This window comes from Quercus lobata, chromosome 9, assembly GCF_001633185.2.
Source record: "Quercus lobata isolate SW786 chromosome 9, ValleyOak3.0 Primary Assembly, whole genome shotgun sequence".
Classification (NCBI taxonomy): Eukaryota; Viridiplantae; Streptophyta; class Magnoliopsida; order Fagales; family Fagaceae; genus Quercus; species Quercus lobata.
Genome location: NC_044912.1, coordinates 52,995,632 through 53,129,131, shown reverse-complemented (window position 1 = coordinate 53,129,131; position 133,500 = coordinate 52,995,632). Strand labels below are relative to the sequence as shown.

General features: G+C 35.2%; 7 protein-coding genes, 1 long non-coding RNA gene and 1 pseudogene across 14 annotated transcripts; 4 read left to right on the top strand and 5 right to left on the bottom strand.

Annotated features, from left to right (window-relative positions):
* Positions 1-16,039: 16,039 nt before the first annotated feature.
* LOC115960529 lies at positions 16,040-16,579 on the bottom strand. The gene is made up of 3 exons (XR_004085194.1): positions 16,441-16,579; positions 16,190-16,321; positions 16,040-16,099 (listed from the first exon to the last, which is right to left on the bottom strand). It is a non-coding gene; the product is annotated as an uncharacterized LOC115960529 (long non-coding RNA).
* Positions 16,580-18,892: 2,313 nt separating this feature from the next.
* LOC115962012 (receptor-like protein EIX2) lies at positions 18,893-22,063 on the bottom strand. Its single transcript, XM_031080886.1, has one exon. It carries the CDS (start codon positions 22,061-22,063, stop codon positions 18,893-18,895), a length of 3,171 nt encoding a protein of 1,056 aa, XP_030936746.1.
* A 31,246-nt stretch (positions 22,064-53,309) lies between these two features.
* Positions 53,310-57,331, bottom strand: LOC115958914 (importin beta-like SAD2). 2 transcript variants are annotated; one of them, XM_031077179.1, is made up of 5 exons: positions 57,030-57,331; positions 55,719-55,918; positions 55,251-55,445; positions 54,956-55,170; positions 53,310-53,545 (listed from the first exon to the last, which is right to left on the bottom strand). In XM_031077179.1, exons 2-4 carry the CDS (start codon positions 55,840-55,842, stop codon positions 55,103-55,105), a joined length of 387 nt encoding a protein of 128 aa, XP_030933039.1. In that variant the 5' UTR covers positions 55,843-55,918; positions 57,030-57,331; the 3' UTR covers positions 53,310-53,545; positions 54,956-55,102. The 2 variants fall into 2 exon arrangements, with proteins under 2 accessions (XP_030933039.1, XP_030933040.1); XM_031077180.1 differs by lacking the exon at positions 53,310-53,545 and having other exon boundaries at positions 54,995-55,034.
* Positions 57,332-66,862: 9,531 nt separating this feature from the next.
* Positions 66,863-72,175, top strand: LOC115960928. Its single transcript, XM_031079962.1, has 4 exons — positions 66,863-67,264; positions 68,295-68,429; positions 68,815-68,910; positions 71,765-72,175. Exons 1-4 carry the CDS (start codon positions 66,967-66,969, stop codon positions 71,899-71,901), a joined length of 666 nt encoding a protein of 221 aa, XP_030935822.1. The 5' UTR covers positions 66,863-66,966; the 3' UTR covers positions 71,902-72,175.
* A 1,057-nt stretch (positions 72,176-73,232) lies between these two features.
* Positions 73,233-78,988, bottom strand: LOC115960481 (GPI transamidase component PIG-T-like). The gene is made up of 6 exons (XM_031079412.1): positions 78,970-78,988; positions 78,628-78,930; positions 76,493-77,752; positions 74,332-74,481; positions 74,056-74,236; positions 73,233-73,597 (listed from the first exon to the last, which is right to left on the bottom strand). The coding sequence occupies exons 2-6, from the start codon at positions 78,868-78,870 to the stop codon at positions 73,416-73,418; spliced, it is 2,016 nt and encodes a 671-aa protein (XP_030935272.1). The 5' UTR covers positions 78,871-78,930; positions 78,970-78,988; the 3' UTR covers positions 73,233-73,415.
* Positions 78,989-81,931: 2,943 nt separating this feature from the next.
* On the bottom strand, positions 81,932-85,039 carry LOC115959366 (xyloglucan endotransglucosylase/hydrolase protein 2-like). The gene is made up of 4 exons (XM_031077729.1): positions 84,773-85,039; positions 83,557-83,657; positions 83,001-83,194; positions 81,932-82,552 (listed from the first exon to the last, which is right to left on the bottom strand). Exons 1-4 carry the CDS (start codon positions 84,960-84,962, stop codon positions 82,168-82,170), a joined length of 870 nt encoding a protein of 289 aa, XP_030933589.1. The 5' UTR covers positions 84,963-85,039; the 3' UTR covers positions 81,932-82,167.
* A 12,579-nt stretch (positions 85,040-97,618) lies between these two features.
* LOC115959401 (UBX domain-containing protein 1-like) lies at positions 97,619-104,100 on the top strand. 6 transcript variants are annotated; one of them, XM_031077766.1, is made up of 11 exons: positions 97,619-97,682; positions 97,776-97,880; positions 97,945-98,021; positions 98,998-99,077; positions 99,247-99,307; positions 100,965-101,032; positions 101,164-101,245; positions 101,923-102,003; positions 102,133-102,210; positions 102,948-103,067; positions 103,791-104,100. In XM_031077766.1, exons 2-11 carry the CDS (start codon positions 97,787-97,789, stop codon positions 103,971-103,973), a joined length of 924 nt encoding a protein of 307 aa, XP_030933626.1. In that variant the 5' UTR covers positions 97,619-97,682; positions 97,776-97,786; the 3' UTR covers positions 103,974-104,100. The 6 variants fall into 6 exon arrangements, with proteins under 6 accessions (XP_030933626.1, XP_030933625.1, XP_030933627.1 ...); XM_031077765.1 differs by having other exon boundaries at positions 102,127-102,210; XM_031077767.1 differs by lacking the exon at positions 102,133-102,210.
* Positions 104,101-106,630: 2,530 nt separating this feature from the next.
* On the top strand, positions 106,631-116,054 carry LOC115962011 (annotated as a pseudogene).
* A 2,442-nt stretch (positions 116,055-118,496) lies between these two features.
* On the top strand, positions 118,497-127,403 carry LOC115962207 (ankyrin repeat and SAM domain-containing protein 6-like). The gene is made up of 6 exons (XM_031081104.1): positions 118,497-118,962; positions 120,791-120,852; positions 120,948-121,198; positions 123,076-123,150; positions 123,260-123,322; positions 127,095-127,403. Exons 1-6 carry the CDS (start codon positions 118,859-118,861, stop codon positions 127,137-127,139), a joined length of 600 nt encoding a protein of 199 aa, XP_030936964.1. The 5' UTR covers positions 118,497-118,858; the 3' UTR covers positions 127,140-127,403.
* Positions 127,404-133,500: the final 6,097 nt, after the last annotated feature.

Sequence of the window (133,500 nt, the reverse complement as noted above, 5' to 3'; positions counted from 1 at the left end):
GCGCAGCTTATTATAAATTTAATTAGCGAGATTTATAATTATGTAAGAAAGAAAAATACATATTTATGGTACTTCGAGAGTGTCCAATAATAATAATTTTGAGATGATGAAATATATATTTATAATACTTTGGAGTAATTAATAACTATCACATAATATAAAATGACTAAAAATCTATTTAAAAAAAACTGAAAACAATAGTTTAACTACACGTGGGTCTTTAATGATTTCATCTATTTACTGTTACTATCAGTAATCGTATTACTCCAAAAACGCGTGAAAACAAATACAAAAAAAAAGGAACAAAAGTGCAGTTTCGAAACAAATAAAAAAAAAAAGAAACAAAAGCGCAGCTTATTATAAATTTAATTAGCGAGATTTATAATTATGTAAGAAAGAAAAATACATATTTATGGTACTTCGAGAGTGTCCAATAATAATAATTTTGAGATGATGAAATATATATTTATAATACTTTGGAGTAATTAATAACTATCACATAATATAAAATGACTAAAAATCTATTTAAAAAAAACTGAAAACAATAGTTTAACTACACGTGGGTCTTTAATGATTTCATCTATTTACTGTTACTATCAGTAATCGTATTACTCCAAAAACGCGTGAAAACAAATACAAAAAAAAAGGAACAAAAGCGCAGCTTCGAAACAAATACAAAAAAAAGGAACAAAAGCGCAGCTTCGAAATGCAGACGCAGCTTTAGTGGAATCCAAACACATACTTAGTCTTCTCATTGACTCGCACCCTACTTTGCAGATGAAATCATTAACGAAATCATAATTCGTAGTTACACGAGATAGGGGGACTTGTTACAGCGGTAATGCTGTTGCTGGAATTTGATCTCCATCGGTAATGCTGTTGCTGGAATTTGATCTCCATCTCCTAAAGAAGCACTTGCAAACTAAAGTTGTCAGTCCACTGATGAGTGCCACGAGGAGTATTAGGAATAGAACCAAGGGAGTAGCACGGGTATACCACGCTTCCTCGCTGTTACAAGTGTATTTAGCAGTTTAGCACAGAAAAGAATGTCAAATGTTTATATAATAATAATAATAATAATAACAATAATAAGAAGTATAAATAATTTAGCCGTCAGTACCTGTTACTTGGTGGAGGGGGTGAGAGGAAAGGCCACTGGTAGTAAGGATCGTGAAGAAGGGGTGGGTAGGGTGGTAAAGGAGGAAGTGGAGGAGGCCACGGGTAGAAAGGATTGGGAGCAAGGGGTGGAGGTTGTGGGTATGAATAGGACATCGGAGGAGGTGGGATGGGAGTATTCACAACACGGCACAAACAGAAAACAATATTGTTACGTAAATTTTAACAGAATTCCCAAAAAAAAAATAAGAGTAAGCAAAAGTACAGGGGAATACTATAACTATATATACAATAATTTTGCTTGAAAATCAAAGAGGAATCAATTTGATCCGTTTTTTTAGGTAAATGATTTGATTGGTTGTGTGCGTGGAACGCAAACAGGTATGGCTCTGTGGATCACGTGGCGGAAAGCGTGACAGAGTGGGTTTAGTTTCATCATGTCTTATGTTTGAATAGCCGGCGCTGTTAATAAACAATTTTTTTAAAAAAAATATTTTATTAATTAGTAATATGGTGAGTAATAATTGATAAATATATAATATTAACATATGTGAAATTTTTGTCAATATTTTTTGTATTTATAAATTTCTTTTTTTTATTTTGGTGGTGTTTGTTTTATCTTGTAAATATATAAGATTAACATATAGGGACATAATATTTTTCAAAACTACTTATATAGCATGTTGTGATTGGTGTACTTCAATGGGAGTGATGTTGCTTTAATCATAACATGTCAAACCATAAAAGTTGTGAAAAATATTGTGTTTCTAAGATTACCCAATACTAATTGCTGCCATAGGTTGCTCTTTTGTTTTTCTTTGCCCCCAAAAGAACAGGCTCCACCTTAAATTAAGGTGATTTTTGTAATATCTTGAATATTCTATATAACTCCTGAAATAGTATTGCTTGGACAGGTTCAGAAATTTCACGTTAAGGAAATGGAATTATCTTTCACACAAGGCCGGTGGAACTATGATCGCTGGGGTGGATTTGACCCCATCTCAAGCAGCAATGCAAAGCCTCCTGGAGTAGAGTTGTGGGCTGTCTTTGATGTCCCTAAAGATCAGGTTGATGCTTCCTGGAAGAATTTAACCCATACTCTTTCAGGTCTTTTTTGTGCTTCCATAAACTTCTTAGAGTCTTCTACAGCTTATTCTGCTCATGAATGGGTCTTCAGGTGGCCTGAGGTGTGGTACATTACCCCGTGAGGCTGTTTTCACCGAGAACCTAACTGCCTGGTTGAAGCTACTTCCCTGTCGAAACAAAGCTGGGCTTTCTGCCTTATTGGACAGACCTTCCATATATAGAGGATTTTATCATTCTCAACGGTTGCGCTTGACCTCATCTGAATCTCATTCAAGCGGCGTGGAATCGGGAATTGTACTAGAACAAGCACTTACAGTTGTTCTTTCAACCTAATAGTCACAGAACAAGTAAAACCTTTTTGAGCAAAACAAAATTGCAACCAAGCTGGTCTTTGAGTTCAATTTTTGGGAGGAAAGCCAAATCAGAAAGCCATGAGACCGATTCTGATGGAAGGCCATGAAAGGCCACTCACATTATTAAAATACAACTGCGACGGCGACCTCTTGTTTTCCTGCGCCACAGATTACAACCCTATCAAGATCAAGGAAAACACTTAGAGCAGAGCAAGCAATTAGAGCAGAAGAAGCAAGGCTCAACACGTATAGCAGAGGTTCAAGAAGCCATATCTAAAGCTCTTGTAGTTTAGTAGCTGTATTTGTTTCATTAGCAATATACGACTTGTAGTTTTAGTATTATTTTCTTTCATTAGTGATCACACGTGAGTAGGTTGGTTGTTTACACGTGAGAGAGGTTGTTAGTTAGTTATTCTGATCTGTTAGCTTAGCTCAGTGCTCTGTTTCTCGTCTAGTTAGACTTGATGATGTACATAAAGACACAAGCACAAATTAATTAATTTAATTCAGATTTTCCCGATTCTTTCTTTTCTCATATGGTATCAGAGCTCCTAGAAAGCTTGAAATTCTAGGGTTTTACAGATTTGGGAATCTCTCTTTCATCGTCCACCATTATTGCTCTTCTCCAAGCTTTCTCAAGCTTTCTTAAAATCTTCTCAAGTTTTTTTTTCTTTGCCTTAATGGCTGACACAACAGCTAATACTTCTACCACTGAATCTTCATCTTCTTCGCAAGACTCATATAATCTCAATGATCCCCTGTTCTTACATCCAGGAGAAAATCCAGGGGCTGTTCTCACTTCTCAGCCTCTGGTTGGAGAAGAAAATTATTCTGCTTGGGCAAGATCAGTGAGAAAATCTTTGATTGGTAAAAATAAGCTTGGTTTTATAGATGGTTCTATAACCATTTCTTCTCCACTCGTGAATTCACCAACGGCTGTTCAAGCATGGATTCGTGCTGATAATATAGTTGGTACTTAGATCATCAACTCAGTATCACCAAAACTTCAGGGTAGTATCATTTACAGAGATACTGCTTTTGAGATTTGGACTGAGCTTCGAGACACATTCAGTCAAGGAAATGGAACCAAGGTTTTCAACATCCAGAAGCAAATTGCTAAGATTCATCAGGGAGAACAATCACTCACTGATTATTTCACTCAGCTTAAGGTCTTGTGGGATCAGCTCCAGAATCTTAGTCTATTTCCCCAATGCACCTGTGGCAAGTGCGTGTGCAATGTTAATCAGAGGTTGAAGGATCTTCAAATCAAAGAAGCCACAATGAAGTTTCTCATGGGAGTCAATGATGTGTTTTCTCAAGTCAGAACACAAATTTTGCTCATGGATCCACTGCTTTCTGTTAATAAGGCTCATTCTTTGTTTATCCAAGAGGAAATGCAAAGATCAGTTACCAATTCTGTTAAAGTTGAATCTACGGTTTTGGCTGCCAAGAGCTCAAGCACAAATCCAAAAGGAAAAGAAAGGCCATTATGCACTCATTGTGGAAAGTTGGGGCACACTGTGGAAAAATGTTATAAACTCCATGGTTTTCCACCTGGTTACAAATTTAAGAATAGGAATATGATGGCTCATCAAGTTTCAGCTGTTGCAAATTAGTTCCAGGGCCATAATCAATTCCAAGGCCATTACTTGGCTTCAAACACTGATCATAATCCTACTACAAATCAGTTTCAAGGACATTGCTTGGCTCCAAATACTGAGAATAATCATGTTGTCACTGCTCAAGCACCTGCATTTACTCCTGATCAGTATCACCAGCTTCTCTCATTGATTGGAGCTCACCAAACTTCAACAGTTCAAGAGCCTCACAAGGTTAATGTCGTTTCCTTGCCATCCAATGCAATTGCAGGTACTGTTTCTTGTTCACCACATTCAGTCTTTTCTGCTAAGGTTGTGAATAGAAAGGCTTTTGGTGTTGAAACTTAGGTTATAGATACTGGTGCTATAGATCACATAGTTTGTTCAATGCATTTATTGACTTCTTTTACTGCAATTTCACATTCTGTGGTTGAATTACCTAATGGGGAGGCTGCACTTGTGACTCATGTTGGTACAATTAAGCTTTCCTCTCATATTACCCTAACAAATGTCCTTTGTGTGCCTTCATTTTCTTTTAACTTGATATATGTTAGTGCCTTGACTCATTCTCAACCCCTTTGTCTTGTATTTCTGTCCAATTATTGTTTTATACAGGCCCTTACCTGTTGGAACACGATTGGAATGGGCAGAATGCATGATGGACTCTATATGTTACAAAAATCTAGCCTTTCTCAAGCTTCCAAGTCCCTTGATGATTTTCTTCTCAAGAATAAGTCTAGTTCTTTCACTGCTTTTTCTTCTTCTGTTTCTCATGCCAGCTTGTATTCTCTATGGCACTCTAGGTTAGGACATCTATCTGATATGAAAATTCATGCTTTAGGTCATCTTTTTCCTTTCTTGCAAACTTGTTGTACCAAAGACTGCATTGTATGCCTTTTGGCAAAGCAAAAGAGACTACCCTTTCCTTTTGAGAATAAAATAGTTATTCATTCATTTGATCTTGTTCACATGGATGTTTGGGGGCCATTTTCCATTCCTACTACTGCTGGGCATAAATATTTCCTTACAATTGTAGATGATGCATCAAGAGCTACTTGGATTTTCCTCATGAAAGCTAAAACTGAAGTTAGGCCTTTGATTGTTTCATTTGACAATATGGTACATACTCAATTTCAAACCCCAATTAAGTCCATTAGAACTAATAATGCTTTAGAGTTTAACATGCTTGATTTTTACACCTCTAAAGGCATTATTCATCAACAAAGCTGTGTCTACACTCCACAACAGAATTCAGTTGTGGAGAGGAAACATCAGCACATTCTTGCAACAGCTAGGGCCTTGCAAATTCAGTCCAACATTCCTCTTGTTTTCTGGGGTGATTGCATCCTCACAGCTGTCTATTTGATCAATAGACTTCCTACCCCTTTTCTGCAAAATAAGTCTCCTTATGAGGTGCTTTTCAATCAAATTCCCTCTTATTCTCACCTCAGGACCTTTGGCTGTCTTTGCTTTGCTACTAATGTCAATCCACATAAGCACAAGTTCACCCCTAGAGCTAGGAAGTCAGTTTTCTTAGGATACCCGTTCAATATCAAGGGTTACAAGCTGCTTGATCTTCAATCTCACTCTATTTTCATCTCTAGGGATGTCATCTTTCATGAAAAGGTGTTTCCTTTTACTTCACACACTCCTCTTTCTTCATCTGCCTTAATTCCTTTGCCTAGCATTCCTTCCATCCCTCATGCCTTTCTTGATCCTATATCACCTGTCAATGTTGATTCCTTTGTTCAGATTCATCATGATCTTGACACAGATGATCAAGCATTTCCTGATGTTTTTGATCATGTTGCTACTGATGTTCTTGATCATGCTGTTTCTGTTACTCCAGCTGTGCATACTAATGCTCCCAGAAGGTCTAGTAGGGTGCCTAAACCTCCATCTTACCTTAAGGCTTATCATTGTAACCAAATTTCTTCAACCATCATCTCCAATCAGTCCCAGTCAGGCACTTCCCATCCTCTTTCTTCTTATCTCTCTTATGCCACTTTATCTCCTACCTACAAATCCTTTTGTTGCTCCATTTGTACCAACACAGAACCTAAGCATTTTTCACAAGTTGTAACTGATCCTAAGTGGCAGGATGCCATGGATGCTGAGATTGCTACCTTGGACGCCAATAATACTTGGATTGTCACTCCTTTGCCTCATGATAAACATCCTATAGGATGCAAATGGGTTTATAGGATTAAGTATAGGGCTGATGGGGCTATTGAAAGATACAAAACTAGGTTGGTTGCAAAGGGTTTTACTCAAAAGGAGGGCTTAGACTACCTTGAAACCTTCAGCCCTGTTGCCAAAATGGTCTCTGTGAAGTGTGTACTGGCAGTGGCTGCTGTGAAAGGTTGGTTCCTTAGCCAACTTGATGTAAATAATGCTTTTCTTCATGGTGACTTGCATGAAGAAGTATACATGGCTCTTCCACCTGGTTTTCACAACAAGGGGGAGCATGGAGAACAGCTTGTGTGCAGATTAAATAAGTCACTCTATGGACTTAAACAAGCCTCAAGACAATGGTTTTCTAAGTTCTCAAACACATTGATTCAACTTGGGTTTACTCAATCTAAGGCTGACTACTCACTGTTCACTAGGCAACAAGGAGATTCATTCATTGCCTTGTTAGTATATGTTGATGACATTCTCATAGCAAGCAATGATAAGGGGCAAGTTGATCAATTTAAGGTGATGTTGAATCAGAAATTCCAACTAAAGGATTTGGGTGCATTGAGATATTTTCTTGGTTTGGAAGTAGCTAGGACAGAAAAAGGCATCTCCTTATGTCAAAGGAAGTATGCTCTTGAGATTTCGGAGGATGCAGGGCTTCTTGGGTGCAAACCTGTAAAAGTTCCTATGGATCAAAATTTAAAGCTCAGCAAACATGAAGGTTTATTACTTGATGATCCAGGGCAATATAGAAGATTGGTGGGAAGGTTGCTGTACCTAAGCATCACTAGACCTGACCTCACTTTTGCAGTCCACAAACTAAGCCAATTTATGGCTAAACCAAGAAAACCACACCTTGAGGTAGCACTTAAGGTTTTGCAGTACTTGAAGAATGAACCTGATAAAGGCATTTTCTTCTCAGCAAATTCAGAGTTGCATGTAAAAGGTTTTACAGATTCTGATTGGGCTTCATGTCCAGATACCAGAAGATCTGTTACTGGATATTGTATATTCATTGGAGACTCATTAGTTTCTTGGAAATCAAAGAAACAATCCACTGTTTCCAGATCATCAGCAGAGGCAGAATATCGGGCTATGGCTGTTTCAACTTGTGAGGTAGTTTGGATTCTCTATTTGCTAAAGGATCTTCGGGTTAATCACAGCAGAGAAGCATTGTTGTTTTGTGACAGCCAGGCAGCTCTCTACATAGGTTCCAATCCTGTTTTCCATGAACGAACGAAACACATAGAAATTGACTGCCATGTTGTAAGGAATAAAGTGTTGGAGCAAGTTATCAAGCTTATTCATGTTAGAACTCAATCCCAATTAGCAGATTTGCTCACTAAGGCTTTGAGTCATAAACAGTTTTCAGAGCTTCTATCCAAGACGGGACTCATCAACATTTATCGACCTACAGTCCATCTTGAGGGGGAGTATCCAGATCAAGGAAAACACTTAGAGCAGAGCAAGCAATTAGAGCAGAAGAAGCAAGGCTCAACACGTATAGTAGAGGTTCAAGAAGCCATATCTGAAGCTCTTGTAGTTTAGTAGCTGTATTTGTTTCATTAGCAATATAGGACTTGCAGTTTTAGTATTATTTTCTTTCATTAGTGATCACACATGAGTAGGTTGGTTGTTTACACGTGAGAGAGGTTGTTAGTTAGTTATTCTGATCTGTTAGCTTAGCTCAGTGCTCTGTTTCTCGTCTAGCTGGACTTGATGATGTATATAAAGACACAAGCACAAATTAATTAATTTAATTCAGATTTTCCCAATTCTTTCTTTTCTCATAAACAAAAACAAACAAACAAAAAGGTGAACCAAAGCTCTCTTCAGCTTTTTCTATTTCTCTTTTCTGTTAATTTGCTCTTACTTTGACAATAATTTGAGCAACAGAGGATTATTTGGAATTTTAAGTGATGTTAAGGTGTTGATTGCTCAATTTTAAACTTTCCAAGATATAGTTACTTGGACAATAGTTCAGGATAGATATTTGCAATTTATCCAAAATGAATTTAAGCATAACATGAAATGAGAACAATGATAACCTATTAAAACACCACCTAGAATGAAAACCCACGCATAAAGTTAGACTGCAAATCTCTCCATCTAAGAACGAACATATATGGATGACCAAATATTTTACAAATAAGCTGGATCAAATCTGCAACATCCAATGGTGGGTTGACAATCTGGACAAGCCTGTTATGAACAAATGAGGGAATGTCTCCTCAACAATGTGATAAACTGGTGATCTCTTCTCATCAAATTTGAAGCTACGAATATAAAAGAATAGAATACATTTCAACAAACAAAGTAAAGACATCTTGCAAACAAGGGAAAAGATTCTACGTGAAAAATATTTATTATGTGATAAGAGTACCTCATCAATCGGAAATGTATCAGTACAAAATAGCATCGCTGAAGGCATCGGTACAAAAAAAAACATTGGATAAGATGGTAAAGTTATGGTTCCTTACCAGATTTTCAAAGTTCGATTGTACTGATCCCATGCCTCACACCACCCAAGTAGTGTCAATGTGTTCACTAGTAAAAGAAGTAATGCATGTAAGCTTGCTTTTCTTTCTTTTTGGTAAGCTAAAAATTTTTTTGTAATTAAGCAACTGATCAAAACCAGTTTCAGCGGTTGAACCTCTAGTCCTTTGATTTTCACCAATTTCGATAAGAAATTCCGTTTGTGGTGTGGACTAATATAGATCCTTGTTAATATTTGAACTGATAAGACCGGCAGGTCTTACACAGTTATTAGAACAATGAGAATTTTCTTTCAAGTGATATTCAATATAAATCAAGACCTGAAAGGTATACATGACAACCAGCTGTTAGGAAATAAAATACTAAACCTTGAGTATTATTCTCTTTTTTAAAGTTACAGAAGTTCAATGCAATTATGCAACATAACAGGGTTGGAAAATTGGCATACTGAAAAATCTTTCAAATCGATACGTTCCATTAAAGCAGAAGCCTTCTCAATTTGATCATCTTTCTTCTTTTTTTTTTGATAGGTAATAACAAACTTTATTGATAATAAAATTACAATGAATTTACGATAGTAAACTCACTGCACTGAAAAGAATACAAACCAATCAAAGAGAAAGACTAACAAAATTAAGGAATTCAAACAAAGAATGACACTGCATAAACCCTCAAATACAGGACCACTCAAACAATGTCCTAACTCCTAAGTAGCAAAGACTTCACACAGTCTACAAGTCTCACTACAACAAAATGTATTTTCAGTGACGAAAAAAGTCGTCACTAAAAGTCCAGTTTTTCGTCACTAAAGACCTTTAGTGACGAAATTGGACTTTTAGTGACGAAACTCATTTCGTCACTGTAGCCCCGTCACTAAAAGTCCTGGTGACGAAAAATTTCGTCACTAAAAGTCCGATTTGATTTTTTTTTTTAAAACTTTTAGTGACGAAAACGTTTCGTCACTAAATGTTTTCCTCACTAAAAATACTATTTAGTGACAAAAATATTTCGTCACTAAAAACACGTTAGTTTACTAAATCATATTTAGTGACGAATAATTTCGTCACTAAAACTATGTTCGGGTACATATAGTGACGAAAAAATTCATCACTAAAACTATTTTTAAGAAAATTCAGGCACATATAGTGACGAAAATTTTCGTCACTAAAACCATTTCTTACAAAATTTTGCTATATTTAGTGATGAAATTTTCGTCACTAAAACAATTTTTTGTTGTTATATTTGTGACGAAAAAATTCGTCACTAAAACTTATTTTCTGTTTTTATTTTTTTCATGGCTTTGATATTAACCTGTAACCTATCATTACATTATTAAAACCTCACATTTGAATAACACATTTATTTCAACAACACATTTATAAAAGAAGATCCATACATTCCACAAGTAAAAAGTAAAACAAGTATTCAATTCAAATTCCTTCCATACAATAATTGTTTGCAACACATATAATAACTCAAGATGTTTTATAATAATACAAAAAGTGTAGTATAATATAATTAGAACTAATGGAAGATGTCCTCATGTCTTCAAGTAATGCCAAAAATAAATCCCCTAAAAGCCATCAATAAGAAATCTGTACAAAAATAAAAAAAATACTACATTAAAATCGTAAAGTAAAAACATTAACTATATTATAAGAAATATGTCTAACAATGCATTAAGAGTAGTCACACCATATAGTGTGGGTCAATTGCTAAAATAAAGTACTAACCAAAAACTTTTTTAACTTGAAGTTGAACCACCCTCATAGGTAAGAGCGTCATCTAACCCTTGTTTCTCAAAAAGTTAAGAATATTCTTTTGGACCTCTTCTTGCTTAGCTCGTGCCTCTTGGTCCATAACTCACTCCTCTTAGTCCCTAACTCTTGCCTCTTTAAGCTCAATTATCTCATTTTATAGCCGTTGGATATACTCCACCAAGGAATTAGATGAGACAATGGTTACTAGAAAAGAGGAAAGTCACATGCCAAGTTCTTTTACAATATCAGGCTTCTTCTTAAAAATCAAGTTTGAGATCTCCTCTTGTGCAATTCACATAGTGAATACACGGGCACGGAATATTACCACTCAAATCCACAACTGCTTTTGCAAAATTAATAAATGCATTGACCCCTTCAATATATGGATGACTTAATCTGCCATCAGGTGTCTTACCTATTGTCATCCAACTTTTATCCATATTTGACTACAATTGCAAGGTAAATGCTATTTTAGTAAAATAAAGACAACTCATGCATAATGTATTCTAACATTTAAGTCTATAAGCTACTTAGATAAAGTTCTATCTCATTCATGAATGCACAAGTCTATATTAATATTTAAACAAATATACATTGCACACACAAATATACACTTCCAATATGAATTTAAACCACCTTATAACACCATGCAAGCCACCTGCTTGCTCCAACACAATAATCCACCACAAAAGTAATCACAAACATCACAAGTATAGAGTGTTTATAAGTATTAAAATCAATTAAAGTACTATTCATCACATCTAATCAATAAAGTTTATTCACATTTGCAAGAAACTAAAAACACTCTCAATATGAATTTAAACCACCTTAACACCATGCAAGCCACCCGCTTGCTCCATCATAACAATCCACCACAAAACCAATTATAAACATCACAAGTATAGAGTGTTTATAAGTATTAAAATCAATTAAAGTACTATTCATCATATTTAATCAATAAAGTCCATTCACATTTGCAAGAAACTAAAACCACTCTCAATATGAATTTAAACCACCTTATAACACTATGCAAGCCACCCGCTTGCTCCAACACAACAACCCACCACAAATCCAATTTCCAATATCACAAGTATAGAGTTTTATAAGTTTTTAACTAAAATTTACTTACTTTGCTCAAGCTAAGCTTACAATTTTCAGAAAAAATTCAAAGTTATTGCAAACAATGTGCATTTAGCCTGTAAAGAAAAAGTTAAATTTATAAGTACTTCAGTCTTGCAAATAGTAATACATGTGAGTAATGGAAGTCAAAGTCAAGACCTGTCAAAAGTGTTAGAAATTTCAAAATATTCAATTAAGAGAGAGAAATCAAAAGTGGTAGACCGATTCCTTAACCAAGCAAAGCAACTAAAAACAACAAATTTCTCAAAAGCTATCAAAAATATTTTAGGAAAAAAAAAAACTCTAATATACTTTCCAAATTAACTCAAAAGTTCCTCAAAAGTTCGGGCATTGCGCTCCTTCCAAATTAACCACATAAGACACGCTGGAACCATATTCCACACATTTGAAGTGTGACTCCCCAACCAATTCCACCATGCACAGAGAAGAGAAACAACATTCTTCGGCATCACCCATTGAACCCCAGACAAACGAAGGACTTCACTCCACAAGGTATGAGCATACTTACAATGGATCAATAAGTGATCCACAGTTTCCTCTTCACATCGACAAAGGCAGCACCAATTAACAAGAGGTAAATTCTTCTTAACGAGGTTGTCTCTAGTAAGAATCCCACCCCTAGCGGCTGTCCATAAGAAGAAAGCCACCCTTTTGATCATCAATTGCTTTTGGTGCAGCACCATTTGAATCTGAATAAAGCTGCAAGATGTCACTGTATTTTTTACTAATATGTTACTAAAAGTCAACTAACCAACTCAATTATTTCACTTACCTCTTCAACATATCTGATGTCTTCAGTGTGTGGAAGATATATCATGTGCGTTCCTCGCAGCTCAATCTGACCACCATGGCCGATAATCTCTTTCTGAGAATTTTCCAGGAAATTGGTAAGGATAACCAAAATGTAAAACTAACACAATTTCAAATTTAAAACAATAAACAAAATTCAATTAGAATCCACTTGAAATTTGAAATCAACTCACGTTATTTTGTAATTTGAACTAGTACTAGAGAAAAAAGATGACTAAGAACCAGAAACTGGATTCCTACAGTATGAAAAGCAAACCCTTATTTTTTTTCAGATAAGCAATGAATAATTGTATTGATTATTTACAAAGGGTACAAATCAAGATATGGTTTGCTGGCTCTATAATCAACTATCCCCCATAAAACATCTCAAACATACAAAGAATCCAAAAACTCTACAATATTAGATGGTATAACTCATCTCTTAACAACTGGTTCAATGGAATAAAAATCTCACAACCGATAACTCCTGACCCTCAAAAGGTCCAAAAGAGACATAATTGTACTGAATTCCAAAATCTTATATCTGAAAGAACTTGGTCTCTTTCTCCAATATTGAAGTGACCTGTGCACTGATTTAGGTATCATCCATCCAACATCAAATAGCACAAAGATGAAACCTATACTCCATGGCAATTTGACAATGAAATAGCAAAATATCCATATTATCACCGCTTTAATTACTCATACAATACTGATCTACAATAACAATTCCTTGCTTAATTAGATTATCCATTGTGAGAATTTTCCCAAAGACACAATCCACACAAAGAAGGTTAACTTTATTGGTACCTTTTCTTTCCGTATAGCCTTCTAACAAATGAACTAGTGATCTCTCTAAAGACCTTTGATGCAGGAAAAATCCGAAATAGATACAACAAGAAAATTGAAGAACCGAAAAATAAAACTAATGTAGGAATCAGCACCTAGGCTTACTTAAAATAGGCACCAAGCAAGAAAGCAAAACCTAGGAATAAGAAACCTAGTGTTGGCTGGAATTAACACCCAACCATTGAGAAAGTTTCAGTGGAAATTTTATTAATCAAGACTGTCTAACCGTCTGTTGGAGGTGACGGGTGAGGCAGCCTCCCACCATAAATTTTATTAATCAGCACTGGCATAGAAATATGATACATGTGCTAATTTTTTTAAATTGGGCTACAAGATCATGGCCTGAGTTGCTGAGCTGCATGGCCTGGCTCTAACAAGCTAGTAATAAGTTTGACTGGCGGCCAAATCCACATGCTCAACAAAGAAATATCTCTTGTTTTTAATTTTAAATCTATTCTTGGTATAGGCTCACGACCTAACTGCAAGTACAAGACATTTGACACTCTTAAATGACGTCGTCAAGGACTACTCAGACCCGATTGCTATGAGTGAGAGTTTCTAGCCAACTAAGCAACAATATGATCCAAGCGGCTGTGACCTATGAAGCACGGGTGCGTTTCGGGACTCGGGTGCGGGTGCAGGTGCGGGTGCGGGACTCGGCAATTTTTGAAAAAATAGGGTGCGGGTGCGGCGGGACTCGGCGATTAAAAAATTATTAAAAATATTTTTATTTATATTTTCTATATATTTTTACTATTAAAATATTCTTAAAAAACACATTAATATACTTGATTCACAAAACAAAGAAAGAATAAGGCAAGAAACGCATCTGAGGCCAGAATTTCGGCCTCTCCGGCGATTTTAACGGCCGATTTCGGCCGATTCCGGCCTGTTTCGGCCGTATCGGCCGTATCGGTCGCCGGCCGATATGGCCGATACGGCCGATACGGACCGAGTCGGCCCGATTTCGGCCGCGTCGGCGCCGATTTTGGCCGCGTCGGCCCAAGTCGGGATCCGCCACGTGGCGCGACGCGGCACGACGCGGGACGGACGCGCGGTCTGCGGCGTCCCTCCCGCGTCGCCGCGTCCCGCCGCGTCGGACGCGGGTGCGCCGGCCTGGGAGCCGCGTCCGTGCATCCTTGGCTGTGACAAACTGAGGTGGCCTCCCCAACAATGGTGAGTGACAACTTCTATCGTATAACCCATTAGCAATTGAAAATGCAATTTTTAAGTTTTAACTATGCACTTTGTGAACATACGCTTTCTCAGCTGATCCTTCGTATCTTCCAATCTGAAATTGGAATATGGATGTTTTGTGGGAAAATACTTTTTTTCGATAGTTACAATAATGGGAGAGGGGGGATCAAAACCCTGGTTCTCCTAATAAAGGAGAGCAGGGTATGCCACTGAGCTACAAGGCTCTTGGCATAAAGTGGGAAAATACTTAAGACTAGGAAAAGGAACTTGACAATATAAATTCCAGCATCAATATTGAACTCTCTAAAATCTTCAACACAATATAATAAAACTTGACCTAGAGATTATATCATTGTAGCATGCTGTGAAAATTTCATGTGAAGGAATAAATTCGAATGACAAAAAATCATGTTTCTATTACTGTTCAAATATCAACCGCCATTAATACTTATTAAAATTTGTTGATTAAACTGCATCACAAGGTACAGAAAACGGTAGAAGCATTGATATGTTTCAGGCATACTTTTGATTATTTTTTAATCTTTTACACTGAAATTATGTTGCCAAGTGTTGCGTAAGGACTAAGGTATCATGCAATGTTATAATGATCTTGTACTATGGAGTGGATTACTAAAAGACTAATAACAACTTTAATACCAATGACTTTATTTGACCTTCCTATGCTCTTTTGCATTCAAAATACGTTGCACCATTGTCAAAAAAATTGATGTTCATTATTTTATTTTATTTTATCAACATATATGCTCAATTTTCATCCAAGCTTTTAATATTATCTAAATATTTATTGTTCGTAGAAAGCCTAAAGTGTAATCTAAACTTGTCTATTGCTTTCTTTGAGTCAAACCATTTTCTACTTAAAACCTTGAGGTTCCTACAACTCTTGAAATATCATCAACTTCTCATAACAATGACTCTTTTCAAATTTCAAAAAGCCAAGACAGTCTTCAAAAATCAAAACTTTTAAGATATTTAAGCAATTTCAGATGCATAATGCAACAATCAGTTCCCCCACTTCTAAAATGATATGTGGTAATCTTGAAAATTGCACATAAGGAAGAGTGGTGATAATTAGTTAATTACACACTATGTAAGGGACACACATATGAAATCATGTTTTGAAAACACAATTTCAGTTAAAATTGTGAAAATGAGTTTTCACAATCGTGTTTTCAAAACCTGATTTCAGAAGCTCTTCGTTTGTTAGTGTGTAACTAGCAGTATACAACAATAATTAGCACATAAGTAATACCATAAAGAAAAACTAGAGGAAGGCATAATTCTCTCCCACTGATGGTAAAAATTGAGTGAGGTCATCCCCTTCCAATCCAATCAAATCCTGTAACAAATAAGGTTTGAAGTAGTAAGCAATGTAACTAATCTAATCAGACAAGAAATTCACTCAATAAATCAAAATGAGCTATGTCCATATAGCAAAGAAAAGTGAAACACTGAACTCCTCATCAAGCTAACTCAAGGGAAGAAGTTCAATTGAGATGCCTAGATCTTGGGCATCCTGTGGGGAGAGAGAAGAAGAAAGTATCAGTGGCTTTCAAAAGATTAAAATCCCTTTAAGAAAACTATTGAAGCAAGTGCAAATAAGTACTTTAGCTCTATGCAATGTGGTTCATGTCATATCTATTTTTGTCGCTTTCTTGATATTCCCAAAAGGATCATCTTCATTTGTAAAAAGAAGTAACCGTTTATCAGCCGTCTTTGCAGATTTGATATAGGTTATCTGCCAAGTATTATCAAAACTCAAAGACTGGGGGCATAAGAAAAAAATTAAATTTTTTACTTGGCAAGCCACTAGAAAATTCAACAGAAAAATGAACAGTAGTAACAAAGTGGAATTACCCTTTACGCAGAAGTGCTTGTGTATATTTACATGTGAAGGCACAAGGACAGGATACTGAAACCCTTTATGTACCCATACAAAATAGCAGAAATACCAATACTTTAAACAACTGTCAACCGCAAACACTCAAGAAGATAAAGAATCATTGTTGCATAATACATAAACATAATAGCAGTATGTTTTTGACTTGCAGTATGTTTTCTGTATATATTGGATACACACTAACAATATATACAGAAAACATAATACATAATCAAATTAAATACCCTTGAGAGTTATTGATACCAACATATACAAGGCCCACCAATCCTTTTTGGCAGCAAAACTTTATCAGGAAATAAAAAGACTCAGAAAAGAATAGAAACAATGTCAAAAATAAGCCAAATTGAGGTATTAGAACACATACCTTGGCCATCACTTGTTAACATTCTTTGCATTATAGGGACCAACGTTGGTTCAACTTGGACAAAAAGGTGAGGAAGCCTGCTCACTGATTCAAGAATTGTGCTAATGGCACCAGGATCATCAGCTTCAGATGTGTTCATGCACCTCCAAAATGCAGCTGCCTGAATATTTATTAAAAAAAAAAGAAGTTGTCAAGCACTTTTGAATATATATATGTAAAATCAAATAAAAATGGAGGCTAACATTACCAAATTCTGGCATAACCCAAGAGCTTAAGGTGCCATCTCCTCCCCAAACTTGACCACTATAGTCTCCAAAATAAAGACAAGGTCCTCATTCTCAACCTCATTCATAAGTTTAAAGAACTCTAGAACCGGACCAATCAAATTTGCATTGTTTAAATCAAAACTATCATAAAAGTGAACAAGTTCAAAAATGTATTCCACTTATCATAGCTTACATGCCTCTAAATTTCTCGCTGAAAGACTATCATCTAGATTTGTAAGGCGTCCATTGACAGTAGATGTTGCAGCAGCCCGTGCCCGTCTTCCTTGGATTACAGACGAAGCCTGGCCAGGGTGCATATCAAATTAAGACTGAATATGCCTGAGTTGTTTTCGTAACTCTAAAGCTTCAGCTTTACATGCCAAAGTTGCATCCCTAGAAATAAATTACAATTTTTAAGAATTCTTTAATTAAAAAAATCAGCATTGGAAGCAGAATACTAGAAGTTCATTAACACTAACCCAAAAAATTCACCACAAATACATCAACAACAAAAAATTTCATCAGAGGCTAAAAGATCGAGTATTTGTCTCCCAACTAAGTGAGGTCCTAGAAGGGGTGGCCTGGATAAGGTTTTTCCTTCAGCATTTTTGAAATTGAGCGAGCACACAAAATGTCTCATGTCATAATGAACCTAACACTGTGTTTAGTTAATATAATAAAATAAAGTGAAAACCAAATACAACCCAGAAGATAATCATTGAATTCAGCATCAAATTAAGACAGAGATACATATCATCCATCATGATTCAAACTCGCTAAAATTTCTCCTCCTAAAATTAAACTCCATTTCATAGCGTCCAAAATCTTGGACTCAAAACAAAATCCTTGCCCACATTAATTACATCAACAGATTAAAATCAGAGAAATAAAGTATCAAACACGAAGTGCATTCCTTAATCCTTTGTGCCAAAAGTAAAACCACAAACCCAACAAATCCATTTCACACTTTACCTCTGTTTCATCTGTAAACCAAAATTCTTGATGTGAAGCTAAGAAGTACTTGAATATGTAAGGCGTTTTTAATTTCTAGAAGAAAGCTTTTATACACAAACACAAGCGTTTTGTTGGTAAGCTTACCGGGAAAGGCTAAAAGTTATGGAACGACACTCATTACATCTTAGATTCATAAATATATTTAATAAAAACCACGAAATAAATCCATTTCAAATGAAAATGAACCTAATGCAAAAAGTTACAGTTTAAACTTTAAAAGCCCTATCTCTCAAACATGAAAAAAGGTATGCAATAAATATGCATATTTAACTGAAAAGGAAACTCATCATCAAAGGCATATACTACAACAACCACTACTATGATGCAAATTTGAAACCCTAACCCCAAATGAGTTTGATGTAGATGCCTCATATATATTTCATACATTATTTGTCAATAAAAGCAAAAAATGTACAACAGCCATGTTCTTATTGGTAAGTTATAGAAGCGGGGAGTGAATTTCAGTCCATGGTAGTTGAGAACCATATACAAGTAAAAGCAATGTGTAGAAAGAATACCCAATATCTTTCTTCAACGCCAAAAAGGTGCTTCCTTCCTGGTCTAGCAGGAAGAAACACCATATTCAGATATGGTGTTCATAGGAAGAAACACCATATTCAGATATGCTAATGGAGTGAATTAACTAATTAACCAACAAAAAGATTATTTGGAAATCATCAAAATATTAACATGATCAAGACAACATTTACTTACAATATTTAACATGATCAAAATATTTAACATTTGCACAAATTATTAAGAATCTTACAAGACAACACTGTTAAGCTTGTACCCTATGTGATCTAGGAATTGAAAGTACATCATTCTCCATTGCTTATTCAATAGTAAAGGACCACATACACCCCAAAACCCAACCACCAAGCCGAGTGACATGCTCACATAGAACCAATCCACTACAAGTCCACTAGTAGCTTTACTTCTTATGTTGGGCTTTACACCATTTGTAGTACAACTATTAGTAAGTGGTGGTCCACACAGTTTGTTTCCAATAAAACTGGATGGATCAAGGCTTTGTAGTTGAGTGCTTAAAGGAATTTTCCCAGTCAAATTGTTGTTTGACAAGTTCAAATGATTTAAAAATGTCAAACTTGACATGCTTGAGGGAACTTGACCTGAAAGTTGGTTCAAAGAGAAATCAATAGATTCCAATGATCCCATAGCACCTATATTCTCAGGAATACTTCCGATCAAGAGATTATATGACAAATTCAAAGATTGTAATCCTTGGAGACTAGTAACTTCAATGGGGATCTTTCCTGATAATCTATTCTTGGAAAAGTCTATACTTTTTACCATTTGGAGAATGGTGCTATACTCAAAAAAGTTTCCCTTTATCACAAGCAATGCACTTTCAAGTGGGAGAGTTTCACCATAATAAGAAGAATGAGAATTCAAGTGGTCATTTGAAATATTATTTGTGGCCATGGCGCTAAAATGTTTAACACATTTAGGTATGCTTCCAGATAGCTTATTATGTGAAAGGTCCAATATTTGGAGTGAGGCTAGAGCACAAAGTTCTTTTGGTATGTGACCATGGAAATAGTTTGAGCGAAGGTTAAGAATCATCAAGCTTGTACATCTATGCCCAATCCAAGAAGGTATGTTTCCAGCAAACCTATTTTCAGCAACATCAATAATTACCAACTTTTTACAATTTTTCAAAGATGATGGTAATGTTCCAGAGAATTTGTTGTTGTATAGATGCAAAGAACTAAGATAAGTCAAAGATCCCATGGATGATGGAATACTGCCACTGAAATTGTTGTTCCCCAAATTCAAGACCTCCAAGTTGTTCCATTTCATCAAACAATCAGGTATTATTCCTGATAAAAGATTTTTGTCAAGATTGAGATATCCTACGTTTTTTTGCTCATTCATTCTAAAACACAAAAAGTGGGAAATGGATCTAGAGAATGAATTTTTAGAAAGATCTAGCACTAACACATTAGAGGATATACAAGGTAAAGGACCTTTGAAATGGTTTGAACTTAAATCAATCACTGAAGCAGACAAAATCACAGGACTGTTTGGAATTTCTCCTTGGATTAGATTATGGGAGAGATTTAAAATTTGGAACTGAGAAGACAAGTTCCAAAATGAAGGAGGAACCACATCTGAAATCCTTGTATTAGAAATGTCTAACAATTGCAGATGCCTTTGTGAACAAAGCCATGGGGGAAATTTTGGCCCTAAATTCCATGATCGCAAGTATAAAGACTCAAGTTGAAATGGAGGAATCCAATTTTGAGTTGCTTTTAAAGTCAATTGGTTTCTAGATGCATAAAAATTCCTCAAACTGGTTAAATTGGAAAAATGAACTTCAGACACGACACCTTTCAACATATTAGAATCAATATATAAATTCTCAAGTTTGGAAAACTGTCCAAAATTTTGAGGGAGAGTTCCGTTGAATTGATTATACCCAAGATCCAGGTATGTCAGAGATGAAAGATTTCCAAGAGAAACCGGAAGTGGACCTGAGATTGAATTATTCCAAAGAACCAGTTTGACTAGATTTTTCAATTGTCCAAAATTTTGAGGGAGAGATCCATAGATATGATTGTTTGAAAAATCCAAGTATGTCAAAGATGGAAGATTTGCTAAAGACACTGGAATTGGACCCGAAATTGAATTATACTGAAAAGAAAGTTTGACTAGATTTTTAAATACCCCAAGTTCATCCGTCAAATGACCATGAAGTTGAGACTTACTTAAGTCTAAGATCTCTAGTCTATCTGAAAGACACCTTGATAAACTTTCTAAGATTTCAGATATCTTTTGACTCCATTTGTTGTATGACAATCTAATTTCCCTTAAGTTACAGAGATTACCCAATGATCTTGGCAACTTTCCTTCAAGTTCATTGAATGACAAGTCAATACTAATGGCAGATGTTAGGTTTCCAATGGCATTGGAGATTGTATCCTGCAATTTACTTTCGCAAAGGTTGAGAAACTCAAGACGACTAAAACTATAAAACCAATTGGGAATTGTATGGTTGAAATAGTTTCCAGATAGATCGAGGTGCCTAAGAGAAGTCATGTTTTGGAGATCAACAGGGATTGGACCTTGAAAGTAATTGTCAGATAGATCAAGAGAAACAAGATTACGAAGACCAAAGATCCATGATAGGATCAAAGTGTTTTCAAATTGGTTCCCTGAAAGATCGAGGGTGAGGAGAGATGAAAAGTTAACCGTGAGTGTCGGTGGAATGAAAGGAAGTTGGGAAGATGACAAGCGCAAGTCAAACAAGGAAGGGAGAGTGTTTGTGAGTTGTAACCAATCAGTGGCTTTGCTAAGATTAACAAAACTCATATCGAGATGTTGTAGCAAAGAAAGACCAGAAAGCCATTGAAGGTTATTCACATACAAACCAGAACCTTTGAGATTGAGATAGAGCAAATTGGAGAGATTTCCAAGTTGATGAGGTATGAGTCCCACAAATCTCGCATTAGAGAGATTAAGAGATGTTAAACTCTTCATTGAACCGAGAAATTCGGGAATAGGAGAAGCAGAGAAATTATTGAAGCTGAGGTCAAAGTAATTCAAATGCTTAAAATCAAGCAGAGAAGGATTGAGCTTACCACCAAACATTGACCGCTCATAGGCTTCAAATTGTTCTCTAGATTCAAAATCATCACCTTCAGGATAAAAGGTTCTGAGATTGAGTTGGGTGATGTGAGCAGTGAGGTTGTGGCAGACAACACCAAGCCAGTGACAGCAATCCCCATCAACAGTCCAAAAGGAGAGCCGGTTTGAAGGATCAATAAGGTCTTGCTTGAAGTTGAGAAGGGCATGTCGCTCGGTATCGATGCAACGAACCTCAGAGTGAGTGTGTCCGATGCAGAAAATGAAGAAATGAGGAAGAGGAATAATTAGAAAAGTGAGGAAAAGGAATCCTAAGGAACCCTCCATTATCAGATTATTATGAGAAGTAAGGGTTTATTGTGAAAAAGGATTCTAATTGGATGGTAATTTATAGGAGCACTTCTCCGTTGGATTTTGTTTTGTTTTACACTTCAGGCATTGACTGAAGTCTTGCAAGTTGCAAGTAGGACCCTCCCTCCATTTTGTGGGGGCCTTTATCTTGACCAGGCCACATTTTTTTTTTTTTTTTGGTTGCCTGCCAAATGTGCAACGAATTTTAGACAATATTTATTAGACAATGTCCTTCGTAGTCTTTCCCAAAAAAACACTTTCTCATTCAAGGTCCTGACCATAGACTTTATTTAATAGATTGACAATTTTTTTTTTTTTGGAGAAGGACAATATTGTTTTAATTGAAATGAATTGGGAAATTCTAAATATAAATAAAGTATACATTATGATGAAATCGTGTTTAGCAACCTAAATATCCAACAAGAATAAGACAAGTTTATCCAATCTATCATACAATATTTAAATCACTAAGTTTTTTATTGATTTTTTATTTGATCTCACGCATCACTAATATTACATTTTCATCTATCGAGTTATTAATAACAATTTATTCCCCGATAGTGGCAATATTTTTTTCCCCTGTGGATCTAGACTTATTTTAATTGTATTCTTTTTGAGTAACACAAGTGATTAAGGAAAATGCTTTATAAAACCAAAGTCATTAGTTTGAACTTTGAATCTCTCTTTTTTCCTACCCTTAAACCAAAACACATTAAATAGTCAACCAAAACTTTCCTTCCATTACAAAAAAATTATTATAAGCTCATTATATTATATTAGAAGTTTTTTATTAAATGGTTATGTAGCATTTGTCTTCTCATTAATCAGTGACGGAGCCAGGAATCTTGAGTTAGAGCGGCCGAACTATATATTCTGTCAAGATAAACTCAAATAAAAAAAAGACATTCCCCTAAAAAATACACACAATATATGTGTGTAAATATAAAATATATAAATTGTTTGCAAAACTTCATCCATATTTGACAAATCAATATCATAATGTTATAATTGAAGTATCATATGAGCTTTTTTATTTCTTGATAAAATCTTGAGAATAGGAAATTTCAACCAAATTGCATATATTATCAATGTTGAATGATTTGAATGTATTAATTGGAATTGAAATTGAGCTAAAAATTAGGGGTTCCATACTTCCACTATTTCCTCACAAAATTTACTACCTAACTATTTCATTCTATTGCAATTGTGTATATCAACTCTAAACTCTATTTTTTTAGAAAAAATTACTAAATTATTTGATCAATGCTTTCTTTTGGGGGGGCCAACTCCCTTTTTTTTTTTTTTTTTTTTCATATAACCTTTATATATTTATAAAATATACTTAAAATGTAATAAAAATTAAAAATTTTGGAGGGCTCAAGGCCCCCCAAGGATACATGTGGCTCTGCCACTATCATTAATGAGTTTTCCATGTAAGAAAAAAAACATCTTATTTATGGATTGTCTTAGATATCTTCTAATTGATGTTTGTTTGTACTCATAAATTTTAATTGAAGGGGTCAAAAGCCTTGTAGCTAAATTGGCACCTCCTCATATACAAAGTACTCGGGGGTCTAAGGGAGAAAGGGTTCGAGCTGTGGGATTAGCAGTATGTTGTGATTATCTCTCAAAAAAAAAAAATTAATTGAAGGTTCTTTAAATTTGCACAACCAAGAAATCAATATATTACTAAAAGCTGAAGCGTAGCATTTAATGTTGCTACGCTTCCATTGAGCCACGTCAGCAGCTATGTCATTATCAATTTTTTTTCAATTTTTTTATACAATTTTTTAACATTTAAAGTGAATTAAAAACTCTATTATATTACAATTATATTACAATCAAAATATCATATTTAATTTATCTTATTTTTAATTATTCTTATTTATTATTAAATTTTTAATTCCATTTTAACTTTTCATATCCCCACTACTCTCTACCTTAACTTTCTTTAACCTTTCTCATTCCATTTCAACTTTTCATATTCCACTACTCTCAATATTAATATTATTCTATCTTTTTATCTTCCTTTATTTTTGACTCTTCTTATTCTTATTCTCATGCTATAAAATTGTCATTATCCCTCTTATTCCATGCATAATTTCTATTTTTTCACACACAAAAGCCCCTCTCTCTCTCTCTCTCTCTCTCTCTCTCTATATATATATATATATATATATATATGTATATATTTTCCTTCAATTTTTGGTATATATATATATATATTTTATTTTATTTTAATGTAACAGGTTGACCATCAAAACATACTGATGCAATATTGAAAGTTCCACCAAATGCATTACAGAAAACAATTTTAGACTATTAGAAGTCAGTTAGTTTGCTAAAATTGGAATTGACAGGTAATCTGGCTTGATACGATTTAGTTTTATATTTTATGTCGTTATCTTTTTTATTCATATTGGTTGTTAAATGTTATATTATTGCATTATAAAGATAGTATATAAAAATATAATATTATTTTGTTACATAGCATAACTAAAATAATATGGTGTTTATTGCTATACATTTCATTTTTATTATTTTATTCTCATTTTATTTTATTCAACATTTAAATTTAGCAACATCCTCCATATCATAATTATTTATATTTTGTCTCATTTTTTAAAAAATTAAACGTATAATATTTTATTCAATACATAAAAATTGTTCTTATAAAGTCTTCCCATGAAATGTTACAATGCATCAATGGAAAAATGAAATACAAAACAAATATCAATTTAGAAACACTTAATTTAAAAAAAGAAAAAAGAAAAAAAAGAAAAAACAATTTTCTTATAAAGTATTCCCATAAAAAGTTACAATGCATTAATAGAAAAAGAGAATACAAAAAACATGCTATTTTAGAAACACTAAATTTATAATAATAATAATAATAATAATAATAATAATAATAATAATATCAAACCAAACATATCATAAAATAATAAACTAATAGTTATGGATGTACTAACTTCATGGCTCCAAAATGGAGTAAAATAAAAATAAAAATAAACGTTACAATATGCATATTTAGTACATTAGAATTATCATCAAATTTGGGAAAACAATAGGATGTTAACAAAGAGGGAGAGAAAGAGCTGAAGCGTAGCATTTAATGTTGCTACGCTTCCATTGAGCCACGTCAGCAGCTATGTCATTATCAATTTTTTTTTTAAATTTTTTAATACAATTTTTTAACATTTAAAGTGAATTAAAAACTCTATTATATTACAATCAAAATATCATATTTAATTTATCTTATTTTTAATTATTCTTATTTATTATTAAATCTTCAATTCCATTTTAACTTTTCATATCCCCACTACTCTCTACCTTAACTTTCTTCAACCTTTCTTATTCCATTTTAACTTTTCATATCCCCACTATTCTCAATATTAATATTAATTTATCTTTTTATCTTCCTTTATTTTTGACTCTTCTTATTCTTATCCTCATACTAAAAAATTGTCATTCTCCCTCTTATTCCATGCATAATTTCTATTTTTCCACACACAAAAGCCCCTCTCTCTCTCTCTCTCTCTCTCTCTCTCTCTCTCTCTCTCTCTCTCTCTATATATATATATATATATATATATATGTATATGTATTTTCCTTCAATTTTTGGTATATATATATATATATATATATATATTTAATTTTAGTGTAACAGGTTGACCATCAAAACATACTGATACAGTATTGAAAGCTCCACCAAATGCATCGTAGAAATCAGTTTTAGACTACTAGAAGTCAGTTAGTTTGCTAAAATTGGAATTGACAGGTAATCCAGCTTGATACGATTTAGTTTTATATTTTATGTTGTTATCTTTTTTATCCACATTGGTTGTTAAATGTTATATGTAGGGACACGGTTCTTTTGAGGCCCAATAAGGATGTTGGGCTCGTACATGAAAGATCCCTCACAATATGATTTGTAGAGAGTGGGCTTAAAAAGCTTGCCTTTGGTCATGGGGCGATGTTCCGGTCTTGATTTTAGAGGAATTCATGTAGAAAAAGGAGTTGGGTTTGAACATTTAAACCCTACAGCGTCGCATCCTATGGGGTTGGACTCCTCGGATTTGATCCGAGGATCATTAAGGTCTTACCCCGGTTACCCAACGATGGGTTTTTTATCTGATGTGCATGTTCTTCAGGTGTTCTCACCCATGGAGTCTTTTTTTTTGGAGGTGGGATGGAGCCCCCCCACAGATTCACTTACTTTTTCTTTTATACTAGCCTGCGTTCGCTGTCCTTCGTCCACGTGTAGGGTCAACTTTTACGAGACTGATATTTGTCCCATCAGTCTAATCCCAGAATTGTTGGGGATGGTTGATAAAGCTGAAGAATACGGCTCTGTTAGGTGCAGAGTCTTATCTGGGAAGGGTAGTAAAGATAACTTTCCCAAGATATTTTAGATCTCCTTACAAATTTGTTCCTATACCTCTTTTTTTTTTACCCCTCTTCTCAATGGAGCTTTGGGTCTGCCGAGGACTAAACTGTCCTCGGCTGCATCTCTGGGCCATTTTTTGCCTTATATTTTTGAGCTCGGGCCATAACCTTTTTTGGCTTGGGCCTTCGGACTCCCCATGAGCAAGTGGGCCTGGCCCATAAATTATTGGGCCCCACATTATATTATTGCATTATAAAGATAATATATAAAAATATAATATTATTTTATTACATAGCATAACTAAAATAATATGGTGTTTATTGCTATACATTTCTGTAGTTGCACGATTTTCCTGGCCCAAATTCTATTGATCAGGTCTTGGCCCAAAGCGCAACCCACAATAAATATTTGTAGAGGATGGGTCAAAGAACTTAACCTCAGTGAGCCTATTCGGTCTGATACATGGACAGTATTGTTGCAGAAAATAAAAACACAAGAATGGATCTCTCACGTATGATTCTATTTCTTCAGTTCATAATACAGTTTTTCCGTCCCCTTCTTTGAGGGACTCCACTACATTATATAGTTCCCCTCCTCTCATCTCAACCTTACACTTGTTGATCATCTAAGCATCTACTTGAGCACCTATCCCATCAGACGCCCTCATCTCTCCCTTTGTGAGTTGCAGAGGCCAAGGTGGTACTGTTCAGGGGTCTTTTCCTCATTAATGCAGCCAAGAGGGTGGTTGGGGCGCAATTAATGTGGTGGTGGCAGCTTTCCATGAGATATTTTGGATTTTATTCATTTTATATGTTGGGAGGATGAACTGAAATGGATGGGGAGAGTTCCTCGTCTGGGTTTCGTGATGTCCGAGGAGGAGTTACTCCTCGGACAGGTTTCCTTGGCGTTATTGGGATTGAGTAATGCTTCATATATGGTTTCTCTTCGGACAGGACGCTCCTCGGACGGGCCTGAATTTGGAATAGCCCATTATTTTTTGGGCCGGGCCCCACAATAGCCCCTCAAAACTCCGGTTTTTATCTCCTTCCGAGGAGAAAAGCGGGGTTTTGATGTTAGTGAGAGGATGGAAATAAAGAGAGCTTGGGGCGCGCGTGCGGACCGTTACTTTTGACGCGCTACAATTTACGAGGCGCGGCCATTAACTTCTGGAGGCGTTATGTTCCCTTCATCCAACGGTGTGGCGTGGATTGAACGACCATCGTTTCTTCTCGTATTTTTAGGCAGGAGTGATCTTTTCTCTCTCCTCCCGACTATATAAGACGTCAGAGGGATTCAGTTCCTTCTTTTTATCTGCATTTCATAAACCTCAAAAGACTCTAGAGAACTCCATCGAATCCCAGAGATATACGAACACTTGCGTCCGTTACGCCACCGTAGCCGTTTTTTGTGAAGCATTTCGTCCAAAAGAGATTTCCAGGCGTCCCATCGAGCGTTTTGTGAAGGTACCAGTACATTTCGTTCATCTCGCCGTTTCAATTCCCTCCTCGGACTCTACTTTTCTTCTCAGTCTTTACTTTCGTTTCCCCAGTTCAGTTCAGATGGGTAGATTTGAGAAATTAGTAAAAACTCCAGCCGCTATGGAGGCCTTTAGGGCTAAATACCACATTCCCCCGGGGGTTGGGCTGCAGTACTGTCCTCTTGAAGGAGTATTGACAGATAGAGGTGAGGGAGAAGTCGTTATCCCCATGATTGCTTTCATAGAGGGAGGGATGACACTTCCCATGCGTAGGATTACAAGGGAATACCTGTTCAACCATAGGTTGACGCCGTATCAGTGTGCCCCGAATATGTTCAAGATACTAGGCTGTGTAGATGTCTTAGACGAGCGGATGAATCTAGGCCTTACTTGGCACGATGTGGCTTATCTGTACGAATGTCACCGCCTCGGGGATGATGGGTATTATCTTAAATCCCGGAACGAGGACGTTAGGTTGATCTCTTGTCTCCCAATATCCAATAAGACCGTGAAGAATGACTTCCTTATTGCTTCTGGGGAGTGGTTCGACGGTATTCATTGTCCAACTCGGGCAGGAAACCCAGGTGCGGCGTTTTTAGGATCGGTCCTTTTTGGGAAAGGATTTAGTATTGAGGGTTTATTTTTCTTGCTTTCTTTGTAATTGGAAAATTTCATGAACTAACCCCACTTTTCTTGGTTGTTTGCAGATAAAGTTCACGTCGCTCCTCGGCTAAACTTTGTGAACGTGCCAGCGTTGAACTACCTTCTTAGGTCGGAGATTTACGTTTCCGAGGACGGGCAGTTGCGTGCGGCCCATCTAGTTCTGGGCTATCAACCTCTGAGCAGCTCTTTCCAGGCTATCGGTCACGCTATAAGGGCTGGCAGTCCGAGGTTGGCTAGGATTGACGTGTCCAAGGACGGGTTCCTAGCTGAACACGATCTGCCACCAGTTGTGTTGCCCGGTGTTAGAAATCCCTACTTAGCAGAGCAGCTACCTCCGCCAAACGAGCCTGGTGTTGCCGTTCAGGTTGAAGAGGAAGCTGAATCATCTCGTCTTTCCCTTGAGGAAGAGATAGACGAGTTTTATTTTGAGGAGGAAGTTCAGCAAACCCCCTTGGTGGAACTTTCCGATCCTGAAGGAGAGCGGGACCGACATTCTGCAGTTGGCGTTCCTTCCATTGTTATCTGCTCGGACGACACTTCGGACGAAGAAACAGAGCCCATGGCAGGAAAAGGAAAAACTCTAAAGGAGTTGATGGCCTCCCGAGGGAAAGGCCAGTCATCGAAAGGACAGTCATCAAAGGGACCAACTCCACCACAGGTCAAGACCCTCCCTCCTGTGGCCCCTCCGGACACCTCGGACCTTGGCCTTAAGGTTAATCCGGACTTAAAGAAGAAAAGGCCGGCTGACACTCCTGAGGAGGGCGAGGTGGTTGCCCAGCCGACCAAGCAGCAAAAAACCACTCGCGCGCCAAGGAGCAGAAGGGGCAACTCCTCGGAGAGTTGGGACGAGGAGAACCTTGCGGAGGTACGCGCTACCCCGCGTGTATGGAGCCCCAAGTTGGAGCTGGATAGGGTTGCCATCCCCTACAATGCTTCAGTCCGAGAGTACAACCGAGGCCGAGCAGGGTACGTGGCCGAGGCCTTAGAGCAACCCCTACTCCTTCCTCGGGACATGGAGGCTTATAGGCGGTTCTCTCAGCCCGAGATCTTCCTATCCCTTAAAAGGGATCTCGCGATGGCAAGTAATCCTTCTACTGTTTCATTAATTTATTTGACCTTGTTAGATTTTTTTTTTTTTAAAGCACTCTTGTTTCGTTCGTAGATTACTCAGCAGGTATTTGTTGCTGAGGAATTCTGCCGAGGTAACCGTAATCGGGCTGAGGCTGAGACCCAGGCTCGGACGGAGATGGAGAAAACCTTGGGGTCCTTCAAGCACGATCACCTTAAACTCACGGATGAGTTCAAGGAGTCGGAGAACCGGCGCAAAAGTGCAGAGGCTGGTTTGAAGAGTGCTGAGACCCAGGCGGAGGACCAGCGCAAAGAGCTGTACTCGACACAGATTAACCTCGCCACCGAGAGGCAGGCAGTGCAGGATCTCAAGACTGCCCTGCAAAAAGTCGAGGATGAGCTGAGGTGGGTCAAAGAGGAGGCCCAGCTGATCCGAGAGGCTACAGAGGTTGAGAAGAATGCTGCTCGCCAGCTCGGGGCCGAAGAGACGGAGGCCAGGCTATCCGAGAAGATCCCCGAGGTGTGCAGGGATTACTGCAGTATTTCATGGGCTCATGCACTCGATGCTGCAGGAGTTCCTGCGGATTCGGCACTAAGACTGCCCGAGAACATCTTCTATCCTCAGGAGATCCGAGAGAATCCTGATGGCGCCCAAGTGGCTTCAAAGCAGGACCTGGCGGTGCCTGATGCCGTCCTTGTGCCTGATATGGCGAAGGATCCCGCCGCAGACTCTACCATCGAGGTTCCTCCTCCTCAGCCCGAGCAGAAAGAAGATCCTCCTGCTAAGGCTTAGCCTTTTAGGCTTTTGATCTTTGTACTCTTTCCCCTTTTTTTTTTTTTGAATGAGAGTCGTCCTATTTTTCCATTCTTTTGTAAGGACCTCTCTTTCTAATGTACTCGGAATATTAATATAAAATGTTCGTTTTGCTTACTATGGATGTATGTCAGTAGCGCTCTTCTTTAAACATTTGCAACGATGTAGATACAGGTAAACGGTAAAAATAAAATGGGTTTTTGGGGCTACGCATTTGAGGATTGCGATGGTGCTAGACTGCGCGCTCGCATTAAAATGATTTCCTTTAAGTAATAATCCCCCAATCTATCATAAGTAATAATTTCCCTAAGTTTGTGGTCCGAGGAGCCATGCAGGACTTAGGTTCTGTTTAAAACTTATGAATAGTTGCCTTAAGTGTTAATTTCCCCTAAGTCTGTGGTCCAAGGAGCCATGCAGGACTTAGGTTCTGTTTAAAACTTATGAATAGTTGCCTTAAGTGTTAATTTCCCCTAAGTCTGTGGTCCGAGGAGCCATGCAGGACTTAGGTTCTGTTTAAAACTTATAAAAATCATCATGAGTAATAGTTTCCCCTAAGTCTGTGGTCTGAGGAGCCATGCAGGACTTAGGTTCTGTTTAAAACTATGAATAGTTGCCTTAAGTATTAATTTCCCCTAAGTCTGTGGTCCGAGGATCCATGCAGGACTTAGGTTCTGTTTAAAACTTATAAAAATTGTCATGAGTAATAATTTCCCCTAAGTCTGTGGTCCGAGGAGCCATGCAGGACTTAGGTTCTGTTTAAAACTATGAATAGTTGCCTTAAGTGTTAATTTCCCCTAAGTCTGTGGTCCGAGGATCCATGCAGGACTTAGGTTCTGTTTAAAACTTATAAAAATTGTCATGAGTAATAATTTCTCCTAAGTCTGTGGTCCGAGGAGCCATGCAGGATTTAGGTTCTGTTTAAAACTATGAATAGTTGCCTTAAGTATTAATTTCCCCTAAGTCTGTGGTCCGAGGATCCATGCAGGACTTAGGTTCTGTTTAAAACTTATAAAAATTGTCATGAGTAATAATTTCCCCCAAGTCTGTGGTCCGAGGAGCCATGCAGGACTTGGGTTCTGTTTAAAACTATGAATAGTTGTCAGCAGACCAGCAAGCAGCGGATAGTCATGAAAGAAAACGTATGCTAAGTCATTCTCATTAATAACAATATCTTCTGAGGTTATTTACATTCCATGGTCGAGGTACAGCTTTTTCGTCCAAATCTTCTAGGTAATAGGCCCCTATTCCGGCCACGGATGTGACACGGTACGGTCCCTCCCAATTGGGCCCCAACTTGCCCCAAGAGGGGTTCTTTGCGCTGCCCAGAATCTTCCTTATCACGAGGTCACCTGGACTCAGAGGCCGCAGTTTGACGTTAGCATCATACTCTTGTCTCAGCTTTTGGTGATAATAGGCCATATGAATCATTGCTTTTTCTCTTCTTTCCTCGGCTAGGTCCAGACTCCTTTCCAATAACTCGTCGTTACCATTTGGGGTAAACGATCTAGACCTTAGTGTAAGAAAGTTGTTCTCAATTGGGAGCACGGCCTCAGCCCCATAAGTCATCGAGAAGGGGGTCTCACCGGTCGATCGTCGTGGCGTCGTCCGATAAGTCCATAAGACGTGGGGGAGTTCTTCTACCCATCTCCCCTTTGCCTCGTCCAGTCTTTTCTTCAGTCCGTTCACTATGATCTTGTTCACGGCTTCCACCTGCCCATTTCCTTGAGGGTAGGCGGGGGTGGAGTATCGGTTAATGATTCCAAACTCGCGGCAATACTCCCTAAAGTTCTTACTGTCGAACTGCAGACCATTGTCAGAAATGAGTGTACGCGGAGTCCCGAAGCGGGTGATGATGTTCTTCCAGATGAATTTTTGGGCGTCCACATCCCTAATGTTGGCCAAGGGTTCAGTTTCCACCCATTTAGTGAAGTAATCAGTTCCGACTATTATGTATCGCTTGTTCCCCGCAGTTTTGGGGAAGGGTCCAACTATATCAAGGCCCCATTGTGCGAACGGCCATGGGCTAGAGAGGGGGTTGAGAACCCCTCCGGGTTGGTGAATATTCGGGGCGAATCTTTGGCACTGGTCGCACTTCTTAGCGTATTCTTGGGCCTCTCTTTGCATGTTCGGCCACCAATACCCTTGGGTAAGTGCCCTGTGCGCCAACGACCTTCCTCCGGTATGACTTCCACAAATCCCCTCGTGTAACTCTTCAAGTAGAGATTCGGATTCTTCTGGATGCACGCAGAGTAGGTACGGTCCAGAGTAAGAGCACCGATATAGTTTGTGGTCCTTTGATAGCCAGAACCGAGGAGCATTCCTACGTATCTTCTCGGCTTCCAATTTTTCCTCCGGCAGGATGTCGTTTTGAAGGAAGTTCTTTATGGGGTCCATCCAGCTGTGACTATTTCTGATCTGATGGACTCTGGCCGGGCTTCTGCTGATGGGACTTGCCTGGGCTAGATCTTCAACCAGGATCATCCGCGGCAGATTATGTGCTGAGGACGTGGCGAGAGCGGCCAGCGAGTCTGCATAGGTGTTTACACTCTTGGAAATGTGCGTCAGATTGAAGGATTCAAAATTCGTCTGCAGCCGCTTGACTTGTCCCAGATACTCTTGCATCCTAGTATCTCGAGCTTCCAGCTCACCCATCACTTGTCCGACTACCAGTCTGGAGTCCGAGAATGCTTCTATTATTCTTCCGCGCAATCTTTGAACCATCGTCATCCCTTGGAGTAAGGCTTCGTATTCGGCTTCATTGTTTGTAGCCGAGAATCCGAGCCTCAGTGATTTTTCAATGGCAGCACCGTCCGGGGATATTAAAACTATCCCAACTCCTGACCCTCTCTGGTTAGCTGCGCCATCCACGTAGACCTTCCAATGCATGGTCCTCCCTGTTGAAATCGCACCAACCGATTTTCCATCCATGTCTTTCTCCTCAGTTATTATTTCTACAGAGGGCTCAGCAAACTCCACCACCAAGTCTGCGAGGACCTGTCCTTTGATGGAGGATCTGGGCATATATTTAATATCAAAGGCTCCCAAGAGCGCACTCCACATGGCGATCCTTCCTGTATAGTCAGCGCTTCGAAGCACTGCTCGAAGGGGAAGCTGAGTTAGAACGATGACCGTATGTGCCTGAAAGTAATGAGGAAGCTTCCGTGTGGCATGTACTATCGCTAGGATTGCCTTTTCTAGAGGTAGGTATCTCACCTCCGCCTCATGTAAGGATTTGCTCACATAGTAAACTGGTCGCTGCACCCCATTATCATCCCGTACCAGTACCAGGCTCACAGCATGGGGAGCTACAGCGATGTACGCAAACAGCACCTCGTCTGCCTCAGGGCTGGACATGATGGGTGGTCGTGACAAGTATTCCTTAAGCTGCTGGAAAGCCCGAACACAATCCTCCGACCATTCAAACCCTTTCCATTTGTTTATCAGGAGGTAAAAAGGTCGACATCGGTCCGCCGATCGCGATATGAACCGGTTTAACGCTGCAATCATACCAGTGAGCTTCTGCACTTCCTTTGGGTTCCGAGGAGCCTGTAGATTGTTAATTGCCTTGATTTGGTCGGGGCTTACTTCTATTCCCCTGTGGGTTACCATGTACCCCAAAAATTTCCCCGACCCGACCCCGAATGAACATTTGGAAGCATTCAGCCGCAACCGATGTTCCCTCAAGATAGCGAAGATTCTTTCAAGGTCTTTCACGTGCTCGGACACCCTTTTACTCTTCACAACCATATCGTCTATGTAAACCTCAATGATCTTGTCCAGCTGTGGCTCGAACATTCGGGTCATCATCCTTTGGTAGGTTGAGCCGGCGTTCTTCAACCCAAAGGGCATTACCTTATAGTGATAATTTCCGATGAGTGTCATGAAAGCCGTCTTCTCCTGGTCTTCTAGCGCGAGGGGTATCTGATGATAGCCCTGGAAGGCGTCCAGGAAACTCATTCGGGGGTGGCCCACGGTTGCATCCACCAATCTGTCGATTCGGGGCAGGGGGAATGGGTCCTTTAGGCATGCCTTGTTCAGGTCCGTGAAGTCCACGCAGACCCTCCATTTCCTTGTCTTCTTCTTTACCACCACAGTATTTGCCAACCATTCAGGGTAAAAGACCTCTTTAATAGCCCCTGCCCTTTTTAATTTCGCCACTTCGTCTTTTACGGCACTGGCATGTTCCTTCGAAGGGCGTCGGGGTGGCTGTTTCTTCGGAGCGGAAGAGGGGTTGACGTTCAAGTGGTGACAAATAAGGCTAGGATCAACTCCCGGGGCGTCGTAGGCGTCCCATGCGAACACGTCGACATTTTCTCTGAGAAATCTAACCAGCTCCTCCTTTTCCTGAGAAGGTAATTCAGAGCCGACCTGAAAGAATTTTTCCGGGTCGTCGTTGACAGCGATCTTATCTAAACTTTCACACCCTATCTCCTCGGCCAGCCCATCGCCTTACCTTGCCGAGGGTGTTGGTTGCTATAAGTTCTTTGGGGCCGAGGACTCGATTGGGGGCCGATGTAAAATGGCGGCCACCATACACTTCCTGGCCACGGCCTGATCTCCTCGGATCTCTTCTACTTGTCCTCTGGATGGGTATTTCACTTTTTGATGAAGTGTGGAGGTTACGGCCTCCAGGGCGTGGATCCATGGCCTGGCGACTATCGCGGTGTAGGGTGAGTAAGCGTCGACGACGATAAAATTCACCTCCACCACCTCCGACCCCGTCTGTATGGGTAGTCGGATCTGCCCTTTTGGCGTAACAATTTTTCCTTCGAAGCTGAGAAGGGGGGAGTCATAAGCTGCCAAATCTTCTGGCTTCAAGTTCAGCCCCTTGTATAGATCAGGGTACATTATCTCTACTGCACTTCCCGAGTCCACCAACACCCTTTTCACGTCGAAGCCCCCAATCTTCAATGTGACCACCAAGGCATCATCGTGAGGTTGAATAGTTCCTCTCTTATCCTCATCCGAGAATCCCAGTATCAAAGAGCTTCCCTTTTTTGACCTTTTAGGTTCCCTTTGCCTGCCCTCGGAGGGGAGCCGATCAACAGCCAATACCCTGGGGATGGGTGGCCCAGTTCTTCCTGGTGCAGCGAGGATGACATGTATCGTCCCGGTGGGGGGTCTTAAAGACACGTCCTTTCGAGGTTCTTGTGTTGTTTGGCCGGGATGGCCACTCGATGGGTGCAGCAGGTGACGTAACTTTCCTTCTCGGACCAACTGATCTAGGTGATTCCATAGATTCCTGCAGTCCTCAGTAGTATGCCCATGGTCCTGATGATAGTGGCAGTACAGGTTCTGGTTACGTTTGGAAGGGTCTCCAGCCATCTTTCCCGGCCACCTGAAATAGGGCTCATCCCTTACTTTCTCCAGTACCTGTTGTACTAGCTCTCTGAATATGGCATTCACTGTTTGCGGGTTGCTCTGCCCAGCCTGTCGCGAAAAATCTCTCCTCGGCTGACCAGGGTTTGTGCCGTTCCGACTTGAAATCATTTGCTTTGGGGGGGGATAACCTTCTCCTTTCCCCTCCCTTGCAGCTGATCTTCCTCCACTCTTTTGTATTTGTCGATCCTATCCCTCAACTGATCAACGTTGGTGACCGGTTTACCAGTGAGGGACTTCCTTAAGCCATGGTCGGTGGGGAGCCCGCTTTTGAATGTGCTGATAGCGACAGCATCATGGTTGTCATCCAGGTCGTTATACACTTCCCAGTATCTATCCGAGTATGCTTTCAGAGTCTCTCCCTCGTGCATGGATAAGGACAATAGCGAACCGAGGGGCCTGGGGACTCTGGTGTTGGTGATAAAGCGGGAGCAGAAATCCCGAGTGAGCTGCTTGTATGAGTTTACGGAATTTGTCTTCAGGCCGTTGAACCACCTCATTGCCATTGATCCCAAGCTGGACGGGAAGATTTTACACATAAGGGCTTCATTTTGCGAGTAGATCGCCATCTTTTGGTTAAATTGACTCACATGCTCTACTGGGTCTGCTCGACCGTTATAGATGGCGAATGCCGGTTGGTTGAACCGTCGAGGCAGCTTAGCCCCTTCAATTCTATACGTGAAGGGGGACCTTGAAACCTGGTCCAACACCTTCTTCATGGCATCGTTTCCCGAACCCTTGCTGGATGTGCTCTCATATTTCCGCACAAGGCGTGGTTCCTTTTCGTAGGAAAAGGTTTCACCTGGGGGGGTCCTTGATCTCCGTCGGTAACTCGCATCCTCCGCATTGGAGGACTCGTCTGAGTCTGAAGGAGATCGTTTTCGCTGTACCCGTCGTAGCTTCCTCTTCAGATCGTCTATCTCTCGCTGCATGGCCTGGTGACTATTTCGCCTCTAAGACACGTGACTACCTATCTGAGTGTGACTCTGGCTTGTCCGGATAGTATGCGCACTTCCCTCACGATTTCCCCTGTGGCCTGGGTTGACGGGGTTATTTTGCCTCTGGGACTCGGCGGGTTGTGTCTGTTGGGAGTTAGCCTGGTGAGGATTCTCCTGGTGCGGACCTAGTTCTGCCATGCTCGACCGTTGTGCTAGCTGATGCCCTAGTTCTTCCCACAGACGGCGCCAATTGTAGTTGCACGATTTTCCTGGCCCAAATTCTATTGATCAGGTCTTGACCCAAAGCGCAACCCATAATAAATATTTGTAGAGGATGGGTCAAAGAATTTAGCCTCAGTGAGCCTATTCGGTCTGATACATGGACAGTATTGTTGCAGAAAATAAAAACACAAGAATGGATCTCTCACGTATGATTCTATTTCTTCAGTTCATAATACAGTTTTTCCGTCCCCTTCTTTGAGGGACTCCACTACATTATATAGTTCCCCTCCTCTCATCTCAACCTTACACTTGTTGATCATCTAAGCATCTACTTGAGCACCTGTCCCATCAGACGCCCTCATCTCTCCCTTTGTGAGTTGCAGAGGTCAAGGTGGTACTGTTCAGGGGTCTTTTCCTCATTAATGCGGCCAAGAGGGTGGTTGGGGCGCAATTAATGTGGTGGTGGCAGCTTTCCATAAGATATTTTGGATTTTATTCATTTTATATGTTAGGAGGATGAACTGAAATGGATGGGGAGAGTTCCTCGTCTGGGCTTCGTGATGTCCGAGAAGGAGTTACTCCTCGGACAGGTTTCCTTGGCGTTATTGGGATTGAGTAATGCTTCATATGTGGTTTCTCTTCGGACAGGACGCTCCTCGGACGGGCCTGAATTTGGAATAGCCCATTATTTTTGGGCCGGGCCCCACAATTTCATTTTTATTATTTTATTCTCATCTTATTTTATTCAACATTTAAATTTAGCAACATCCTCCATATCATAATTATTTATATTTTGTCTCATTTTTTTAAAAATTAAACGTATAATATTTTATTCAATAAATAAAAATTGTTCTTATAAAGTCTTCCCATGAAATGTTACAATGCATCAATGGAAAAATGAAATACAAAACAAATATCAATTTAAAAACACTCAATTTTATAATAATTTATAAAAAAAAGAATAAACAATTTTCTTATAAAGTATTCCCATAAAACGTTACAATGCATTAATAGAAAAAGAGAATACAAAACACATGCTATTTTAGAAACACTAAATTTATAATAATAATAATAATAATAATAATATCAAACCAAACATATCATAAAATAATAAACTAATAGTTATGGATGTACTAACTTCATGGCAGCAAAATGGAGTAAAATAAAAATAAAAATAAACATTACAATATGCATATTTAGTACATTAGAATTATCACCAAATTTGGGAAAACAATAGGATGTTAACAAAGAGGGAGAGAAATAGATTAGTAAAAGAAATCAAACGTCAATTAATTAAATAAATAAATTAGTAACCGTTAATTGGAAAACAAAGAGACCGACGGCTAAAGGAGTAAAAAATTAATTAAAGATGACCCTACGTATGTTATTATAAACTTTACAATGCAAATAAATAAATCGTTAAATTCACTTAATTAAATCATATAATCAACAATTAAATAAAATCATACAAAATTTAAACTTGAAACTAATCAAACTCTAATCTAGAAAATCATATTTATTATCAAAACTAAAAGGAAAACGTTCTTCAGTAATAATAGAAATATATAAGAAATAAAGATGAAAATTTTCAAAATCTTTTTTTTTGACATTTCATTTAACATTATTTATAAATAATAAAATATATAAAAAAGTCCTTAAATGCTTATATTCTTCACACACCATGACTTTTAAAATCTAATGAAAGGTTCGAAGAATTTAACTCTCATTTAATGCCTCTATTATGAAAATCAACAGCCAGTAAAATATGATAATAGTAAGAAACGTTATAAATGAGAACATGAAAAAACTAATTAGCCACTATTATTATGGAATAGATGTCTTTTTTTTATGCATCTAAGAAAATGAAATGTATAGGGTTTACTTATTAAGGTATATGTAAAGATTCACGTTAAAAAAATATGTAAAGGTTTTTTGAAAAAAAAAAAAAGTAGATGTAAGGTTTTTATTAACTTAAAAGACAATGAAAAACCAATTTTTAATTACTACAACCGTCGCTACTCTATAAATCACACACAACACTATATTCAATATCCTAAACAACATAGTTAGGCCCTTTTGGATATACACCACCATATTCAACTTATAAATTACAACCCAAATCAATCATACAATTACACAATCAAAGCATGAACATGTAACATGTATTACCTTCTGAATTATTGCTTGGAATTTTCACAATTATTGAAAGAGAATCTCCAAATTTAATTTTTAGAAAACATCAAGACAAGGTGAATTTTATTCTTTTTAACTTCCATAGAAAAAAAAATATTACGCACATTATTTCAACCCTTATGGAAAAGAAGGTTTACATGTAGCATGCAAAACGTGTTTAATTGACTTAGAGATGTAAAAATTAGTCAACCAACTATGGTAGAATTAAGGTTTCAAATTTTAAATAAAACAATTCTACAATAATAAAAAATTATTTTGTGATAAATATGATTATGAAATGCATTACTTTTCATTAAATTAGTTCAAATTACAATAATAATAATAATAATGAGATCACCATAAAAAATAATCACGCGCAACGCGCGGGTCTGTGACTAGTAAAAAATAAAAATCGAGGCTTAAAGTGGAACTTTAAGCCTGTTGGTAGTTTAGAGAGTTTGTTATGCTTAAAGATCGGTGGCATTTCAGGTAGAGTTTGTTAGTTCCTATTTAGACTATAAAATAGGAATAACACTCATTGTAATATTATCTGAGTTTAATACAATTTCCATATATTGAAATTTCTAGAGTATAAAAATTCATGCTTTTAATTGAATTTTAAAATGAAAGTGTTTATTTTAATTTTAACTTTTACAAAAGAGCTCCATATCTATATATTTCCATTTTATTAAATAAATAAATAAATACTCAAGTACTTTGGAAATAATCCATACTTTCTCATTTTAATTACCCATTAGTTACCACCTGTGCTATGATCCAAGGACAAATTGGTCAATTAACAACAATTAAAAATACACCCCACCAAAGTTTTGGATTTTTTTTTTTTTTTTTGGGAAGGAAATCCACATTTTGAACTAAAACTCTCACTTTGGCCATTTAAAGGAGAGCCCATTTAGACATGAAAATATAAGATCCTATTTAAAAGCTTCTCTCTTTAAAAACAAAACTTGTACCTTTAGCTCATACTAAAAAAAGTAAAAATACTTATATGTTGCTCATTTTAATTTAGATTTTTAGACATGCTCCCCAAAACAAAAGAGTGTTTCTTTCTTGGGGGCAACTTTAAACACGATCTCTAAAAACACCTATTCTTATCTTAATCAGATCATCCTCTAGCTTTAACCAAAACTCTAAATCTCAAAATCCTAAAAAACATAGTAATATTACAAATTTTTTCTCCATCCAATGATATGATAAGCCAAGAATAATAGGTATATACTATAAGGATGGCAATGCAGTGTAGCCAAGTCAAATCATAGATATCATGTCCTTGCTTCGGGAGAATGTATTTTGCCATCTTTAATGAGGTGACTCTAATAAAGGAGGGGTGACTATAAGAGAGCATTTTTTTTTTTTTTTTTTTTTGGTTTAAAAGACAAATATTTTAGAGATGATAATAAAATATGTACAAATAAATAAATTATAAATAAGGTATATAGAAATTCTTTTCCATATAATTAAAATGTTATTAAATAAGAAATATATATACTCAAGATATGTGGGGAGTGGAGTGACCAAAATATATATATCTTGTCAGAGAAAATCAAACCCATAAAAAAATGTTATTTTTATGGAATAATTAATGCTTAGTTTGAAGTAGGGTACTAAGTTTGCAATCCCCTAATATTGATGATTGAAGAGCCATATAATAAGCCTCATTATTATAGTATGCAAGGCTATGTTTAAAATCCATTGTAATATTCTAGTATGATCGTGTCTTAGCTTCACTTGGCTTTTCCCACCTAAAGTCAGGTGTCCTTTTTGCTTTAACAAAGACAATAATTTCATAATTAGTAGCCAATGGAGTAATTAGACGTCAATTCATGAAACAAAAGTTGATAGTTTGAATCTCTCTTTTTTTCCTTCTCTTTAAGACCAAAACTTATTTATATTAACAGAAAAACAAATAAAAAATAAAACAAAAAACCTTCGCTCCTCTATAAAAGAAGATTGTCTTATCCAAAGTTCCAAACCATTCAGACTTTCCAATCACTTTCTAATCCTTGTTCTTAGAGCGTAGATTCGAGAAAGCAACATAGACATTTTCTCACTACATGTCTGACACGTTTGCTTAGTATTCTACTACTACTACTACCATCACCAAAAAAAAAAAAAAAAGGAAAAAAAAAGGAAGAAGTCTTTTTTACCATCAAAATTTGATTAGACTCAAAAAACTTAATTGAAGTGCTCCTTTTTGTTTTTGTGGGAAAACAAGTGCTCATTAAATTGACACAACCAGAAAGAGAAAAAAGAAAAAAAAAGAAGTTCAAGCTTACAGTTGGTTGATGCATGACTTGTTTTCTATATGTCCATCTCATCATTTTTTGGGAAATGGCCTTAAAAAAAAAATTAGACAAGGAATTTGAGGCTTTGAGCATTTCATTAATTGATGGTTTATTTATTTATTTTTTGAGTAGATTAATTGACAATTTAGGACTAATAAATATTTAAAATTATTGTTAGGATTAACCAAAATGATTATGAATGCCATTATTTAGAACCTTATAGTTGATTGATTGATGACCTGTTTTCTATATTTTCATCTCAATAATTTATGGGAAATGTCCTTAAAAATAATTGGACAATGAGTTTGAAGCTTTGGGCATACCTTAATTCATGGTTTATTTAATTTTTTTTGATTGGATTTATTGATGGTTTAACTGTTTAAGATTCATATATATTTGAAATCCAAACAATCAATAAAGGAGTCTTCCGGTTTGCATAAAGTAAGCAAAGATAATTGGTCTTATAATAAATTAATAAGATAAAGGAAGTATCAAATTTGTTGTTAGAGTCTCTCTTCTCTTCCCCCTAATTTGGCATCTTTGGAACATGACACCCATAAATTCAAATTTTAATAATATTTAGTCAAAAGGCTCATAAAATTCAAAGAAAAATAACTAGAACTTTGAGTCACTTATTTGAATACCCAAATTAGATCAAATGCCTCCTAACCATAATGGGGTTGCTATGCTGCCACCATTGTGATCAAAATCAAAACACAATTATACAAAAAGATAATTCTGAATTCATGATTGTTCAAATAATGCTAATTCAATTTTTTATTTATTTATTTATAAAAATTACAAATTTATAGTCCAAAGACTAAACTCTAAGTTCGTTTTTTTTTTTTGTCCAGAGTCTTTAGTCTCCCTTATATAAGCTGGGCAAAACTTTTTGACTTTGAAAAATTGTTTCCTAGTACCAACTTCTTCTTTTCACACTAACGTTGGGATAAAGATAAAGCTCGTGTCGGTGTGGCTCTAGAATCTTGACAAACAATGAGAAGAAATCAACATTCATTTTATGGGAATACAGGACATCGAAATCTAATACCGTATGCATTGGGTTTTCTTTCTTTGCAAACGGGTGAAGTTTCGGTGGGGGTACTGACAGTCTAGATATGTGAGTCCCCAAGTCAAAGAAAAAAAAAGTCAGTTAAAATGAACTTTAGCATAGTGTGCCTTTTGTATTGAGTCCCAGAAGAGTTGGTTCCGCGAAATACCTCCATTGCTAAAGAATACATTGCAATCCAAAATTTTACAAGTGAATAAAATTTCTATCTTTCTCTTTAAAAAAAGAAAAATCATCATAGTGCCTGCACTATTTCAACGGTTTGCCTTGTGTGTGCGCAATTATATACAATAGTTTGTGTGAAATGAACACTACTCATTGAAGTTACAATTTCAACACAAAATGTATGTGTATGGTTGTGTACAACCGGGGTGAAATAAATATTGGTTATTGGACATACACTTTGAAGTCATGATTTCAATGCAAAGTGTGTGTATAATTGTGTGCAACAATTTGTGTGAAATAAACGTTACTCATTGAAGTCACGATTTTAATGCTTGTCTCTTAGCATATAAAATTCATCAAGTGAAAAATATTCAAATATTGCAATAAATTCCAGTTCCATGTTCGTAGAGTATACTTCATAACACGCAAATAGCATTTTCTCTACAACACATCAACCAAAGAGTAAGACTGATCTTTTGCGTGCTGTATGTCCTTCTCAGTTCCCACACACCTACCGTGAAAAGAATAGAGTCAAGGCTTAGTAGATGGCCAACAAGTCAACAAGTCAATGAAGTGGTATATGTTCTGGGGAAAAAAAAAGTTTAGTCTCCCAAATCTTCCACTATAAAAATTTGTGTTTATTTGTTTATAGTTGAAAAAATGTTTAATACTTTTTTTTGGGTAAAAAAAAAAGAAAAGAAAAAGTTTACTAATAACAAAAAAGGTTATACTTTAAAAGTCTTCTGCCATAAAAAAAAAAGAAAAAAAAAAAAGAAAAGAAAAAAAGAAGCAAGTCTTTCTTTTTTAGATCTAATAATTGCATGAGTAATGTTATAAATATAGCAATTTTCACAATAATTAAATTGTTAATTATTTTATTTTTTTATCGATTTTTATCTAAGCTTACTACTAATATTACATTTTTATCTATTAAATTATTAATAACAATTTGTTTCCTCAATAGTTGTATTCTTCTTGAGTAACACAAAGATTGAAGAGAATGCTTCATAAAACCAAAGTCATTAGTTTGAATTTATTAATTTTCCTCCCCTTAAACCAAAACTCTTTAAATAGTAAAACAAAGCTTTCCATCAATTATATATATATATATATATATATAAATATTAAACTCATTATTTTATATTAGAAGTTCTTTTACTAAATTATTCTGTAGCTATTCTCTTCTCATTAATGAGTTTTCCATTTAAGAAAATTTGCACCTTATTTATAGATTTTTGTTGATATCTTATAATTTATGTTTGTAATTGAAGTGCTCATTAAATTTGCACAACTAGAGAAAAAAATATGAGGCGTATCATCAGTCGATGACATGTTTTCTATATTTCCATCTCAATGCTTTCTAGGAAATGTCCTTAAACATAATTGGACAAAGAGCTTAAGGCTTTGAGCATTCTTTAATTGATGATTTATTTATTTATTTTAAATGGATTAATGGATGGTTTAGGAGTTAGGACTCACACACACACACATATATATATATATATATAATTTATAATTATCGTTGTGATTAATCAAAATTATTCCAAGCGCCATTATTTGGAACCTTACAGGTGTTTGATGACTTGCTTTCTATATTGCCATCTCCATGCTATTTGGGAAATGTCCTTAAAAATAATTGAACAAAATTTTTGATCCTTTTAGCATTCTTTAATTGATAGTTTATTTATTTATTTTGAACGGATTAATTGATGATTTAGAACTTGTATATATATAATTTTTTAAATGGAGTCCTTCAGTTTGCATATGTAATAGAGACAATTAGTGTTATAGTAATATGAAGGGTAGTACTGCATTTGCTGTCAAAGTCTTTCTTCTCTCTTGCCCCTAGTTCGGCACTGTCAATGCCAAATTTCTGTGGAATTCAGCATACCAAATTTTCTCTTGCTTCTCCATTACCTAAACTAGTGTGTAACCTGTGCATATGCACAGGTACAATTAAAAATAATCACAATTATACAGTTTAAATTATATTTATATTTTTTAGAAGATGTTCAAATTATAAATGGTATTAGTTTACACTTTTTTTAAACTATACATTTCTAAAATATGTAATGATTTCTCATTTTATATATATATATATATATATATATGATTTAGAATTTAATTGGTTTTAGACTCTTCGATTTTTGCACCTAATAATTCAATTGCTACAAAAATTAAAAACTAAAATGGACACATGGCGAAAAATTAGACTCCAATTGATATCTAATTTAAAATCTAATTGGATTTGAACTCTTCAATTTTTACACTCAATAATTAACTTGGCACAAAATTAAAAATTAAACGAGAGAAGTGGCGCAAAATTGAGTATCCAATTAAAATTTAATTGAATTTTCTCTAAAATTTGGCTATATATATATATATATATATTAACTCCTATAAACTCAAATATTAATAATATTTAATTAAAATAAAAGATTCATAAAATTTAAAGAAAAATAACCAAAATTTTGAGTCTCTTATTCAAAAACCAAAATTAGATCAAATGTCTCTTAACCATAATGGGGTTGCTATTGTGCCCCCATTGTGATCAAAATCAAATTGCAATTTTACCAAATGATAATTCTGAATTCCTGATCGTTCAAATAATGCTAATTCAAATTATTACTTTATTTATAATAAAATTACAGATTTATAATCCAAATACTTTCAACCTAAAGTTTTAAAAGAAAGTTTCGGAGACTTAGATTTTTTTTGTCCAAAGTCTTTAGTCTCCCTTACATAGGCTGGGCAGAACCTTCCAATTTAGAAAAATTGTTTCTTAGTACCAATTGACCATCAATGTTTGTGAGAAGAAATCAACAATTAATACTGTATGCATTGGGTTTTCTTTGCAGAGTGGGTGAAGTTTCGGTGGGGTTACTGAAACTCTATACATGTCAGCCCCCCTTGTTTTACGCTTAAAATTCTACACATCATTATCTCCAACCACTTCTAGGTCTATGACTAGTCATAGTCGAGCACTGACTGACTTTTTTAAGTACCAATAAGTAGTAGGATCCTCCATTTTTATGTTGGTATGGCCACATATCATATCAATTAGCTTACCTACCAATAAGGAAATTTCCTTGGTCAATGGTCATTACTCGTAATTTTTGTTTTTTGATAAAATATATTGAGATTTGAGAAGCACATATAGCATGCTAAATTGCATATTAAATGACAAGTTATCGGGAGTTTAGCTAAATTTTACAGCTTTTTTGGCCAAAAAAATATTATTTTATTATTATTATTATTACAAATAATGATAAAATTTTATGGGAGAATAACCTCTCTTTATAAACATTATTTTAAGCATTAAAATTTCACATTTTGCACTAAAATTGATTATATCACATTTTGCATTGAAATGGCTTTGAAAACACAACTTTAGTATAAACACATTTGACACTAGAATTACAAATTTTGAAATTTCAATACAAAACATGATTTTTTTTTTTTTTTAAGAGGCTATTTTTCAGAAAAATTTTCCACATAAAATAATATTATTTTTTCAAAAATATCTAGACTTTACTTTAAAAGTGTTGCAAAAAAAGGAGTATAAAAGGTTTAACGATATTGTATTTGTATGAAAAATATTACTTACTGGTGTATTCTCAAAATGTATAGTTATATTATGCAAAGTTTGAGCATAATGAACTTAGCTCGAATGGAAATGGCACAATAACAATTTTATCATCGAGAAAACCATCAAAATAATTATGAATGTGCAAGTATTTAAATCTTAAAAGTTTTGGGACATTAATTTCTGCTGATGCATAAAAAGTAGAAATATTCCTTATCAATTTCCATCTCCAATGTTTTTGAAATCTTTCTCTAGACAAAAGTTTCATAGAAATGCAGTTTCTTACTCGCACCAAATATATTCCCATTAATGCTTTATTATTATTATTGATACAAGGATAAAAGACTTAAATTATTTTTAATTAAAACCGAATCGATGAATTTTTAAGTATAAATACAGTATACATTGTGAATTTTAGTTAGCTCAATTGGTAAAATTTCTTATTGTTGAATAAGAGATTTAAGATTTAAACCCCACCTACACCAAAAATCAATGGGTATCTTGGCTTATTGATAAAGAATAATTATCATAGAATGAATACTATAGGTTGAAACTCAATTGCGTGTGTGTCTTTATATATATATATATATATTACGATGAAGCCATGACAAAATGATCCTCTCTAGAGTGAGGAAATGTAAATGTCAAGGAAATCTACAATTGATAATATATATATAAAACTGAAGTTGCTTGAGTTTTGGCTAACTACATAAGATCATGCTAAATAATCTTTTGAGACTTCAATTTATAATATAGATAATTATCATGGAGCATATACTATAGATTTTCAATTTACTTCCTTCTAGATGCCTAGAAATTTTATATTGTTCTAATTAATCTGAATTGTTTCAAATGCCATTTTTTTGGAACTTTATAGTTGATTGATGACATGTTTTCTATATTTCCAACTCAATGCTTTCCGGGAAATGTTCCTCAAAAAGAATTGGACAAAGAATTGAGTTTGATGGTTTAGGACTCGTATATATTTGAAATCATTTAAAATCCAAACGATATGAAAGAGAGTCCTCCAACTTGCAAGACGTAATAGAGACAATTGGTCTTATAGTAATTACAAAACTATGACTATTTTTTATTTGCAAAAGAAAAGATAAAATAGTGGTTAAACAAAATATCTAAAACTTTGAGTCTCCATTTGAAAACCCAAATTAGACTGGCTCCTAACCATAATGGGGCAACTACGACACCTCCATTGTGACCAAGATCAAAATACAAAACGATAATTCTGAATTCGTGATTATTCAAATAATGATAAATTCATTTTCATACTTTTTTTTTCTTTTAGGAAATTATAAATTTATGATTCAAAGACTTTGAAGCCCTAAAGTCTTAAAAAGAGAGTTTTAGAGACTTTGTTTTTATTGTCCAGAGTCTTTGGATTTGGAGTAATCCACACACTGGGCAAAACTTTTTAATTTAGAAAATTGTTTCTTTAGTACCTTATTTTCCACACTAACAATGGATACACATAATAGCTTTTTTGGCTGTCTAGATTTTTCAAGAAAGTGTCTTTCAAGTAAATTAAATCTTGATTGCGAGGCCTTAGAATCTTGACAACAAACAATAGGAGACATTGAAATCTAATACCGTGTAAACTGGGTTTTCTTTGTTGACAGCTTCAAATTTTGGTGAGGTATGAAAGTCTAGATATATGAGTCCCTATGTAAATGCCCCATTATGGTTAGGATCAAAATACAAAACGATAATTCTGAATTCGTGATTATTCAAATAATGATAAATTCATTTTCATACTTTTTTTTTTCTTTTAGGAAATTATAAATTTATGATTCAAAGACTTTGAACCCCTAAAGTCTTGAAAAGAGAGTTTTAGAGACTTTGTTTTTATTGTCTAGAGTCTTTGGATTTGGAGTAATCCACATGTTGGACAGAACTTTTCAATTTAGAAAATTGTTTCTTTAGTACCTAATTTTCCACACTAACAATGAATACACGTAATAGCTTTTTTGTCTATCTAGATTTTTCAAGAAAGTGTCTTTCAAGTAAATTAAAGCTTGATTGCAAGGCCTTAGAATCTTGACAACAAACAATAGGAGACATCGAAATCTAATGCCGTGTAAACTGGGTTTTCTTTGTTGACAGCTTGAAATTTTGGTGAGGTATGAAAGTCTAGATATGTGAGTCCCTAAGTAAAAAAAAAAAAAAAAAAAAAAAAAAAAAAAAAAAAAAAAAAAAAAAAAAAATCTTGACAACAAACAATAGGAGACATCGAAATCTAATGCCGTGTAAACTGGGTTTTCTTTGTTGACAGCTTGAAATTTTGGTGAGGTATGAAAGTCTAGATATGTGAGTCCCTAAGTAAAAAAAAAAAAAAAAAAAAAAAAAAATCTAGTTAAAATGGTTCAGTGTCAAATTGTCAATTAGTTTATGCATGGAGTATCTTTGACTTTTTTACTTCAGTTGTTTAGGTGTCAATCAATTTATATATCGTTAATTAAATTTAATGATTTTGATTGTAGAAAAAAATTGAAAAAGTAATTGAAAAAAATAATCAATTGTATAAATAATCGATATATATATATATATATATATATTTATATATTACGATGAAAAGCCATGACAAAGTGATCCTCTCTAGAGTGAGGAAATGTCAATGTCAAGGAAATCTACAATTGATAATATAAATAAAACTGAAGTTGTTTGACTTTTAGCTAACCACATAAGTTTTATATATATATATATATATATATATATGTAGATTCTATAGATTTTCAATTTACTTCTAGATGCCTAGAAATTTTATATTGCTCTAATTAATCTGAATTGTTTCAAATGCCATTTTTTGGGAACTTTATAGTTGATTGATGCCATGTTGTCTATTTTTCTAACTCAATACTATCTAGGAAATGTGCTTCATAAAGAATTGGACGATGAGTTGAGCTTGATGGTTTAGGACGCGTATATATTTAAAATCCAAACAATATGAAAGAGATCCCTCCAACTTGCATAACATAATAGAGACAATTGGTCTTATAGTAATTACAAAATTATGACTACTTTTTATTTGTAGAATAAAAGTTAAAATAAAGGTTAAACAAAATATCCAAAACTTTGGGTCACTATTCGAAAAACCAAATTAGACCAGCTCCTAACCATAATGAGGCTGCTACATTGCCACCATTGTGACCAAGGTCAAGACACAAAACGATAATTCTGAATTTGTGACTATTCAAATAATGATAAATAAATTTTATTTAATATTCTTTTAGGAAATTATAAATTTATAATCCAAAGGCTTTGAACCTTTAAAGTCTTGAAAAAAGAGTTTTGAAGACTTCGTATTTCTTGTCCAGAGTCTTTGGATTTGGAGTAATCCTTACGCTAGGCAAAACTTTTCAATTTAGAAAATTGTTTTTTTAGTACCGAATTTTCCACACTAACAATAAATACACTTAATAGCATTTTTGTCCATCTAGATTTTTCAAGAAAGTGTCTTTCACGAAAATTAAAGCTTGATCGCTAGGCCTTAGAATCTTGACAACAAACAATAGGAGACATCAAAATCTAATACCGTGTAAACTAGGTTTTCTTTCTTGATAGTGTGAAATTTTGGTAAAGTATTAAAAGTCTAGATATGTGAGTCCCTAAGTAAAATTAGTACCTAATTTTCCACACTAACAATAAATACACTTAATAGCATTTTTGTCCATCTAGATTTTTCAAGAAAGCGTCTTTCACGAAAATTAAAGCTTGATCGCTAGGCCTTAGAATCTTGACAACAAACAACAGGAGACATCAAGATCTAATACCGTGTAAACTGGGTTTTCTTTCTTGATAGCGTGAAATTTTGGTAAGGTATTAAAAATCTAGATATGTGAATCCCTAAATAAAAGAAAAAAAAATAGCATGATTAAAATGTGTCAGTGTCAAATTGTCAGTTTATGCATTGAGTATCTTTGATGTTTTGCTTAAGTTGTTTTGGTTTAAATCAATCTATATACAATTAATTAAATTTAATGATTTTGATTGTAAATCTCCTAATTTTTGAGATTTTTTTTTTTTATGAAATTGCAGATTGATTTGTCCCTATGGTCCATTTATCTAAATAAATGAACTACATCATCCAGTTTTAAATTTCCTAAAGCTAAATGAGAGCGTTGTTGAGAAAAATCTCATTTGGGTGAAAACAAATGTGCAGCACTAAAATAGATTTGTCAATCCCTAGTGGATAATCTATTCTTTATAGTTAACCAAGCTATGAAACTATCCTTGGAAGTAGATTTAGAAAAAAAAAATTGATAATCATATTTAGAAAATTAGATAAGCTTGCACCACTCAAATTTCGGTAGAGTAACTTTAAATATAGCATTCCATATTGCCCCAAATTCCAAATTCCCATATTTTTGACATTTTCTTCTGCATTTTGATCAGTGTTCACCTCAGTTTACCTGTCTAGAATACTAAACTTAATCACATATCTAGCTGGTAGCCAACTTTAGTTTCTTGCATTGAGAGCTGTTTAGACCTTTTCATTCACAGTACGGACTGAATAATAAATGATTCAAGGTCCATATGTAAGCAATAAAGGACCCTCAGGATACTATTATCCAGCCAAAGATGAGAATTATTTTCATATCCAATATGATGTCAAAGAAATTGTCCAGCTAAATAAGAGTCCTGTAAGACTTCCATATGGCCAATCCCAAGTAATTGTCCAAATTCCCTTAAGATTCCTTTTCATTATTGTTCCTCTACTGCATTTATCTAAATAAATGAACTATCCAAATTTAAATTTCCTGGGCTAAAGGAAAGCACCATTAAGAGAAAACTCATTTGGTACAAAAGTATAATTAACTATCATTTGCCAAACTTGAGAAAACAAAACAGCACTAATCTAAGTGCCGTATCAATGTCCTAGGTAATTAAACCTTTTATTTACTAAAAGAAGTATTTGAAAATAATAATTTTCTTTGGAGATCAAGAAAAAAAACTCCCAAGATATTCTCCATAAACATTGAAGGCCAGATTCTACACATGGAGAAGTAGACCTTAGCAACCAACTCTTCTACAGCCTGGGCCTCTTTCTTACATACTGGTTGCAAGGAATTCATCAAATATCCTCGGATTTTGTTACAAAGAGCCAATTAGTTTGTACAATTACATAGAACCTTGTCATCTATTGTTTGATACTTTACAAAGTGATCACTGATCACTAAAAGACTCCAAATAGAGCTACCCCGATTGCTAGGTGAACACTCAGATCACCTATTAGAAAGTATCAATTTTTCTTTTTGAATGGCAGTAACGGAGGTGGTGTCATGGGAGGTATAGTAAAATACTAACAGATCACTGCTAGTATGAACTGAAATTGATTTTTGACTATCATATTGGATTGCCTTTGACATTTATTGGAAGAAACATCGTATTCATAAATATTATATCTGTCATCAATGCAGAGGATCTTTTTAGGAATTAGGCAAAGCAGATCTAGAAAAAAGTTCTAGGATTGTGCAACTTGTCCCAATATGTCTACCACACCATGAATTGTTGATAATGTACTTCAATTTCCCAAAATGAATATTGCATGCGACTTCCTGTTATTTCATTTATGAAAATATTCTTGACATGCAAACTATATTCATTTGATCCTACACAAGCAACATAAGAGAATAAAATCATTTCTGTTCCATGATGCGAAGATTTTAACAAAATAAACAATATTTAGCTATTTCCATCATCTCTTATTCTCTTATACTTGGTGCCACAATCAAAAAGAGAGGGTCATTTCAAAGTGCCTTTCAATAATCTTGCAAGTGCACTTAGTTATGATGCAATCCAGTAATGATAATATGCTTTTTCTGATAATTATGACCTATAGTATACTAAAAGAAATGCTGATATGCATTTATTGATATTGTTTTCCCCTCCAGACAAATAAATCCTATAATCTTTATTGTATATGCATGATGACATCTGTTAGGCAGCCTTCTGTGATTGATAAATACCTTTCTTTCTTTCCAAAAATAAAACCTTTGGGTTAGGCAAATGCGGCATCTGGAATGGCTGTGCGTGATGAATGTAAACTGAAATTCTTGGAGCTAAAAGCGAAGAGGAACTTGGAAGCCCATATGAAACCTGAGGACTTTGCTGAGTCTCTGCCCGCAAATGGGTGTCACTATGCGGTCTATGATTTGTATTCATCACTAATGAGGATTGCCAGAAAAGCAAGATTTTTTTCACTGCATGGTAATTCTACTTTTCCTCAAGTCAGTCTATATGCATGCTAAAAGACTAATGTTTCTCCTTTTACTATGTACAAAAATTTTGATGAAAAAATCATAGCAAATTTTGCTTCCCAATTAATGTAAGTACTCTCAAAATGCTAATGACACAATGGAACTAGAAACTGGATGCCGAACTAGATTTGGCTTCCAGGCAGAACACTTCTCTTTGGAGGCAATTTGGTGTGCAATGCTGTCTATGAAAGTTGACTCTCTTGTTTTTCGGGTCACCTTGATACATCAAAAGTGAGAAGCAAGGTGATCTATGCTACCTCGAAGTATAGATTCAAGAGGGACCTGGATCTGGTTGCCAATCAAGTCGAGTTGAGAGCAACAAATTCTAGTAAAATGAGCCTTGACATTGTAAAAGGGCAAGCACTTTGTCATTTCACCCGTTTGATGTTTAGCTCTTCCTAACAATAACATTCTATGAGCATTTTTTTTTTCTTTTTCTATCCCTTGTCCTTTTTATTCTTTAGTGTTGTATGGGCTCAAACTAAACCTGTAGTATAATGTCATTCAATGAGTTCATCTGTCATGATTAGCACCTTTTAGGTTGTCTTTCAAAGTCATGTTTCCTAGCACATTATTCAAACTTCAGAACCCCCAAATTTGTGTGGGTTTTAAAGTAGAGTACAGGCCACTTGGAAAAGCACCAAATCTGTGTTTTAATGGAAAGAACTAGGTACCAAGGATCCATACATCCATTGATTGGATAAAAAAGGAAAAAATAAGCAGCCCATATTAAGGGATAGATTAATAAATCTAGTTGTTTACAGACTTGCTTAAAACTGGAAAGATATAAACAACTAACCTAGTGTTCTATTCTTTTTAGTGCAAAGTGAATAGACATACCACTGCGTACATAAATAGTTCATACAGATCATAGGCAGAAATCATACCACTATGGTGCACATGAACCTGAGCTGCCTTCGGAAGCATACACAAGGTCCTGCAATAATCAATTGTATTCCCACAGAGTAAGCTTTTAGCAAGTTACATGCGCACCGTAGTACAATACTTTATGATACAAATTTGCAAGAAATACTCGTCATAGTGCCAACCCTGTTTCCTTCTATGTTGCACAGACACGGACACGGGGATACGGTAATTTTTGAAAAATAAGGACACGACATGGCAGGGACACGGCGGTTAAATAATTAATTAAATTTTATATTTAGGCATATTTTTTAATATTTTTAGACATAAAATACGTTCTTGTCTAGAATTTAAATTATGTAAGAACTACAAATAAGTAAACTAACACCCAAAGTAGTACAATAATACACATAAAATGTTTAGAGTACAAATCAAAAGTTTAAATAGGCTACATTCAAATACTAATACTAATACTAAAAATAATAGTCAAAATACCAATATAAATTATTTTCTTTTGGACCAATGGCATTTCAAAGACATCATGGCACTGACATATGGTACTCAATAGTCAAAATTTGAAATTGAATGTTTGAATGTGAATTTCACATGGGGTTGGCAGAAGACACACAAAACAAAGAGGAAATATAAAAAAGTATCCGAAAAGTTAAAATGAACTAGACTAGAAGACAGAAGGCATCTGGGTGAGAGGGCAAAGGAAAAGAAAACGAAAAAGAAGCAGAAGAAGAAGAAGAAGGTGGGAGGAGGAGCTCGCCGATCAGAAGGGACAAGGCACAGCGTCGACGTCTATGGAGCTCGCTAATCGGCCCGATCTAGCTCCGGCGAGGGACAGAGGGCAGCGGCAGTGGCAGCGGGCAGAGGTCAGAGAGAGGGTGGGTTGAGAACTTGAGATGTGGGTTTTAACTTAGACTTCTCAGACTCTAAGAATTTTTGTTTTAGGGTATATCTCAAAATCAATGGTATTGGTAAGTCTCAAAATCTGTGAATTTTTTTTTTTTTTTTCTCACTGCTGGCGTGTTGGCGCCGTGTTGAAAAAAAATAAAAAAAAAAGAGACTCGCTGGACAACGGATTCCGCCGAATCGCACCCATTCTGGTGTCCGATACCGACACGATGCCAAAAATGACGTGTCCGTGCAACCTAGGTTTCCTTCAAGAGCATTGTGAAGCATGTGGTAGAAATTGAATAATAAAAGAACAAATGAGAAACTAATACAAAATGAGTGTTTTACTTAAAAAAGAAAAAAAAACAGAAGGAAGAAAAAATTGAAGGGGCCATTACCTTAAAGTTTCTCATTATTTTTGTAATTTTCAATGGGCTAAGTATTATCAAAACTCAAAGACAAGGGGCATAAGAAAAAAAATTAATTTTTTTACTTGGCAAGCCACAATAAAATTTAATAGAAAAATGAACAATGGTAACAAAGTAGAATTACCCTTTACGCAGAAGTGCTTGTGTATATTTACATGTGAAGGCACAAGGGCAGGATACAGAAACCCTGTACATACCCATACGAAGTAGCAGAAATACCAATCCTTTAAACAACTGTCAACCGCAAACACTCAAGAAGATAAGGAATCCAATATAAACAGAATACATAATACACAATCAAATTAAATACCCATGAGAGTTATTGATAACAACATATACAAGGCCCGCCCATCCTCTTTGGCAGCAAAACCTTATCAGGAAATAAAAAGATTCAGAAAAGAATAGAAACAATGTCAAAAATAAGCCAAATTGAGGTATTAGAATACAGACCTTGGCCATCAATTGTTAACATTCTACGCATTATAGGGACCAATTTTGGTTCAACTTGGACAAAAAGTTGAGGAAGCCTGCTCACTGATTCAAGAATTGTGCTAATGGCACGAAAACAGCCAACTGCAGCCAAAGCACCAGGATCATCAGCTTCATCTTCAGCTTCAGCTGTGTTCATGCTCCTCCAAAATGCAGCTGTTTGAATATTTATTAAAAAAAGAAGCACTTCTGAATATACATGTAAAATCAAAACTATCAAATTCTGGCATAACCCAAGAGCTTAAGGTGCCATCTCCTCCCCAAACTTGTCCACTATAGTCTCCAAAATAAAGACAAGGTCCTCATTCCAAACCTCATTCATAAGTTTAAAGAACTCTAGAACCGGACTAATCAAATTTGCATAGTTTAAATCAAAACTATCATAAAAGTGAACAAGTTCAAAAATATATTCCATTTATTATAGCTTACATGCCTCTAAATTTCTCGCTGAAAGACTATCATCTAGATCTGTAAGGTGTCCATTGACAGTAGATGTTGCAGCAACCTGTGCCCGTCTCCCTTGGATTAAAGACGAAGCCTGGCCAGTGTGCATATCAAATTGAGACTGAATATGCCTGAGCTGTTTCTGCAACTCTAGAGCTTCAGCTTTATATGCCAAAGTTGCAACCCTAGAAATAAATTACAATTTTTAAGAATTCTTTAATTAAAAAAAAAATCAGCATTGGAAGCAGAATACTAGAATTTCATTATCACTGACCCAAAAAATTGACCACAAATACATCAACAACAAAAAATTTCATCAGAAGCTAAAAGATAAGAGTATTTGTCTCCCAACTAAGTGAGGTCCTAGAAGGGGTTGGCTTGGATAACGTTTTACCTTCAGCATTTTTTGCATTAAGTGGGCACACAAAATGTGTCATGTCATAACGAACCTAACACCATGTTTAGTTAATATAATAAAATAAAGTGAAAACCAATACAACCCAGAAGATAATCATTGAATACAGCATCAAATTAAGACACAGATACATATCATCTATCATGATTCAAACTCACAAAAATTTCTGCTCCTAAAATGAAACTCCATTTCATAGTGTCCAAAATCTTGGACTCAAAACAATCAACAGATTAAAATCAGAGAAATAAAGTATCAAACACTATGTGCATACGTTAATCCTTTGTGCCAAAAGCAAAACCACAACCCCAACAAATCCATTTCACACTTTACCTCTGTTTTCATCTGTAAACCAAAATTCTTGATGTGAAGCTAAGAAGTACTTGAATATGTAAAGCGTTTTTAATTTCTAGAAGAAAGCTTTTATACACAAACACAAGCGTTTTGTGGGTAAGCTTACGGGAAAAGGCTAAAAGTTATGGAACGGCACTCATTACATCTTTAGATTTGTAATATTTAATAAAAAACACGAAATAAACCCATTTCAAATGGAGATGAACCTACTACAAAAGTTACAGTTTAAACTTTAAAAGCCCTATCTCAAACAAGAAAAAAGGCATGCAATAAATATGCATATTTAACAAAGATTGAAACCCTAACCCCAAATATACTACAACAACCACTATGATGCAAATTTGAAACCCCAACCCCAAATATGTTTGATGTTGATGCCTCATATATATTTCATACATAATTTGTCAATTCAAAGCGAAAAATGTACAACAAGCATGTTGTTATTGGTAAGTTATAGAAGCGGTGAGTGAATTTCAGTCCATGGTAGTTGACAACCATATACAAGTAAAAGCAATGTGTACAAAGAATACCCAATATCTTTCTTCAACGCCAAAAAGGTGCTTCCTTCCTGGTCTAGCAGAAAAAGGCAGAAATGCTATTATCATCAAAAGCAAAGTCCAAGTCCTCTCTCCCTGTAATCACCCAAAACATTCAAATTCAGTGGAAAATTGCTCACGCCTGTGATTTAAAGTAAACGAAAATAAGAAACCCTCATTGAAATGGAAAATTGAAAAAGAGAGAGAGAGAGAGAGCGAGAGACAGAAGCGGAGACTGGAGCAGATCCAGTCGAGAATGGAGCGAGCGTCGTCGTATTGAAAAGGCCAAACCCCTTATACTCACGCACACCCTGTGGTGGTGGTGGTGTGTGCAATTTGCAAAAACAAATGGAGTTTTGCCAAAATCGTTTTGGTTTTGTTGGAGTAAAAAAAATGAGCCCATGATTTCTTGCTTTTCAAATTTTGAAAATATATATATAATGCATTCCTTGTTTTGAACTTAAATTTCAATTTCATTTTTTTTTTTTTGAAACTAATTTCAATTTCAATTGAAACTGTGGAATTATGTCTTAAAAACATTATTTCTTAATTTTTATGTTTTAATTAACGAAAGTGGGTAGTATAGAACGTGAAGTAATAATTGTGTAACAAGATTTTCTTTTTTTTTTTTTCAAATGGTGACTTTTTTTTTTTCAAATGGTGACTTTTTTTTTTCCAGACTAATGTAGGATTTTTGCTTTGAAGGATTTCTTTTTTTTAATTCTTTTTTTGGATTTTCACATTGACCTCCGTTGAGCATGTAAATCTTGAATTATTTTTTTTTTCTTAAGTTTTACTTTTATATATATATATATATAATAATAATAATAATAATAATAATAATAATAAGTGAAGCTGAGAGAAAGTCAAATTAAAATTCTAAATTAAAACTCCAATTTTACGCCATATGTCCTAAATTATTAATTCTTAATGAGTTTTATTTCTTAATTTTAGAATCAAATATATGATTACATCATAAATATTACTCCAAGTGAGTTATTAAGTACAAAAATTAAAGAGTTTAGAATAAATGAATCTTAAAAAAAAAAGTGATTCACAATAAATTAAAAAAATGGACAATTTACATATTATTCCTAATAATATCCTTACAAATTTTTTTAAAGAGTTAAAAAAAATATAAAAAACTACTATTAATAGTATTTAAATTATATATATAAGAATTATATTATGCATCTTATTATATATCTTTAAGTGGTTGAGTGTTTTCATGCATATCAATGGAATTACAAACTAGTTTGTTTTATAAACGTTGAGAACTTTGGTAGACTTCTATTTTTCTTTTCATGCATGCAAGTGTTAATTATTAATTGAGGGTTCCTCCATTTGCTTCAATTTGATCGAAGTGGCAAAAATTATAGTTGCAATTCATTTTTTAAAATAAGAAATGATATGTCTACAATATTTTCACAACATTTTTACAACAAATCCTAAGTGACAGGTTGTTATTGGTTGTTATTGTTGAGGCAAAAAAGTAATCTTAGTGTTAATTTCAAATTTGAACCAATAACAACTAACCACCTGTGATTTGTTGTAAAAATGTTGTGGACGTAGCATCTCTCTTTTAAAATTAATTATAAAATATTCAAAAGCATAAAAATCTTACAAATTAATTAATAAATGTACCTCATTCCTTTTCTATTGTGTGTGTGTTTGTTTCTCCAAAAAAAAAACAAAAAAAAAAACTAATAAATATCATATTCTAATGCCTTAACATATACAATTTAATATAAATATGTAAAACATAAATAAAATTGTATCCTTGCATCTCAAACTTTCTAAATGCAAATGAAAATGAGTTTGTTTTGGAAAAGAAAAGGAACATTTACTAAAGAGATTTAGTTACATATTTTTATAAACATATTTCTTAAATGTTCACAAAATTAATGAGTTATATGTGGCAAAAATTGAATAATAAAAGAACATATTAGACACTAATACAAAATGAGTGTTTATACTTAAAAATAAAAAATAAAAAATTGAAGGGGCAATTACCATAAAGTTTCTCATTATTTTTGTAGTTTTCAAATTTTAATAGAAGGGAGTATTTTTGAAAATGCAAAAACTTGTTGCACACACGTCAATATACATATTTTTACAAGCATAAAAAAACAATTGAAATTTTGACTTCTCTAATTAACGCATGTAATAAACTTTTTTTTTTTTTTTTTGAAACTTGTAATAAACTTTTTTTAAATGTACATATTTGCACATACTTTAATGCAAGAGTGGTATGTTAATGATGAACGGTGATAAGACAACAAGTGTATGGTGTGGTCAATATCAACTTGTCTATCTTATTGCTACAGAATCACAAATGGGATTTATACCTACAGCTAATGCAAGTTCAACTCTTTCAAAAAGAAAAGGTTCCAAAAAGAGAAGGAGAAGTCATCGGAGTTTTTTATTTTTTATAAGAGAAGTCGTTAGAGTTGAAACCTGAAGTCGCAAAAAGGAAAAAAGAAAGTAAAACTACGATTCCAAGTGCAAAATACCAAAAAGAAGATTCAATTATTGGGATTAAGATCACCAAGGAGTTCAAATATTACTGTCGTTGTTGATGAACATGCTTCCATACCATTACCCATGCAATTTTAAAGATTATTTTTGTATATCTTTCATTTAGTTTTTACTATCATTTTGTCAATTCTTTGATTCTTTCCCATTGGCACTATAAATTTGTTATTTGAATCTTACAGTATGTATTTAGTTTTGCGGCACTTTGTTTTGATTACATCTATTTAAATGGTACAAAATATGTGTGTATATATAGAGAGCATCTGCTTTTGATGATTGCTTTTTATCATCATATCAATACACCAATTGGTTTTTGTGTAAGTGGGAAATAAACTCCATAACTTTTGTCGATGATAAGAGATTTTACTAGTTAAACTAATCCTAAACCAATTTTAGGTCAATATATATGTACAACAAGCAAATTAACATTGAGTTAGTCTAAAATTAACTTAGAGTTAGTCAAATATTCTCTAGTATATAGACCCTACATTACATTCATTCATAATTGTCAAAATGATAATCATATCATGAACTGAATTTTAATTTTTTTGTATCGTGTATTATAAATACATGGACACCTAATAATTTAAAAAAAAAATTATATATCTATATAATATATAAGAGGTCTCTTCATTATAAATTTGCAATATATTCAAATAATGACTAATTCAATCATCACTTATTTAATAATATTTAACAATACCAATTAAATAAATCAAATTAACATAAATTTATAACATATATATTCAAATTTATTAAACTCAAAAGTGATAATACATGACATAAAAACTAAAATAATAATTTATTTACGTTATATTAATCGTCTTACCTAATCAACTCAACCTAAGTTAATGTTATGATCATATTCATCATCTTGCAAATTTATTTCTTCATTATTATCAACATTTACTATTTGTTATTGTTCTTTTATTTTAATGAAATTTCTTATATTTCTTCTTGGCATTCTAACTTCTTAGACTTGTAATAATAATTGTAGGGTCACGGTTTGGGGCCCAAGCCCAAAATGTATGGAGTCTTAGTTCAATGAGTCCAATAAAATGAATTTGTAGAGAATAGGTTGGAAACTTGGATCTTACCAAATCAAACGATTAACTAACAGGTCTTGATGATAAAGAAAGAAAGAAAGATAATGTAGATTTACTAGGAAGAGACGTCCTCGGATTTTAACCGAGGAGATTGATTCTTCTCATATAGCATTCCCCCCCCCCCCCAAATATTTTATACTATCTTCCTTCCATTTCCACCGTTCACGTGTAGATTTAGATTGATAGTATTGATACTTGTCCCATCAACCCCTCTCCAAAGTCGTTGGGAGTGGTTGTAAAAGCTGAAAAGCAGGGTTCAGTTAGTTGCAAAACACTTAATGCAATAATAGCAGCTTTCTCTTAGATATTTCCTTGCCTTTCTTTGTCCTTTTCTTTCTTAATACTTATCCTCTTCCATGGAATGGTCCAGTGTGTCACTCTCAAATGACAGACCGTCCCCTTTGTCCTCGGCCTTGCCTGGCCGAGGAGGAGATCTTCCTTGAGCTGGGCCCCTGGCTCAACATATACATTGGTACGGGTTCCCTAGTTTGTCACCCCCACATTAGTCCCTCGGGATTCTTCTTTTCTTCTTCATGGGAGGAAAGGAGGATCTCAATGTGATAAAAGCCCTTTCGCGCCCATTTTACACCATTTCTGACTGCAAGATATTTTTTAGTTTACCCAAGTCACGTTCCTGACATTTTGGTACACGAGGCGTGCCTTCATTAAGGTCTTTACGAAGTGACGAAGATCCAACGGTTAAAGAATTCTTTGGAAATTAAGCAGGATTTATCTCACTTGTAACTCTCTCTTTGAAACTCAAGCGAATTAATTTCCACCAGATTTCACCTTCTATATAAGACACCTTTAGGGGAATCATTCTTCCTCATTTACAAATCCTTGAGTTCTGCAGGAACCTCAAGTTCTTAATCCTTTAGGCATTCCCAGGGACCCCACCAAGATGGTGATCAAAGTCTAGGGAATGAGGTGGCTAAGAATAAAGGTATGGGCAAGGAAACAAAGCCCTCCTTGGAAATTAAGGATGTTGCCAAGATCCAGGATAATGCAGTTAAGGCAAGGGATGCAGAGGCCAAAGACGTTCCTTCCTTTCAACCGAGCAAGAAAGAAATCCCTCCTCTTTTAGCCAAGACCCAAAGCAGGTGTAAATCGCATCAAATTTTTGGTGCGACAAAGTTTAGGTCCCACCCGTTTCTCAGCCTTGATAGCAGAACATCTTGTAGCTAGGAGAAGAGGGGTCCATCAAGCGTTCCCACCTCTTCTTCTATCTCATCGCCGGTACCATCCATACTGGCTCGATTGCTGCTAGAACAAGATTGTGGATCTAGCATCTCCGCTTCTTCTTCTTTCTCATCGTCGGTACCATCCATACTTCCTCTTCTTTATCATCCCCGGTACCATCCATACTGGCTCGATTGCTGCTAGAACAAGATTGTGGATCTACCATTCCTACGAGGTTTTTTTTTTTTTTTTTTTTTTTTAAATTTTTTTTTAAACAGGCTTGCCTAAGCCATTTTGTATATGATGTACTTTTCCTTTATTTAATAATAAAAAAAAAAAGTTGCACTTTTACTTCATGAATCTTTCCTTTTCTGCAATAATTATTTCATGAATGGGTGTGTTGGTATTTTTCCTCAAATGGGACTTAGAATTGATACTGTTGACAGTAACGAAAAGTTGTCACCCTAACTTTATCAGAACTGACAATGACACCCGACTGCTAACTTTAAATAAGCTAATTATGTAGAAATAATCAGGAAAATAACTGTGTGCTCCATACTATAAATAGTGCAATCATCAAAAAATGTGGAATTTTAAGTAAGTGATCTAAGGGATCCATCGTGTACTAAGGTTCTGTTCAACATTTATGATGATGTCACAACATTAATTTCTCCCAGGCATCTGATCCGATGACTCAAGTATGCGCTAGGTTCTGTTTAAGCACTTTGAGGAGATACCCTAGTGTTAATTTTCCCCGAGTATCTGGTCCAAGGACTTAGGCATGCGCTAAGTTCTATTTAAGCACTTTAAGAAGATATCCTAATGTTAATTTCCCCTAGGCATCTGGTCCGAGGACTCAGGCATGCGCTAGGTTCTGTTTAAGCACTTTGAGGAGATACCCTAGTGTTAATTTCCCCCAGGCATCTAGTCCGAGGACTCAGGCATGCGCTAAGTTCTGTTTGAGCACTTTGAGGAGATATCCTAGTGTTAATTTCCCCCAGGTATCTGGTCCGAGGACTTAGGTATGCGCTAGGTTCTATTTAAGCACTTTGAGGAGATACCCTAGTGTTAATTTCCCCCAGGCATTTAGTCCGAGGACTCAGGCATGCCCTAGATTCTGTTTAAGCACTTTGAGGAGATACCCTAGTGTTAATTTCCCCCAGGCATCTGGTTCGAGGACTCAGGCATGCACTAGGTTCTGTTTAAGCACTTTGAGGAGATATCCTAATGTTAATTTCCCCCAGGCATCGCTAGGTTCTGTTTAAGCACTTTGAGGAGATACCCTAGTGTTAATTTTCCCTAAGCATCTGGTCCGAGGACTTAGGCATGCGCTAGGTTCTGTTTAAGCACTTTGAGGAGATATCCTAGTGTTAATTTCCCCAGGCATCTGGTCCGAGGACTCAAGCATGCGCTAGGTTCTGTTTAAGCGCTTTGAGGAGATACCCTAGTGTTAATTTTCCCCAAGCATCTGGTCCAAGAACTCAGGCATGTGCTAGGTTCTGTTTAAGCACTTTGAGGAGATACCCTAATGTTAACTTCCCCAAGCATTTGATCTGAGAACTCAGGCATACGCTAGGTTTTGTTTAAGCACTTTGAGGAGATACCCTAGTGTTAATTTCCCCCAGGCATCTGGTCCGAGAACTCAGGCATGTACTAGGTTCTGTTTAAGCACTTTGAGGAGATATCCTAGTGTTAGTTTCCCCCAGGCATCTGGTCTGAGGACTCAGGCATGCGCTAGGTTCTATTTAAGCACTTTGAGGATATATTTAGAACTAGCCCCACTTCAGATCACCTTTGATTTTTTGTGCCATCAACATATACAATTCTGGATAAAAGATTGCATGAAGCGAGGCCATGTCAACTAATTTTCCACCTATGTGCCATGCTTCCGTCATTTCAACTAGCGAAGGTTCAGCGATATCGGCCACTAGGTCAGTGAGAACCTGCCCCATGATGGGGGCAAGAGATATATATTTGATATTAAAAACCCCTAATATAGTTCTGCACAGAGCAATCTTCTGCATGGCATGCGTCGCAGCCAAAATGGTCTCCTCCACCAATGGTCGATATATCGCTACATCGCCTCGGTAGGTTGAGTGTTCAACTCGCTTATAACCAGGTTCCCACAGACGACGCCAATTGTAGGGTCACGGTTTGGGGCCCAAGCCCAAAATGTATGGAGTCTTGGTCCAATGAGTCCAATACAATGAATTTGTAGAGAATGGGTTGGAAACTTGGATCTTAGTGAATCAGACGATTAACTAACAAGTCTTGATGATAAAGAAAGAAAGATAATGTAGATTTACTAGGAAGAGACGTCCTCGAATTTTATCTGAGGAGATTGATTCTTCTTATATAGCATTCTCCCCTATTTTATACATCTTCCTCCCATTTCCACCGTCCAAGTGTAGATTTAGATTGATAGTGCTGATATTTGTCCTATCAGCCCCTCCCTAAAGTCGTTGGGAGTGGTTGTAAAGGCTGAAAAACAGGATTCAGTTAGTTGTAGAGCACTTAATGCAATAGTAGAAGCTTTTTCTTAGATATTTCCATGTCTTTCTTTGTCATTTTCTTTCTTAATACTTATCCTTTTCCGTGGAACGGTTCGGTGTGTCACTCTCAAATGACAGACCGTCCCCTTTGTCCTCGACCTTGCCTGGCCGAGGAGGAGATCTTCCTTGGGCTGGGCCCCTGGCCCAACATATACATTGGTATGGGCTCCCTGGTTTGTCACCCCCACAATAATAATAAAGAAATAAATAATTATTTTGTCATTTAATACCATATTAATAGTATATAAAATATATTTGCAAATATGGAAGTGAAATATCAAGTGTGTGGTCTAAATTTTTTAAGGAAAAAAAAAAAACACACTCTCATGGACAAGTTATTTTATTGGGCTCAATTAAGTAGTTTAGTAATGTTATGTCAAAGACAAGTCTAACAACTCATTAGACTCAAGTAAAAGCACAAATTTTAGTAAATAAATAAATAAACTCATTTTAAATCCACGTGTTTGTGTATCGTATGACACATGATTTTATGATATGATTTAAACAATATGCATCTATGTATTGTATGATTCATGAACATTTTAGATGTGCCCTTATAATACAAGACTTATTTTTTACTCAATACAGTATGTATAGTATGATATATATCACGTAGTGTACAATATTAACAACTATAAATTCATTATAAATCATTCAAAAAAAAAAAAAAAATTCATTATAAAGTGAAGAGCTTAATATAAAAGATGTAGTCGTAAGGATTTTTTTGCTCTAGACATAGGCCATTAAGCCGAATTATGTAAAATCCTTGTCCTAACAGCTAACAGCTTTCCCTCTTAAAAAAAAAAAAAAAAAAAAGCCAACAACTTTAAATTATACATGATTACGGTATACCACGTATGCATTAGTAAATGAAAGGTTTTATTTTGAATTGATATATTGATTAATTAAATAGGGCACATGTTGACTTCAAGGATCTTTTTGAATGAGTTATGTATTCGTGCTGCATTTTTTTTCTTATGCCTTTTTCATGAATGGGTATGTGACATATAATAATAATTGATAATTCAATGAGAGGAGGATTTGAAACTCAAACATTCTTCAACATTCAAAATCAACATTATCCTGATAATATAATATAATAGTCCTGATAATAACTCCCCTACTAGCGAATAATTTTGAAGTTTAGTTCTTCCCAAAACAACAACAACCAAAAAAAAAAAAAAAAACTTGAAGTTTAGTTGGTCAAGGAAGCACGTAATTTGACATTTTTAAATATTTGTTACGGAAATGAGTGGGGGCAATAAATAATATCCTAAAAGATCTTCCATAAAAAAAAAAGAAAAAAAAAGGGTTTCTGAAAGATTGTACCTGCGTAGCAGCGTAGGCACTGCATCAATATAATACTATATAATAGTACCTACTACCTATCAGAAACTGATTCTTAAAGGGCCTAGATGGCCCACGGGGCCTGCAGACCCCCCCTCTCTCTCTCTCTCTCTCTCTCTCTCTCTCTCTCTCTCTCTCTCTCTCTCAAGAATGGATTTATTTTACAGCTTGTAGATTATTTCGCTTTAACCCGATCGAAATTTCTATTTTTATTTTAGTATAATTTTATATAATTACTTTTCCAAAATTTTTACCTAAAAATAATCTATTCTAAACTTTATTTCATTGAAATATTCATTTTTTTATAATTATTTTTCTTTCTTCACATACAATAATTGCCATCCATTTTTTTTTCTTCATTGAGATACATAAAGAAAAAAAAAAACTAAATATAAAATGAATAGTATTAATATAAATTTATACGGTTACTATAGCAATTTTGTAAATTTACACATTTTTAACTTAACTAACGTGAGCGATTTTGGGGTTTGGTTGAGCGTACTCGCATCAGTTTGTGCAAAAATTTATATATATTTTAACTTAAGAACCTATTTTTTCTATTTTACACAATCACTTTTTAAAAACATCCATATTAGATTATTTATTCTACATTTATAAGGATTGCTCTGTATCAACGGACCAAAACACAAGTACTAACTAGTTTAATACCAAATTGCTACAACTAAATTTAATGCAAAAATATAAAAAATTCTCTTAAATAAGACATTTAATTTGTTTCTTAATTGCAACATTCACTATACGGCTAAAATGGCGAGATGCACTAAATATTTTTATTTATATTTTTTGAGAATTTAATGAAGAATTTAACTATAAAATCAAATTTAAAAATATGTATTAAAATAATAATGTGTAAAATTGTGAAGTTTTAAAAAACTTATATGACAAAATATTATAATGTAGATTATAAATTGTAAATAATATAAATTAAAATGCTAAAATTAGTTTTGCTTTTAACCTTCCTAATAAAACTCTGATTCCGCCTAGTTATTTTGTTTTTGTTTTTGTTTTTTTTATAATAAAAAAATTAATAATAATAATATAAGTAGTAACAAGTTCTAGAGAGTAGAGAGAGACAATTCCAGAAGCCGTTAGAACCATAGCACAGTAAACACTGTCAACCGATATCGTCAGACAACTGCCGCAGAGTCTCGACAGACAAACACAGAGAGAGAGAGAGAGAGAGAGGGAGGAATGAGCAATAAACAGAGAAGCATCAAGCTGTTCTGTCCCTTAGTATCAAAGGCGGTATGGTTGGTTGTGTGGGACGAGCAGAGACTCGACCTGGGCTCCATAGCTCGGACCTTTGGGCTCGACCCATCAACTCTCAAGCTCAATGGTCACTTCATTAGTAGAGGGGTTGATTTCATAGCCTCCTCAGTCACCTGGAACTCCCTTATTTCTTTCTTCTCTGCCAGAGGCTTCTCCACTGGGAAAAATCACCAAGACGCTCTTATTGTTGATGGCAAGCTTACCAAACTTGGCTCTAAGAGTAAGTTGTTCTTTTCTTTTCTCTTTACTTTTAAAGGGTTTCTCAGAGTATATGGAAGAATGAAAGAAAAATTGGTATTTATTTATATACAAAGTTTAGTTATGACTGATTGTAATCTAACCTTGCTCCATATCTTTGAAGGTGGATTTTGACAATCCTACTATTGAATTATACCTTCTTCTAATATCTTTTTAAGCTTACAAAATTTATAGAAAATTAAAGATCAATAGGTTTATCATCAATAAATTATTTAAATTACAACTTTTTATAATTTAAAATTATGTATAAAAATATGCTTATATATCCCACAGTAAATAATATCCTATTGATACAAAATTTAATATGTATATTAAGAGTATAAATAATATACAATTTAACCATTAGATTTTCAAAATATGTAATAATGTTATTAAGACTTTAACCTTAGATTAAATTTTGTATTTTATTTATTTGCTTAGCTTTTCTTTTAACCTGTAGGTTGGACTTGGAATATATAGTTAATGTTATAGGTTTATTAAAATTTTATTGGAAATAAAGGTAATGGTTGCATTATGCTCGGTTGGGTTTCTTCAAAAAAATGTGAAAAAGTGAAGTAAACCTCTTTTTTTTTTTTTGAGATTTTTAAGGTCCCTAAAATTTAGAACGTCTTCTTTTAGTCCCTTATATGACTTGGACAAAACTAAAAACTGACACATTATTGCTCTGTTAGACACATAGGCGATTGAAAAGTTTGTGAAAGACTAAAATCAATTCCATTTTATATTTTTAGGGAGTAAAAGCAGTCACTTCAAACTTTCATGGTGAGACTATCTGGGAAGGGTTGAGTTGTTTGTGATATTAATTTGTAATATGATGTTGTAACACTGTTGCAAGATGGATTGGGTCACAAATGGTTTCAGCAATTTATCCAAAAAATTGAATGATGTTGTCCAATGATGTGCACAGTGCTATACAATGTTGTACACAGTCTATCCCGAATGTGATTAGATCACTCAGTTCTTTCATTAAGATATGCTTATGGTTTTTCCAGGGGTGCGTGACCCTCAAGATGCTGTTAATGGAAGTTACTATGTAGCAGCAGATAAAGTTGATGGTGATAGTACAAGGCCACAAGCTGAAGATTTCAACTTGGTGAAGAATAAAAGGTTGAAGGAAAGGGACACAGGTAAACATTCGGATGTCATTGTGATAAACTGATAATGTTTTGGAAAATTAGAATTTCCTAATTTGCTTTCATACCATGGTCATTTTTTAACCTTAGCCATACTGTACCATATTTGGAATTGATCTTGCAATTGTGGGAATTTTTGTCATGTGCAATGAAGAGACGTATATTTAAAGAAAACAATAAAAGGAATTTGTGTGCTTGTTTTACAGGTTGTGATAATTAAGGACGATAATAAGAAATGTCTTCCAAGTCATATGTCAATTTGGAATGTACTTGATAATGAAAGATTGGCATAATATTGTGGCTTAGAAAATATGCTTTCTGAAACTATTTTTGCTATGTCGACACTCAACACTAACAAACCTGTGGTTGGCTCTTTCAGGAGGCGAAGCTCTCCTTGGCCTGAGCTCCAAGAGAAAGCAGATGTTGGAAGATGTAAGCCTACTCAAGAAGTTAAAGATAAATGAAACTGAGTCAGGTACATTGACTAGACATGTGACTTAAATTTCTTTTTTTGGTAGAAAGGATGTAAAATAAACAAAACTAAACAGGGGAAACGGAAACAGGACAAAGCCTGTTTACAAACTGCCCACGATAGTCAGCTTCAACAAAAGGAATAATTCCAACAGGAGGACAAGAGAATACAACAAAATCATTTTCCATGGATGGTCCTAACTTCGCCAACTGATCAGTGCACATGTTTGCTTCTCTGTAAACATGTCTAAAACTTACTTGGGAAATCTGACTAGCTAAATGTCTGCAATCTTCCATCAATGAAGAATTCACAGCATTAGACTTAGACTGATTAGAGAATGCATCCACCAAGGCTTTGGCATCCATCTCCACAATCAAAGCTTGGACTTGGGCTTGCACACAAAGGATAAGCCCATCTCTAAGGGACCACAACTCAGCTAGACAACTGTTCACTGGACCAATATTCCTGGCATAACCAAGCATCCAGTTACCTTTCTCGTCTCTAACCACACCTCCACCTCCAGCCAAACCGAGGGAATCAACTGAAGAGCCATCTGTATTGAGCTTCTTCCAGCCGGAATTAGGCTTCTCCCATCTAATGCTTTTCAACTCCATTCTTTTTGCTGCTGTCTGACTGCTTGCACAATAATTATATTCCATGACTCGGCCCAAAATCTCCTTAGTAACATTCAGGTTCTGCACTTCTCTCTTGAACACATGATGATTTCTATTTTTCCAGATCATCCATATTGCGAACAAAAAAACCTGGAACCACGGCAGCTGACCTTGCCTATGACTCAGCTTAGCATTGCAATTAGACACCAACCACTCCTTAAGGTTCTCCGCAAAAAAAACCGGGTCCGAGGGCAGAAGACCAAGCTGGTACCAAATGGCTCTAACTAAGGGGCAATCCCTCAATGCATGGATAATGCTTTCAGGACTATTAAGACAAATTGGACAAGAATTCTTGATATTCATACGTCTTGCCGAGAGACACTCCCTTACACCGATGCTGTGGTGCCTACGTTGCCAAACAAAAAATTGAATTCTTGGCAGTGTTTTGAGCTTCCAAATCCACCTCCCCCCAAAAGGCACATCCAGATTAGGCAAGGTTAGAGAATACGCTGTCTTTAAGTCAAACTCACCCTTAGACGATAACTTCCAGGCTAATTTATCTTCTGTTCTAGCTGTTAAGGGAATTGTGGTGGCTTGAATGGCCCTTTTAATATCATTTGGCAACTCCATCTGCATTCTATCCCAATCCCATCCACCAGTATGGCCCACTTCCTTAACCTTCAACCCAGCTGATTCAATAGTCAAAGGACCTTGAATGGCTTGCCTTAAAGGCCCAATCCCTAACCAATTATCATGCCAAAAATCCAGATTACTATCAGCCCCAGGTAACCATTTAATACCTTTCTTGAAAATATCTTCACCCTTTTTCAAACTCTTCCAAACTCTAGAGCTAGACAACTTGTTAACATTCCTAGAGTTCACCCGTTGATGATTACAATACTTCATTCTTAGCACCCTTGCCCAAGGAGCTTTTTCTTCGGTATGGAACCGCCAATTAAGTTTTGCAAGCAAGGCTGTATTCCTGCCCCTGGCTGTTTGGAGGCCCAACCCCCCATCTTTCTTAGTCCTAGTAACCTTTCTCCAACCTACCCAATGCATTTTTCTATTATTATCAGAGGAACCCCATAGGAAGTTCCTAATAACTCTATCAATGCCCTCTAACACCTTCCCAGGCAACATGCAGCTCTGCATCACATAAGAAGGAATAGTCGAAGAGGCAGCTTGAATTAGGACAGATCTTCCTGCCATGGACAGAAGGTTCGCCTTCCACCCGGCTAGTTTCGATTTGACTTTATCTAACACAAAGTTAAAGTCCTGGTTCGATCCTCCACGGTGTCTAATGGGGAATCCAAGGTACTTCCCCAAACAGCTAGTAGATTGAAACCCGAGAATGGATACCAAGGCTTCCCCTTCATCCTGGCCAATATTTGGGGAAAAGAAGACTCTAGACTTTGCCTCGCTTATAATTTGACCTGAGTCCATACAAAACTTGTCCAAGACTTCTTTAACCGCCATACAATTCTCCGTATTAGCCTTGGCAAAGAGAACCAAATCATCGGCAAAAAAAAGCCGAGAAAAGGAAGGGCCGCTTCTAGAAGCTTTCACTGGTCTCCAAACACCCTCTTCGCGTTTATCTTGAATTAGCTGGCCAAGATACTCCATGCACATGATAAAAATATATGGGGACAGGGGATCCCCTTGTCTTATTCCTCTAGTCGGCATGAAAGGCTCCAAGCTACCGCCATTAAAGAGGATAGAAGTTGACACAGTAGTGATGCAATTCATTATAATCTCAATGAGATTATTAGGGAGGTTAAATCTGCTCAACATGCTTTTTATAAAGCTCCATGTGGCTTAAATTTCATCTGTATATATTAGTTTTATACTGTTTGTTACTCTTGCATGAAGTCATCAACTACATGTAATATTTCTCCTTTCCTCCAAAGACATGGAAGCCAGGTGGTCCCTGTTGGATTTGTGTTAAATATTTCTGCTTAGATGAAAGCATTATCTCTCCCTTGAATCTCAATGGCTACCCACATGATCTCACCTTTGCTTAATTTGGCTCACGTTGGAATTTCTTGTTTTTTTTATAACAGAGCTTGGGTTTAACTAAATGGCCTATCCTCATAATATCTGACCTGACTAACAATTTAATGACCATTATCTTTCTAAATGTCCAACCAATTGCCCCCTTCCCCAAATACAAAAGATTTGTTTTGTGTTTTGTTTACCATGCAAAATAACAAATTGTAAATGATACTGTTTGGGCCATTTTGCAGATATTCAAGGAAGAGGAAATGACCTCCCAAAAACCTTTGTACACACCCAATTTACATGCAGTTATATGAGTAAGAATTTGAAGCGGATGCGAGGAGATGAGACAATTGAAGCTTCTCCTTGCAAGAGGATGACATGAAGCTTCTTTTTGTTTCTTTCTCTTTTGTTCTCTTCCATGGTTTCACCCCCTTATAAGTTTCATTTTTCTTTACTTCTTGTCTCCTGATAGATTGTCAACTTGTAAATGGTTTTAGATGAGGATATAAGCGTTGTAAGTTTGTAAAATCTTGTAATTTAATTGCCTTTGATACAAATATAAGGCTTTTGCTACATATATATTGCTTGAAAGGTCTTGTAATTTAATGGCCATTGTTACAAATAAATGTTTGTGATCTACCAGCAATTGATTTTCAGCAGTTTAGAACATGATTTGATTTTCACTCTCTTTGCACACATGAAATCATCTTGGGATTCCAGTTTATGGGTTATTTCCTTTGGTCACTAGCAATAAATAAACTCCTATACTGGGTTGAGTTGCTTTGTGTTACAGTATATTTTCTTTTTTTTCTTTTTGCACATTACACAAACAGAAACATCTTTGGTGTGACTCTACTTATGAAAATAATATTCATATTTTAAGGTCTTTTCTGCTTGAGACACCTTTAGTTCAGCCGTGGATGCTGAAATCAGTTCAATTAGGTAAAAATTGTTTGGACAACTTGATCTTGGTGATTACCATTTGTACTGTATATGAAATTATTTGGCAATCAATAACCATACCTAAACTTGGCTTTATAAGTTGGCTAGCAATTCAGAACAAACTCGATTGAAATAAGACAGGCAGCTTGAAGAGTCATTACAACTTGTCGTGTAAAAATAATCTGTGTTCCCATAAGCTGTGTTCCCCCAGCATAAGTCACATACAATTGTGGGACTAAAACTATGAGTAAGGATTCATGTCGGATGTATAAGATAATTGTAGGATAAACATACATGTAAAGGCAAAATCTATGTTTTAGTGCAAAACTTGGTAGAGTCACACATTAATGAGTATGGATGGAGAAGCGTATCAAATAGTAGGGTAATCAATTTCACACTGAACCAAGTTGTGCAGCTTATAAAACGTTCAAGCCAAAGTAACCACTTGGGCAGATATTTCTGATACCTCACGCAATAGACTCGTAAGTTTTCTGGGGCTTAAAGGAATCTAAAGCATGGTTCCGATTTTAGTTGTAGTTTGTGGAGGGCTGAGACTGCCTTCTGTTTTCAAAAAGAACACTTGGATGTCCAGAGAGGGAAGAATAAGGGAAAAGACAAAAAGAAAGGGAATTTCTGTATAATAAATTTTGAATCTGATAGTACAAATAAGAATGCAGGAAAGAAGAAAAGTACAGCATAGGCAAGTTTGATTGGCCTCGCCTAGTTTCCTCTTGCAAACTCAAAACTGTCGAATAGTGATTAACCAGGAAATGAAGGATGAAGGTAATTAATATTTAAAAAAGTCAGTAAATAAGTCAATTCATTTAAGATGATTCTTAGCAAAGTGTGTACCCTACTCATAAAACTAGGGTGTTAGTTTTGGGTTAGAGGCTCATATTGTACATACTCATTGGCACATAGTGTACATTGAAATATCTAGTTGGCTTGCTAATGTCATTCAGAGTAGTATTGCCAAAAAACAGCCACACCAGCCACTATTAAGACTTTTAGTAAAAGTTTTGAACTGATGAAGGATGATGAAGTTGAGGGAGACTGAGGGGGTTCCCATTCCTTTCCTCTAAGCTTGGCAGACAACCGGGATAGCAGCTGAGGAAGCCGACCAGCTTTCTTGGAAGCTGCAAGCAGGATAACAAAAGGCAAACATTAGAAGCAGGGAAACAGCAAGCCAGCTAAATTGCAGGATATATATCAAAGACACATGGACAGCAAGCCAGCTCCCTCTTTTTTTTTATTATTATTATTATTTTTTTTTGATGACGAGGGATCGCCCTGAAGGTATGGGCCAGTAGGACCACCCTTGAGGGGCAAACCCCGGATGCCTACACACCCCAGTAAGCAGGCATTGGGTAAATCGTGAAATGCCTCAACTAGGAATCGAACTAAATTTACACTATCCCTTACTGTCGAGGCACCCTAGGCGAGGGTAGTACTGCGTTGCTTACTAATTATTCTACAAACTTGTAAGATCACAAATGAGTCAATGATTTAAACCAATAGACCCTTCTCAGACCTTGAGATTGCCTTTTCTTCCCCAAAAATAATAATATTAATAAATAAACCGAGAGAGACTTACCACTGTTTTTCAGAATTCTTTCCTCTTCGCCAACACGTCTTCGAAGTACATTGAGCAAAGATCCAAAATATAATGCAAACACCGTGCATGTAATTGTGATGACATTGTAAGGCATACTAAAATCAGGAGTTGTCAATGGTACAAGTAATACTTCTGTGTAAGACAGAACTGGGCTCTTTTCCTGCACCAGACTCAGATAATAGATCAGATGAATAGGCAAAATTGAAAGCATAAATACAACTGATGAACTGATGGCATGCAAGGAGTAGATAGTACCTGAAATTTAGACAACATGGGTGACTTGTTTGAAGAGTTATCTTCAAGATAATGCATGCTTGTCTGGAAATTTGGAAAGATTATTACAGCTGACGGAATGTCAAACCCCTGATTAGCATCTGGAGGATATTCATCGATGTGCAAAAATCCCTATTCAGACATAATAAAGAAGTAAGCAAGAATATCAACAAATTATAATGAGGAGCTAAATGCACACTCAACTTTGGCATAGAGTAATCTCTCTCTCTCTCTCCTTCCTCTTTTTTTTTTTTGGCCTTTTGGACCCAACCCTGGGGAGTAAACTACATATAAACAACCCCATATGTATCAAGTGATTCAAGGGAACTCCTAGTAGGGATTGAACTCAGGATATTTAGGTTTACTGCTCATCCCAAGCCTCCAACCACTAGGCTGCACCTTGATAGATAACTTTGGCATAGAGTAATCTCAAAGTAAGAATTATAGTTAGGTAGCTCCAATAACAATGCACTAAGGTCATGTCTAATAAATAGGCTCAAAGTAACATTGAGCCAATAAGGTCCCCCAATCTAAGTGGCCCAAATTGCAAAAGAAAGCAATGCTTCATGAAGATAGGAACATTTCTAAAAACAAATAGAACTTAAGAAAAGAAGGTGCATTCAAAGTGAACTACATGGGTTTCCTTTCCAATTTTGTTGAAAGGCCAGCATAGTGTTCCTAAATATCATCATCTTCACCTTCATCAAAACCAGCATATGCTTGCCTTTTTATATCTATAATATACTTTTCTATATATACATAATTAATGTATGATCATTACTTTGACAAGTTAAACATTATTTAGGCCCCTCAAATTTGGAAAAATTGTTAAGTCCATCTACAATGCCAAACTTAGAACTTCTAAGACAAGATGATGCAAATTTTCATCAAGTTTTAAATAAATAAACACAAATTCCAGTTAAACTAATTGAAGCATTAAAAAAGGACCAAGTATGGAAGATAAGTCCTAGTCATTATAACACATGAAATGAGAGACTGCTTTTGTATGGCAATGAGATTGAATGAGTAAAAAAAATATCACCTATTAAATTTCAAAATGATCGATTTCTTTAAACATAGCCCTCTCAAGTATACTAAACAGATATTGCAGTTTGAATGCACTGTTGATATCGGTCCAATATTCAAATGAGTTGAGTAAAATTTACAGTCAGACATGTTTGAATATTGTTAATGATGTCAGATATCCACAACAGAATATTTAATTTACCTTTTTGGGGAGGTGGGAGTGTAAACGAGCCGAGCAAAGAATTTAAAATTTCAGGATTGTTCATTTAGTTTTACTTCAAACATGAGCTAACTTTGAGCTAATCACCAAACTATATTATATGTTCAAGCTCGGTTCATTTTATTGTCGAACAAGCTCAAGCTTGTTTAGGAGCTACTTGATTAACTCATTTTTTTTCATATTGAGTAAACACTACAACTATAATTATTTTACCCATTCACAAATCTATGATGATAATTAATAACTAAATTATAGTGGAAATTATTTTATACATGTATTCATTATAAAGGTTGTACGCAATGCACAAAACTCCCACGTATACATGTATAAATATAAATATATATCATATATACTTAAATCAAGCCTCAAACTCACAAGCTTGTTCACAAACACATTATTACGTGTGAGGATGGCTTGTTTAATAGCTGAGCTTAAACTTAGGCTTAAGCATAGCTCATTCGCCAAATAAAGTAACATTTTTTTCAAGCTGAGCCAGAGCTGTTAGTAAACAAGTCGGTTCATTTACAGCCCTAGGCGGTTGATGAAAGTTCAAACTAGTGAATTTGACAACCTATATTTATAAATAACATCATCAACTTTGTCCATTTTTAAGCTACGAAGTCATTTCAATGAATTAGCAGGATTCACTATTAGAGTCACTATATTGACATCCTATGCAACACATGACATAATTGGCAGTGTTTCACTCTAAGATACAAAGTTATTCATTTATGAAACCTTAGAAAATGGCGTTGTGCATCTGATCAAAGAAGATCAGTGATTCAATCAGACAAAACCAGAGCTTAGATTCAGAAGAAGTTTTTTATCAAATAAATGAAATCCCAAAAAGAAAAAAGAAAAAAAAAGTGAAGAATAGCTAGATCATATGATTCATACCTTGTCAAACTCTAAAGTTAAAGCTGCCGATTTCACAGCACAAGGAAATTTTAGGACCAGCTCCATCACCCCAGGCGATACCTTGTCTTCAGAAGGTGAAACATGCATCTTTTCTACAACATTAGTGATAGCCTCAGGTTGCCCATCAACAAAAACCCGTAGAGTATGATAATAGACCTTAATATACCAAGGCACAACTTGAAAAATGTCAGCTTGCAACTTACAACTTTCTTCACCAATATTAGCACTCAGGAACCCCTCCTCCAAATCTGTGGATATGAAAGATATTGCAATAGTGCCCCTTTGATTCCCACTACCCATTAAGAACCTACTAGAGTGTAATGGTGCTCGTGGACATGACCAAACTACAGGAAACTTCCATGTAAGGCCCAAATCAAATGGCTCAAAGACACTGTACCTCTCAATTGAATATTCATAAAGAACAGATGAGCTCTTCCTATGCAAGCTATTTACTTCTTTATACATCTTGTCCGGCCTAACAGACAATTCAAAACCAGGGTTATCCTTCAACCCTCCAGAGCCTACATGATCAGGCCCAGTTATCGTGTTGTCCTTCTGCAGATTCTCAAGCTCAGTGACTAGGCCTCTCTCAAGTTGAAGGTAAACATTACTAGTCTTTGCGAGAACGCATCTTCCTGTGACTTTCCTACCAAAAATTGAACTCAAAGACCAGCTTGGTTGCAATTTTGTCTCACTCGAAAAAGTTTTACTCGTTTTGTGACTATTAGGCTGAAGAACAACTGTAAGAGCTTGTTCTAGTACAATTCCTGATTCCACGCTGCTTGAATGAAATTCAGATGAGGTCAAGTGCAACCGTTGAGAATGATAAAATCCTCTATATATGGAAGGTCTGTCCAATAAGGCAGAAAGCCCAGCTTTGTCTCGACATGGAAGTAGCTTCAACCAGGGAGTTAGGTTCTCGGTGCAAACAGCCTCACGGGGTAATGTACCATACCTCAGACCACCTGAAGATGGGTGAAAGCCCCATTCATGAGCAGAATAAGTTGTAGAAGACTCTAGGAAGTTTATGGAAGCACAAAAAAGACCTGAAAGAGTATGGGTTAAATTCTTCCAGGAAGCATCAACCTGATCCTTAGGGACATCAAAGACAGCCCACAACTCTACTCCAGGAGGCTTTGCATTGCTGCTTGAGATGGGGTCAAATCCACCCCAGCGATCATAGTTCCATCGGCCTTGTGTGAAAGATAATTCCATTTCCTTAACGTGAAATTTCTGAACCTGCCCAAGCAATACTATTTCAGGAGTTATTTAGAATATTCAACATATTACAAAAATTCACCTTAATTTTAGGTTGAGACTATTCTTTGGGGGCAAAGAAAAACAAAAGAGAAACCTAAGGCAGCAATTAGTATTAAGTAATCTTAGGAACACAAAATTTTCTCACAACTTTTATGGCTTGGCCTGTTGTGATTAAAGCAACATCACTCCCACTGGAGTACACCAATCACAACGTGCCATATAAGTAGTTTTGAAAAATATTGTGTCCCTAGACTTATTGATTAGTATTACCTTGTCTTTGTTTGCCAATCAAAGGTACCAGAAAGGGAGGGGTGTGTTTTCATTAAAAAAGGCAAGAACATAATGAATTGCAACCCCATTGCACTGAAGGTCTTCACTTGAGAATAAGTTAAAAATGTAAAGACGAATTTCAAAACAGCAAATGGTCACAATTTCCAGGATATGTAATTGAACAACACAAGACTTGTAGTTAAGCGTAGAACATTAGTCACATAGCACAAAAGTAAGTTGTCCCTCCCTAGTCCCTATATCCAAAATGGGTATTACTTATCCAATTCAGCTTCTAAAGGGGCAGGTTGTTGTGAGTTTGATACACCCCCAAAAAAATTACAAAATAAAAACAGATACCCATTTTTTTTCTCTTCCAATTTAGCACTGCTACTCACAGATATCAATATTTTTGCTTTTTGGGTACAATATCAAATACTCAAAAAACCCAACTTGGAATTAACAAATAATGCGAAAAGCAAAAGACCCAGATGACCAAAACTGCAAGATCCAACAAAATTTCTCAGTTTCTCATTATAAAAAAAGAAGAAGAAAACAGAGGTGAAGGAAATGGAATAATAACATACAAGTTGAGCAATGGCTTTGGGAAAGAGGTGGTGGTGGCGGCCATGGGAGGTGGAGAGCGGAGGAGCTGTGGTTTCGAAGTGGAAGTGCGCCAATACTTTCCGATCGGGCAGTGGTTTCAGAAGCAACTCTTCCGAGAATTCTTCTTGGAAAACCGATCCGAAGACAGCGAAGATTGTGGAGAAGCAGATTTGGAAGGAGAGTATGAGAAGGATTGAGTGAGTCCGTCTTGGAAGGTGGGCCATTGAGTGAGGACTTTGGAAGGTGTGTGAAGCTATAGAGAGTCCGCCATGAGAGAGAGAGAGTTTTTTTTTTTTTTTTTTTTTTGAGTGAATGAGAGAGAGAGAGTTGAAGAAAGGAAAAGAGATTGTGTGAATTGTCAATTATTTATTTATTTAATTAAAGTTTAACTTTTATCATTTTAATCCTTAAACAATTAAACTTCAAATTTTATCAAATTCTTCTCCAATTTATTTATTTATCAAATTGGTTTTTCAGTCCATTTCCGTCTATAATGTTTTGTTAAGTAATTATAGAAAATTAAAAAATTTTTTTTTTTGAAAATATCATTTTGATCTCTACATGTTAAGGTCACTTTCAATTTGGCCATTTACGATTTGATAGTCACCAATTTAGTTTCTTTTATTTTTAAGTTACAGTTAATTTGGTTTCTACAATCAACTCATTAAAGGAAATTCATTGCACGTAGAAAATAATAAGTACCAAGCTAACAAAATGTTCGGAAAAAATTTACAGTAATCCTAAAATGATATTTTCACAACATTTTTTAAACATGATGAAACAATGTTAATTTTATAAACAATAATAGACAGAATAACTAACTTGATTGAGAAATTTAAAGCTTAAGAACTAAAATGATAAATAAAAAGTGTTAGGAACAAAAAGTATAATTCATCCAAACTTAAAGCGTATAATTTGGGTTTTAGCCTCAATTGATTATTTAGCTTCGTATTAATTATTTTTTGATGTTTTATTGCATTCCTGAGAACATCCAAAAATATTTTTATGTGTTTAGTTTGTACAAAAGATGAAAAAATTTCCTCCAGCAAGATTGACAATTTTTTACCATATGAATGATACTAGGAATTTTGAATTTTACTTCATTTCGATGTAAGTTTGTTAAGATATTGTAATAAAATTAATAGGACTTTTAGCATTTCCTTTTTGTTTACCTATGAAAAAGGAAAATAAAGCTCAAAAGGCAAGTGCACGTATTACAATGAATTTGAGTACTGTATATATAAGGTTTATAGGCAAAAATGGCCCATTAGCATTAGCAACAGAGCACTGTTTTAATTCAAATACCATTATAGGGTGTCTAAAATGTTTATTCTATAGGGCCCAAAAAACTATAGGGGATGCAAAATTTTTTCGCGCCCAAAAACGTCACTATAGGGCTTAAAAACGCCACTATAGGGCCCCTTGAACCTGTTATGGGACTTATAAAAAATTTTTTCAGGAAAACGCTGCTATATTGCTATATAGTTCAGTGTTTCTGAGCTTCCAAAAGTAATGGGCCATTTTTGCCAAGGTTTATAGGAGTTAAGGTAAGTCCTACATGAGCTTATCATTAGATTTAGGGTGTCTAAAATGCTATTCTAGAACACCTGATGCAAAATCTCGGCTACATGTTTCTTATACTTGGAAAATTTTAGCATCATGCTATAGTAAATGCTTAGAGTTTTGTAATTTTTTTAATTGTATTTTACTCTCTCTCTCTCTCTCTCTCTCTCTCTCTTTGTGACTTATTGTCTCCCTTTTTCATCCTTCTCTCTGTGTCTTGTCTCTCTCACTTCTCTTTCTCTCTAATCATGCAATGGTGTGACAATGGTGGTATGGGTCATATGATGGAAGCATTGTGGGTTGTGGATTGTTGGTGGGTCATGTGCTGGTATGGTGGTGGTGGTGTGGTTGTGTATTTTGGTGGGACTTGTGATGGTGGTGCGGGCCTTTAAGATTGGTTTATGTGCATTTGTGGGTTGTGGGTGGCGGTGGTAGCAATTGCTAGTTTTTGCAGGTTTTTGGGTGGTTGGTTTATATTTTTTAATGGGTGTTTATATTATTTTAATTAATAGGTTGTATGTTAAGATAGAAGATGGAATGTAGGGTAAATTGTGAAATAGAACTTTAAATATACTCTAATATTAATACACATAAACCTAATATCACAAATATATATTTTAACTCTCCCTGTAAAACTCAAAGCAAAAGTTTGATGATTCTTTGTGTTTGGAATATAAAGCTTGTAACTTTGACCGGTTGACTAGGTTGGTCCTTCCAAGATGCCTTGAAGGTGACCAAATTTGATGGATGATAGATTGGGCATAATGTGGAGTGAATTTGTGAGAAAGTTGTCAAATTTCACGTATAAGTTGAACCAAAAAGGAGAGATGAGTAAATGTGGGTTTTTTTATTTATTAAGGGGGACTCTTTAAATCGTTTAGCAAAAAAAAAAGGGGGGGACTCTTTAAATCAGTCTAAAATATAGCTTTAACATCTAGTGGAATATTTTCTATCCAGACTAATAATTAGTGAAACAAAATTGCTTGTCTTGCAAGTGAATAACCAATAGAGTTACAATGCCCACGCTAGAGTTACATGAAAAGGTTAAAAGCTGAGTAAGAAAAAGGCAAGGTATTGCACATCACCAATAGAGTTATAATGTTTACGTACACGAAAAATATTAAAATTTGAGTAAAAAGAGGCAAGGTATTGCACATCCTTCATAATATGACCAAATTGTTCCAGGGAGTTGCAAGTACTTCAAAGGGCAGTGGTGAGTATCTCAGTCTCCCTCCAAAAACTCCTAGTTCAAGAGCAAAATTTTATCGTCTTTGGTCAAAAAAAGAGCAAATTGCAAAGCTCGTCTAGCTACCGGCGCTTCAACTTCATGGATAGTATGAGGTAGAGGAATCTGTTGAGATAGTGAGGCCATAACCAATCCAGATGCACTGCGTATGACCACTCCAACTCCAGCCCAATTATCTATATGGAAAGAGCCCCATTGAAGTTTATGGTGGCATGTGGCAACACATTTGACATTAACAAGATATTAGACTTGTTGTTGGGTTTTGGTTATCGAATTCTGTATAAGCATTTGGTGTGCTGGTTTGTGGAAGATAGTTGACTGAGAGAGGAGATCTTAAGATAAGGAGGTTTTTTTTTTTTTGTTTATAGATTAGTGTTATTTCTGCCATTACAGCGTGTTTTTGGATTTTGTGTTTGCTACATAAACTCGGCCAAGATCAAACTTGGCTGTAATACTATTTTGAATATTATATATATAAAAAAAAATACACAATATTATTGGGCCTCTAGAACCATTACACATTAATACACATAAAACCAATATCGCACATATTTTTAACAACTTGTAAATGTAGGAATGTATTCTTAAAGAACAAAGTGAGAAATTGATCCAAGTTTCTCATAATTTTGGTGTCAGTCTCATTGGATCTCCTTGAAGCTCACCCTGTATTTTATTAACTTCGTTATCTTCCATTCTTGTGCTCCTTACCTTATCAATGAAAGCACTCTGGTGGTGGTGTAGGGTACCTAGGCCTATCAGAACAATAGTCATAGTTCATGTACTTCTTTCTCACATTCTCATACTCTCTTTGTTGTCTATGATCCAATTTCCAATACTTTTCCAAATTCCACCAATACTTGGAAGAATAACATTGTTGAATGTCTGAGTTCTGAATTGGGCAGCCAGCAATGCCAAATCCTTGGAAGTGTGCATTGAATGGTGCATGAGTCCAATTAATTTTTGTCTGGCCTCCATCAGTTGCCCAACTATCTCCATCCCACAAGCTGGCTTCTATGTGCATTGGCTGTAATGGGTAGTCAACGCCAATGTTTTTGTTGTTTTTAAACACTCTGATGGGGACATTGTCCACATAAAATCTGTAATTATACCCAAGGTTGAAAAGCATCATATTAGCTATGACAGAGAGAAGAGAGAGAGAGAATGGTATGGATCCACAACAAATATCATAACTTTTATTTTTGACAGCTGAGGTGGTAGATTGTGATTGGTGAATAATAAAAAATTTTATGTGTGAAAGTTGCATGATTTTAAAAACTGGACTAAACTGACCGGTTTAATTGGGAATCGAGTACCAGTTCAATCCGGTAAAAACCTTCAAAATCAGTGAAAACCGGTCAAAAATCTGCCAAAACGGGTCAAAAACCAGATTGAACTAGGAACTAGAGGCAAAAATGGTTTTTGCCTTGATCTGGTTTTTAAAACCATAAAAAGTTGCATTAATTACAATCTAACACCTCAAATGTTGCAAAAAAATTGTGTAATTTATTTGTATTTATACTATTATTTTATTCATTTTGTTCCTACACGATTTGATGTTCGTTCCAGAGAATTTTGTAAGTGTGAAAATCTACTGTGGGGTCAAACCAAAGAAGAATTCTTTGCTCCCTGTTTCCAAGACCATTTGCAAAGACATTTGTTTGTAATGTGTATGGCTTCCCTTCCCTATTGCCCAAGAACTCAAAATCCAGCTCATCATGATTATTACCATGTGAACTTAGCTGCATATAAGCATATCACCTTGAATCAGTCTCTTCCATTTTGTGGATATTAAGAAAATAAAAATTATTCAGCATAAAAAAGGGAAATAAAAATTAATTATATATAGACACATGCACATGAACATTACATAACGAATAAAATTTTTCTATCCTAATTTTAGTGTTCCACTCCAACATTGTATGGTAATATCTTAAGTGTGCGTGTGTGTATATATATAAAATTTTGACAACTTAAAAAAGAAAAAAAAAAGAAAAGAGGAACATGTGATATAATGCGATTAATGGAATATAAAGTGGAACACTAAAAGTGAAACATAAAATCTCTAAATGTAACAATGAAAAAGAAGGGGCTTGGAATTCACGTAAAATGTAGTAACTACTCCAGCAGAATCCTTGTCTGGTAGCTTCATCCTCAAATGAAAAAACCCAGAAGCATAGCCTAGCTTTGATGCGAAGCCAGCCCCTGCAAGATATAAAAGATTATAACATAAAGACAATTAAGAGCCACCATTTTTGCATCACTAATGTAAAAACTCTGCAAATCTCATGAAAATTTCGTTTAGTAAATAAATTTGATTGAATATCAGATTGAATTTTCCCAGAAAGATATATGATTCCATGTGGAATAGCTAGTTTGTGCTTGATGTGGAATCCTTCATTACTTTGAAAACTCGGCTCATACTTAAAAACTTTTCCTCTATAACATGTTTTAGTATCTATATGTTATTTATGATATAGTAAAAATTTATTATTAATATTATTTTTCACTTTCACAATAATTTTAAACCTTTGATGATGAATACTCTGAAACTGTGAAAGCGATCAAAACACATTCAGCAATTATATTTTATATTGTTTAATTATAAAATATAACATGTTTTACATCCATATATGGACTTGGAGAATCCAAAGGGAGGACTACCATAACCAATCAAAACAAGTGATTTGTTTTGTAGCTCTATCAACTCTTAATTTTAAGTAATCCATATTATAATTCACAACAATAATAATTTGTTTAAATGGTTGGCTCTAAATCTATGGCATCTGGTTTATGATAATTACTTTTTATTATTAGATCAGCCCACCAAATATTTTTTAATGTAATCAACATTAGAACCAATTTCTATATTCGATAACAAGAGACAATATGAGATGAGTTAAAAAGGACCCGATCGTCCGTAAATATCCTTGACAAAACAGAAACTATAAGAGGAGATCTAACTAGGGTAAGATTCTTTATTCGTTTTTTTGAAATTTTGAACTTCCCAAAAATGAACTTTTTGCAAAGCTTTAGGATTTCCATCTTTAATCTAGTTGACTTAAAGTTTATTCATATTGAAAATTTGAATGTTAATGAATAATGATACATAGCATATAAATAAAAATAAAAAAAGAATAGGGAAACAAAATACAAGATGGGCAAAACGTAATAAGAATTTTTTTACGAAATGAAACTATAATAATATATTGAGGAATGAAAAAGTAAAAGAAGTATATCATAAATTGAGGGGGATATATAATCTTTTGATCTTTTAAAATGAAAGGGGGAAATTAAGAAACAAGAGGGGAGAGAATAACCTGAAGAAATATCCAAAGAGAGTTGAATATCGCGTCCTTGATATAAAGAAAAGACATGATCAAAACCCCATGTAACATCATAGTTTTCATAAAAACTTATATTGTCACTGCCTTCACTTGTAAGCACCCAACAAGGTAGGAATAACAATAAAAAATCAAGCAGTGAAAACCTCATTTTAAGGCACTGCATGGCTTCACTGCCCTAGCTAGTTTTTCAGCTTAGCTTTGTCTTGGTGATCTTGGTCTTGGTGAAGCTAATATGTGCTATATATAAAAGGGTACGTAGTTTGGATGACAACCCCCAAAGATTGGCTAAAAACCAAGAAAAAAGCATGATGGGTCTGAGCCATCATTTTCTCTAACTTACTTACACGCTATATTGTCTTCTCCATACCATCCTCCATAACTTATTACATCATTTTAGTAGTCTTTACTCTTTAGAAGCAATTGTAGGAAAACTACTATAAAATTAGAAAGAAAATCTTGTTTCTTGAAGAGAGCACTCAATCATGACACCTACAACTTGTGTTAGCTTGTGCAACTACGTTTTTAAAAATTTTGAAAAGATAACAAACTTCTTATTTAAACTTTTCAAAAGTCAGGTTTCAAATATTTATTTGAATCACCACTTCCTCCTTTCAAATTTGAGATTTTGTTGTAACCTTTAGTTTTATTAAAAGTCGAATATCTGTCAATCGGCACAATTGCCGAAATAAACAACTAACAACAAATTTATATGTAGCACCTTAAAAAATGTTTTTTTTTTCCTAATAGAAATTAGCTTATAACTCCATGAATATACATGAGATATGTGTATAAATAAACATAACTAATTATGTATTAAAATTTTACCACGTTTATATACAATCATATATATTCATTTAAATTGTTATCTATGCAATTCTCAATTTTAGTTTGTCCAACCACTATTTGTATAATAATAATAATAATAATAATAATAATTGTGGGTGCTCGAGGACCAAGGATGGATATGAAGAGTTGCCATATAATTGTGAGGATGCCGCAATCCACGGACCAGAGGAGGAAAGGCGCTAGAGGAGAGGAAGAGATGAGTCAAAGTACTCTATGGCATTGCAAGTGGGAGCAAGAGTCTGAAGAGAGAGAGAGAGAGAGTGAATTAGTGACCATAGGGGAAATTTCTAGTTTGGAGTAACCCGTCACCTTTGTATTAAATGGTGGGCAACAGTTTTATTAATTGCATTTATGAGGAAGTAACCTGAATAGTATAAGTCACAGCTAAACAGAATCCTTCCACCACCTTCTTCAAATGTAAGAAGTGACAAGTGTCATGAGAGGAGGGATGTTAGGTAAGGATGGATGGTTAAGATGTAATAAAAGGAGTATATAAGAAAAATGAGGTTCACAGAGAGAGGGAGAAGGATCAAGAGAAAAAGAAGAAACTAGAAGAATACTGAGAGATAAGAGAGTGAATAGTAATAATTCTTATATAAATGCGGTCTCCTCAGACCAATTTGTATTAAGAAAGTGGTTCATCCTCTTAATAAGATCTGCCTTTCCCTCCTTTAAAAAAAAAAAAAAAAAAGCGTAAATGTTGGGTTAAACTTCTACAAGTTAATTTTGTAAACTAAGGAAAGTGGTCACGTACCTTGGCTAAGTCCTGTTTTAAGGCTAGGAAGACTTCACGCTTCCTAAATGACCTTAGCTCGACCATGTCCTCTAGCCGGCATAGAGCCTTCTCCAGGCACTCATCTAGCAGGCCTGAGCTTCCCTTTTGGGGATCCCCCAGGTTAGCATCGTCCAACACCGGGTTTCCAGAGCTGAGGGTGAAGAGGGGCCTCTAGATGGAAGGTTTCTTGGGCTGATTTCCCCCGAGCTCCTTGGAAGTCCCAGTAGAGGAATTCTTTTGGGGCCCTCTCCTTATTCGAGCTTCCTTAGTAGGGGGCTGATGGGAGGATTGGGAGACTTCCCCCTCTTTAGCACCGTTGGTGCCCTTGCCTCATTGGACCCTCTTTTGTTTCTTTTTAGTAGCATTCACGGAAGAGGTGCGTGTGGGGGCGGGAGTAGTTGGCCGGGTCATTACTGGCATGGCTGTGAGGGAACCTATACGCGAGGGGAGATAAGAACCATTAGATCCTGATCAAGCTATGGAACATGGGGGATAAGCAGCCGCTTGACACCATAAATGTGATACTGTGGATTCCGAAGCGTCAGGAGCGTGTTGGAGATAGGTGAAAGGACGTTAACACATGGGAACACATAGGGCACGTGCATAGTTTACCTATGTGATTAAAACTTTGCTTTTGTCTCAAAGACTGTAGCCAACTTTTTAAGGGGGTTGTTGTGGGTGCCGAGGACCGATGATGGATATAAAGAGTTGCCATATAACTGTGAGGATGCCGTGATCCATGGACCCGAGAAGGAAAGGCGCCCAAAGAGGGGAAGAGATAAGTTAAAGTATTCTAAGGCATTCCAAGTAGGAGCGAGAATCTGAAGAGAGAGAGAGAGAGAGAGAGAGAGAGAGAGAGAGAGAGAGAATTAGTGATCATAGGGGAAATTTCTAGTTTTGAGTAACCTGTCACCTCCGCATTAAATGGTGGGTAACAGCTTTATCAGTTGCATTTATGAGGAAGTGACCTGAACAGTGTAAGTCATAGCTAAATAAACTCCTTTCACCACCTTCTTCAGATGTAAAAAGTGACAAGTGTCATGAGAGGAGGGATGTTAGGTAAGGATGGATGGTTAAGATGTGATAAAAGAAGGAGTATATAAGAAAAGTGAGGTTCATAGAGAGAGGGAGAAGGATCAAGAGACAAAGAAGAAACTAGAAGAAAATTGAGAGATAAGAGAGTGAATAGTAATAATTCTTATGTAAATGTAGTCTCCTCGGGCCAATTTGTATTGAGAAAGTGGTTAATCCTCTTAATAAGATCAACCTTTCCCTCCTTATTTTCCTTCTTAGGCGGAGTCCCCTTTTAGTTGTTTGTTTTCCTCTCTTATAAATTCATTGTTTTGGGCCACAGTTGGACCGATCCAGCCACTATTCTAAGTGGGCTTGGGCCGCTGGTTAATCTGGTCCCTAGAATAATAATAATAATAATTTTGATTTTTTAAATGTTTATTAATTTTGATTTTATGGTTTTCTCACTTAATAGTTCATTTAGCACAAAAAATTAAGAAAATTAGATTGGATTCTTTGATTTTGTATTGTAATAAATAGCTGCATCAAAATTAAGAAAATAGAATAAGAAATATGATATAAATTAGAGCCCAATTTGAGATTTAATTAAATTTTCTCTCAATTTTGACTCATATACACACACTAGCCTCATCACACGCGCTTTGCGAGTGTGATGAGGCTTTTTTATTTATTTATTAGTATTTGACTACTAATGTGAGAGATAAATGTGGAGGTGGGAAAAAAATAGTTTAGTGGTATAAAAAAATGGTACCTTGTGGAAAAAAAATAGTTTTATTTTTTTATATTTTTTCAAAAAGAAGAAGTATTATTGCTTGACAACTAATGTGAGAGAGGAATGTGGAGGTGAGAGAAAAAACTTTTTTTTTTGATATAGCTAAAAATTAAGAGTTACTAATTTTACATGTCTAGCCATATGATTTTTATTTTTGGATAATACCAGCTATTTTTAATACACATCAAGAGAAGGGAGAAGGTCTTAAAGAAACTGACAATAATGTATATCTAAAAGGGTCTAGCCCTATGATTTAAATCTTAGAAATGGATGAATTTGACAGTATTTTCGGAATTTAAAGGGAAGTTCCTTAATTAATAATATACATTAAACAGTGGTGTGTGTGTATATATATATATATTGGAAAGACTATTGGAATATCGGAAACAACGGCAAGGTTCAGCGTCTCAATTCAATGCATTCTTTGTAAAGGGAAAAAAAAAAAAATCGTCAACAAAAGTTTCTCTCTTTTTATTTCTATCCTTCATTGCTAGTAATTTAGAGACAGATGATTAGATAAACGATGGTGTTGGTTGCTGATACTTTGCTTTGTAGAGAGAATATGTGCAAGTTGGTGGTACAATAGCACTTCTACTTTGATCTTGTGCAATGTATCTAGGCTTGCCTATTCCACGCGCCTACATATCTCTTTTTAACACACACCTACTAAATAATATCTTTTGGTTGCTGATTTTTTTTTTTTTTTGGAGTATATTTGTATATTTTGGATTTGGATGTTAGGGTTGTAAAGTTCAAAGAAGATTTTTCTCCGAATGGACTTGGATTTGTGCAAATAGCACCCCACGATTTAAATCAAAAATAGGGAGAAAATTGCCAAATGCCATTTTCGGGCAAAAAAAGTAGTATTTTGCCCATTTTTCCAAACTAATTAGGAAAATGCCCCTCTTTTGAAACTCGATTTTCTCAAAATCGAGTTATAAAAAAAAAAAAATTTCCTGGAGCCTTATAATGGCGTTTTAAGGAGCCTATAGTGACATTTTAAGGATCTATAGTGGGAAACTACCACGTTAGGTTTGGAGAGAGATGGGACCGGTTTATCTCGGATCGGAGATGCCAACGGGGCGGGAATCCAAGTGGGGGACCTCTCTACCGCCTGTCTCTATCTCTTGTCAAGTATGCTCACCAGCTCTAATGAGTTAGCTCATTAGCTCATTTAGTTTAGCGCTTCGCGCGCTTTAGGCGTTAACTCTATCGCTGCGCTATGGTCAATTCTGTTCCTCTCAACTGCTTTGTCTCTTTCTCGGGTACATCCCATACATACAAAGACTGGAGGAAGCAATTTCGCCAATGGTGCGTTTTGGAACTCAAGCCCCATGGAGTCGAGTTATATGTAATTTTTTTCCTTTTTTATTGCCTATAACTCGAGTTCATGGAGCTCGAGTTACAAAACGCCACTATATGTCCTTAAAACATCACTATAGTCTTCTTAAAAATATCACTATATGGTTTAACTCAATTTTGAGAAAATCGAGTTTCAAAAGAGGGACATTTTCCTAATTAGTTTGGGAAGGAGGGCATAATACTGCTTTTTTTGCCCGAAAAGGGCATTTGGCAATTTTTTTCTCAATAATACTCCCTCCGTCCCATGTTGTTTGTCCTGTTTGAAAAATCAAACTTTTTAAAGGAACATCATTTATTATCTTATCTACTTTTTAAAAATGCATAAGTTTCCAAAACTACCCTTAACTAAATTTATCAAAAAATTGAATTATTAATAAAATAGGGGTATAATAGGAATATTAGTAAATTAATGACTTTTATTTTTAGAAACAGGACAATATTTTGGGACATCCTAAAATGGAATAGAGGACAAACAAAGTGGGATGGAGGGAGTAGTAAATAAGTGGAAAATAAATAATAAGCACACAAAGAATATAAAAATTTACATAGTTTGGCAAACTGTTTACTTCCACGACGATGACAAAGAAATTTCACTATAAAAATAGAAATATACAATAGTATAAAAACTCAAATTTCAATTACACCATTACACTATTTTCAAGAAAACACAAGACTAGAAGCGACTACCTCTCTTTTCTATTTTCTTTGATGCAGCTACATTGCTAGGTTTTGGAATTTTCTTTGACTTTGCAGCATAGTAGAATATATACATATATATATATATATATATATATATATATATATTATGCTAATATTAGGTCAATTGGGAAAATCCTTCTCCACATTGTATTTGGTTAATTGACTAACATGGGCTTGGCAATTCATAGCCACAAGAGCCCACATCAACGTATTTGGATTTGGATCTAGTGCACCATATAATAACCTTAACTATTGCACCGTAATTTAATCTGAATAGTTGGGATGATGAAAAGAGATGAAAGATAATGAGGTGGATCTTCAAGTGTATTTGTGTGGAGCAATATTTGGAGACAGAATTAAGTTAGATGGTAGAATTTGAAGAAGAAATTTACTAATTCCTTTGTTTGGTGACCTTAATTAGAGGAAATTGCATTTTTTCGCATGAAATTTTAGTTGAGATTTAAGGTCACAAATTTCATTTTCAAATTTAGTCAGATCAGGCATTACTTTCCACATTCCTCTCTCAGGCCTTCTTTCGATTTTTCCCCTTCCCCATTCTTTCTATTGCTTCCTTCAAATCTTTTTCCCCTTCCTCATTCTTTCCATTGCTTCCTTCAGAAAAAAGTTTGGTGATCAAATCTTCACCAAACCCTTTTTTTTTAGAATCATATTTTCACCAAACTTAAGAAATTAAATAAACACATGTCAAAAAATTATAGCTCAATTTAAAATTCAATTTATAAATCTAATTGAATTTTCTCTTAGTTTTTATTTTAGATAATAATAATAATAAACAATAATAACATTTGATTTTCACCGATGAACCACTCCTTAATTTCACTTTGAGCATATCTTGATTTATGGACATGTTATAATGACTATTTTGACCCCTAGCCCAACAAACCCAAACTGTACATAAATTGTATGCATGATCGTTATGGCCCAACACAATCAAACTTATTGGTAGGCCCTTGTTTATTATTACTATTTATAATTATGAATAATGATATATTAAGAGGAAAGAGCGGATGGCCCAGCCTACCTCCATCTTTGGATGATTGGACCCAATCAAAGAAGGGAGGAGATGGAGATTGGACTGTTCCACAAACAAAAAACAGTTCAACAGGCAATATTATGGAAAAGAAAATTTACATCTCCAGGAACAAAATTAAAATCCCAGCAAGAGAGTGAGCTTAGGGTTAAGGCCGATTTAATATCAGATAGGAAAGGAGCAAGGAAGCATGGAGGAAGTGAGTGAAGATGCAATAGGGCTTTAGTGACTTCTTTAGAGTCTCCTTCAATGATAACATAGTGGAGGTTGTGGTGGACTGCAAGTTTGATTGCTTGGAATGCTGCTTAGCAGATGGGGAAGAAGGCAGATTGGGCAAAAACAGCATCTCCATATTCATTCCATCTTGAACAAATAGGAGATGATAATTATTAATGATGACCAAGCTGAGCAGTGATCAAAATATGACTTGAAAATATTTCCAGCATCTCCCTGTGGTTTTGGAGTGTGCCCTGCAAAAATAATCTGATTTCTAATCCACCAAATTGGTACGCTTTACCTGCTACCAAGTTCAATCAGTCCCTTGACATATATAGTAACCAAAGAACACATGATATGATAAAGATGGCAATTTTCGCTTGTATAATGTATTATGTATGTGCAACTAGGGGATATAATTATTGCTTTCCAATCAATGAAGCTTGGTTTTAGGCTTTACCTTCACCCTTGACACTGCCAAGTTCAGTCACTTGCATTCTCACAGCCTGGTGCACATACAATGTGTGACTACCAAATGGAGCCAAGACATGAATTTCCTAAGAATTGACCAACCTTTTAATTAAGGGGAATGTTAGCTTTATACAATGGTAAGCTTTATACCCTTTCAAACCTTATGCCTGGGCTCTACTAGGGGCCCTGCCAATTTTTTTTTTTTTTTGGGTGGAGATGACAAAATTAAACTTCCCAGTTCTATGTAATGGTAAAGCATGACCAGGTAGTATAATGTACAACAAAAAAAAGGTTCACAAGAACAAAAACAAAGGGCCAGTTTTCCAATAGCTTATAGTAGTTAGAGCCTCACCTCAACCTGCCCTCTCCCAGCTGCTGCATGCAGGAAAGTTGAGTCTGAATATCTCTATAAGCCAAAATGTCAGAGCAATCAGCAAGAAGCTACTTTAAAACATTCAAATTTCCTCCTCTATCAGCAGCATGAACAGCCTTGTTCATCATCTCCCACTTGTAAACTGAAGGTATATCCCCAATGTGCTCCACCATATTCTCCTTCCCCAAAGACAAGTAAAACCTCAGAACTCTTACTCCTGGCTGCTGCATAAAGCATATCAGTAACACCATATTCTCCTTCCCCCAGAGACAAGAAAAGGGTTCCCGTCAAGAAGTTCTAGAACAAGACCCAAGTCTCCATTGAGGCAGCAGTATACATAAGCCATCCTCCATATTGAGCTCAAATGAGAGAATTTTTCCCTCTTGGATTCACACTCAACAAGAAGTCTTCTTGCAACCTTAGATATATATTTAAATTGCCATGAAAGAACATCATTTAATATACATATATATATATATATATATATATATACTAAAAATATCAGTTCAAAGTAAACAATCCCTAATCAGCCACCCTCCTGCCAACAAGCCTATACAAGGTTTGACTAGAGATCAAGACCAATCATAAGGTGTCCATACTTAATCTATAAACTAAACTAGAAATAGTTGGTATTGTTGGTTCTGCTTTTGCGCCTTCAAATGCTATCGAAAACAAAGTAAACTCTTCTTTTTTAATGCGGCATCCAAGTGCTGCCTTACTCAATGACCATTGGGTTCAGTCAAATAATATACTTTACCTCAAGGACAATCACACATCACAGAAGAAAAAAACTTTAACAACTAGAATGGTTAAAAATGATTTAAGAAATAGCAGTTTGAAAATCCATTTATGCTTAGAAAAGCATTATTTTCAAGCTAGAATGGTTAAAAATGTTGTAGATGAAGGATGAAAACAGTTCACATATCCCTGACAAGGCACTTGCTAATGCCCATGTCAGAAAGCTTTGCAAATAAAGATCTTTCCTTGATTATCAACACATTTTGGGGCTTTAAGTCCCAATGAATGATTCCCAATTCATGCAAATTCACAAGCCCAAAAACCACACCCGTTACAAATATAAGCTAGAGGGTTAGAAAGATGCCGATCAAATATAGATAATACTACATGAAAAAATGCCTACTGAACAAGGGCATTTAGCCTACACTTTTGTTCACATGGTCTTGACAGGCACATAGAGCCATATTAAAGCATTGAAATTTAAATATACAATATGCAGTTCTTCCACTTACTCACTGAACTTATGGGCAGTTCAAAAGACTTTTTGTAGTCCAAAGAAAATTTCCAAGGTTCTATCAAAACAACCCCTGGAATAGATCTTCTATAAAATACCACTGTTACAAATATAAGTAAACAATCGGAACAATAGAATGCTACAATCATATCTTCCACTCCCATCCCACTTTGATAACTTAACCAAGTTTACGCATCTACTGAAACTTACAAGATTCACAACAAGAGCACATTTATTCCAAAAATCTAATGAACAATAGAATGCTACAATCAGAGATCGATTCTTCAGTAACATATGATTCAAAGTTTTAATTCTCATATCATATTTGTTCCTTTTTAATTTTCCTTGAATTTTCTAGACTAAAATTGTCGCTCTTTTAGAATTGCTTGGCGCCTGGGTGCTAAGAAAATGTGGGAAAATAAAAGGAAATATGGTTTTTCTTTTTTATGCTTTGTTTGGTTGATAAGAAATTAGAAGAAACTGAAAGCCGACTGAATTGAACCGATTGAAATGCAGTCACTTCGGTTTGGTGTCAGTGTCAAATATGGCAAAAACTGAAAGCATCAATTTGACGGAAAAATTGAAATTGACCAATTTCACCCCTAGTCATAAGTATTCTAAAATTAAATAAATACTGTGTGCTCTTTAATCAATAAACCAATTGAAAAGAAAAGCTTTCATTTAATAACACAGAGATCGCATATGCAACCATGTATAATGCCATACTAACAAAGATGTACACATATCCAAACGCAAAAAATTAGAATTCTAAAATGATCAATATGGTCGCTTAAACAACCAAGTACAAAGGATTCAAAAAATCAAATCGAATCTAAACAGAGAATATACAAAAAAATCTTGAGAGTGCAACATCAGCATGCAAATCATCGGTGATACTTGGACTTCTTGGCGAAATTAATGTCAGGCTCAGGCTTAGGCATGTCTCTCAAATCTACCAATTGAATCTTTCTTTTGGCATTTTGAACTTGTTGGTACCTCAATTGTAGCTTTCTTTTTGAAGATTCCAATTTCAACTCTAATGAGTTCCCCTTCTCCTTTCTCTCCTCTTCCTTTTGGATCTCTTGCTTCTCAGAACATGTGTTGATTGCTTGCGTTGATGAACTTGATTCCATCTGTTGTTGTTGTTGTCGCTTTTCGGAACATGTGTTGATGGCTTGAGTTGACGAACTTGATTCCATCAGTTGTTGTTGCGCTTTCCTTTGCCGCCATGCAGCCAAATTGATCTTGACCACAATCCTCTCTTTCTTTGTTATCCCATCATCACCGTTCATCATGGTGGTACTAGAACAACAAGAGTCAGTAGTGCAAGTAGAATCCGTAACAGTCTTTGCATCACTCTCCTTGTTATAGTCCTCCAACTTGAAGTCTTTAGGAACCTTCATCCTAATAACATTGCATGCTTTCTTTTTCTTTTCACCGTTCATGGCGGCACTACTGGTACTGGCAGCAGTAGAAGACAACATTGAGATTGCTGATTCCTCGTCATACCCAGAACCAGAAAAGAGCGTCTTCTTCTTCTTGTTGCTATTCAAGTTACGATGCTGCATTCCCATACGAGTGCTCGCATCTAAACCCAAAAGCACAGACATAGCCATGGCCGGTCGGCTACTGAAAACTTTGGCGAAAGAGAAAATCTTGGAGAGAAAGTAATTTGTTTCTTTTTTGCTTTTTTTTTTGGTTTTGTTGCTTAATTTAGTTTCTTCTCAAAGTCAGATATTAATACAAAATAGAACCGACTTCAATGAGTGTAAAACCTTGTAGGACTAGGAGTTCTTGGTTTCCAAAAACTAGTAGGCAAGAATAGCATGATACAAAGGGCTTAATAAAAGTAATGGCGCGTGTACTCCATAGTCCGTGTAATACAAAGGGCTTAATAAAAGTAATGGCGAGTGTAATACAAAGGGCTTAATAAAACTATTTTTTGTAAAATAGTTTATACTTATAACATTATTTTGCTAGAAATATCCGGCTAAACATAAATAAATTGTATTAAAGCTTAGTTTAGTTTGACATTGCCAAAAAGTTACTTCTCTTTGTTGCATACCCTCAGGGCAGCCCAACATAATCTATGGCAAAAATTTTATGTAGGATCTTTAATATGTAAATATTAATTAAATAAAGTTATTTAATATTAATCAAATTAAGGTTAATTTGATATATTAAATACATAATTTGATGAATAATATCAACTAAATTAATGTTAATTTCACATAGAGAATTGAATATCACAGTTGAACCATAAATATTAATAAAAAGAAATAGAAATATGTTACAGTTAAAAAAATATAATTTATTTTGAATATATGATGATGCATAAAGTTGTGATCTAATTTTTAATTTTATATCTTGTTTTTAAGAGAGGGAGATATATATATATATATATATATATATATATAATATTATTTGGTGTGTGGTTTTGTAGGATATCAGTTTACAAAAATTAATGTCTCAAATTATTAGGGGAGATTAATCTATAATTGATGATTTTACACATTTACAGCATTTTTTTGAAACATTTCAGGTTCTGTTGGTCTCGTACTTTAAGAGTCTTAATAAGAATGAAAAGGAAAAATGCGCTAAAAGCACTGTAAAAACAACCTTTAAAAAATTTGTAGTATCCTTAACATTACTAATTTAAAAAAAAAATGCTAAACATTTAAAAATATATATATAATTTTATAAAAATTTGGGTATTTAACCATGGGAAGTGGGGCCTTTTTCCCCAAGGGGAATTTATTTTTTTGGTGGAGCCTTGGGCCGGCCGTGTACACCCTATGGTTTTCCATATAAAGGGAGCAAAGGCTCGTGTGTGAAGATGATGATTATTCTCTATTAAAGGTACTGGTAGAAATAAATTTATGTTCTTATGTTAATCTTTTTTATCTTCCAACATTGGTATTGAACCGAAACTTTGCGCCTCTATTTTCATGCATTAGGTTGGTTATTTTAGAAAATTAATTATATGGCTAGAATGTACGCCTCTTAAGCTATGAAATATGATTTTCTTGATTTATTTATAAAATGAAAAAGACACAAAGGATCGAAGTTTGAGTTGAGATTTTTATTTTTCTCAAAAATGAGGGTTTTAGAGGTTGAAGACAACCTCCAAGGGGGAGCCCTACTTCGGCCACTGGAGAGTACATCAAGTGGAGACTTTTCCAACAGTTGGTCTCCCTCAAAATCACCACCAACAGATAATGCTATAAATACGATAAATTATGCCTTTTTAAAAAAAAATTTATTATAGCATATTAAGATGACAAATTGAGCTTTCTCAAAAAAAAAAAAAGAAAAAAAGAAAAAGAAAAAAGATGATAAATTGTGATTTGAGTAATATCATTTTTATTGTGACCATTATTGCTTAGATAGAGTTGAGTTGGAGTTGAGTAATTTCATTTGATGTGAGTATATAGTTTAGATTGAAGCAAATGGACACCACTTTAGGTATTACATATTTATTTATCAGTAAAGTTAGGGTCATAACAAAAATCACAATATTTTCAAAACATCCCTTTACAATTTTCCTTCTACCTCACATCTGTGCCCATCACAATCTATTATTAAATTTTTTTTTAATGGTATATGTATGAAATGGTAGGCAAATAAGGTGTTATTGTATATCTTTGTTAGTTTTTTTTTTTTTTTTTACATTAATGGGGTAAGAGGATTTCTACTTTTATATCGTCTTTATTGGAATTGGAAATACGAAAAAGTGGTAGTTGAATTATAAGAAAAATAATTTAAAAAAGGCATTTAATCACAAACCCAATCTAATAAATGACTCCTTCTTAAAAACAGTAATTAAAAAAAAAAAAAAAAAAAAACACTAACGACTTGCTAACAATTGTGCAACTGTGAATGGTTTCTACTTTTTACTTACTACTAATCATATGAATCCATAACTTTTTTGGTAAGGTCTTTTTTTTTTGAGAAAGATTGAAAACCACAATTTATACCTTACCCTGACCTGGGTTTTCACCAAATTCAATCAAACCCACTCCAGCTCCAACAAGGTATTGTCTTTCTGTTTCATCCTCAAGCAATTTTGATTGATTGCTATCTGTTTGTTGAATTGACTGTGTAAAGTTATTCAATGCATCCAACAGCTTTTGTAGAAATGGCTGTTCCACAAGTCAACAAGAAACTGCTTGATGAACTTGAAGCCATGGGATTTCCAAGGCCAAGAGCAACACGAGCTCTTCATTTTTCTGGTCTGTCTATTTTTGTTTTCCTAATTGTGAATGAACATTAATAAATGTTTGTGTTAATAATCAGGTAATTCTAGCTTAGAGGCAGCTATAGAATGGGTGATTGATCATGAGAATGACTCAGACATTGATCAGATGCCCTTGGTATGAATTTGATTTCTCATCTTCGTTCTCTTCTTTGCTTACATTGCACATGGATTTTTATTTACTTATTTTTGGTATTCTTATTCAATGATATCCTTATTTTTAAACTTCAATCTTTATCAACTAATGAAGTCTCTTGTATGGTACCATATCCTCAGTCATGCTGAGAATAACACTAAAACTATAGTTTGAACTTTGAAGTGGGTTTGTGTTTCACAAAACCAAAATATTTGATATTCACATTGTAGCTTCTTGTATAACCTTTTTTTTTTTTTTCCCCTTGTTTAATTAGTCTAATATTCAAAGGGGCAAGGTGCCCAACAAAAAGAAGAATTCCTTTAAAATATAAGAAAAGGAGTGAGAAAAATAGATTATTGTATGGCATAGTCGGCTATTTCATTTTGAATAGAACTCACAAATAATTGTTAAAAAAAAAATCCTGATCCGAATTGCTAATTTTGATCTTCTCCATCAATTTTAAAAGATGGCTTGGGGATTAAACTGTAATACTCTTGGTTTGATATTGAAATAAAGAGAAACATTTTAAATAGAACATATATTGGCCAGTAATCTTCAGCTTTTTTATTTTGGGTATATCTACCAGGTGTCTGCTTATTATAAGATAGAGGGTGTTCATACAATTGAAATTCTTTCTCATATACATGCTTGTTTAGCGGACAGTTTTGATTGGGTAGTAAGAGCTGAAGTTTATACGGAACAGTCAATTGTTGTTTAGCTAAGTATCTTTTCTAATATGATCTTGTTTTTATCAGTTTGTTTTTGTGGGTAGCTTTTGAGATTTGGAATTTGACTTTATCTTTGCTTCTTGTAAACTCCGTTTCATTGAAAGGAGGTGGAGAGAAAAAAATTGTCTTTGGTGAATATGTTGATACATTTTTTACATGAACTTATAAAATCTTTGGTGTTGCACATACTGTCACTAGATTAGTTTGCTTGACTGTTTAACTTCTCCCAGGTAGCAGTGGATATTGATCTTGACTCACCTCAACCTTTCGATATCACAGAACAAATGAAAATAAAGGCACAGGAACTAAGGTTTCCTTTTCTGTTTTTCTAGAACTCCCCCTCAGATTCTTTCTCCTCTTTTGACCTTTTATATATAATTCTTTAATCTGGTTGAATATTTGAAAAAAATTTCAGATTGATCTTACTATTTCTGGCTAACTGGTTCCTTTCCATGACTACTTATGTTGTTGAGTTTCAGGAATAAATCACATAAGAAGAAAGAAGAAGAAGAAAAGAAACTGGAAAGGCAAAGGGAGAAGGTATTATGCAGTTATTTCTATGGTTTACTCTTTCCTTATTTGATAGCTCCTTTACAGATTTACCTTGCCTTTTCTAAATCTTGTTAAGAATTTTGATTGCCCTTTTAACTTTTTTACTGCTTTTTCTCTAATGGAAGACAAAGAGAGATTTGGGGAGGGATGGGGGTAGATAGTTAAAATAGTGCTTTAAAACACAAGTAGAAAATGTGTATAGTATGAGAAATTTTAAAGTGAAGCTGGCAATTTATTAGTATCAATTGATATATAATTAATCTCTTTAAAGCTTGCCTTGGTGTGATAGCAAGTACCTTCCACCAAAAGTAGGTTGCAGGTTTGAGTCTAGGAATTAGCCTCTCCAGAAAAATGGGGGTAAGGTTGCCAATCAATCACCTCTCCTAGATCCCACAATAATGGGAGCTTTGTGCATTGAGTATGACGTTTTCCTTTTTCAAAAGCTTGCATATATTGTCTATTGGTTCATAAAATATGACATTAGGAATAATATGCAACTTATTGTACAAATAATGATTAATGCAAGTTTTTCTACATATATCCTTGCAGTTTTCTCCTAAGTAGACTCTTCTATACTAGAAAATTACCATGATTATAATGATAAATTGAATATCATGGTTGAGATGATTTAATGAGTGGAATGTGAATGGTAGCTCCTTTTGAAGAATTATAAGAGGCAAAAAGTTGGTTCTAATGTTCAAGCCATAAAATATGGAGTGTTTTGGACTCTTGGGATCTTGCTTAGCTAGCCTAAATTGAAGAGTCTTATTTTATTGTTTATCTAAGTAATGTTGTTTCTTGTTTAGTTTTAATTAATCTTTATTAAAGTTGGGGTAATTTGATAATTTCTAGATTCTTGGGATTTGGCTGTACCAAAGGCCCATGAGTCGTATATTATGTTTTGAACTCCTTTTCTTTTTATTCCAACTACAAGATTGAGTGTCGAACTTGAAACATTTGCTAGTCACACAGAGGAAATTCATGATAACTTAAGAAGAATTGTTGCACTTAGGAATGAGAAATACAAGGCTCAAACTAATATTAGAAGATTATTTTCCGAATTCAATGATGGAGATATGATTATGGTTCATATACGAACTTGGTTTAGTATTCTTTTTCTTTTTATTTACAAAAACTTAGTATTTATAGGCCTTTATACTATAAATTCATTGAGAGATGTGAGTTTTAATAAAATTATTGTAACTTTTTTTTTTGGGAAAATAATTATAGTAGGTTTCTTAAAACCTTGCCTAGGTTTATCATTCAATTCATTGTTTTACCATCAATCAAACATCAAATTCTTTTCAGGATTCATCAAGATTCAATCCTTTTTTATTATCTAACCTTAAGTTCTTAAATATCCAAACCCATTCAAGAATATTTCAAGAACATATCAAGAAGCCTAATATAGTTGAATTTCTTAAAGATCTTATATCATGATTCCTAAATTCTTTTTACCTCTGAAAGACATTATTCAACAGTGAACTTGCCATAGCTTTTTTATATTTTAGAACATATTATTGATGCTTCATTGTTGGTTTTTGTCAAATCAAACTCTTCTGTTTGTACTTTGGGATTCTGTTAAGAGCTCGTTTCATGTACTTGGCATTTATTTATAAAGACTTTTGTTGTGCTATTGTTCCAGGAGAGGATTCGAGCTAGTAAGGACCTCACTGAGGCAAAGCGAATTCTAGAAAGCAATGAAAAACAACGGTCTGTCTTAACTTAGTAATTGTTTTTTCTATTTGGCAATTTTATGTCTATTTATCCCTTATTGTCTTTAAATACATTAGATTTTATTTCCTTCTATCTTAAATATTAATATATTCACTTTGTTTTTTCAGTTATTTAGCCTTGAAAAAAAAAGAAGAGAAGGAAGAAAAAAGGGCAAGGGAGAAAATACTTAAGAAACTAGAACATGATAAGGTACTAGAAAAATTTTTCCACATTTCATTGTGCTTAGAACAATTATTAATAGATTATAATTTTTTTCTAGTAGATTATGTGTGTGTTTGGGAATCATTGAAAACATTTTAGCTTTTAGCTTTTTGTCTTTTTGTTTTTGTTTTTGTTTTTTGTTTTTTTTTGTTTTTTTCCAAATAATCTAACTTTTAGCTCTTTGTAACGCATTTAACATAAAAAATAAAAATAAAAAAATTATAAAAAAATAAATGTTACCAAAAACTATATCTTTCGATAAACACTGTGCAAATAAGTTACCGAAAATACACAATTCCCAAATGAAAACTTTATATTATAGATTTCGCTATCATTGTCCTTAATACACCTTTTCCCTAGGGCCTGCCCATTTCTATGGAAGGAGAATTTTTTATCTTTACAGTATTTTATGGTCAATAAAACTAGAGAGAAATATGTATTTTGTGGAAGTTGTGCTAATACAGGAAAAAAGTTTTCAAAAAATATTCTCAAAGAACTTGAAGTAAGCAACAACCAAGAATAGAAGAGAGACTAATGGGTTTTTATTTTATTTTAAATTTTATCAAGTGATAATTTATATTTTTTAGTTCATTATTCCTGATTTGAGGTTTAATACATTTCTCAAGAATTTTCCATGACTCAAAAAACTATGCATGTCTTCATAGGTAGAAAGGAGGTCAAGACTTGGATTGCCACCAGAAAGTCCATCTGTAAAACCTTCCACTCATTTGTTGCAGGAAAAAACGGTACAGTTATTTTGAAAGTGATGTTTATAGAACTTAGCACTCTTCTGTGCCATTGCATAATATAAATTTCTTTACTTGAACTAGAGGGCAGAGTTATTTTGATGTTGTTCTTTTTATTATTAGTTGCAGACATCATTGCCTCTGAAGTCTGTAACAAATGCAGAGCAGATGAGAGAATGTTTAAGGTCTCTTAAGCGCAATCACCAGGTAAATTGCTCATAGTGTAACAAGCACAAGAGTTCGGAGACATTTCAAAAATAGATTGGTTTATGTGTTTTATGACATTATTGTAGAACCATCACATTATAAGTGGTTTCCTAAACTATTTTTAGCAACTTCATTCTGTGGTTAGAGTGTGCTTCAATTTCCTCGTCATATGTTTCAAAAGCAAAGCATAGTGTTGAAGTTTTCCTAAATAAAAATTCTGGTATAGTGGACTTCTTATATGTGAAACATTTGAATAGAGGGTGGTTTTTTTTTTTTTTTTTGGAAATCCATTGGGCTAAAGATCTTCACAAATAAATTGTCACAACAATGAATTTCCTTTGCATTTGAGTTTTCAGATAAATGGGAGGTACTACATCTTATTATTTACAAGATAGATAGCTCTCCACGACCTTGTACTAAAAAGCTCCTTGCTTTACATACAAATACTTAAAGAAAGAAAGCGCATGCTTGAATTCTTGAAAGCCTTTTAATTAAACTAAGGTGAAGGTACATGCACCTGTTATAGTATAAATCACATGCATAGGATATTTTTAGGGTGCCTGCCATAGATATTTTTTGCATTTCTTTGACTTGTGAACTTTGGGTTTCACCAGTCCCAAATGTAGTCCATTTTTGTTAGTTAAGATTGTCACATGCTATTTCATTAACTTCTATATTTTACATGTTACTCTGTCAGCAGCCTGATTCCCCCTGCCTTTTTCTATTTATTCGTCTAGAATGATGGTGCCAGAGTTAGGAGGGCCTTTGAAACTCTTCTGATCTATGTTGGAAATATCGCAAAAAATCCTGATGAGGAAAAATTTAGGAAGATTCGACTTACTAACCCATTATTCCAGGTAAACAATTTCTTTGATTGATGTGGTTGTTGGGGGGGGGGGGGGAGGTGGGGTGTTGCTGAGGTTTGATCATGTTGTTTAACCCTCCATACCAACTATATGAGTAATCTGAGCTGATTGAATCAAGTAGAGACCATTTGTTATCTCCACCAAAGTCTAGATTGTCCTTTTGATGGAAACTTTTGGGATAGGTTATTGCCACAAGACACTGGTAATGCCAAGTTATTTTCCACGGAAATTAGGTTACTTTTGGTTCGGTTTTGGATTATTATTGGGTTCACTTTCATGATTTTTAACTAGTAAAAAATAATACATTAATTCGCCAGGCTCATTTGTATGAAAAATGTAGCCTCATTAGTCATGATGAGAGCCAAGAGCTCTCCATCCTGATTGTTGGATCACCATATTTAGTTTTTCTTTTGATCACTACTGTCTAGTAATGCATAGATTTGACAGAGTGTTATCCTCTTTGTAGCCTTAAATTGAACGGTCTTAATATTTACTGCTTTTATGGTCTGTCACTATTTCCTGTTACATTTGTAGGCCAGCATGTTCCTCTGTATAAACACGATATACCCAAAGAAAAAAGAGAAGGGTTTCATAAACATCGCTAAAATTTGGCATATAATATTTTTATTTGTTTTTCTTGGTTTAGGTGTACTTGTATTGTAAGATTTCTACTCTAGTCATTTGTTTATTCTTTAGCTATTTAACACTTAACAGGATAGAGTTGGGAACTTGAGAGGAGGTATGGAATTTCTTGAGCTCTGTGGGTTTGAGAGAACAGAAGGAGACGAGTTCTTGTATCTTCCTGATGATAAGGTCGACATGGAAATTCTAAACACAGCTGGGTCTGAATTGAAGTCTGCAATGACCAACCCCTTCTTTGGACTTCTAAGTGTGTAAGAGAGGATTGTACTATGATTTTAGGTCAAATGACTTGGGTCTAAAACTTGGCCACAAAGAGAATGGTAAAAAATTACCCAATTGGGAATGCCGTGTATTTGTCTGGTGTTTGGTTCCTCACCATGGCCATGGGCTTAAGAAAATTGTAGTGCAGACAAAAGAAAGAGCTTGAGAATGAATGAAAATTATTCATGGTATGCATCTTTGATCTCCAAGGAATATTCTTCCAAATTTCTACTTTAAAATTTTCTGCAGATTTTTCCTTGACTCTGCAAATTTAATGGCAAAGGCTTTCTGTTCCACCTCTCTCTCTCTCTCTCTCTCTCCAAATTTAATTGGCCAATGCAATTTTATATCTTAGACATTTTCACTAGGAGTGTATTCCTTTGTGCTAACGTAGCTAATGGCTATTGTGCTAACGTAGCTAATGGCAAAAAATCACTTTTTTTATGCGTTAGTTTGTCATCAGCAAACCACTCTTATGCATTAGCAAACCACTCTTTGCATAAAAGGTAAGGATTAGGTCAGAGTTGCATTGAACCAATCTGGATGATGTCATGTGTCTACTATTGGACATAATACTTGTGCAAATATACACAAACATTTTTGTTGGGTATTTTTATTTTTTATTCTTTCTTTTTGTTTCAAGAGAATGAATAAAGAGAATGGATAACGGATGTGAAGAGAGAAATAATTTAATTTTTTTTAATATTTTAATGAAATAGTTAATGTGAGTGTTGTGAAAAGTGATTAAGTAAAACAGAAAAAATGGGATGTTATGTTAAAATAGACAGAAATTTTTACACTAGTTGATGTGAATGCTCTTAGGCAATGGCCTAAGTCCCAAACGGAAGAAGACCCCCCCTCTATTAACCAATAAAATATAATTAAGGCCCTCTCACCTAGGAAAAAAAATCAAGGCCCAAGAAAGCATTGTAACAAAAATTTTAATTAATAATTTTTTCTTAAAAGAAAATAAAATTATCCCCTCTTTAAATTATATGTATTCTGTAAAATTCTTAAAGTGCTTTAGTCAATCTTTAACTGTTTAAGAGTGTGAAAATATTCATTCTCCCAAACATAGAAGGTGAAGAGACTCTTCATCTCTCTCTTCTCAAACTATTAATAGTTTTATAGACAAATTCATTAAATATCTGATCTCAATTTTGCCAAAAGAGAGATTGTGACTATTTGTTAAAATAAAAGACACATTCTCTCTCCATCTTGATTTTCTAGGGATCAAACCCCAATCTATTCATTGCTTACATTGCTGCTTTTGACTTTCCTACCTCTTTTTTTTTTTTTTTTTTTTTTTTTGTAGCTTACTTTGTAATTGCTTAGCAATCAATGTACAATGTGTTGACTACTCTCCTTTCATCTTCATTTCTAGTTGGCTTTATTTACTCTCTCTCTCTCTCTTTTCTTTTCTTTTTTTCTCTCTCTAGTTTATGCAATTGGAAAGCCTTCTCCCTTTCATTGTTGTTCTTGATTTCTTGTTGGTTGGGTGAATGAAAGAGTTTGAGTTTATTTCTATCAAATCCTTAGTCTTTTTTTTTTTTTTTTTTTTTTTTTTTTTGAGTTTAAATTCAATAAGGACTTGGGGCAATACCCCAAGTTTACACCCTCTAATACCAGTATGTCATATTAGCATTTTATAAATTAATTAATGAATATGACTTGTCACATACAATAAGTCCTCCCTAATACCCAATTTCAAAAAGGTTGAAATTTGGAACCTATCTTACTAAAATAGTAAAATCCCCCATCCTCTTTTCAACCGCAAATGAACCTCTAACCCACTAGAGATTTTGTCGAATCTGCCTTAGAAATTGTCATACCAAGATCTCTCTTAATAGTTATCACATCAAAAACTTAATTACTAATATTGAATCTCAAAAATTTTGAAAAAGTACATTTTAAATTTAAAAAATGATATCAAAAGCTCCATAAGCATTATTTAATTAATATTTAAATATAAGAAAATGTTGCACTTAAAATTGTACCCTTAGACCGCAAAATACATTGAGCTGCCCCATTCCTCCCATGTGGAAGAAAACTACACTAAGCCCATATTAAATTGTAATTTAGCCACTACCACGCATCCTTGGTGACTTGGCGTGATGGTCATTCTATAAGTATTAGTCCTTATGAGGTGTGAAGAGTAAGAGTCGGGGTTCAAGTCTCTAAAAGAGAGCTCTATATACATATACACTTAGATTATACCTTGTATTATCTTGTATTTAAAAAAAAAAAAAGTAATTTAGCTTTAAAATTATCATAGGTTTAAATTAATTAAATTAATCAACAATTAACGTAACTCTTAATTTAATATAATTTATTTACATTCTTAACTTTAACCTTCTATTGAACATTAATTAGTTTTGAAAAAACAGCAACCACTTTCAATAGTAGTCAAAAAAGCACAATGGTCTTGAATTAGTATAATTTAGTAACCGTCTTGACGCTTTCTCGTTTAAGAGATGTCTCATGCAAACTCTTGCTCCTATAAATAGTCATTCTAGTTTTGTTCAAGACATTTCCGATGTAATTTTTTCTTCCCACATTTTATACAATTCTTTTATATTGGCCACAGTTCCATTGTGTTGTGCACCAGAGCCAAAAGAAGCACCCATAGGGGTGGCTCATATATATATAGAATGGAGAATATGAAGTTACTTGAGAAAGTTGTAATTGCACCCGAAAAACCTACAGAACGTAGACAAATTTTCTTATCAAACATATACCTTTCCCTTGTTGTGTACCAAGAATCCGTGTCCTTTTTCGACCCCCCAAGTTCCCAACAAATGAAATGACATACTTTGAAGCTTATCACAGCTTATGCAGTGCCCTTTCCAAAATGCTAGTGCCTTTATGACTTTTTAGCTGGTAGGCTAGTGCCATGTTCGGAAGAAGATAATCGCTTTGAAATTGATTGTAATGGTGCTGGTGTTGTGGTTGTTGCAGCGATAACTAACACCAGGTTGAGTGAATTAGGTGAGCTCTCTTCTCCCAAGCTGGAGTTCAGGCAGTTGGTTGCATTGTTGGATGAAGAGGGTGATGATGAAAGGGACTTGGAAGGACAATCCCCTTTTGTCTATACAGGTTATTTTCCCTTCGGTTATTACTTATTATAGTATTTAGTACCATACAGTTAATTTATTAGTAAATAAATTTTTTAGTATTATAAGATAAATCAGGCTAAAATAATATAATACGGATTTCGTATAATTTATTTTTCACATGAATCGATCAGAATATCATATTTTTTTAAAAATGAAATTCTTGAAAAAGATGTATCTAAAATAAATGAAGTTTATAAAAAGTAGTATTTTAAAAAAGTTTTTTTGATAACCCTTTACCAAATTGGCACTTACCTCTCCTTACATGTGAGTTTGGTAATTAAAAGTTAACTTTTTGCTTAAATTGTTCACTATTTGTAGGTCTCATACTACTTTTTGTTTTATCTCTATTTTTAAAATATATAACTTTTAGCTTTTTAAAAATAAGTCAATTTTTTTTTTTTTTTTGTTACACATTATGCAAATAAGCTACCAAAAAAAGTTGTTCTCAAACGGATTCAAAAAATCAAAGTAATAATTTGCCACTTAAATTTAAAGTTGAATATGTTAAAAAAAATCAGTCAATTAGCTTATGGCTATTTATAACATAAGCCTAATTGTGGTTTTGTTGTTGTTTTTTTTTAATAAATTTATTGTCCGCTGGAGAGTGGCTAGACTCATTAAACTTTTGAAATATGCAGGAAATAATCTTAATTTCTCCATATCCTTAATGCGGTTAGAAGTTTTTAAATGAAATGGAGATTAAAAAGTAAATAAAATTGAAAGTAAATAAATGAGACCTATTTTCTTTCAGTTAGATGGACGTTTAAAATAAATAAATAAAATTAATATAAAAGAAAGAAACATATAGATTGATTATTATGTCCTTGCTTTTTATTAGTTGTTGTGGGGCCCAAATGATCTATGGGCCAGGCCCATCTACCCAGGGAGAATCCGGAGGCCCAAGCCGAGGAGGGCTATGGCCCAAGCTCGACAAAATAGCCTTTGGATACCGCCGAGGACAGCTCAATCCTCGGCAGACCCAAAGTCCCCCCAAAGAAGAAATAAGGGTAAAGACGGTATAGGACTGAAACTTGGAAGAAAGATCTAAAATATCAAGGGAAAGCTGCTGTTACTGCCATTTAATGCTCTGAACCTGACAGAGCCGCAGTCTTTAGCTTTTACAACCACCCCCAACGACTTTGAATATGAGCTGATGGGACAAGTATCAATTTTGGAAAGATTGACCCTATACGTGGACGAAGGATAATGAACGCAGGCGAATATAAAAGGAAAAAGAAGTAACCTAAAAGAGGGGGTTGGGAAAAATGGCCAGAAACCAGAGCCTCCCAGCCCACCTCCAGGAGAAAGACTCCAGGGGTGAAGGAAAATCGAAACTTGTATGAACACCGCGAGAAACCCACCGCCTGTCAATCAAGGCCTAGCCCTCCAAACCCACGCTCTACAAATGATATTGTTAGGGGCCTTTTCACGCGCGAACCCGATACTGTTACGGTCCGCCACGAAACGCGTCCTTACAATTGGCGCCGTCTGTGGGAAGGGCTTGTGTGTTGGTATAGGAAGTGGGTCGGTAGAGTTTCTTCGTTATATCTAACCGCTGGTTATAAAATTCTAGTATAAAGTTCCGTTAGGAACCACGTTTCTTGAAGAGGGGCTTGGTTGAGGAGCTAACTCCCTTAAGGCCAAGGTCCCCCGTAAAGAGCAAACTAGGCACTTTGTAGCGTTAACCGTATGGATAAACTCTAGGGGCTTGGCTGAGGAGCTAACTCCCCTAAGGCCAAGATCCCGATCCCGCACAAAGAGAAAACTAAGTTTTGGACAGAACCAAGGCATTGCATGGTCCTCGGACCCAAGCCTCAGGGGAAACCAACTACCTGGATGTGGAAAACTAGGTTTTGGACAGAACCAAGGCATTGCATGGTCCTCGGACCCAAGCCTCAGGGGAAACCAACTACCTGGATGTGGAAAACTAGGTTTGGACAGAACCAAGGCATTGCATGTCCTCGGACCAAGCCTGGGAAAACCAACTACCTGGATGTGGAAAACTAGGTTTTGGACAGAACCAAGGCATTGCATGGTCCTCGGGTCCTAGCATTGCACGGACCCAAGCCTCAGGGGAAACCAACTACCTGGATGTGGAAAACTAGGTTTTGGACAGAACCAAGGCATTGCATGGTCCTCGGACCCAAGCCTCAGGGGAAACCAACTACCTGGATGTGGAAAACTAGGTTTTGGACAGAACCAAGGCATTGCATGGTCCTCGGACCCAAGCCTCAGGAGAAGCCAACTACCTGGATGTAATGAAAACTAGGTTTTGGACAGAACCAAGGCATTGCATGGTCCACCGGACTCAAGCCTATGGGGAAACCAACTACTTGGATGAGGAACCAACTATTTAAAGAAAAAACTATGGCCCGTAAACCTCGAAATCCCTCCGAAGAGAACTCCGCGTTAGCAGACGGGTTAATACCTTGATTGCGCGGATTCCTCGGTCTACCCTCGGATCCCCAGTATCAAAGGGGTTGATGCGATACGGCGCAACATATTACCCCAAAAGCACAACCAAAGTCCCTCGCTACTTAGCTACCCCTTCAGACGAATTATTTAGAGATTATCGTTCTCGGACATTGGTCTAGCATGCATCGCGTAGTACTCAGCGCTTATCCCGGTTAGTTCCAAGAATTTAACTTATTGAAAGTTACCGTTGTTATACTTGATAATATTTGTGAGTTTAAATTAGTAGGAACCTGTGTTAAAGCATTTTTTCTGCCTGGAATATCCTTAAGGGCAAGCTTGTATTTAATATTCATGCATAAAGTAGTTGTTACGGAGAAGAAAGATATGTATGGAGAAATAGACACATATTTTATTGAGACAAAGGAGCAGTACAGTGTACAATGAAAAGCTGAAACAAGCTTACACTAAAGCTGACTACATAAGTAAAGGAAAATACAAGCGAGTAGAGATAAGGCCGTGGGGACAGCTCAGAGGAGAGGTTGGCTACTGCGCCGAGTTATTGTCTAAGGAAACTATTCCTCCACGCTTTTGCACGCCCGTAACTCAGGCAGCAAAAGAACCTAACCTCAGGCTAACACCATCTACAGAAAAGGTGCAGGGAGCCGGAAGTTGGGAAGCCCCCGCAAAAATCTGCCTACCACAAAGTAGACAGTGCTGATGGTGGAAATTCCTTTTTCTGGCATACCAAAAATCTGGCATGACCAGAACCTGCTTCGGATTTTGACTAAAAGAGGGAGGAATACCATCTTCCCCCTATCAAGACGGAGGACTGGCTTGAATCTGTGCCACCCTTGTCCATACCATATCACCTTGAGGGTTCGGTGCCTCTGAAGCGCGCGGAGACCTTTCATCCCTATCCAAGCCTCAAACATCTTGCTTTGGGGCAGTGGCACTAGAAAGAGGGATCGCGGATATCAAAGAAATATAGTTCTGAAGGGAACGGGAGAGTTCATGTGCAAGTGAGGTGATCCCCTATCCCATTTATACCCAGAAGTAAACCGGTGGCATTTAATTCGCGCAGCGTCCCAAGGAACGCTACAGACAAAACGTCTCTGGCTCGATTTCCAACGTCGTCTGCAGCCCTGAGGTTAAAGGAGTCTCGAGAAGGTGCACCTCGAACACTGGGACGCCAAAAGGTACCGCGTGATCAAAGGTTATGGTAACACCTCTTAATTTGTGGGCCCAGTAAATCCGCGGCCCAGGCCCATTCAGCATATGGGCCCAGGGACAGAACCAAGGCCTTGCATGGTCCTCGGACTCAAGCCTATGGGGAAACCAAGTACGAAGAATGATAAAAATTACAAGTTTTTGGACAGAACCAAGGCCTTGCATGGTCCTCGGACTCAAGCCTATGGGGAAACCAAGTACGAAGAATGATAAAAATTACAAGTTTTTGGACAGAACCAAGGCCTTGCATGGTCCTCGGACTCAAGCCTATGGGGAAACCAAGTAACGAAGAATGATAAAAATTACAAGTTTTTGGACAGAACCAAGGCCTTGCATGGTCCTCGGACTCAAGCCTAATGGGGAAACCAAATACGAAGAATTATAAAAATACAGGTTTTGGACAGAACCAAGGCTTTGTATGGTCCTCGGACCCAAGCCAATGAGAAAACCAAATACTTGGGTATGAAAAGGTTTGAATCTCATAAGAAGGGTCACTTGATAAAAATGTCAGGTCACTTCATCCACGGCTTAAACACCATAAAAGGTTAAGGCCAATAAAGGTGTAAGGAAGGGGCTGGAACGCCCCAGCGCTTAGTCATATAAGAAGGCCGCTCATTTGGTGGGTGCCATATCTTCAAATGGTTATTCCTTACATGACATCAAGCCTTCGTTTTTCACCTCGGCTAGCATGGGGTAAGTATTACTCTTCATTGATCGGCCTTATTAGGCCAAGCATTTCTATTAAAGTTATGGCGACGTCTTTTTATTATCAAGTCTTTTGGTCTTAGTCGTCATTGATTTAGATGCTATATAATCGTGCCAAGTAGCATTTGTAGATCTAAAAAAAAAGACATAGGAACAAAATATGCGAAATAAGGTAGACAGCAACCTTTATTAATATGAAAAATTGCTACAACATACAAAAAGGGGCTCAAACGAGCCTATACAAAATGTGAACTGCCTAAGCAACCATTACATCTGTAGTACAGAAAAGTAAACTGTCAAGCGTCATTTAAACTCGTCTTCAAAGTTTCTTCAATCTCCGCCTCATTGCTGCTCATACTAAGAGAGGGACTCACTTTAAAAAAGAGAATGAATGAAGAAGAAGGAGATAGTAAGGAAGAAACCAATGACGAAGATGGAGGGAATGAATAAAGAAGATGGAGGACATGAGTAAAGAAGGAGGAGAAGAGGAGAGAAGAAATGAAAAGAAAGAAAAGGAGCAAAAGAGGGAGAAGAGAAAGCACCAGGTCGGAACTGGTGCTGGGAAGACTATAAGGAGAGGGCGGGGGAGGGCACCAGGGAGCAAAAGAGGGAGAAACAGAAGCACTTAGCCCCTGCCTCAGCCCTGACTCCTAACACGCCGGTGCCATATTAGGTACGCTCGTGAGGAGCCGGATGGTAACGATCTTGGGTGTTCTCGACTCAGCCACGTCGAAAGTTTGATGTGACGAGTCCCTGCTTCGGATTTTGACTGAAAGAAGGATGAGGTTGATTTTGAGTCTTCGCCATCCTTGTCCCGATCGAGCCATGATGAGCTTCATCGGAACGTGGCGTTTTTGGGAGGGGTGGGGCTTTTGCATTGCTCGTTATTATGTTAAAGTGTATCACGATTTAGTTTGTGAACCATTGGATAAAATGAACCCTAGGGGAGGCCAAGTATTTCAAATCTCAGAAGGATGAAAAGGGATTCTTTGCAAAAACAATAACCTCCTCCTTTCCTTCTTATACAGAGGGTGGAGCGGGAGACATTTAATAGGTTCAGATCTCCAAAGGAATCTGCCAACACAAACATGCCGGTTCTGCTTCTCCACCCCATCAAAACAAACCGCCAAATTAAAGTAGTCTCGTAAATAGTGGTCATTAAAAGCACGTTTTGGAATACCCAAACGATAAGAACGCGTCAAGCGCGAAATCAAAAAGCCGTCTCATAGACCGGTGCATTTCTTGGACAGATGAAGAGCCGCCAGCATTATTAATAGGCCAAATTGATTGGGCCGTAGGACGAGGTTGGACATCACCAAAACCCCCCTTTCCAACCAAGAGGTTGGACAGCCGGGTTTTGAGGGGCTATTGTGGGGCCCAAATGATCTATGGGCCAGGCCCATCTACCCAGGGAGAATCCGGAGGCCCAAGCCGAGGAGGGCTATGGCCCAAGCTCGACAAAATAGCCTTTGGATACCGCCGAGGACAGCTCAATCCTCGGCAGACCCAAAGTCCCCCCAAAGAAGAAATAAGGGTAAAGACGGTATAGGACTGAAACTTGGAAGAAAGATCTAAAATATCAAGGGAAAGCTGCTGTTACTGCCATTTAATGCTCTGAAACTGACAGAGCCGCAGTCTTTAGCTTTTACAACCACCCCCAACGACTTTGAATATGGGCTGATGGGACAAGTATCAATTTTGGAAAGATTGACCCTATACGTGGACGAAGGACAATGAACGCAGGCGAATATAAAAGGAAAAAGAAGTAACCTAAAAGAGGGGGTTGGGAAAAATGGCCAGAAACCAGAGCCTCCCAGCCCACCTCCAGGAGAAAGACTCCAGGGGTGAAGGAAAACCGAAACTTGTATGAACACCGCGAGAAACCCACCGCCTGTCAATCAAGGCCTAGCCCTCCAAACCCACGCTCTACAAATGATATTGTTAGGGGCCTTTTCACGCGCGAACCCGATACTGTTACGGTCCGCCACGAAACGCGTCCTTACAGTTGTTAATAAATGTTTTTTTTTTGTGCCAATTTTTGGTGGCGCCATAGCATAATGAAACTCTCATAAGATTATACTTCCTTTAGGAGACTTTATTTGTCCCATATTTAAGTGATAGATGAAAAACTCAAGTCTTAAATTTTCTAGTTGTGAAAGTTACATGTCATGATGTAACATTCTATTAGTTGTGATAATACTTTGAAGACGCATTGGAATAACTCCTACCATAAGTAAACATCATGGAGTTACAATTAGTTAAACTCATTGATGGAATGAGAGTTATGAAATAAATCTTAAACGACAAAGGTCCCTAGTCTAGCATATATGTAGCTTGTACCTCCATCAAAAGGTCATATGTGTGGAAAATGTCATCTACTAAAACTCTTTTATTTATACATTTTCTTAAATAATTAGTTATTTCTAAAACACTTGAACAACTATGGTTAGAGATACAGTTGTTTTCTTCCTTTACTCTAGGTTTTCTATACCTATGGGTCTAGGAAAAATCTTTTCTTAATGTCCAATTCACCACCTTATTCCAATCAAAGCACAAACATAACCTTCGGCGAAATCATTATTTTCATGATATAATTTGCTACTTAGATGCCTTCATTCCTAATGAAGTCTCATAAAAATTTCTTGATGTGATTATCATCATGGCTTAAGATGCTATGGCCACTCCCAAGTCATTTTTATATTTACTACTTCAACTAGCATCATAAAGATCAACAAAGCCTCATGTTGATCATGACAGGAAATTAAAACAAACTATAAAATGATATTTCACATGTTGATCATGACAGGAAATTAAAACAAACTATAAAATGATATTTCAAAATAAGGTAAGTGCAAGAAATCTGAAGCACACTTTAAATATATATTTTTTCTTTATGATCTAATTTCATAAATACCATAAACTTTATAAAATCTAGAGCAGAGTAAGAAAACAAACATACCTTCAGTTATAGTTGTTCAAGTGTTTTAAAGAGAACTGATTATTTAAGATAAATGTATAGATGAAAGAGTTCTTCTAGTCTATATGACTTTTTCAACACATATGACCTTTTTGATGGAGACACATGCTATACATAAGCTAGACTAGGGACCCTTTTAGTTTAAGGTTTATCCTGTAACTCTTATTCCATCAAGGAGATTAAACAATTGTAATTGTATGGTGTTTACTCATAATAGAAGCTATTTCCAAAGTGTCTTCAAATTATTATCATCAATTGAGAGTTACTAATAGAATGTTACACCATAATGTGTAACTTTCACAAATAGAAAATTTAAGACATGAGTTTTTCAACTATCACTTAAATGTGGGTCACTTTTTAAGGTTTCCTAAAGGAGGTATAATCTTATGGGAGTTTCGTTATGATATGCCCCCAAAATTGGCAAAAAAATAACATTTATTCACAACTAATAAAAAGCAAGGACATAATAATCAATCTATATATTTCTTTCTTTTATGTTTATTTTTAATTTTAAAAGTCCATCTAACTGAAGAAAATAGGATCAATTTATTCCGTAATTTTTTTTATTTATTTAATGAACTGTTAAATTATTTCTCAAAAAAAAAAAAAAAAAACTGTTAAATTCGTTTTCCAATTCTTTTAAAGGCGTAATGCCAAACTTAAATTGAAAAAAAAAAAAAGGTAAACCATGTAATTGAAGCAAATCAATTTGACAGTTAGTTTGTTGTGACAGTTTACACAGTTTGGATGTGGAGGTTTAGCACTTGCCTCTCGTGTCAACCATTGCACACTAGATGGGGTGGCAGTCAGAGGTTTTGAGGCAAATTGGGCTGCTTTAACTCGCGGTGATAATCTGGTTGTTGTGCCTAATTCAAACCGGACAATTCTTAGAGCTCGAAACCCCCAAATATTAGTCATCCACACACTATTGAGTACTCAAAAACTACTCAGACAGATCATAATTTATTCACTGTACGAGGTTTGAGTGGCATTGTCACAAATCAACCCACCACATCACATAATCAGACTCATATGGTCTATTTGTCTCCGGAACGCACAAGCTACTTAAAGAAGGCGGCCCTCGGGGGCGGAAAACTGAAGAATTGCACCACATTTCATGTTGTGGCAGAAAAGATATGGAAGGCAATGAGCATTGCAGTACACATGCAAGAGGAAAGGATTTTCACCATGTTGTTTCCGATGGATGCTTGCAAAAGAACTGTGCCACAAGCACCATGTGGGCTTGCAGGGAATGCAATGCATTGATTCCTGGATTTGCAAGAGCCAGTGTGAGGGAACTTAGGGAGGAAGATGACTGGTTCCTTGTGAGAAAAGTGCAACAAGGGGGTGGAGAGACTTGATGATGAGTATTTGAGGTCTGGGATAGATTGGTTGGAGGTGAACAGAGGAGTGCCCTGTACGGAAAATAGCTTCTCATTGGTGTCATGGTTGGGATTGGGGCTAGAAGAGGAAGTGTTTGCATGGGGAAGAGTAAAATGTGCCACTCCAATTGTGGTTAAGCCTGGCTTGGTCATGCTGTTGCCAAGGCCAAAAGGCGAGGGAGGCCTCAATGTGTGCTCGCAATTGCATGGAGATCAAACGGAGGATTTCTATAGGTTGATGATGAATGTATAAAATGTATTCTCCTCTATTATTTATATATGTAGTTCACATAGTTCATGGTTCTCTAAACTAAAACCTTAAATTCTCGACCTTGTGAAGAAATAATTTTTGAGTGCCTCGAGGAAAAAAAAAAAAACTAAAAATAGAAAAAGAAATAAGCCAAGAGCCTTATAGTTCAATGATATTGGCCAATATCCTTTATAAGGAGAACTAAGATTCTAAACCCCCTCTCTCACTTATTATAATAATTGAATTATTAGAGAGAGAAAATGAAAAAAAAAAAAAAAAAAAAAAAAGCATTTGAAACACATTAAAATAGTGCTAGAAGCCAAAAAATTGATTTAAAAAATCACAGGAAAAAAAAAATCCATTTGGAAAAAAAGGGTCAACCAATAAGATCCACAAGTTGACCCATTTTGACTCGGCATTTAGCGGGTCAAGTTGACCCATCTTTATCACGAGTCCAAAAATCTTCATGCATACCCATATTTTCCTTCGAATTTGGAGAGATAATAAATTTTGAGTCCTATTTTACGAGGTACCTTAAGAAAAACTCTAGCTTAAAGGTTTCCCTTTCTCAAAAAACCCACTGGCTAATCAAGTCAGGAAGGTGGTCACCAATGTGGTCGTTTAGTTCAAACCTCATCAACTTATGGACCATCTAATTCACCACAAGTGATGGGATCCTAGGACTTTCCCCTCAAAACGGTGTAATGTGCTTTTAGACTCCCAAATTGTCTATCCAAACAGACTCGAAGGATTAAAATGATAACATTATCGAATTGAGTAGACTAAAATGACAAAAATTAAACTTAGGGAACTAAAATAATAATTGGGGCAATTACACTCTCCTCCCTTAAGGTTTGAGAAAAATAACACTCCAACCTAAACTTGAAGGGTAAACATACTCTCTTTCCTTGAGGTATGAAGAAATTAACACTCATTTTTAGGGGTGTCCACGGGTCGGTCCGGGTCGGGTTTGTGCCCAACCCGGACTCGACCCGATAGACTCGGGTGGGAGAAATCATAACCCGCAACCGACCCGTATGGAGCTTCGGATCGGCCGGATCGGGTCTTGTCGGTTTCGGGTGCATCTCGGTCGGTTTCGGGTTCGTTACAGGGGTCGAAATCTGGCCGGATTTTGGACAAAATCGTGCCGGATCTCGATAGATCTGGCCGGATTTTGGACAAAATCTTGTCGGATCTTGATAGATCTGGCTAATATTCCTCCATATCCTTCGAGATCTGGCCGAGATGTTGCAATATTTGTCGAGATCCAACCGAAATCTCTTTATATCGACGAAGTTTTGAGTTCAGCTTACCAGTTTTCCGCCGAAACATGAGATCTGCGACTGGAAGAGAGAAAGGCATCGGGCGGGTCGGGTGCTTCGGTTTCTCAGACAGGCAAACCGAGACTTGAACCGATGGCATCGGGTCTTTGCGCCGGCGACCCGCAGCCGACCGAACCACTGCTCAGGTCGGGCGGTTATCGGGTCGGAGAGCGTCGGGCCGGTCAGATTCGTCGGGTCCGGGTGAGTGTTGGACAGCCCTACTCATTTTCCCCTCCCTCTAACACTCTCCTTCTAAATTTTATAATAATCTCTTTACAATATTTTTAAATAAAAATGCAAAATTTATCAAACACCAAAACACTGGCAACAACAAATCTCTCCACAACATGTTGAAAAAAAATTAATTAATAAAATCACACTTAATATTTTAAAATACACTTTAATTACAAATTTAAAAAAAATCAATTCTAACTATAAAGTAAGATAATTTGGAAACTTGGCAAGTTAGCATACAACATTTTTAATATTAATTTCACAAAATCTGGTCAATTAAATATCATCTAGAAAATGTTTTTTCCCTTCAAGTTTAAGGTAAAATGTCATTTCTAATCTCATTGAAGGGGAATATAACCCCATAATAATTTACCAAACTTAAAAAAAGTGTAATTGTATATATATATATATATATATATATTTGGGTAAATTACAAATTACACCTCTAAAATTTAGGGGTGATTGAATTTTACACCTTGAAATTTGGAGTGTTTGAATTTTACATTCAAACGTTTTAGAACTTGAATTTTATCTCCTAAAGTTTAGGTTGTATGGATTTTACACTTCCAAATTCTAAAACTTTAAAGTGTAAAATCTAAACACTCCAGAACTTTAAGGAGTAAAATTCAAACGTTTCTAAAATATAGGGGATAAAATTCAAATTCTGAAACGTTAGGGTGTGAAATCCAAACATCACCAAATTTCAGGAGATAAAATCTAAATTTCAAAACTTTATATTGTAAAATTCAATCATCCCAAACTTTAGGAAGGTGATTTGTAATTTACTTTTTTTTTTTTTTTTTTTACCAAAGAAAAACAAGCAAAAAACAAAAACACTGCGTTTCAACTTTCAAGTGCTTGAAAGGCATCTTGGACCCAAAAGTCACAAAATTAGTACACACTATAATCGCAGTGAAAGTCCCTTTGCCTCACTCCCTCCATCCCTCCCTCCTTGCCCTTCACAATTCTTCCCCCAATACAAAAGCTTTCCACCGACTTTCAAATCCTTTTATCTCTCGAGAATTCAAAATCCAAAACCAAAACTCTCTCTCTCTCTCTCTCTGTTACTTTAATTCCCAAACCCAAAAGAATATTTATTTTTTAGGGTTTTTGATCTCTCTTCTCCGCAACTTCAAATCCTTCACTCCAATTCTTTTCTTCTTCTTCATCAACTCCAATTAGGGTTAGGGTTAGGTTTCTTTTTTTCTTTTTTCTTCGTTGTATTTATTAAATTAAAGAAGCACTAATAAGATGTATGCTGATCGAGTGGAGGCAGAGTCCAAGAGGTCAATAAAGGATCGACTCAATGGGACTTCCATTGCTGACACTCGCCACCGACAATTCACCGGCAAGAGGTTCGCTTTTGCCCCCCACAATTTCATCTTTCTTCGCACGGTTTGTTTTGCCGGTTTTTAATTTTTGCTTCTATTTTAGTTTTTTTCTATAGTTTGATTTAGCTGTGTTTGTGATTGGAGGCTTAGCTTGTTCTGGGTTTATATTTTATACGGGAAAGTTTCAGAGCAATTTGATTGAGTAGATATATATATATATATATATATATATATATATATTTTTTTTTTAATTTTTAATTTGGTGATAATTGATTGAGAATTTTGATTTCTAGTAAGACTTTGAACACTGGCTGTGATGGACTCTCATGATGTTGTTAATGATGCTTTTATGCGTTGGGTTTATGGAAATAGTGCCATCAGAGAAGTTAATTTGAGTTTTGTAGTCTCAAAGTTGCAACTTTGTGGGAAATTTGGAAACTGTTAACTCTTAATGAAGTAATTTCATTAAGTTTATTAATCCCTTGTTCGGAGATATTTTGATATCTGTATCTTTTTGATCCGTGCACGTGCACACACACACAGATAGAGATCTTGTGCTTCACTGCTGTTGTTTCCACAGTTGAATTGTTGAGAGGAAATCCGGGCAAAGGCTTAACATTGCCTTGATGCACATCCATAAAGCATACGGCTCTACTCTGAGTAATCTAGATGGTGGGTTGCAAACTTGCAATCGTGTGATGTTTGATCTTTAGGAATTCAACACTAATTAGATTTCTTAATGAGATCTTTAATGGTTTTTGATTAGGGTTTGATGTTTAAGAGTAGGTAGGTTTAGGTGAATAGAAGTTTGGATCTTGAATATGTTTCATAGCGACTTGGTATTAAAACGGTGAATAGAATGAGAAAACAGAAAGATAACTGCTTAGTAATCTCATCTAGGTTTTCCTCCTAAGCTATCACACACAGGCAAGCACCACCCTCAAAGCTTAAAATAAGCTATTGGAATTTTATTAGACCCAACTCACCATGAATGTTATTGCCTACAATAAAGCTTTTCAATGGGCAATGGCTATATCCTTTTCTAGAAGTAGTAAGACTCCTAAATAACCTATTCTTAGAAAGTCTAGGATTACTTTTTTGATAATTTGATAATTGGTTGGGGGGGGGTCAATTTGAACCCTTAATGTCTTTTTTAGAAAGACTAAGATTACTAATAACAAAGAAAAAATATTTAACTTCTCTTATCAATAAGACTCATGGGCCTTTGGTACCATCAAGGAATACTTTTCCAAAAAATTGGAAATCACCAAATTGTCCTTGTAATACTATAACTAAATTAAAGCTTATCCAACAAAAATAAACAATAGATAAGACTCGATGAAAGATCTTCTTTATCAGAAACTTCCCAAATTAATTATTGAGCACTAGAAGCAGCTTTCTCTTGCCTGTTATAAGCCTTCAAAGGGGCTGCCAGTTACATTCCACATCATCCTGCAATAACAGTTTGAAGCTTATTAGAAAATTTTCCTTTGGTATTGCATACCTACCTTTGTTGGATACTCTTAAGTCTTAATCAAACATTGTATTGTAGGTGTTGCTAGAGTTTAGAGGACCATTGTGCATACACTCTCTAGGATTTGTCTAACACGCTGCTGGATGCCCTTGTTTTTATCAATTTCTGGTTTGAATTTTGGAGTCTATGAGTTATCTGTTGGATTGTAGTGTCAACTTTGCTTTCTGGTTCATCAAGTGGCTATTATTATTATTATAGATAATATTCCCATTCCATCTCTCTCCTTTTTTTCTTTTTTGTCTTAATTGGTCAAGTTCTAAATTATTGAGGCCAACAATATTATTAAAAATAATTGTGTCAATGAAATCTCTTTTTCAGGCAAAGGCAAGATGACAAGTGGGAACATGATCTTTATAATGAAGATGAACCTCAAATTTCAAGTATGCATTCTTTCTGATAATGCAACTAGAGCCTGCTCTCTTTTGTGGGCATCATATCACTAACCTTCTTTATGTGTTTTTTATGGCTTATGAAGACAACAAGGTTGGGGCTCGAGATCTCCGTTTAAAGCTTCAAAAGAAAAGTCTTGGACAAGCATCTCAAAGAGGGTCTCTTTCAGGTGTTAGGGATCTACGTGATAAGTTAACTGGCCTGAATGATACACAACCAATGAACGTTGATCCCCCAAAGCGAAAGCTGGAGGCTCAGAGGCCTACTAGGAAAAGCGTAGCTGAGGTCCCTGCACCAGAGCTCAAAAAGGGCACCAACCCTGCTCCTAGAAAAAAGGCACGAATCTTTTTCTTTTTTTTTTCGCTCACTGTGCTGTTCAGAACTACTTGCTAGATTAATATATTAGTTTAGTTTTTGTGCATGTTTAGGTGGGAGTTTTTTTAGTTCTATTATATATATATATATATATATATATTATTCTTTTAGTATAGTTTCTTATCATTATATGGTAGGGCATTGTTATGCATTTTTAAAATAATACATGTATGCATTATCAGGTAAAAAAAATTAGAACCAGAATATAGTTTTTGTTCTCAAGAAATAGGGGTGGACTAAGGATTTGGAAAGTATTAGGGTGGGTATAAAAATAACTTTATCCACAGACCAAAAAAAAAGCTGCACTTTATAGTGAGAAATAAAACATGGAGAACTGAAGAAGATATTGTATTGGTTTCAGTGTTTGTTTTCCTAGTTACACTTTAGACGTGTAATTGGTCTGGTCTGTTTATTAGTTAGAGAAGAGAAATAAAACCCTTATTGCCAAAGCAAAATGATGAGGATGGTTCCACCTTTTAAACCTACCTTGCATTGCAATCATTTTTGCTAATAAACTAAGTGAAGAGAATGCTCCATCATTCTTCAAGAACAATTGGAAGAAGTCCCTACAAAATCCCTACTTCAGAGGTAAACTGTGCTGGAAATCAGATATGAAAAAGGGATTTAAAGTTAGTGGGTACTATCAGGTTCTGCTTTGCAATAGTGATCAATCATTTCCTTGGGGAAAATTTGATGATTGATAATTCACGGAGAAAGAATGTTTGGATTTCGTATTGGTGTTATATGTGCAAACGCAAAGGTGAATCAGTAGATCAACTATTACTTAACTTCTCTATTGTTACAGACTTATGGTCTGAGGTGTTGGGTTTTTTAGAATTTGTTAGATGATGCCAAAGACTGTTGTCGAGTTGCTAGCTTGTTGGCAAGGACATTTTGGGTTTTGGGCCTCTTATTGCTTGATATGGTGCTTGTGGAGCGAGAGAAATAACCAGAGCTTTAAAAATATAGAGAAAACTATGGCTGAACTCAAATTATTTTTCTTTAGAACTTTTTGGATTGGGTATCTGTTTTGCATAGTCAGTCCTCATGGTCTGTTATATTTGTTTATATCAATAAAATTTCATTACTTATCAAAAAAGATTGATTCTTTTGCTATCAGTCAGTAGTGGACCAAAGCAGGAGGAGATTGCATTATTAAGTAAAATTCCTAGACTTTACCGTAGAGTAATGATAGCTATTAAAAATTCCAATTCTTCAATTATTGTAATCTTAAAGTTGAGAGAAAACTTTTATGAAATGCTTGTGTTGTGTGTCGTATCAGTAAAGTTGAAAACAGCCCTTTGACATTGATCTTGAATCCACAACCTCACCCTCCACCTTGTTATGAGGGGAGGAGGTGCTATTTGAGTTGGAGCCCATTGGCTAGCACTTCCCTGGGGTATCTCAGAGATTTGGTGATCCTGCTACTATCATGCTTATGCAACAGGAGTCCCTTTATTGTTAGCCCCTGGTCCAACCGTCCAAGTGGCTAGTGGGTCAAAAATTTAAAAAGTAATTGAAAAACATGGTCTGTATTATAATTATGCCGTGCACATATCTTTATTGCTTTAGCTTGATCAGCCAAAACAACCCTCTTTGCATGAAAGTAATTTTTGGGGATTAAACTAGGTAAAGTGGAGGTGTATCTTGATCAATCTTGGTACCAGGAGCTCATTTATATATATATATATATATATATATATATGTATGTATGTATGTATGTATATAACCTACACTATTAAAGTAGCGATTAGTCTTCTAGTGGACCTTCTATGCATCAATACAAATACATTACTACAGTTCCACATAGTTTCTGAGTCCTGCTTCTTTTTGTGCAGGCTGGTACATCAGTGGATGACTTTTTGAACTCTTTGGGTCTCGAAAAGTATCTTATTACTTTTCAAGCAGAGGAAGTATGAAGATTTTTCCTGCTTCTTGTGTTTTGCAAAATTCTCTACTATATTTGTTGTTTTATATCTCTACTTTCAGGCTTGACTTAACTTTACCTTTCGGTTTGTGGAGGTTGACATGACTGCCCTAGTACACATGACTGATGATGACCTCAAGGCTCTAGGCATACCAATGGTAAACCCAATGAAACTTTGCCCCAACATATGTAGTTTAATGTTGCATTTCTTTTGTCTTAACATTGGATTTGTGGAACTTCTCATAGCAATGACCCAAACAAAGAAGAAGAGGAAGAAAATGTTGGATTTGTGGCACATCTCATATATCTATGTTAGGAAGAGTACTTAAATTTTGACTTCTCCCCTGACCATCTTTTTTTAAGACAAAGAAGAACAAGTGTTGGTAAAAGCGCACTTAAGCGCAAAGTGTGAAGCCCCAAGGCTCTAGCGCTTTTTGCCTCTAAAGCGAGGTGCATTCAAAGAAGTATGCTTTAGGCACGCATTTTTGCACTTTTTCAAAAAGCTCAAAGCGCACTTTTTGGCGCTATTTATATTTTTCAAAAAAATAAACCAATATGGAATTAAAACTATAGGATCTTAACATTATTGATATAAACCTTTGATTTGGCATATTTTTGTGTAACTTATCAAAAAACATATTTTGATTGTAACTTACTGTCCTGAAAGGATGAAACCCACAACCCCCTAGTTCTTCTCTATTTTTTTTTTCTTGGTTTTTTTCTCCCGGAAATAGTAACCCACCCTTGCTTCTTATTATTGTTTTATTTTTTGTCCCTTTTGAATATCTGCTTGGTACCAATTACCATACTGCTATGTCCTGAAATTCTTAGCTAATTCATGAAAAAAAAGTATGATATAATATATTTGTGGTAATTCTATCGTTACTTTATTAGTTGTTGAACATAGCATTTAGACTTATATTGATTCATCTCTATAGACTTATTAACTGATTAAATTATTAACTAAGATTGGCAATTAGTCATAGGGCATTATGGCCAATGGAGATTTAAGAAAGAAAATGACACGGAAGTAGTCATAACTAGCTGATCCAAAAAATAAAAAACGACTTGACTTGCAATTTTTGTATTAAAGTTGCAAAATTTGGGATTAGATAAATGTTATATGAATTGTATAAAATGTTTTATTTCATTTTACATGATAATTTGATTGTTGTATTGCCCATTAATAATTATTTTTAAATTTTGTAAATTTTTAAAAAAATGTACGCTTCACTTCAATCAGTCGTGCGCTTCACACTTTGCGCCTAGGCTCCAAGGGGCCTCTTTGCTTTAGTGCTCTTCACACTTTTACCAACACTGAGAACAACTTTTCAAAATTATTCTAAATAAAACCTAATTTCAACCTGCAAAATGGATTTACCATTTTGAACCCCACCGCTTCCCTGCTATCTACCTATAAATAAAATAAAAAATAAAAAAGTAATGTTGTAAGTAATAATTTTGGAAGTGAAAAGATCGTGGTGAACTAACCCAGACCCAAGTCTTTATTCCTGCTGAAATCCCTAAGGTCCCTTACCACTTGGTTTTCAAAACTGTTTTCCAGCAGTAACATATCATCCTAATCATTAGAAGTGCAAACCCATCTATCCTTTGTCACCAGTCAACTGATTCTTTATAAAGGTTCTTGTAAAGTGGATTCAAATATGTAACTTGTAGACCTAGGGTACTAACACTATTTTTATGTGCCATCCCAGCATTGTAATTTAGATTGGAGATTCGGAGAACAAAATTTCAAATTGGATTTCTTTGTTTTCTTCTATTTTGTCTTAGGTTTAGGGTTTCAGTTTGACCCCCCATTGCTCTGGACTTTGAGTTGTTCTCTCACAGAAACCAGATTTGATGTCAGGTTCTTTAGTTTTTCTGAGTTGATCTGGGTTGACCACTATCTGAGTTATGTCACATCTTGTGTCCCTATGGAAGCATGAATTTTCTGCATGAGCAGAAACCATATATTGAATCATTGATTACAACTGTAAATTCTAAAATAATTTTAACTATACACATGAACTAAATTCATTTATAGGTGGAACTATCAGTACTAATTTCAGTAATATCTAGGGTATATTAGTTAGTGGTTGGTTCTAAATTCTAAAGATAATTAATCACATTTCTCTAAGCTGGTAGTTGTAATGAATTTACAAAATAATATCTTTTTTCCTGTCAACTATTTTAGAAAGAAGATAAAAGCAGAAAAAATATTTGAACAAACGTCATAGTAAAAGTTTTTAGAAGTTGAACATCTTGTCATAAATATGACAGATTTATTGTTAATCTCAGCATGCTTTGAAGGCTGTTTCAGAGATCAACAACGTTTTTAAGAGCGATGCTTAGGGTACTATAAAAGTTACAAATTGAGGTGACTGTTGACTGTTGAGTTGTCAAGCTGTGTATAGAATGAGTCCCCTGAATTTGGGTACTTGGGGTGTAAAGACAGTAGTAATCACTTATTACACTTATATTATCTCAATTTCTCAAATGACTGTCAGTTTGTAATTGCATGGTAGTAAAATTTGTACCCCTACAATTGCCTTTTTTCTTTTTTTTCTTAAGATGGATAAGTCGAAATATAAGGAAAGATCACTTTAAAAAAAAAAAAAATCTATTTCAATCCTAATTCCAGGTCAGATGGGATGAGAGGAGAAACATTTGAGCTGGGTTAGGTAGTGCAGGATAGCACACTACGTGACTTGATCTAGAGCGTATTAAGATGGATAAGTGAAAATACAAGGAAATATGGGATTTGAATTGAGGAAATTTACTTTAAAATTGAAGTGGCCTCTATTGATGAAAAGATGAGGGAGTCACATGAGATGATTTGGTCATGTGTACAGGAGTGATTAATGCACTAGTGTAGAGTTAGTTGATTTGAGTTGAAGTAATGAAAAAAGATAGAGGATGACCTAAATAAATAACTATGGTAGAAGTAGTAGAAAAGGACATGTAAATAAAGAGGTTACAAAAAGTATGATTTCGGATAGAATAAAATGGCTGAGAAGAATGCATGTGGTTGACCTTGATTAGTCTATTGAAGATCCATAGTTGACTCCGAAATTTTTGGAACTAAGATTTGGTTTTTGTTGTTGCCATTCATACAACTGTCAAGTTTTTGACAGTTGAGGCTCCTATGCAGGGCACATTCTCCAACCTAATGATCCTACCCTGATGATCAGTAGATCTTTTCCATTTGAATAGGAGCTAATTTTTGGCGCCCTGTGGTGAGGGGGGAGGTTTTTGGTTCTCAATATTTTCTTGGGGTTGTGTTGTAGCATCTGCTAGTTTTGTTTTTTAGAATGACTCCCAAGTATCAGTTTGGATAAGTCTTTCTGACTTGACGTATTTAGCATTCTTTCCCAGATATAATTCTTTCAGATTGAGCTATATTGATGATGTGGTTTGTCATCAGAAATTATTGATTCAGTAGAATATAGAATGTATTATTTGACCGAACTCTGCCTAGTACTAAAGTTGCAGCTGGCAATGCTTCTTATCCCCTTCTTCATTTTGGTCATTTTCCTTTGCCATTTTCTACACACAAAGATCTATTTGTCTGATCAGTCACATGCTAATGCAGCAGCCATGATCTTTTGCCGTGTCTATCCAAATTATTACAGCTTACTTTATCCAGTCATTTCACCCATAGGTGGTACCTTTTTGTTATTACAATGCCTTCTTGTGAAATTCTTTCCCCTTTGTATAGTTGTATTATGTATTTATGCTAATTGTTGCAGGCAATTTTAAAGTTCAAAATCTAAAAGAATGTCGTCATTTTTGTTCTGTTAGGCTCGTTGGTGATCAATCACACGTTGTTATTACTATTATTCTTATTTTGTTCTTTTCCTATTGGCTGAAGTGTGGCTTTTCTTTTCTTTTTAATATCAATTCCTAAGTTTCAATTCGGTTTGGTTTCAGGGTCCAAGAAAGAAGATAATTTTAGCTTTGGAATCCAGAGCCTGACATAAGAGAGGGGAGCCAGTTATTTTCCGGATGTGTTCCATGTATGATTATTTCGGTACAACAATTGCATGTTAGCAGGCCTGTTTTGAATGTTCAAGTCTGCATAACGTTTTTCCCCCCCTTTTTACTGCCTGTATTGCTGACAGTTGCTTAACCAAGTGCATTATTGATGTCAAACCGATGTGAAATTGTTAGCTTGCAACAGAGGTGGAAGTTCTAATGTAATGATTTACTGCTTTTTATGAAGCTGTCTTTTGGACTTAATCGTTGCACTGAGAGAGATAGAGAGAGAGAGTGTGCTTAAAAAGTCCACTCAAAATAGAGTTTGATATGTGATGTACTACAGACCAAATACTCGACTGTGATATCACCAAGCCCAAGGTGCTATCACCATTTTGACCAAAATGGGTTAAACGGACTAAGCGTTACTTGCATCCACTTTTTCCTATCACGGGAGTTGGGTTTGCTGTTTAGATGTAGATATAGATGGATGGATAGATACCCGAGAATGAATTTAAAAAGTTGCTAATGTGATCTGGATTCACTCTGTAATCAGGGTTTGCACAATATAATTTAAGGTCTAAGGCGAAAATTTTAAATTGATTTTTTATTAATATTTAACTATTGCTTAAATAATATTTAGTATATTAACAATCAATTTTTTTTTTTTTTTTTTTGTTTTATATTGTTTTAATATTTAAAATTCATTATTCTTGAGGTTTAATATGACTAATTCACTTGAGCGATATTAAGGATACTATAAGTTTTATTGTATAGGCTTTACTGACATTAATATTAAAAAGTTTATTCAGACATTCATTATTTAATGTTTATTAGAACTAATTAGCACTTTTTAATCACTTAATGGTGATTTGATTGGATCACTATTATTCTATATATATATTTGAAAAAATGCTAAATTACGGGATGATTTGATTGAAGGCCATTTTGAATTTATTATTGGAACGAAATATTCCATTATTGATGTATTGTTTCGGGATTACACACAATATAATATATATATATCTAATTAAGCAGCACAAAATTTTATATATGATATGAGAATAAAATTAGTCAAATGATGAATTTGGTCTTCAACATTTTAAAAAGAAAATCCAACATGGTTTGGAAGAGTTCAAAATCTAGAATTTGTCTGAAACATTGAAATAGAACAAGGGGGCATAAGTGCACTAGATGTGATTAGTGACACAACAATTTGTAAAATCTATGTAATAAATTATATAGTATTTCAAACATTACTTAATTGTTTGGAATCTCTTAAAAAGAGAGAAAAAAAAATTACAACTCGCTTATTTATTTATTTTTTAAAAAAAACACTTATTTCCTCATTCGGGACCCTATTTCCAAGGCCTAGGGTGGGGAACAAGAACTTTGCCAAGTAATGTACAACTCATTATTTTATATATATATATATATATAAACACTTATTTCCTCATTTGGGACCTAGGCCATGGCCTAGGGGGGAGTAGTGATGCGAATCTCAATAGAAACGCTTTGAGACCCAACAAAAATATTGGAATATGTTACGAACCTCAATCGACACGCTTTGAGACCCAACAAAAATATTGGAATACCTGCCCAAGAAAGCTAAAATTCAGATTTTGATAGAAAACCCTGACCCGACATTTATAAGTGAAACACAAACCAAAGGTATAAGTAACACCTTGACCCAATGATTATAATTGAATTACGAACCAAAGTTATAAAGTTTGATCGCCACAAGGAAGAATCTCTGATAAGTTCACAGTTCTTGAAGAACCAAAAGAAGAGCAAAGCCTCACCTTTTCTGATTTTTATTCAATAATATATATGAAAAACGTTTACAAATTTAGATGACTATTTAAGGGCTCCATAAAACTTGACAGACAAAAAAATATATTCTAAAATAACTCCCAATTGATACCTAACCATATCAGGAATAAAGTTTAACCTAAAAAGCATTAAATGCACCTAAAAACAAGGAAATAAATCACCTAAACCTAAAATAACGTTTTTTACATAAAAATACCAAAAATAATAAATTACAATAATTAAATAGTAAATTGTGTCCTACATCAAGTAGGGGGGAGCAAGAGCTTTTTCTATGTAATGCATTTCTAACTGCAATGTTGCTAAAAAATAATTAGAATGTGAAACGAAAGATATTGAACCATCTATACTACTTCGTGATAGTCCCTATTGAATTTTGGATATATATATAAATATATATATATATATATTAATTTAAACTAAATATCACTTATCTATTGTCAAGAGTTTTATAGCTAAGGAAAGGAGTGTTGTTTGATCTTTTTATGAGTAGGTTCAAGATTCGAATCCCCCACACTCGATTTGCAACAAATTTTGAAAACTAAATTAAATTTAAAATATATATATATATATATATATATATATATATATAAAAGTGAGAGTTGGAGTTAGTGTGACACATGGTATATGCAATCACGTATTTTGTCAAGATTTTACGGTAAGAAGTTCGGTTTACCAAATAAATTTGAAACCTAAAATTAAAAAATAATAATAATAATAATAATAAACTAATTTTGAACTCTAAGGAAATCAATATTAATCATCAATCCAGGGAAATTACTCATCTTGAGTATGGCCGGTCATATTATGAATGATACTCTTTTGCTAGCTGCTAACATTTCTGTTTCTTCTCTCATGTAAAAGGATCAGACAACCCTATTGCTGGAGGTTTGGATTGAATCCATTCCATACTTGATGATATAGCTTATCTTGTAACTTGTGACTTTTTTGTAGTCTTTTTCGGTATCTTTTTCTAATAAATTTGGCCTTTGAGTTTGAATTCTCCAAAAAAATAAAAACTATTAATGCCCAAACTCCTTAGGACACCCAAAAATCCGATTCCTAACACTCAAAGATATACTAGTAGAATTCTATAAAATAATAAATAATAAAAAAAGAAAATAAACTAGTAGATAATTGGTTAGTTATTAATAGTTATTTTTAACCTTTTTTTTATGTCGGTTAATGGTTATTAAAGCGGAAAAAACATAAATTATAATAGGAAACGGATTCCGAATAGAAATAGGATTAGTACATATATAAATTAAACACGACTTGCTTTGCTACTCATCAGATTCTTAGAGTCTTTTTTAACTTTTTACCAACTTCATTCTGATTTCTTAGTTTGAAGATGGCGTCTACAACAACACTGAATTCGAATCCTTATAACGATCACGATGTCTATATCTGTGCATCCCTTATTCCTCTCCCGAGAGGCAATGAATCCCATATCGATATAAACTACAAAGTCATCACAACCTGGTTATCGGATGCTGAATTTGCAAGGAACCAGACATATACTAGCGAACAGCCATTCGACCCAATCAGCTTGCCATGCGACCTGTTAACATCCGAAGGTGGCAATAACCCATCATGGAATATCATATCAAGAATGATTTCTGACATGAAAATCTCGTCGCAAAGTCTCCACTGGAGAGAACAAGAGCAAGGTGAAGGAGTAGTCTCATCATCATCAATGCCAGTACCTTGGACAATATTGAATGATGTTGACGGTTTGATCAAGCACATACTTGATTTTGCTCAATCCTTGGTGAAGAAGAATAATAATAATAAGAAGCAAGTTGTCATGGGGATGATGCTGTTAATTACAAAGGAGGTAACTTTACCACACCATGAGTTTGAATGGAGAAGAAACAAGTTAGAACAAACACAAAGGTATTTTGGCATGTTTAGATGCATGCTACGTGAGGAGGCTAGAAGGAGTTCTAGGCCTATAAATTTGGACTCACTTTGGCTGCTTGAGGAGGTGATTTTTAGGGATACTGATGATGACTTGATGAGTGAACCAACATGTGCGGTTTGTTTGGAGAATTTCTTGATAGGGTCTAATGTCACAACCATGCCTTGCTCTCACATCTTCCACACAAAATGCATTCTTAAGTGGCTCGTAAGAAATCATGTCTGCCCCTTGTGCCGTTTCGAGTTGCCAAAGTTAAAAGCTTTAGGGCGTGCTTAGTCCTTTTTTTTTTTTTTTGGGAATAGGTGTTTAGTATATTTTTTTTTAGTGCAAAAAGTGGAGAATATGTCAGTTATTTTTGTGATATGTGACTTAGATTTAGTAGTTTTTTGTTGTCTAACTTGGTCCTGTAATTAGCTATATATAGCTAGTGTTTTAAGCTTTTTTCAGACGTGTGGGACATTGGTCCCAGTTGTGTATTTAACAAACGAATGGAGATATAAAAAAAAATTGATAAACATGATACATTAAAAATAAAAATAAAAACTAAAAAAAGTAGTGAAAGGAAAAAAAGAGTTGACAATGATAAGGCTTTTGTGTATATCCTAAAAATCCATAAAGCATTAGAGGAAAAGTTTTTAACAATTAAGTTGCTACTTTATTAAAAAAATAAATAAATAAAAATACTTTTGTTTTATTCCAAAAAAAATTGCTAAAATTTCATGTAGCTACTTGGTACGATTATGGTTTCTAAGCCCAACTATGCAATTTGGTGTAGTTACTTGACACAACTACAACTTCTAAGTGCAACTTTTATTATATATATAACTTTTGTGTATATCCTAAAAATCGATAAAGCATTAGAGGAAAAGTTTTTAACAATTAAGTTGCCATTTTATTCCCAAAAAAAAAATTGTTATTTTATTCCCAAAAAAATTGCTAAAATTTCATGTAGCTACTTGGTACAATTATGGCTTCTAAACCCAACTATGTAATTTGGTGTAGCTACTTGACACAATTATAACTTCTAAGTACAACTTTTATTTTATATATATCAAGAAGATATGGGTTGGACTTGTATCCAGTGACTAGATCTATTGGACACGTTGAGATGCGGATACATGTTTAATTTTGAACATGTGTCCGTATCCTAGCATATTCAGTGGAACTAGCCACTGGACAAAAGCCTCTTACGGAGGATAGCACTTATGTCTCTTATAAAATATAATCTCATATTTTAATTAAATTGAATTTATAAAAAAAAAAAAAAAAAAGACAAATAGACCACAAGGAATTAAATTTCCTTTTTCTCCACTTTTGTTACTTCTTTCTCCATTACTATGTGTTCTCTTTTGAAAAATTATTAAGTAATCTAAAAATATGATGACGTGATATTCTCTCGTCTAACATTCATAGTGAATATCATTATGAATTAATTAGTAAAATCCACTATAAATGTGACAGAAAATGCACCACGTCACTATGTTTTGAAAGCACCTATTAATTACTCGTTTTCGTTGGTTTGGCCCTTTTGGAAGAAAAATTCGGAATGATGAGATGTGGGCTAGCTTGGGTTTACCTGAGGACAGCTGGATAAAAAAGTTCAGGTTTAAACTTGATACCCATCAAAAAACTATTTCTTACCTGTATGGCAGGTTTTTATACAAATTTTTTTGGAAGGAGGAACCTACTAATAATAATAATAATGACGACGGCAATGATGATGATAATAATAAAAATAAAAAGAGTGTTCTTTGAAAATTAAAAATCATGGTCAATTTATTTTATTCAATTAAATACTCAGTAGGACGATAACAAATTTTTCATTTTAGATAAATAGACAGGTGGCAATGTTCGAACATGACATGATTTTTGTATGTTAGGATTTAATGTAAATGGATTCATGTCAAAGCAAATTGACACGCTTTAAAACGATTAATACATTGGTCAATTGCAAGTTGACCTACTTAACTTACAATCAACCTAAAATTATTTGCTCGTATATATATATATATATATATATATGTATGTCTGTGTGTGTGTCATTTTTATCTAACATAAATTTGAATTCTAAAAGAAAAGGGTAATTAAAAGAAATTTAATAGTTATATTGATAAATTCTTTGTTGAAACTCTAAACTCCTAACCCTTTTACCCAAAACAAAGAAATTTAAAAACTCTAGTTTCGTTTTATTTTTCTAAGATTGTGTATTAAACGGGTTGAAATAGATTTTTTTGTGTCAACCTACTTCCTAAAGAGTTCAAATTTGATAAGGATATAGTGTAAAAGTCCACTTTTACACTCTCCAATAATATTGTACCACATTCAATTTTTATAAATAGACGATTAGATACTGCCACACACAATCACACTTCTACTACTAGAAAATTAAAACTCAAACCGAACTTTTTCCTCTACAAGCTGCTGGAGATCTGTCAGGAGGAGAAGCTTCCACTGACGACATAGCAGCCTATAAAAGATGCCGAAGCCGCTGTGGACATGGTGGTTCTAGGTCGAATCTTGATGTTTTGGTATTAACCCAACATTCTTGTCCAATATTCCAAAGAAACACTGTAAAATTCAGCCAAGAGAGGAAAAACAATGACGTTTTTC

Bases quoted from the DNA above. Each gene is read 5' to 3' on its own strand.
- LOC115960481 (XM_031079412.1), bottom strand. From the start codon at position 78,870: ATGGCCCACCTTCCAAGACGGACTCACTCAATCCTTCTCATACTCTCC. The intron at 77,753-78,627 runs GTATGTTATTAT...TTGCTTGGGCAG, and splicing joins CCAAAGCCATTGCTCAACTT to GTTCAGAAATTTCACGTTAA. The intron at 74,237-74,331 runs GTACTATCTACT...AGTCTGGTGCAG, and splicing joins CCATGTTGTCTAAATTTCAG to GAAAAGAGCCCAGTTCTGTC.
- LOC115962207 (XM_031081104.1), top strand. From the start codon at position 118,859: ATGTATGCTGATCGAGTGGAGGCAGAGTCCAAGAGGTCAATAAAGGAT. The intron at 120,853-120,947 runs GTATGCATTCTT...TGGCTTATGAAG, and splicing joins AGATGAACCTCAAATTTCAA to ACAACAAGGTTGGGGCTCGA. The intron at 123,323-127,094 runs GTAAACCCAATG...GTTTGGTTTCAG, and splicing joins AGGCTCTAGGCATACCAATG to GGTCCAAGAAAGAAGATAAT.
- LOC115962012 (XM_031080886.1), bottom strand. From the start codon at position 22,063: ATGGAGGGTTCCTTAGGATTCCTTTTCCTCACTTTTCTAATTATTCCT.
- LOC115959366 (XM_031077729.1), bottom strand. From the start codon at position 84,962: ATGCAGTGCCTTAAAATGAGGTTTTCACTGCTTGATTTTTTATTGTTA. The intron at 83,658-84,772 runs GTTATTCTCTCC...TATATCTTGCAG, and splicing joins CTCTTTGGATATTTCTTCAG to GGGCTGGCTTCGCATCAAAG. The intron at 82,553-83,000 runs GTAGGAACAAAA...GTATAATTACAG, and splicing joins TGGAACGAACATCAAATCGT to ATTTTATGTGGACAATGTCC.
- LOC115960928 (XM_031079962.1), top strand. From the start codon at position 66,967: ATGAGCAATAAACAGAGAAGCATCAAGCTGTTCTGTCCCTTAGTATCA. The intron at 67,265-68,294 runs GTAAGTTGTTCT...TGGTTTTTCCAG, and splicing joins TACCAAACTTGGCTCTAAGA to GGGTGCGTGACCCTCAAGAT. The intron at 68,430-68,814 runs GTAAACATTCGG...TGGCTCTTTCAG, and splicing joins GTTGAAGGAAAGGGACACAG to GAGGCGAAGCTCTCCTTGGC.
- LOC115958914 (XM_031077179.1), bottom strand. From the start codon at position 55,842: ATGCACACTGGCCAGGCTTCGTCTTTAATCCAAGGGAGACGGGCACAG. The intron at 55,446-55,718 runs GTAAGCTATAAT...ATATTCAAACAG, and splicing joins AGCGAGAAATTTAGAGGCAT to CTGCATTTTGGAGGAGCATG. The intron at 55,171-55,250 runs GTCTGTATTCTA...TTTCCTGATAAG, and splicing joins GTTAACAATTGATGGCCAAG to GTTTTGCTGCCAAAGAGGAT.
- LOC115959401 (XM_031077765.1), top strand. From the start codon at position 97,787: ATGGCTGTTCCACAAGTCAACAAGAAACTGCTTGATGAACTTGAAGCC. The intron at 102,211-102,947 runs GTAAATTGCTCA...TTATTCGTCTAG, and splicing joins CTCTTAAGCGCAATCACCAG to AATGATGGTGCCAGAGTTAG. The intron at 103,068-103,790 runs GTAAACAATTTC...AACACTTAACAG, and splicing joins TTACTAACCCATTATTCCAG to GATAGAGTTGGGAACTTGAG.